Here is a 144,179-nt window from a genome sequence, read left to right as displayed (position 1 = left end):
GAGAAGCCAAACCACGTGCCCAGAGCTACTCAGTTTATGATGCCGCAGGTAGCAAAGCCCAGGGTTCCTGACTCCTAACTCAGAACTCTTGCTTCACTGTAATACTGCTCGTCTTCTTTGCAAATGGGGTATTTCTAAAGAACTCTGTTGTGCTTTGTGTCATCTTACCCTCAAATCAACACTGACTCAGGATGAGAGTGTAAACCATCAAAACTAGAAAATAAATGAGTACAATCTAGTCATTTTATTTTTTTTTTGAACTTTTAATTTTATATTGGAGTATAGCAGATTAACAATGTTGTGAGTTTCAAGTGGACAGCAAAGGGACTCAGCCATACATATATGTGTGGCCATTCTCCCCCAGACTCCTCGCCCATTCAGGCTGCCACATAACATTAAGCAGAGTTCCCTGTGCTATACAGCAGGATCTTGTTTGTTATCCATTTAAAACGTAGCAGTGCTATGACTGATTCATGTTAATGTACAGTGGAAACTAGCACAATATTGTAAAGCAATTACCTTCCAATTAAAAATAAATAAAAAGAAAAGAAATAAAAATAAATAAATTAAAAAAACAACATAGCAATGTGTATGTTTTGATCCCAAACTCCTTAATTGTCTCTTCCCCCAGGGAGATTACTCAGCATCCCTTGGCTGTGCAGATCTGGAGCCAGACCCCTGGTGTCATTCACAACTGTTTCCACTACAGACTGCCCAGGCCTCAGCCAGACAGGACTGGACCCCACAGAAAGCAGACTTGTGTCTCCAGGCACACATAGTCAACAGGAACTTCTTAAACAGATAACTCTTCTCCACTTCTTTTCCCTCCTTCCTTTAGTTTCATGTCCTTGTCTTTAATTCTAGGAAAGATAAATGATCCAGCTTGTGTGGATAGTCGTGCTAAGGAATGTAGATCCCAACCTAGGAAGAAAGAAGTAAGAGCAAATAAGAAGTAAAGCTAGGATAAGTGTGTGTTGGGGAGGAAAATTAGGCTGAATCTGAAGGGGTTATGGGGATGATATTTTTCAACTATTATTTCTTTTTCATTTTTTCCCACACTGAGTGGCATGTGGGATCTTAATTCCCAAACCAGGGATCAAACCTGTGTCCCCTGTATTGACAGCTTGATCAGAGTCTTAACCAGTGGACCACCACAGAAGTCCCCCTTTCAAATATTACTGAGATTGTGATCTAATGCTTCATTTAATTAAAGGCAGAATGTTTGAAATCAAGATTCTTTTCTTTGTAGATAGTTTGAAACTCTGAAAGATATGTGTGAATGATTTGCTCATCTGTATCACCAAGGACAGACAATTGCTAAATCATAGCACAGAAAATAAAAGAGTCAGTATTCTGCTTCCAGGTTCTAGGCTGGTACATGTCTCCATAATCCAATGTAAATGACTGTCCTTTCTTTTTCTGATATCTCCAGGGATATGATATCACATCCTCTGAAGGAGGATTACAAATATTCTCTGAAGGATTACAGGCTGAGCAAGAGCAGGAGATGGAATACTCTCATTGCCCAGGGATAGTTCATGTACCTCTTTTGGGACTGAGGTCTGAGATCAGCCTCACCCAGCCATGGATTGAAAGTGAGAGAGGTGATCCTCCAAAGGAAAATTGGGGGAAGTAGACAGCAGGGCAGGCAAAAATAGCTCTTCCCATAACAGAGACATTGATAAGTCTCTAGAGGTGATCATGTGTTAGATAGGGTTGATGGACTCTTCAGCATTTACTCCAGTGGTCCTTCCTCTGCTGCAGAGGCTGACAAACTAGAGCTGCATTTACTTCCCAGATTGTATGCAGCAAGGATTCTGGGTACAAATTAAGCCCTGACACTTAGATACATTTCTGTGAGATTTGAAAAGCGGAAGTGACGCGGAAGTCATGCCATGTTCTTGTTGCTTTGGACTGTTTGCTTCTGGCAAACAAAGCCATGAGATGCCAACATCCAGTCTCAGGTTCAAAGATGTTGAGAGGAAATTGTGGGGGCAACAATGGCAGAATTCCACGTTCCAGTGTCCAGGTTGGTTGGGGTGAGTAGCAACAGCCTTGTGGTCTCAGCTTTCTGGTACTTGGATTCTAGCTAGAAAAGTATGTCCTAAGACTCACCCTTCTAAAGGAAGACAGAGGGACTGACTCCCCCTGAGCCTATTCCATGTGCCCATCCAAGGATTTGGTTATTGCTAATTTTTGTACTGAATCCATTCTATTTAAACACTGGAGGGGACTTCCCTGGCAGTCCAGTGTTTAAGACCACTTTCCAATGCAGGGGTTGTGGGTTCAATTCCTGGTCAGGAAGCTAAGATCCCACATATCTCATAGCCAAACAAACAAAAACAAAATATAAAACAGAAGCAATATTGTAACAAATTCAATGAAAGGCTTTAAAAATGGTCTGCTTCAAACTTTGCACCCAGCACTGCAGTAAATATCGGAAATTGAATAGCAATAATGGCTTTTGAAAATGGTGCAATGCACAAATAAATGCTTTTCCTTATTAGAATAAATAAATTAGTTGCTTAAAATCGTCCACATTTATATATATATATATATATATATATATATATATATATATATATATGAAATGAAGTGAAAGTCGCTCAGTCGTTTCCAACTCTTTTCAATCCCATGGACTATATATAGTCCATGGAATTCTCCAGGCCAGAATACTGGAGTGGGTAGTCTTTCCCTTCTCCAGTGGATTTTCCCAACCCAGGGATTGAACCCAGGTCTCCTGCATTGCAGGCGGATTCTTTACCAGCTGAGCCACAAGGAAAGCCCAAGAATACTGGAGTGGGTAGCCTATCCCTTCTCCAGCAGATCTTACTGACCCAGGAATCGAACGGGGGTCTCCTGCATTACAGGTGGATTCTTTCCCAACTGAGCTATCAGGGAAGCGCTGGAAGTGATTGCGTTTGCTCACCTGATCCCTGACTGATACACCTGTGTGGCTTAAAGAAGCACCTGTATGGTTTGATTCTGATATGACCTCTTGCCTTCTTGAGAATTACTGACGTAAAATAATAATGACATGGTTCAGGATACACTAAGAGATAAAAGGAAATTACAAAATTACCAATACTGTAGTCTGATTTTCTGCTCTCCTTCCTTAATGTGCTTGAGTCTATAACCCAGATGTCTGCCTCAAGAGATTGCCTCTATTTTCAGCCTTCAAGAGTCATGCTTTCCTGATTATCCAAAAAGAATGACTCCAGCCTCTATTCCATGTCCTCTGGTGACCATCCTCAAAAAAAAACTCCTATGATTTTTCAAGGGGCTCATTAGTCTTTTGGACAACTCGCAAAATTCTATATCTTCGCTTTGTCTTCACCCTCAATTTTGTTCCTTGCTCGACCACCTCATTCCTTCATTTCTCCAAAAACACTGCTTTGCCAACCTCAAACTGTGTGCAGCAGATTTTTACTAAAGATGTGAGGCTTAGAATCACTCCACAATCTGGGTGATAGCTCCAAATTCAACATTACACATCAGTGCGTTCTCCCTTCTTAATACACTTCTTGACCCCTATGTGTTTGCCACCTCCCCCAGGGCTGCACACTAGCCTACCATGTGCCTTTGTGCGAATAAGGGGAAGATACCTGCTTTGAGAGGAGCTGATGTAAAACACGCCCCAAAAGAACATGTGGGCAACTGGAGATTTGTGCTCCATCTTAACTGGGCAATTGCTACTCCATTCCAGCCGATTGCAGCATTGCAGAAACTCCAGCCAGGGTTGCTAGGCATTATAAAAAAAAAGCCAGAAACCTAGATTTTTATTTAGAAATCCTCAACTTTATTTGTTAGGAACTAACAGGCAAATCAAGGTATTTATTAAGTACTTACTATATGGCTTTTAAACATGAATTTAAAAAATATATTTATTTTTATTTATCTATTTGGCTGAGCCGGGTCTTAGTTGCAGCAGGCAGGATTTTTAGTTGTAGCACGTGGGATCTAGTTCCCTGACCAGGGATCGAACCCGGGCCCCCTGCACTGGGAGCAGGGAACCCCAGCCACTGGACCACAAGGGAAGTCCCCCAATTACTTTATAGGTATTAATTATTTTGTCTTTATAACAGCCTATTAGGTAGTTACTATCATTATCTCCACTTTACAGATGAGGAAACTGAGATGCAGAAGTTAAGTTGCTCAAAGTCATATGGATAATAAATGGCAGAACACGATTTGGCTCTAGAGATCACCCTCTTAAACTATTATGCTTTTCTGCTATGAACTAAATCTGGCCCATGTATTGCAAGTTTTTGCTCTTTGTTTAGAGACCAGTGCTATCCTATAGTTTTCTGTGATGACGGAAACATCCTTCTCTGTGCTGACCAATAGGGTAGCCACTAGCCACGTGTATCTGTTGAGGACTTGAAACACAGCAAATGCAACTGAGGAACCGAATTTTTAACTTTATTAAATTTAAATAGCCTCTTGTGACCAGTGCCTACTGTGTTGGATGATGTGGCTCTAGACTCTTTTCTTCTCTCAAACTCTCTCTGTCTCAGTTTGTTCCATGCCTTAATTTTTTAAAATTTAATTTTACAGTCCTTAATTGTTACCATTTTATTGCTCACTTTGTTTTTTTTTTTTTTTTTCAAAACTACTTTCTCCCTTTTCTTAACCATACTCTGGTGGGGCAGGGGAAGGTGGCATTTTTTTATATTTGTAGATTCATGGGGTCCAACAAGCTATTTTCCTCTATGGAAGAATTATCGCTCAGATAGGAATCAAGCTACTCTCCTAGGGGTGGAAATGCAACAATCATGGCCTTTATTTTCTAAACAGCACTTTCCCTCTTTGATATATTGAGAAATATAGGAAAGATTGTGAAGATATACACCAAAATGTTAATGGTTATGTTTAAGTAGAAGAATATATTATCTTTCTTTCTTGGGCCTTTAAAAAACTTCTACAGTGAACTAGTAAGCCTTTTGAAATCATTTAAAAATAGCTATAAAACAATTCTCTTCAGAGTTCAGCAAAGGAAAGCCTCAGGAAGGGAGCCTCAGAGGGGCCCAGAGGGCAACTAGTCCGGGGAGGGGGAGGGGCTGCAGGCTGGAGGGAAGGGGGCGGGGGGTCAGGGAATGGAATTTAGAGTCATAATAATCAAGACGTGAGGTATGGCTTTAACCAAAATTGGCTTAAAAAAAAAACACTAAGGAGGGAGAAGAGGTGAAAGAAGAGTTAAATCCTCTTCCCACTCCAGGATTCTTGCCTGGAGAATTCCATCGACAGAGGAGCCTGGTGGGCTACAGTCCAAGGGCTCACAGAGTCTGACGAGCACACCAGAAGAAACAGGTGAAAATGGGTTACAAGGGGTTGGATCTGAGGAGCTAGACTTGGGAGGAGAGTCTGGGAGCAGAGAACTGCTGCTTCACCTTTAGGCCTTTTTCTTTTATTTGACTTTTTAGCTTTTGAGTTCTGGACATATGTTATCAAAGATAAAAATTTTAATAGAATGTTTTAAAATTCCCTTCGATGATCAGGATACAGGTGTGGCGCTACCTCGGCTCCTCTCCTCCCAGTGATGTCAAGCGGATCCCTGCTTCCTGCTCTCATCCTGGTTGGGCCACATTTTTGTTGGGCACTGTGACCAGGATGGGACACCTCGCCCAGGCAGGCTGGCTGAATGACTAAGCGGGCGGGAAAGGACTCCCCCACACATCCCTGCGGCTCTGATGGCCACATGGCAGAGGCCCTTTCCACACAAAAAAATCAAATGGTTGAGGCTCACATAGCAGCAGGACAGTCACCCTCAGGAGGACCCCTCAGGCCAGAGGACACTGCCGGAGAGTAGAGGAGGGAAGGAGCCCAGGCATGGTTTTGTTAGTTCATTACTTTGACCCTGCGTGTCCCATTGGGGCCCAGTGGTGAGCCAGCTGCAGCTGGAGGTGGGAGAGCTTCAGAGAGACAGACAGGACCTAGTGTCTTTCTGCTAAAGAACCCAGGGACCCGGACAAGTTCACAGCATCCACTTAGCCCTTCTGTCTCCCCCCAATCCTTGCCTCGACCCTGATGGAGGCAGACCACTAAAGGAAGACAGGACCAGGTGCCTGGACAAAGCTCCCCTTCTTCTTCTTCTTTTTTTTTTTGTAAAGGAAATTTGCTTTTTTAAAAATTTTTTCCCAGTGTTTTAAAATTGGATTATAATTGGTTTACAATGCTGTGTTAGTTTCTGCCGTACAACAAAGTGAATCAACTCCATGTTTACATATACTCCCTCCCTCTTGAACATCCCTCCAACTCCTTAAGAGCTCCCTTCTTGCTTCTTCACTTTCTTGCCTCTAGAAGCCTAGCCCAGGAGTCCTACTGGGAAACGCTGACTTTGTGTGTGTATGTGAAAGAGAAAATACACATATCATAAAGTTTGCCATTTTAACCATTTTTAATTATGCAGCTTGATGGCATTAGGTACATTCAGAGTGTTGTACAACTATCACACCATCCATCTTCATTGTCTCCTCCTCCAGCCCCTGACAATCATTGTTCTACTATCTGTCTCTTATGAATCTGACTACTCTAGGAGCCTCATATAAGTGGACTTATAGAATGTTTGTCCTTTTGTGACTGGCTTATTCACTTAGCATAATGTGTTCATTCATGTTGTAGCATATTGAACAATGTCTTTCCTTTTTTAAGGCTGAATAATTCCTTCATACATATATACCACATTTGGTTTATCCATTCATCTGTCGACAGACCCGTGGGTTGCTTCCATCTTTTGGCTATTATAATTAGTGCTGCTATGAACATGGGTGTGCAAATATCTATTCCAGTTTCACTTTCACTTTTCTTTGAGTATATACCCAGAAGTGGGATTGCTGGATCACATGGTAATTCTATGTTTAGTTTTTAGAGGAATTGCCATATAATTTTCCATAGCAGGTACATCATTTTACATTCCTACTAGCAATAACAAAAGGATCCCAGCTTCTCCACACCCATCCAACATGTGTTATTTCTGATTTTTCTTTTCTTTCTTTTCTTTTTTCACTAACGGCCTTTTTTTTGGCTGCGCCACGTGGCATGTGGGATCTTAGTTCCCCAACCAGGGATCATACTCACAGCTCCTGCATTGGAAGCTTAGAGTCAACCACTGGACCACCAGGGAAGTCCCATAATAGCCATTCTAATGGATGTGAGCACTGACTTTTCCCCCTCTTCTCTCCATATGTCAGAAGTTTAGTTATAATGGAAGACTATGTGTTGATTTAGACTGAGCTGTCTGGAGATGCCAAGGCTGCACTGGGAGATGCTGAGCTAGCTTGAAACTGATAGGCAGGAATAGGGGAGATGAGGTTTACCATTGCAGCCTTGTCCTGAAATAGACTTGATCAATGGTTAACGGCACTGACATCAGAACCAGAGACTAGTTTGAGTCCTCACTCTGCTTCTTCCAAGCCGTGTGACCCTGAGCAAAACATCAGTTTCTCTGAATCACAGCTTCTTTCTCTAAACAAATGCAACTCCGTGATTTGCACCTGTATTTGCAGGAAGATACATAGTTCCATAAGCAGATGTAACATGCTGGGGGTCTTCTTAGAGGAGGAGATGCTTGGATTGAGTTAGCCAAGACGAGAGTGGGATGGAAAAGATTTTCAAGCAAGGGGACAATCCCATGCAATGCCCCCAAAGTGGAAAGGAATTTGGTATGTTGAAAGGAAGAGAAGGAAGACACCCAAGATGTGGGTTTGATCCCTGGGTCAGGAAGATCCCCTGGGGAAGGAAACAGCAACCCACTCCAGTATTCTTGCCTGGGAAATCCCATGGACAGAGGAGCCTGGCAGGTTACAGTCTGTGGGGTGGCTGGGACAGAAAAAGCAAAATGGGAAGTGGCACAAAATGAGGTCAGAAAGATGACCATCACAGAGTCTCATAAACCAGTTAAGGCTTTTGGTATTTATCCCAAGAGTAATACGGAGCCATTGAAGGAGTTTTGGTGAGGGATTATGGGATTAGATTTGCTCTCCCCCAGCTGGTAATTCTATTCATCTGGAATATAGTTCCCATCCCCTCAACCCCAGAATGGTAACCAACTCCAGTATTCTTGCCTGGAGAATTCCACAGAGAGGCCTGGTGGGTTGCAATCCATCGGATCTCAAAGAGTTGGACACAACTAAAGTGACTTTTGTTTGTTTGCTATGACCAGTGCGTTCTCTTGGCAAAACTCTATTAGCCTTTGCCCTGCTTCATGATGTGATCACTCACCTAGAGCCAGACATCCTGGAATGTGAAGTCAAGTGGGCCTTAGGAGGCATCACTACGAACAAAGCTAGTGGAGCTGATGGAATTCCAGTTGAGCTATTTCAAATCCTGAAAGATGATGCTGTGAAAATGCTGCACTCAATATGCCAGCAAATTTGGAAAACTCAGCAGTGGCCACAGGACTGGAAAAGCTCAGTTTTCATTCCAATCCCAAAGAAAGGCAATGCCAAAGAATGCTCAAACTACCACACAATTGCACTCATCTCACACGCTAGTAAAGTAATGCTCAAAATTCTCCAAGCCAGGCTTCAGCAATACGTGAACCGTGAACTTCCTGATGTTCAAGCTGGTTTTAGAAAAGGCAGAGGAACCAGAGATCAAATTGCCAACATCTGCTGGATCATAGAAAAAGCAAGAGAGTTCCAGAAAAACATCTATTTCTGCGTTATTGACTATGCCAAAAGCTTTGACTGTGTGGATCACAATAAACTGTGGAAAATTCTGAAAGAGATGGGAATACCAGAGCACCTGACCTGCCTCTTGAGAAACCTATATGCAGGTCAGGAAGCAACAGTTAGAACTGGACATGGAACAACAGACTGGTTCCAAATAGGAAAAGGAGTACATTAAGGCTGTATATTGTCACCCTGCTTATTTAACTTATATGCAGAGTACATCATGAGAAACGCTGGGCTGGAAGAAGCACAAGCTGGAATCAAGATTGCCGGGAGAAATATCAATAACCTCAGATACGCAGATGACACCACCCTTATGGCAGAAAGTGAAGAGGAACTCATAAGCCTCTTGATGAAAGTGAAAGAGGAGAGTGAAAAAGTTGGCTTAAAGCTCAACATTCAGAAAACGAAGATCATGGCATCTGGGCCCATCACTTCATGGGAAATAGATGGGGAAACAGTGGAAAGTGTCAGACTTTATTTTTGGGGGCTCCAAAATCACTGCAGATGGTGACTGCAGCCATGAAATTAAAAGATGCTTACTCCTTGGAAGGAAAGTTATGACCAACCTAGATAGCATATTCAAAAGCAGAGACATTACTTTGTCAACAAAGGTCTGTCTAGTCAAGGCTATGGTTTTTCTAGTGGTCATGTATGGATGTGAGAGTTGGACTATGAAGAAAGCTGAGTGCCAAAGAATTGGGGCTTTTGAACTGTGGTGTTGGAGAAGACTCTTGAGAGTCCCTTGGACTACAAGGAAATCCAACCAGTCCATCCTAAAGGAGATCAGTCCTGGGTTTTCACTGGAAGGACTGATGTTGAAGCTGAAACTCCAATACTTTGGCCACCTCATGCAAAGAGTTGACTCATTGGAAAAGACCCTGATGCTGGGAGGGATTGGGGGCAGGAGGAAAAGGGGACGACAGAGGATGAGATGGCTGGATGGCATCACCAACTCGATGGACATGAGTTTGGGTAAACTCCGGGAGTTGATGATGGACAGGGAGGCCTGGTGTGCTGTGATTCATGGTGTCGCAAAGAGTCGGACACGACTGAGAGACTGAACTGAACTGAACCAAAGTGACTTAGAACAACAGCAGAATTCCCTTGAGGCCAGAACCAAATACTGTTTACTTGTGGATAAGTTTAGGTTTTGTTCTTTTGTTTTGTTTTTTATTATTTTACTGTTTTAGTAAAATATATAACATAAAATTTGCCATTTTAGCTATTTTTTTTGTTGTTAGTTCTACCAGTTCTTTTGCTACCAACCCATCTTCCTCTACCCTCATGCACGTGTGCTCAGCCATGTAACCCCATGGACTGCAGCCTGCCAGGCTCCTCTGTCCATGGGATTCTCCAGGCAAGAATACTGGAGTGGGTTGCCATTTCCTTCTCCCATTTTAACTATTTTTAAGTGTGCAGTTTAGTAGCTTTAGTTACATTCACAGTGTTGTGCAACCATTACCAATATATAACTCTTTTTGTCCGAGGTTGAACTTTTGCACTGGTTAATCATTTAACAACAGATTGTTGGATTGCACTGTATCATTGCAGCAGTCACTGTATGTGAGTTCCTAGAAAGTGGGCTGCGGGCCGCGAGGAGGAGTTGACCAAGTCTGAGACAGCTGAGGCCAGCCTGAGGAATGTCTCACCCAAGCCAACAGGTTTGCCAATCGGTCAGCTGTCACCAGATGGGTCATCTGGTGTGTGCTTTACTTATGAGGAAGAGTTTTTTTCTCCAAACTGGGTAGAGACCAGAGTTAACTGATGCTTGATCCCTTCCAGGGCTTCCGTGGTAGCTCAGTGGTAAAGAATTCCCCTGCCAATGCAGGAGATGTGGGTTTGATCCCTGGATCAGGAAGAACTCCTAGAGAAGGAAATGGCAATCCACTCCAGTATTCTTGCCTGGGAAATCCCATGGACAGAGTAGCCTGATGACTACAGTCCATGGGGTTGCAGAGGAGTCAACACGACTTAGCGACTAAACAACAACAGGATCTTAGGAAAACATTCTGCCCTTGTTGATCTACTAGGGAATGCCAGCGACGCAGAGAACTGATTTTGTCTATGTCTATCAACCTGGGGCAAGCAATTCTCCCAATATATACAGTAGTGCGTCCAGGACACTTGAAGCCCTAGTACAGACAAAGAACGTCTGCCTGGAGCATATATATGTTATATATATGTGGGAAATGATTTTAATGTTTTTATTTTTAAATAAATTTCATGTCTTAGGAGACAGAAAGTAACTTCTGATGCATTTTAAAGGTCAAATGGGAAGCTTTAAAGAAATCGTATTTACTTCTTTGGGGCTTACTCTCCAATTTCTAGGAATCTCTGTCCCATTCCCCAGATGAGAGTGCTATTTTCATATCAGTGTTTTTTAATAGACTCTTAAGCCAAATGGCACAGAGTCAGACTCTTCTCTGACACTTCTTAGCTATGATATCTTGGGGAAATCATGAGTCTCCATTTCCTAATCTATAAAACAAGAAGAATGACTGTATCTAACTCAGAGTTATTTAGATGCTTAATGCTTGTAAAATGCTTAGCACATACCAAGGATTCATTTAAAGCATTATTACTAGTATTAGTAGTAGTATCGATTGGAAATGTTTCAGACCTGTGACTTTTTAAAAAGTTTTTAAACTAGGTGGGACTTTCCAGGCAATCCAGTGAGTAGGACTCTGTGCTACCCCTGCTGGGGACCCAGATTTGATCCCTGGTCGGGGAACTAGGATGCCACAAGCCATTCAAACCCCCCAAAATTGTTTTAACTTAAAGTACTAGCAGTATGCTCTGCTGATTGTAAAACATTCAACTAACGAAGAAACAAATATAGGAAATCATGAATTTTCTGCTCCCCCTAGATTCTGGTAACGAGATGAGAGGTAAGCACAGATAACTTTTAGGTATATATTCCTCCTTCTGAATAGTTAAAAAAAATTCAACAATCATTTATCAAGCAGAAAGTATTTATGTACTCTGTACCACTGTTACATTTCCAACCCCACTCCTCTATAGAACTGTAGGGCATCATGACTGTGATGTTGGTAATGCTTCTTGCAGAAACTTTTCACAAGTGGCATTAGTGAGAATGAGTGGCAAAGACTGTCTCCAGACCCAAAGCTGCAAGCAGCAGCCACTCAGCCTACAAGCTTGGTCTGGGAAAGCCACCTTGACAAAGGATCTTTTATGGAGAATGTAATCTGATGAGACTTTGAGAGACTGGGGAGCCCCAGGAAAAACGGTCTTGCGTTTTTCTTCGGTTCTGCTTGATTTCAGACTTTCATGGTGATTTCATGATTCCATACTTATGTGAAAAAGGAAGACGATTGGAGACTGAAGTCTGGCTAAAGCTACTAGTCCCTTTTCTTAAAATCTATTTTTTATAGAATTTTGATTTTCAATGTTATGTTAATTTTTGCTATAAAGCAGAGTGACTCAGTTATACACACACGTATGCATTCTTTTTTAGATTCTTTTCCATTATGGTTTATCCCAGGATATTGAATATAATTCCCTGTGCTATAGCATAAGGCTGCTGGTTCTTTTTTTCTTTGGCCACACCCTGTAGCACACAGGATCCTTGTTCCCTGACCAGGGGTTGAACTTGCAACCAATGCATTGGAAGTGGAGAGAACCATTGAACTGCCAGGGAAGTCTCTTTTTTTCCTTTTCTTTTCTTTTTTAGGGAGAAGGCAATGGCACCCCACTGCGGTACTCTTGCCTGGAAAATCCCATGGATGGAGGAGCCTGGTAGGCTGCAGTCCATGGGGTCCCTAGGAGTCGGACACGACTGAGCGACTTCACTTTCACTTTCATGCATTAGAGAAGGAAATGGCAACCCACTCCATTATTCTTGCCTGGAGAACCCCAGGGACGGAGGAGCCTGATGGGCTGCCGTCTATGGGGTCGCACAGAGTCAGACACAACTGAAGCGACCTAGCAGCAGCAGCAGCAGTTCTTCATTTATCCTATTCCATTCCCTCCTTCTCTACTCATTGAGAAGGCAAAGTAGAGACAGTCTCCAGACTCTTTACACCAGTCACTTTCTCCAGGCAGCCTTCCTGTGTCCTCCACCCAGTGGGAATCATGTGGCCTCCCATCTACTTGCGTAGTATCCTCTAAACTGTATTGCGACTCCAGCCGCACTGGAGTATGATGTTGGTTTGTCTGTTTTCTTTGTGAAATCACTTTTTTTTTTTAAATAATGATTTTATTTATTTTTGGCTGTGCTGGGTCTTGGTTGCTGTGTGGGCTTTTCTCTAGTTGAGGTGAGCGGGGGCAACTCTCTAGCTGTGGTACTTGGGCTTCTTATTGCGGTGGCTTCTGTTATTGCAGAGCACCAGCTCTAGGGCACGCAGGGTTTAGTAGTTGTGGCATGTGGGCTCTGGAGTTAGAGCTCCCAGGCTCTAGAGCACAGGCTTAATAGTTGTCCCATGGCATGTGGGATCTTTCCAGATTAGGGATCGAACCTGAGTCTCTTGCATTGGCAGGTGGATTCTTTAACACTGAGCCACCAGGGAAGCCCCACATTTTCTTGAGGACAGAAAATATTCCAGTTTTCTTTTTATACATAGGTCCTAGCATATGGCACATGATATTTACTGAATGAAAATATATTGAATAGCTCATAGGAGTGGCCATTTGTTTACAAAGATGGCTGCAATAATTTTTCCCATCCCTATATGCAAGTCTCTTTGCAAAATGACTTTGCACCTCCCATCAAAGAATGGGAATTAGTCCTTTACTTCTTGAGTCTGGGCTTGATCAATAAGACATTAGCAAATATGAAGCAAGCAGAGACTTGAAAAGTGCTTGTGCAAAAGGGCTTACCCACTTTAGGCTGTGGCTATTACCCTGAGACCAAGATGTGAACAAGCCTGCCCTGGCTCGATGAAGAGGCCATAGGGAGAGAACTGAGGATGCCCAGCCAGCAGCCTGCCTACTGGCCAGCTGCCAGACATGTGAATAAGACCATCTTAGACCATTCAGTGCAGTTAAGACCCCAGATGACTACAGATAGATGAATGACTCCAGGAAAGGCCAGTAGAAGAACCAAGCACCAGATGTTCATCGTATAAGAGTCTCCTTGAAAACATCCCTGGATGAAGCATTCCAGCAACAACTACAGAATACCTCTAGCAGCTTTGAGATACACAGGAAGTAATGTAACTTAAAACAGGTTTGATGATGATAATGTTTAACAGATATATACATATGTCAAATCTTATAAATTTTCATACTTTAAATATGTGCATCTTATTTTATGTCAATTATATCTCAATAAACCTGTCAAAAATTTGATATATATTTTTGATATTTGAATATAAATATAAGCTTGGATTTTACTGACCTAGGGACAGTGGTGTGCTGGAACTGCCTCATCCAGCTTGTGAGAGCTGAAGGTTATATTTTGAGTAAGCCAGTTGTTAAATGCAAACATCATTCAAATAAATTTATATACCCTTATTATGATGTTATGAAGAAGGCAATGGCATCCCACTCCAATACTCTTGCCTGGAAAATCCTATGGATGGAGGAGCCTGGTAGACTGCAGTCCACGGGGTCGTTAAGTCGGACACGACTGAGTGACTTCACTTTCACTTTTCACTTTCATGCATTGGAGAAGGAAATGGCAACCCACTCCAGTGTTCTTGCCTGGAGGATCCCAGGGACGGGGGAGCCTGGTGGGCTGCCATCTATGGGGTCACACAGAGTCGGACACGACTGAAGTGACTTAGCAATTCAGATATTATATTATATTAAAAAACAAAAGTAAAAAATATTAAAAACTCATTTTACTACACTTTACTATTATCTATGCTTGTGAGGTTATTTACATCTATTTTAATATGCATGGTAAAAATATATAACTGTGTCCTGTTGCTCCTCTCTTCCTTTCTCCATGTCCAGTGATGTCACGTGGGAAGCTTTGAATTGGCCGTGATGCAAATATTTACATCATGGAAATTGAAAAACATTACAAATAAGGGCTTCCCCTGCCCCTCAGTTGTTAAATATTTATCAGCACTAGACTATTGAGGGGTAACCAGAGGAGAATGAAAATAGATGTATCTTTTAAATCAACAATGGAGATTTTACATATCAATATATATTGAATTTATGTATAAGTAAATAAATAATTAGAGGAAAATATGTAGCTTTGTAATAAGATAATAAATTTGGTTGCTTCAAGCCACGAAAGTTTTGGCAATTTGTTATAGCAGTAATAGGATACCAATACACAATGGAAGAAACAAAATTATTATTATTTATAGATGGTATAATCATCTATATATAAACCCAACAGAATCAACAAGTTCTCAGAGGCAAATAGAATTTAGCAATAATACCAAATAGAAGATCAGTGTACAAGACTCAATAATAATAGATGACTAGATAAACAAAATGTGGTAATACATCAATAATAATAGATGACTAGATAAACAAAATGTGGTAATACATCCAATGGAATATTAATTAGCTTTTAAAAAGGGTGAAATTCTTTTTTCTTAAATTTTATTGACCTATAGTTGATTTAGAACATTGTGTTAATTTCTGCTGTACAGTACAGGGACTCAGTTACACACACATATATTCTTTTTCATGTTCTTTCCCATTATGGTTTATCCCAGGATACTGAATAAAGTTCACACCTGTGCTGTACGGTAGGACCTTGCTGTTTATACATCCTATATGTGAGAGCTTACATCTACTCATCCCAAGCTTCCAGTCCTCTCCTCCCTCTTGGCAACCACAAGTCTGTTCTCTATGTCTGTGAGTCTGTTTCCTTGCTGCTGCTGCTGCTGCTAAGTTGCTTCAGTCATGTCCGACTCTGTGCGACCCCAGAGACGACAGCCCACCAGGCTCCCCCGTCCCTGGGATTCTCCAGGCAAGAACACTGGAGTGGGTTGCCATTTCCTTCTCCTTACAGAGTTCCTAATGACCTTGTCTCTGCCTCACTCTTAGAAATAAAGGGATAGATAAGGATCAGACATTTGGTGGAGCTCCAGTGAAATAGAGATAATTCAGAGAAGATACTTTACAAAAAACCCAACTATGATTAACATTCCCAAAGTGCTTGGAGAGATATCACATTCATGAAATAAGAACAGGACGATTTTTTAAAGGAATATTTAGCAAGTAAGAAGCATTCCTTTAAATTAAAAATATATAAACAGAATGCATTGGAAGGAAAAGCTAAAGAAATCTCCAAAAATGGAGATGGCAGGGGGTGGGGGGGTAAGGAGAGGAGAGAGAAAAAATTGCTGGTTTCAAGGGTCCAACAACTAAATAATAGAAGTTTTAGGAAATACGAGAACAGAGAATAATAATTGGGAAGAAGGTATTAAAGCATGAGGTAATTTTCAAGAATTAAAGGATGTTTTCAAACAAAAAGTGCTGACCAATTGCCCTTCATGATTATGGAGGAAGGACCCATGCTCAAGCCAATCTTCATGAAATTTCAAAACACTGAAAACAATGGAAATCTTAAGAGAAATGAGACAGGTTACACACAAAGTGTCAGGTATTGGAATGATACTAAATTTATCATTATAAATGTTGGTTGATAGAAGACAGTGGCGAAACACCTTCAAAATTCTGATGAAAAATTGATTTCCAAACTAAAAATCTAAACAAACTGTAATTCAAATGTGAAGGGATAATAAAAACATATTTGAACATGCATGATCTCCAAAAACATATCTCCCATGGAAGTAAATTTCTCAGTAAGCTCCAGGAGGATGATCTCCACCCTCACGATGATGCTGTGGGTCTGTGTAACAGGGGCTCCAACAGAGACCAAGAATGGCCTGAAAGGACATCCAGTTTTTCAGTGGATCCTTAGAATCACTAATCTATTTTGGAGCAGGAGGATGGAAAGCTTCAGAGGCAACATCGCCAAGACAGCTGTGTTTGACTAAGCCAAGAACAGTTTTAGACTCTAAACTGTTCTCTGAGAGCAGTTTTAGAGCTGCTGCAGACTTTGAGCATGTGATAAGTACGCGGAAAACCAACCAACAGAGCAAAGCAAGGTCGTTTTAATGTCAGGGAAATCAGAAAGTTGTTAAAGGACACTTCAGTGTGGCATATTACTGTATGACTCAGCTGTATTACATGGATATAACAAGTTAAGCCCTAAGTACCTATTTTTTTAAATTGTAAAACTATATTGGGAGGATGAGAAACGATGTGCTTATGTGTCTACATCTACTGTAAAATAGAGCAAAATCCTATTTCTATAGTAAGAAAGCAATAGATAGTATCTAAAATAGGAACATTTTAAAATGACAGAATAAACATCTTGTTTAGAGATATGGAGAGAAATACCAGAAGAAAAAGCTAAGAGGGTGTAAGTGGTGGCATGTGGGGACTGTGGCTTGAGATTCGAGGATAGAGCAAGGGATTGCTGAACCTTATTATAAGCCTTGTAGTTCTAATTTATTTTAAATGTATGCACTTATATTACTTGAAAAAATCAATTCTCCCCAAAGTCTATCTATAAATTAAATGCAATTCCATGCAAAATACCATCAGGATTTTTTTTTTTTTGAGAAATTGGACAAACTCACTCTTCTCAGAGTAACTAAATTTATTTTGGAAACAGAACAACAAGAGGGAACTAGTTCAATCAAGTTTTATGCTATAATATAAAGCCATAGTCATAAAGTCAGGATGGTGATGCTGCGAGATTAGATACATGAACCAGAGGAACAGAACAGAGCTCAGAAATAGACCCATAGATCTATGGGAATTTGATATCAGATGACGATGACACCACAAGTCAATATGGAAAGGACACATTATTCAGTAGATGATGTCAGAGGAACTATCTCACTATTTGGAGAAAAATAAAAATAGTAGGTGATTCCTATCACCTACTATACACTAATCTACACTCCAGAAGAATTAAATATCTATATGTGAAAGACAAGAGACCATGGGGGGAGAGAGGAAGAAAAGGAAATGAACTAGAAAAATGGGCAAATACTGTCAGTGGGTAATTCCCAGAGGGGAAATGGAGGTGACTCACAAAAGTAAGAAGTGATGCTCAAATTCACTGGTAATCAATGAAAGGCAAATTAAAGCAATGAGATATCGTTTTATATCCACCAGAGGGACAAAACGAGAGTTAGAAAATAGCAGATGATTAGGAGCATCAGAGAAATGAAAATCCTTTTGTCATGCTGGGAGTGCCAACTGGTACAGATGTTCTGAAAAGAAATCTGGCAGAACTGGGGACGTCGGGGATGCAAAAACTCAACAACCAGCATCCCAACCTGGGGGATGTGCTCCAGAGAGATTTCAGGTCCTTAAAGAACCATGTTCAAAGATGTTCACTGAAGCTATGCTGTGAAAATGAGACGCTGGGGTCATCCGTGGTGCCGTCACTCTTGGAATATTTGGGTGCGTCCTGTGCAGTGCTGTTCAGCAGGAGGATCTATGAGTGAGATGTACATGCAGCAGAGTGTGTTGAGTACCGAAACAAAGGAAACACAAAAAGATCCTTAGACCAATACAAACATGTAAATTTAAGACACATGACAGAGCAGCAGTATGTGCTTTATAAGAATATACACATATCCAAGGGCGCATTTCAAACACGTAACACTGCGTGTTTCTGTGGGAGGGGATGGAGGTTGTATGCCAAGAATAAGGGAGAGGTTAAAATGAGCAAGGGCCTTACTTACAGGACCGTGTTCGCTCTGAACTGAGGAATCTAATGAACTCAACTCAGCATGCAAGATATCCCCCAGCCCCCAACATTTTCAGCAGAAATCTCAGTGGAAAGTCTTGAGGATTTTGCAACATAATTCTAAAGCTTTACTGGAAGGCAAAATAATGAAGAAAAGAAAATTTTGAAAAAGAAGACCATCTAAGAATGACTTGGCCTCCCAGATAATAGAATGCATAAATAATGCAACAGTCACTAGAACAGTATGTTACCGGCACAGGAATAGACAGGACAATCAATAGAAAAGAAAGGGCAGAAATTGACCCAAGAACTTCGCAAAAACTACTAGATGATAAGAGTGGAATTTCAATCAGTGAGGGAAATGCTGGACTTAACAACAAATGACTAATGATTCTAGGAGGAAAGGAGAAAATATACATAGGGTTTGAATGCCATTTTTGCCACTGATTAGCTGTGTAATTGGAGAAGGCAATGGCACCCCACACCAGTACTCTTGCCTGGAAAATCCCATGGACGGAGGAGCCTGGTAGGCTGCAGACCATGGGGTCGCGAAGAGTCAGACACTACTGAGCAACTTCACTTTCACTTTTCCCTTTCATGCATTGGAGAAGGAAATGGCAACCCACTCCAGTGTTCTTGCCTGGAGAATCCCAGGGACGGGGGAGCCTGGTGGGCCGCCGTCTATGGGGTCGCACAGAGTCAGACACAACTGAAGCGACTTAGCAGCAGCAGCAGCAGCAGCAGCTGTGTAATTGTAGGCAAGATATTTAACTTCCTTAAGTCTCATTTCTCCCATATTTAAAAATGAGGTAATAAAAGTGACAACCTCATATGATTACGGGGGTTAAAAGAGATAATGGGTGTTAAAAAATAAAAACATGGTGCCTATCACACAAAACATGCCTCTTAAATATTAGCTATTATTATATCCACCCTATCCCACATGCAAAGTAATGTACAAAATGATACCATAAGCGTTCCAGGAAGAAAATAAATGAGTATTACTATAATCTTGGGGAGCAGAGGGACTCTCTAAATATGACCCTAAGGGTGGGAAACATGAAGGAAAAGATAACAGTTCTGACTCCAAAAAACACAACAAAAACTTTTTTATGCCAAATCCCACCGCCAAGTTAAAGTACAAATGGCAAACTGGGGGAAATAGTTGCAATACATATAATAGACTAATGGTTAATAGTCTTACTAATCAACAAGGGAAAAATGGGAAGAGCAACAGAAAAATACACTAAGAACATTAAAATTAAACAAGCGAAAAGAGATTACAAATACAGAAAGAGGGGGAAATGTTCAGTCTTCCTAATAAAAAAGCAAATTCAAGTGGAATCTCATTTTTCATATATATCAAATTAATAGGGTAGATTTTTATGATAATATTCACTTCTACTAACTAGAAAATGTAAGGCACTAAAGCTGATAAGCCAAAGAAGGAACACCTTATCTGAAGGGAGTAAACCCACCAGCGGGTCAGCTATTTGTGGTTTATGTGGCCAGGTTGAAAAAGATGAGCTTGACCTAACAGAGTCCTGTCTCAGGAAATAACTTAGAAGGAAATTGTTAATCCAAGACAATCAATTTAATGGAAAGGCCAGGTAGAATCAAAGATGGTGTATCATGTTTGTGGGCACGTGCAATCCAGGGTTGGGAAGAAATTAGACCAGGGGAAGACAGCTCCAAGGGAGCTAGAAGGCTGAGCAGATACACCTACAGAAGCAGATAAACCATCACAGAGGGGTTCAGAGGATCACTGGTCCCTAAATGACTGGCTCCTGCCCTTGCTCAAGGCTCCTGGCTCATTTGTGCTTTTCTCCGAGTTATTTTTTACACTAAACTTTCATCTGCTGCTGCTGCTAAGTCACTTCAGTCGTGTCCAACTCTGTGCGACCCCACAGACGGCAGCACACCAGGCTCCCCCATCCCTGGGATTCTCCAGGCAACAGCACTGGAGTGGGTTGCCATTTCCTTCTCCAATGCATGAAAGTGAAAAGTGAACTCACTCAGTCGTGTCCGACTCTTAGCAGCCCCATGGATTGCAGCCTACCAGGCTCCTCCGTCTGTTCAATATCAGACATCTTAAGAAAAACAGATCTAGGGGACTTCCCTGGTGGTCCAGTGGTTATTAAGACTTCACCTTCCAATGCAGGGGGTGCAGGTTCGATCCCTGGTCGGGGAGCTAAGATCTCACATGCCTCATGGCCCAAAAAACCAAACCATAAAAACAAAAACAATATCGTAACAAATTCAATAAAGACTTTAAAAATGGTCCACATCAAAAGAAAAAAATCTTCAAAAACAGATCTAGTAATTCCACATCTTACTCTTGACCCTCAGTATAAGATGCTAGAAGTGGATGGACTGTAACAATTTTTTTTAATGAAGATATAATCAATATATAACATTGTGTAAGTTTAAGGTGTATGACAGATTGATTTCATACATTTACATTGCAATACAATTGCCATTGTTAGCTAATACCTTTATTGTATCACATAATTATCCTTTCTTCTAGTGACTAGTGACAGGAACAGTTAAAATCTAGACTCTTAGAAAGTTTAAACTCATAGTATACTTTTGTTGTTTATATTCCCTATACTATAAGTCTCCAGGACGAATTTGTTTACTAGTTACAAGTATATACCTTTAAACAGCATCTCTCCCATTCTTCCACCTCCCAGCCTTTGGTAACTATCATTACATTCTCTGCTTTTTCGAGTTTGTTTTTTTAAGATTCCGCATATGAGGGATATCATACAGTATTTACCTTTCCCCATCTGACTTACCTCACTTGGCATAATGTCCTCAAGGTCCATTCTTATTTCACAAATGACAGGATTTCCCTTTTTCTTGTGGCTGCAAAAACAAAGTAACACATGCACACACACATATATCTTCTTTATCCACTCATTCGTTGATGGACACCCATTTCTCTATCTTGGTTATTGTGAATAACACAGCAATAAATGTGAGAGTGCAGATCTCTTTTCTATAACTTGTTTTAATTTCCTTCGGATATATACCCAAAAATGGGATATCTGGATCATACGGTGATTCTATTTTTCATTTTTTTGAAACATAACATTTTATTGAGGGTTCACAATATGTACTAAGTGCTTTGCTTATATCATTTTATTCTTCACTTCAACCTGAGATTAAAAAATTCCTATGCTTATTTTACAGATGAACATACTGAGTTATGCAACATCTACCTGCTCCCCCACGTTTCCCAGTCCCTTGCAGTTGGGTGGGACTAGAGGTGCTGGTAGAATAGAGCCTGTGCATGGTTCTCCAGCTTCCCTCTCCCCTTACGTAGTACCCAAAAGGTCAGTTCCAGATGGGGCGGTAGATTCAGCATTGGCCAGGTGCTTTGAGCAGAGTCCCTCACTTCCCCCCCGACTAACATTACATGTCAGATAAACACTAAAAATAAGAAATAAATCTTTGTCTGTTATGCTACCAAGATTTCAGTATTTGTTTTGTTTGGTTTTAATTGCAAAACGACCCGACCACTTTCACATATACAGGAGAGTCTGAGTAACTTACCTAACAGGACACAGCTGGTACATAGCAGAGTCAGGATTCACACCCAAGTCCACCTGTGTTCTTTTTTAAATGTTGTGGCAAAATATGCTAACATAGCTTCCCAGGTGATGCTGGTGGTAAAGAACCTGCCTGCCAATGCAGGAGACGTAAGCGACACGAGTTTTGGCATGTGGGCTCTGGCACACAGGCTCAATAGTTGTATCACATGGGCTTTGTTGCTCTGTGGCAAGTGGGATCCTCATGAATCAGGGATCAAACCCTCTGTCCCCTGCATTGGCAGGCAGATTCTTATTTACTGTACCACCAGAGAAATCCAGAAGCAATATTTGTTTTAATGTATAATTTTAAGTGGCATTAAGTACATGTACAATATTGTGCAACCATCCCCACTTCTCATTTCCAGAGCCTCCTTTATCATTCCTAAGAGAAACTCTGTACCCAATAAATAAGAATTCTCCATTCCTCTCTCCTTTGGCCTCTGGTGACTGTATTCCATCTCTTGTCTCTATGAATTTTCCTTTTCTAGGTGCCTCATACAAGTAGAGTCATACAATACTTGTCTTCTGCACTCTCACATTTATTGCTGCATTATTCACAATAACCAAGAGAGAGAGACAAGTGTCCATCAACGAATGAATGGATAAAGAAGACATATGTGTGTGTGTATTTTTTTTTTTTTTTTTGGCCATATGATCTTAGATCCCTGACCAGGGATCGAACCTGGGCCCCATGCAGTGGAAGCATAGAGTCAACCACTGAACTGCTACAGAAGTCCCTCTGGTATGTTTTTTTTTTTTTTTTCCATATAGCATAATGTTTTCAAGGTTCATCCACATTGTAGCATGAATCAGAATTTCATTCCTTTTTAATAGTTGAATAATATTCCATCGTTTGTATATGCCACATATTGTTTATCTATTCATCTCCTGATGGACATCTGGGTTGTTTCCACTTTTTGCCAATTGTAAATCATGTGGCTGTGTTTGTTTTAGTCCCAGATTTCATTTCTTTTGGGTATATATTTAGGAATGAAATTGCTAGATCACATGCTAACTTTGCTTTTTGAGGAACTGACAAACTGTGTTCTTTTTTTTTTTAAAGTCAGGTTCCATAAGGAATACTGCAGACAAAGTAAAATTCACTTTTGAGGTGTACAGTTCTACGAGCTGTGTCCAACACACACAGTCATGTAACTACCTCCACAATCAAGATAGAGCAACATGTTTTATCACCTCAAAAGTCCACATGTGCCCCTTTGCAGTCTACCCCAAACCCTTACCCCTAGACTATGGCAACTGATGGGCTATAGTTTTGAGTTTTTCAGACTGTCATACAAATGGAATCACTGGAGCCTGGCTTCTTTCAGTCAGCACAATTTATTCAAAATTCAGCCATCCATGTCAATGTATCAAGCATTTGCTCCTTTTTATTACTGAATAGTATTCCATCAACAGAGTATACATGCATTTATCCATTCACCAACTGGCGGACACTTGTTTTGTTTTCAGTTTTGGGCAATGATGAGTAGGCATTTGCATATAGGTCTTTGTGCAGAGCTGTGTTTTTATTTCTCCGGGTAAATACACAGGAGTGCAACTTTTGGGTTGCACGGTAAATGTATGTTTAACTACTTTAAATTCTTTATCCGTTTTTCACAGAAGCTGTACCATTTATGCATGTCTACCAGCATGCATGAGAGTTTAAGCTGTTTTGTATCTTCTGTAACATTGGGTATTGTCAACTTATTTTATTCCAGCTGTTCTAGTGGGTGTGTGGTATGGTATCTTATTATGGTTTTAATTTTCATAACCTTAATGGCTGATGATGTTGAACTTTTCCCCATATGCTTACTTACCATCTTTTCCTCTTCTGTGGTAAAGTGTCTGTTCAAATTACTTGACCATTTAAAAAATGGGTTGTTTTCATCTTATTGAGTGTGAGAGTTCTTTCTATGACCTGAATAAAATCTTTTTTTTCTAATACAAATCTTTTATCAGACGTTTTGCAAATATTTTCTTCCAGTCTGAGTCTTGCATTTTCATTTTCTTAACAGTGACTCTTTAAGAGCAGAAGTTTTCATTTTAATGAGCCTAATTTATCAATTTTTTTCTTTCATGGTTTGTCCTTGTTATCTATGAAAATTTTACCCAACTTTAAGTCACAAATGGGCTTCCCTGGTAGCTCAGCAATAAAGAATCTGCATGCCAATGCAGGAGACAAGGGTTCCATCCCTGATCTCCCTGGAGATGGAAATGGCAACCCACTCCAGTATCCTTGCTTGGGAAATCCCACAGACTATAGCCCAGAGGAGCCTGGTGGGCTACAGTCCATGGGGTCACAAAGAGTAAGACATGACTTAGCGACTGAACAATAATAACAAAGTTACAAATATTTTCTCCTCTATTTTTATTCTCGAAGGTTTATAGCTTTATATTTATGTTTGGGTCTATGATTCATTTCATTTTTTTGTAGCTCAAGGTACAGATCAAGGTTCTTCCTTCTTGCGTTGTTGCTGTTCAGTCGCTCAGTCTTTTTCGCACACTGATGTCCAGTTTTTCCAGCACCATTTGTTGAATGGTGCTGGAAATTAAGAACCACCCTATTCTTAACTGCCATATTATATTGTATATAAGAGCTCCTTTCCTCATTTGTACCAACATCTAGCAATACTTGGAGTTATACATGACATAGTTGCACTTAGTTTTAATAGTTTACAAAGTACTTTTGTTTATATAATCTCTTTGACCCACAGTCAACCCTGAAAAGTAGAAATAAAAATGTTATTACTCCTATTTTACAGATAAAGAGACTCAGAGAAGTTAAGCATTCAGCTAAGATGGCAAAGCTTTCGGTGCTATTTTCAATACATTATTGACCTTCGGTAGACACTGAGCTGCCCTTTCCAGGATCCAGGTGAGTTTCATAAATCTGCCTGGTACTCAGGAGCACAGGAAGCAGAAGTCTATACCCACTACTTCATTTTGAGCTCACTGGTCCTTGAAAAATGGAAAGACTCAGCGATTTGGTGCGGCTGAGATCCAGGAAGACTGCCATTTGGACTACCCATGAGAAGTGGTCATGTGTCTCAACCCAGCCATGTGAACTGGCCATGGTCATGCAAACTTCATTGTATGAAAATGTAATTAGAGATATTTTTTAAAGTGTATTGCTGAGCTTCAACAAGAAAAAAAAATCTGTCACTAAATAATTCAATAGCAGAGCAATAAAGTGATTTGGCTTATGTTTTCGGTCATTTCTTCTACCCACTAGCCACTCCTTTGCCCCTGGGAACCACATCCACATAGCACATCATTGGAGGGGGCCCTTAGGAGCCATTTTGCTGCCACCTGGCTCCGCCTCCTCGGCCAGGGCCATTTGTACCAGAGGGGGACAGGCCACCCTTGTTGATGGTGAGATTGTTTCTTTGGGGAATTGAGGACTGTACTGAAACAGATCATCGTTCTGTAGTTGGCTGGAATTTTAATGTGTGGACTGGGAGCTATACAGCAGCCTTATTAACCCACATGTTAAGTGGGTTGAAGGAGAAAGAAAAACAGATATGTAGAGAGAAAAGGAGTAAGGTCAGGGGAGGGGAGAGGCAGGAGCTCAAGATTGCTTTACTGTTCCTGGTTCCAGACCCTTCCAGTGACCTCGCTTCCTACCTATCTTTTGGTGCTGTGAAAGCACCCCTCTGTCCTTTAAAAATTGCCCTTTTTATCTGAAACTCAACTGGGTTTCTGTTACTTACAACCCAAGAGTCCTAACTATTACAATGGAGGTAAGTTTAATTACCAGAGTGTAGAAAGACCTGGCCATGGACTGACTTACGGGGATTTTAAAAGAGAGCTGGGGACTTCCTTGGCAGTCCAGTGGTTGCTGCTGCTACTGCTGCTAAGTCGATTCAGTCGTGTCCGACTCTATGCGACCCCATAGACGGCAGCCCACCAGGCTCCCCCGTCCCTGGGATTCTCCAGGCAAGAACGCTGGAGTGGGCTGCCATTTCCTTCTCCAATGCATGAAAGTGAAAAGTGAAAGTGAAGTCGCTCAGTCCTGTCTGACTCTTAGCGACCCCATGGACTGCAGCCCACCAGGCTCCTCCATCCATAGGATTTTCCAGGCAAGAGTACTGGAGTGGGGTGCCATTGCCTTCTTCGAGTCCAGTGGTTAGGACTCCATAATTCCAATGCAGGACTCTGGGTTCAATCCCTGGCCAGGAATATAAGATCCCTACTGCCACATAGTATGGCCAAAAAATAAAAAAAATTTTTTAAATAAAAAGAGAGCTGACTTTCTGGGCAATGGGTGCTGTAACTGGGAGACAAAAAATCTCTCCCCTTTTGTTATTTATAAAATAAATTTCATGAAAGGATTAGGCCAGCTGAGTGAACAACAGCTTGTATAAGAAGAACAAGAGAGAGAATTACCCAGCTTAAACTAGCATTTGTTTCCAACTGGGAAGGAACAGGAAGGAAGAGTGAAGGAGGAAACTGGAGTAGAAGGGAAGCCAGTAAGGAAAAGTCTGACATGGTGTGGTGCCCAGAACATCTTTACACATTCACATCACATCTGGAAACACCTCTACCTTTGGATGAAAAATGCTGGTCCACTGCCAAGTTATATTCTGTAAATTAGATCCTCTCTGTGAAATTAGCCTTTTGACACATTTTCAGCCATTTCTCTGAAGCAGCCCTTGTGAAATCTTGATTCTCTCTTCACAAGCAGAATTAAACACTGGGGCCTCGTGTTTTTTTCTTTGCCCAGAGTCTGGGTTTCTTTGCTGTGTTCCTGCTTTGGCCATTAGCTGTGCTGAACAGAATGAACGATGCACAGAGGCGGGTGGGGACAATGGGGCTGATTCATGGCTTGGGAAAACAGGGAATTGTCACAGAGCAAACACTGGCCCTCCTTTTTGCTGGGGATGTTGCAATGTGGCGCTGAAAGCATCTTGTTTGGATTCTTCCAACCAGTGGATAAGCTTCTAAATGACAGGTGCAGTGTAGGGTCCCCAGGGTCCCCAGGGGCGCTTAGAACAATCCGGAGATATGCTGGCAGAGTTTGTGTTCTTTGTAAACAAACAGAGAGAGGTTATTCGAACAGCTGTTAATTTCATTAAGATGTCTCATCTTCAGGTCCCAGAACAGGCATTTCTTTTGATGTTAGGATTATCTCTGAGTTTTATATTTGCATCCACTCTTGTTAACTTAGCTAGGATGTCAGGTGCTCAGCTTACATTTGAGTTGGTGTTTTGGCTTGGGCTTCAAAATGAATTTACCTTTAGAGCAGATTAAATTTGACCAAAATTAATCTGATTGATAATACAGCACTATATATATGTTTATCGACACCATATTGTACGTGTTGTTTGGTGGTCTTTTTTGAGCACTATAACATGAAAATATTAATTTGTCAACACATTTTAATCTATAATATCACTTCTCACGGGTGTGTTGTGTGTGACTATATCAATGAACCATCATTTCTTGTTCTTTGTTGTGGGACATTCAGGTTGTTTGCAACTTTTCATAGCTATAAACCATGCATCAGTAAAAATTATTGCAGCTAAATCTTCATACATTTCCTTATTTCCCAAGGGGAAAAATCCTGGATTTTGATTACTGGGTCAGAAGAGATGCATATATTTAATATTTTTCACTCATGCAGAGAAATTGCCCTCCAGAGTACAATTCATACTTCCTCCAGGTATGAAGTACTTTCTTTCACAAACAGGCTCTCTAGTCTAAACTTTATCTAGCTTATTTTCTTGCTTTTTTCTAGGAAAATGATCAAATAATATACACATAATGACTTTAGGGGGGATTTAATTTACCAGGTGGGTAAAAGTGCCAAGAATTATAATATGTCATTGTTGGTGAAAATATGGCTAAGTGGGTGTGCTCAGGGCTGTAAGTATTTTTGAAGAATAATTTGAGAGTATCTGTAAAAACTTTCAAATTCCATATCCTTTGGCTTAGCAATTTCAATTCCAAAAGACTATCCTTCATAAGTGAATAAAGATAGTTGCATAAAGTTATTCACTGAAGCATTTTTAATAGCAAAAAAATTTAAACAACTTAAAATTTATCAGTAAGGCATGAATTAAATTATAGTACATTTATGCTATGAAATACTGTGAAGCCATTAAAGAGAAGAAGATAAATCTCTAGCACCAACCTGGAAGTCTCTGCGCTTAGTCCCTCAGTCATGTCGGACTCTGCAACCCCATGGACTGGGGGCCTGCCAGGCTTCTCTGTCCATGGGGATTCTCCAGGCAAGAATACTGGAGTGGGCTGTGATGCCCTTCTCCAGGGGATCTTCCCGACCAGGAAGATCTTCCCGTCCACGCTATTTTGCTAACTTTAAAAAATATTTTGCAAGATAATAATATATTACCCCAATTTTATTTTTCAAAATCCAAGTATAAATCTAAGAAATATACATACAAAAAGGTTTATTGAAGGTGATTACCTCTGAGTAATAGAATTGACAGAATAATGAGAAATGTTTACTTTTAATCTGGTATGTTGTTTAAATATTTTAATGAGCATTTATTCTTCTATAAAGGGGGAAAATTAATTTGTCTCCTCTTTCTTGATTTTTATACATTTTTCTTTTTATATCTTGTTGAATTAGCTTAGAATTTTAAGAATAATTGTAACTAAGAGTAGTAACAAATGACATCCTTGTCTTGTTCTTGGCTTTAATAGTAGTATCTTAAATATTTTTCAATTAATACTGGTTGTTGTTTTCTGGACATTCTTTATGATGTCAAAGAAATACCCTACTATTCTTATTCAATTGGAGATTTTTATTGTGCTTGTTGAATTTTATTAAAAGCTTTTTTGTCACCCATCAAGATGATCATACAGTTTTTATTTTTAGTTCAATTTGTGTGATGAATTGTTTTAATATATTTTCAAATGTCAAACAAATCTAACATCCCTAGAGTAAATCATTCTTTGTCATAGCGTTATTGTTTTAATGTGCTTTCTAGATTTGATATGCTAATATTTTTATTATGGTAAAAACCATAATAAAACAAAAACATAAAACAAAAAAAGCAGAAACGTAGAAAAAAAAAAACAAAGGCTTCCCAGGTGGCTCAGTGGTAAAGAATTCAGCTGTCAACACATGAGATTCAGGAGACATGGGTTCAATCCCTGGGTCGGGAAGATCCCCTGGACGAGGAAATGGCAACCCACTCCAGTATTCTGGCCTGGAAAATCCTATGGACAGAGGAAGCTGGTGGTCTACAATCCATGTGTTCACAAAGAGTCAGACAGGACTAAGTGACTGAGGCTGTTGGTCTACAGTCCATGTGTTCACAAAGAGTCAGACAAGACTAAGTGACTAAGAACACCCATGGAAGTTCTATTTTTAATTTTTTGAGGAATCACTACAATATTTTCTATAGTGGCTGCACCATACAATCCCACCAACAGGCACAATCTCCAAGTTCCAATTTCTCCACAGCCTTGCCAACACTTATTCTTTCTTTCTTTCTTTCTTTTTTTTGATAGCAGCCATCCAAATAGCTGTGAAATGATATCTCATTGTGGTTTTGATTTGCATTTCTCTGATGATTAGTGATGTTGCCCATTTTTTTCATATGCTTCTTGGCCATTTATACATAACCTTTGGAGAAGGTCTATGCAAGTCCTTTGTCCATTATTTTTATAAAAATATGGACCATCTTCTTAAAGTTTTTAATTGAATTTATAGCATTGCTTTTGTTTTATGCTTTGTTTTTTTGGCCACAAGGCACATGGGCTCTTACCTCCCTACCCACAGATCAAACCCACACCCTTCAACCAGTGGGCAGCCAGGGGAGTCCTCCTTTGTTCAATTTTAACTCAAATAATTTGATTTTGCATTGCTGAGTTGTAGGAGTTCTTTATATATTTTAGATATTAACCCCTTTATCAAATATATGATTTGTAAATATTTCCTCCCATTTCACAGGTTAACTTTTCACTATATAATTACTATTCACTATATATATAACTATATCTCTATATAATATTGGCTATATTTTTTCAATGTTATTTCTGTCAAGCTTATTTGCTACTGTGCTTATACTAACATCATTGATATCTTTCCTTATTCTCATTTGTAATTCTTTTAATTGCAAGTCAAATTCAAACTAATTTAAGAGGAAAAATTATGGGAAGGGGCAGTGATTTACTGACTCACACTTCTAAATCTTAAAAAGGGAAGGGATGGATGTGACCTCAGTTATGACTGGACCTAGAATGTAGAGTTCATCAGGTTCTTTCTTCTCTTTATTTCTTATCTATGTCAGTTTTCCTGTGTGGGACTCATTTTCTCCTATTGGCATTTGTCATAGACAGGAGCCACAGGCAGCTCTGGCCCCAGTCAGCACAGAGAACACAAGGGTACGTTCTCCTTGTAATAAAATTCAGATAACATAGAAGCTCAGAAGTAATCAGTGTAAATTTCCTTTCCATACCAGTTGAACTGCACAAATTCAGGGAATGCCATTTCTTCATAGTTTATGTGAAAGGCTATGCACTCCCCAGAGAAAAGTGTGTATTTGTATTCCAAAGGGGTCATCCCGTTTTTGCTTGTTCAAAGAGCCATCTATAATGGATATAGTCTCTTGGGTTGTCAGACAAAGGATGGGTATGTTCACGACCCCAAGCTCAGCCAATCAAAAATCTCTTTCCCTATAATTTGAACGTTGATTTGGAAAATGAAAACACCTATTGACATGTGTTCATTCCAAAAGCGGTAACATGAGGAACCTACCCCATTGGTTGTTTCTCAACAGTTCCCTTGGGCAGCACAATTTCTGTTTTTCTGAGACCCAATTCTTAACATTTTCTTTAAGTCTCTGGGGGAACCCTGATTACTCAATAAACTCATTCTATTGTTGTTTTCTTAAATTAGCCAATCTGTTTGTGTTGTTAGCCAGCAAAGAAGCCTGACACATAAAGCTGTATATTTTGTTTTTGTTTTGCCATAAATGGGATTATACTACATATATTGTTCTGCAATTTAATTTTTTTCACTTACTTATATGTCTTGGAGATTTCTCAATGTCAATACTTCTATTGACCTACCTCATTTTTCTAGATCTCTTTCTTGGGGTATGTGTCTGTGTGTCTGTGTATGTATTTAAAAACTAGTATTACTCTACACATATGGTTTGTTATCTGCTTTTTAAATTTAAAAAACTATCCTAATCATATTTCTATGCTCATGTATGGATGTAAGTTATGAGTTTTAATGGATGACTACTATGTCATTGCCTGGATATAAATTAATCTATTTACCACTTCCTTAATGGTGGCTGGGTTGTTTATATTTTTTTTGTTATTATAAAAAAAGCAACAATGAATATCCTGGAATAGACACATAGTTGTGCATTTATCCTATTTTTCCTTTAGGATAAATGCCCAGAATTAGCCCTGCTTATTTACAGTTGTATACATTAAATTTTTTTAAATGATTAATTTTTAATATGTATATATATGCCCATGGTAAAAAGTTCAAACCAAACAAACTATTTAGAGTATTAAGGGAATTAATACTAGGAATGCAACGTTGGTTTAACGTTAAAAAAAATGTAATTCATCTTATTAGTAAAATAAAGGAGAAAATGATATGATTATCTCAATAGATGCCCCCAAAAAGCATTAACAAAATTCAAAACTATACATTAATGATTTTTAAAAACCTCAGCAAATTAGAAATGGAAGGGAGTTTTTTAATCTGATACAGAGCATCTGAACCAAACTTCAGCTGACATGGTACTTAATAGTGGACCATTTTCCCCTAATAGTGGAAACAAGCCATAATGATTAGACAGAAGAAGTAAAACTGTTATTATTTGCAGATGACATGATTGTGAGTGTTGAAAACACTATGGAATCTACCCAAAAAAAGCCCTACTAGAACTAGTAAATGAATTAGCAAGATTACTAAACACAAGATCAATACATACAAATCAATTGCATTTCTGTATACTTACAGAAGAACTGTTCTACAATTAAGCAATTGTAAAACAAAACAATATTTACAATAGCATTAAAAAACATCATATGGGGACTTCTGTGGTGGTCTAGTGGTTAAGACTGTGCTCTCAATGCAGGGGGTGTAGGTTTGATTCCTGGTCAGGGAACTAGGATCCTGAATGCAGCCTCCCAAAACAACAACAACAAAAACACAATATGGAGAAATAAATCTAATGAATCTGATGAAAGATATGTAATTTCCTCTAACTGAAAACTACTGAGAGAAGTTGAAGAAGATACAAATAAATAGAGATATACACCATTTTTTATAGGTTGGAAGACTAATATTAAGATATCAATTCTTCCAAATTTTGTATATATATTTGATGCAGTTCCAACCAAAATCTCATCAAGATTTAGTTAATTTTTAAATATTTATTTATTTACTTATTTATTTGACTGCACTAGGTGTTAGTTGTGGCATGTAAAACCTTTAGTTGGAGCATGGAGGACCTTTTTAGTTGTAGCATGTGGGACCGAATCCAGCACTGGACCACCAGGGAAGTCCCCAATTATATAATGTTCTTTAAACTGACACTTAAGGGAAGTAGCTGTGACTATAAAAGAGCAACATGGAGGGTCCTCTTATTGATGGAAATGTATCAATGTCAATATCTTAGTTGTGATATCATACTACAGTTTTGCAAGATGTTACCATTGGAGTAAGGAGTAATGGTGTAAGGGATTGCTCTGTTATTTCTTATAACTACGTGTCAATGCACAATCATCTCAAAATAAAAAGTTTAATAAAATATTTAAAAATAATGAAGGATTGTTCTGTCCAAAATGCCAAGAGTGAGAAACACTAAAGGACAGGCAGTTTAGCAACCACTGAAAGATGGTGCTTTTGTAGCACCAGGGAACTCTACTCAATACTTTGTAATGACCTATATGGGAAAAGAATCTAAGAAGGAGTGGCTATATGTATATGTATGACAGTCACTATGCTCTATAGCAGAATCTAACACAACATTGTAAATCAACTATGTGTATGTGCTCAGTTGCTTAGTCGTGTCCCACTCTTTATGACACTTGGGACTGTAGCCCACCAGGTTGCTCTGTCTGTGGGATTTTTCAGGCAAAAAAACTGGAGTGGGTTGCTAATTCCTCTTCCAGGGGATCTTCCCTACCCAGGGATCGAACCTGCATCTCTTATGTTTCCTGCACTGCAGGCAGATTCTTTACTGGCTGAGTCGTCAGGGAAATCAACCATACTCCAATAAAAATTAATTTTGGAAAGACTGTGTTTTAAAGACTGCTTAATGACATGGGAAAATGTTGATTTTTTAACCTTCAATTACAAACGATTAAGATTCAAAACTTCACTTAAACCAATTTTGTAAAAAATATGACTTACATATCTGCAAAAAAAAAATGGAAAGGTACATATGATTTTCTCACTGTGGTTATATCTGAATTGTGGGATTACTTGTGACTTTCTCTTTACATGCTTTCTGAACTTTCCATTTTCTTTTTGTTATGGCATAAGTCATAAAGAAATGAAATAAAGAAATAAACATATATCTAGTGACACAGAAAAAGGTAGACTCACAAATAAACATGTGGAGGTTTGTGGGACAAATGGACCTTCTGTTCTACATGAATTACCATCTCACCTGTGAGAGTGCTCCCGTTAACCTGTCTGCAGTCTTAGAATATGCACAGGTGTTTAAAACAATCTCCAATTCATAAGGAAGAAATTTGGAACAAAATTTTGCATACTTTTAAATATACATGTGTCAAAAGTGATTATAGAGAAAAGAATATTATCTTTATCTAAGGACTGTGCACTGTGGTCCAGGAAAAAATAGAAAGTTCTGGATATGTAGCTGCAATCTGTTCACTTTAAAGAAAGATGGAGTTAATGTACTAAATTTTTTTTGAATGAAGAAATACAGAATTCCCTGGCAGTCCAGTGGTTAAGACTCATTATTTTCCCTGCCATGGGCTGGGGGTCAGGGGTTAAATTCCCTAGTCAGGGAACTAAGATCCCACAAGCCGTGCAGCACAGCCTAAAAAAAATAAAATAAAATGAAGAATCTTGTATGAGTTCTGAATGCTGTCACAGATGCACAGTGAGATGACAGACATTTCGTCCTGTTGGTATGGTATGTCAGAGGGGGTGTCAGTTGGTGCCCCCAAACTCCTATTTCAAACAGGGAAATTCTGTTTTAGTTTACATGTATATGTGCATTCTGTACCATACTTTGTTTGAGGAAAAAAAAAAGCTTTGGAAAAAAAGAAAGTATAAAGATCATGATGTAGGGTCTGTCTTGATGTAACTTAGCATTAGTGGTTTTTCCTGGACCATCATTTAGAGACCTGGAACTCAGTTCTGCCTTTCTCTGCCCCGTCAATAGGGCAAGAAGGGACAGTAGGAAGAGCAGCTGGGAGGAGGAAAGAGGACACCATTGAAGAGAAAAAAGTTCTCTTTGGAAGATGAAGGTTATTGGTTTATGGTCTGTGCGTGCTCGTTCGCTCAGTAGTGTCAGACTCTTTGCGACCCCATAGACTGTAGCCGGCCAGGCTCCTCTGTCCATGGGAGTCTTCACACAAGAATACTGGGGTGGGTAGCCATTCCCTTCTCCAGGATATCTTCCCTACCTAGGGATCGAACGCGGTTCTGCATTGCAGGAGGATTCTTTACCATCTGAACCCCCTGGGAAGGCCCTTATAGACTTCACAAAGACAACTATAAGCATCCCATTAGCAAACTAGTGATCAAAACACTTGAAATCTTCCAGTCCAGACTTCCAGTCCATACATTTCTACCTTCTTCCCTCTTCAACCCTTCACCCTCCTCCTATCCTTCTCTCACATGCCCATACACTCCTTTTCATCTACTCTGGAAACACTTGTTTCCAGATGTTGCTTGCCTTCCACACTTATAACTCTACACCTTTGCTTAAACCACTTTTTACCCTAGGATTGTCTTTCCTTCAAACCTGTATTATCCAGTATGATAGCCATGGGCCACATGGACTACTAGGCATTTGAAATGTGGTTAGTGTGGATTGAGATATGTTGTAAGCATAAAATACACACTGGAGGGACTTCCCTGGTGGTCCAGTGGTTAAGACTCCATCTTCCAATGCAGAGCCTGTGGGTTTGATCCCTGCTTGGGGAACTATGATCCCACATGCTTCACAGGCCAAAAAAACAAAACATAAAACAGAAGCAATACTGTAATAAATTCAGTAATGACTTTAAAAATCGTCCACATCAAAAAAAAATCTTTTAAAAAATATACACTGGATATCAAAGAGTACAAAGAAAAATAGAAATTAATTTCACCTATTTAAACTTTTTAAAATGTGGCCACCACAAAATTTAAAAAATATATATATATATGGACATGTTACCTCAGCGTTTGTGAGCCCTAGTATTTTAATCAGAATTATACCAACTTCAGTGAATTTTTAGGGCAAATGTGTTTATTAGGACAGACTATTTAGTCAAATTAATTATCTGATCTATTCTCTACTTTGCAGAGTTAAACCACTTTCAATTTTTCTATTTTCACTTTTATTTTAATAAAATTATCTCCACTGGGGAAAAATTCTAGTACTTTTACAAAGGAAATTTGATTTACTTATCAGGGTTTTTCTTTCAGTCTCTTATCTTTTCCTATTACTACGAGTGTCCTTTTGTGGCCATGATTTTCACTACATGCAATTCTCTTGGGTTAAATTTCACTGTGTGCAGCTTTAGCCATCCTGGGTGTCTGCTATACTGTGCTTAGTCGCTCAGTTGTGTCTAACTCTTTGCGACCCCATGGATTGGGACTTGCCAGGCTTCTCCATCCATGGGGATTCTCCAGGCAAGAATACTGGAGTGGGTTGCCATGCCCTCCTCCAGGGAATCTTCCCAACCCAGGGACGGAACCCAGGTCTCCCGCATTGCAGGTGGATTCTTTACCGTCTGAGCCACCAGGGAAGCCCATTCTGTGTATATGTCATGCAAATTATTTCTACTAGTAATATTCATTTTAATTGGATCAAGGACCATTCATGAGAAAATAGTGGGAGATCTCAAATAATCCAGGATAGTTCTATTGTCAAAGATTGCTTGACTGCATTGCTTGACCAATTTCTCCAGAACTTTTAATTACTCCATGCCTTTGGTGAGCAAAAATCATATGGCAGCGGGACTTCACCGGTGGTCCAGTGGCTAAGACACCACGCTTCTAATTCACAGGGTCTGGGTTTGATATCTGGTCAGGGAACTAGATCCTAAAATGCCACAACTAAGAGATCCCACATGCTGGATTGAAGATCCCATGCAGCCAAATAAATAAAATAAATATTGAAAGGGAAATAAATATTAAAAAAACCAAAGGGTAGGGTCAAAGTATCCTAAGAAGAGTCTTTTTTCTTTTAAAGATACAAACTAAACTGTCTATTAGTAAAATAATGTGATAAATGAGTAAAATAATGTGGTATTTAGAATGTGCTTCAAAATATGATGGGGAAATGAGTTAGTGTATAAATGAAATAAGAACAAGATTAGCCATAGTTTATAACTGTAGAGCCTGGTGATGAGTATATGAGGGTTAATATACCATTATACCCAACTCCAGTACTTTTGCCTGGAAAATCCCATGGATGGAGGAGACTGGTAGGCTGCAGTCCATGGGGTTGTTAAGAGTTGGACACGACTGAGCGACTTCACTTTGACTTTTCACTTTCATGCATTGGAGAAGGAAATGGCAACCCACTCCAGTGCTCTTGCCTGGAGAATCCCAGGGATGGGGGAGGCTGGTGGGCTGCCGTCTATGGGGTCGCACAGAGTTGGACATGACTGAAGCGACTTAGCAACAGCAGCAGCAGCATACCATTATGTCTTTTATATATTTGAAACCTTACATATTGAAAAGGTAAGATAATATGTGAAATGGTAAGGACTTTTGAAGTCTTTAAGGTCAGAAGACATAATCAAAATGTGTTCTTTTTTAGGGTCCTTACCTTTATCAACAGCTTCTAAAATGAAATCCAAACTCCTTACTATGTTCTCAAGGCCCTGAACTATCTAATTCCTACCTGTTTCTGTGATTTTCTCTCCTGCTACTTTCTTCTCTGGGCTCTTCAGGGAATAAAACATGAAGGGTGTCAACCTAAAAAGATGCACAACATGAGAGTTGCAAGTTAAGTTTTATTTGGGGCAAAATGAGGACTGCAGCCTAGAAGACAGCACCTCAGATAGTTCTTAGGAACTGCTCCAAAGAGGTAGTGGGGGAAGGTCAATATAAAATTTTGGCAAAGGGGGAGATCAGTTCAATCAAGTGCTTACTTTACAAGAGGTCTAGTCATGAGGAGCTGATATCATCATGAAGGGAGTTAGTGCTTTTCTAGATATGAGGACCATAAAGAAAGCTGCACACCGAAGAACTAATGCTTTCGAACTGTGTTGCTGGAGAAGACTCTTTTTTTAAAATTTAAAAAAATTAAAAAAAATTTTTTAACTTTACAATATTGTATTGGTTTTGCCATATATCAATATGAATCTGCCACAGGTATACATGTGTTCCCCATCCTGAACCCTCCTCCCTCCTCCCTCCCCGAACCATCCCTCTGGGTAGTCCCAGTGCACCAGCCCCAAGCATCCAGTATCGTGCATCGAACCTGGACTGGCTACTCGTTTCATATATGATATTATACATGTTTCAATGCCATTCTCCCAAATCACCCCACCTTCTCCCTCTCCCACAGAGTCCAAAAGACGGTTCTATACATCAGTGTCTCTTTTGCTGTCTCGTATACAGGGTTATTGTTACCATCTTTCTAAATTCCATATATATGCGTTAGTATACTGTATTGGTGTTTTTCTTTCTGGCTTACTTCACTCTGTATGATAGGCTCCAGTTTCATCCACCTCATTAGAACTGATTCAAATGTATTCTTTTTAATGGCTGAGTAGTACTCCATTGTGTATATGTACCACAGCTTTCTTATCCATTTGTCTGCTGATGGACATCTAGGTTGCTTCCATGTCCTGGCTATTATCAACAGTGCTGCGATGAACATTGGGGTACACGTGTCTCTTTCAATTCTGGTTTCCTCAGTGTGTATGCCCAGCAGTGGGATTGCTGGGTCATAAGGCAGTTCTATTTCCAGTTTTTTAAGGAATCTCCACACTGTTCTCCACAGTGGCTGTTCTAGTTTGCATTCCCACCAACAGTGTAAGAGGGTTCCCTTTGGGAGAAGACTCTTGAGTCCCTTGGACAGCAAGGAGATCAAACCAGCCAATCCTAAAGGAAATTAACCCTAAATATTTCATTGCAAGGACTGATATTGAAGCTGAAGCTCCAATACTTTGGCCATCTGATACAAAGAGCCAGCTCATTGGAAAAGACCTTGATGCTGGGAAAGACTGAAGGCAGGAGAAGGGTGTGACAGAGGATGAGCTGGTTGGATGGCATCATTGACTCAGTGGACAGGAGTTTGAGCAAACTCCAGGAGATAGTGAAGGACAGGGAAGCCTGGCGTGCTGCAATCCATGGGGTCGCTAAGAATCAGACATGACTGAGCAACAATGACAGATATGAGGAAATGCAAGGATTGGGATCATGAAAGCAGTTCCTGAAAATATCTAACTTTCTAAAGACCTGTTCTACTAGCTCCCTTGGAGCACAAAGTGCCTCCCCTTCCACCCTGGAGTCCCTTCAGGGCATGTTGAAGGTCAATAGCTGTTGCAGCACAGGGTTCAATCTCTACAGAGGCAGATGGCAAATGCCCCTGGCAAGTGCCAGTTTGTAATTGACAACGGCATCACCTGGACCATTGCAGTCGAGGACTCTTTTCTCACTATCATTTCATTCTACCTGCCTGGACTTTCTTTAATTTCCCGGGACACAGCAATCATTTTCCTGTCTCAGGGTCTTTGTCTTTGTTCCTTAATCTAGAATGTTTTACCTACATAAGTTTCTCACTCATTCCTCTGAAATGCCTTCTCTTACCACCCTCACTCCTGTGATCCTTTCTATTTTTCTCCATCCCAAAGTTGTTTATTGCCTACATAGCTCTGTCATCCTTTTTTTTTTTTTAACTTTAGGGTTCACTTAAAAATTTTATTTTAATTGGAGGATAATTGCCTTATAATGTCGTATTGGTTTCTGTCATACAACATGAATCAGTCTTACATATACATATGTCCCCTCCCTCTTGAATGTCCCTCCCATCCCCCACCTCATCCTACCCCTCTAAGCTGTAAGAGATCACCAGGTTGAGTTCCCTGTGTTGTACAGCAAATTTCCCCTGGCTACCTATTTTACATGTGGCAATGTATATGTTTTAATGCTACTCTCTCAAGTCATCCCACCCTCTCCTTCCCACCGTGTCAAGTCTGTTCTCTACGTCTGCGTCTCTATTGCTGTCCTACAAATAGGTTCATCAGTACCATTTTTCTACGTATTGTCACCTTTTTCTGTCTTCTACCAGAATAGAAACTCTGTGAATTCAGGGATTCTGTTTGTTGTATCTATTGTGTATTTTCAGCATCCAGCACAGGGTCTGGTGCATAGAAGATAGTCAAATATTCGTTGCATGAATGAATAAAAATTGTAGTCATTTTTAAAAGTTTGCTTTACATCACCTCCTTCATAAAGCTCTGAGTCCTCTAGGTGAAAATTAATGTTTTACTTTACAAGGTATACAAACAAGCATAAAGGCTAAGAAAGTTTGCCTGGTCTACTGTGGTGACATCTAGATTGATGCATTTTTTGTATTATGTTAGCACTTTAACCCGAGAAGGCAATGGCACCCCACTCCAGTACTCTTGCCTGGAAAATCCCATGCATGGAGGGGCCTGGTGGGCTGCAGTCCCTGAGGTTGCTAAGAGTCGGACACGACTGAGTGACTTCACTTTGACTTTTCACTTTCATGCATTGGAGAAGGAAATGGCAACCCACTCCAGTATTCTTGCCTGGAGAATCCCAGAGATGGGGGAGCCTGGTGGGCTGCCATCTATGGGGTCGCACAGAGTCGGACACGACTGAAGCAACTTGGTAGCAGCAGCAGCAGCAGCACTTTAACAATTATTATATATGTGTGTATGTATTATATGTATACATATATGTATACATATGATTTCAGGTTATGAAGTACTGTTTCTAAATATTTCTTCCATGTCCAGGCTGTGAGTTTCACCTCCTTTAATAGTCTGTAATTTGTTTCTGTGGCCTCCCAACGTTCATGACACATGAGGGTGTCATGATGCCGAGATGAAGAATGATTGCTTTAGCTGGACTTGCCCTCACTGACATGTTCATGCTTTGGGGAAATGCAGGTACACAATTTTTTAGCCAGAATGAGTCTTGCCCAGTTGGGTCATGGTTTTCTTTCAAATGGGACACATATGCCTGTCAGACACTGATACACGTAACCTGTATGCCTGAAAGCTACCCTCTCACAAATTGCTAATTGCTTCCTATCAAGTACACACACACAACAATGTACGCTTGCCCATAAACAGAGGACAGTTTCATTCTCAACATAATGTGTTAACATTTGTGCCCATTGTAGACAGATTTTTGCTCTGGAGCTACTTTTACAAGACATTTTGTCCTCTCTCCAACAGTAATATTTTTAGAGTGCTTCTTTCAGTCCGCTTATTTGCAGAATTGTTTAAACTAACACTAATTTTACTGCAGCAACCGAAACAAATGTTTCCATTTTGAAAATGTCTGCTGGAAAAATAAAGATTTGCAATTCAAATGAATGGGGAGATTGTTAGATTGTGGTAGTAAAATGGATGTTTACACTTACTTTTTTTTCAAGAAACATTATCCAAATTATTCATTATTAAATGTTTCCTGAATGGATGTAGTAGGTTCTGTAGAAGTCCTTCTTATGAATTATGATTAATAGCATAGATGGCCTAATTCTCCATTCTCAACAGACAAGTGTTTATTAAGATGAATCTATCACTTTAGAAACTGAGAAGAAAGTGCACAGAACCAGAACACATCGCTCCATATTAAGTTAAGCACACAACAGTTTTCTTTTCAGAAAAATTATAATCCAGGGACAGTTTTTATGTGTTTCTCCCAAGAGAGTCTATTGTGTTTTGAAGGACTGCTATAGAACTAAAACCTGATCTCAATTTAATTCATAATTACATAATATACATTTTATTCTGATTACTTGAGTCTATGAGCTCAAAGTATTGGGGTTAGTGCTATCTATTTGTATTAAATCAGTGTTTATAAATGTGATTCTGATTTCTGGGCAATTTTATTGGCTTTTAGATCATTCATTTAAGAAATAAAGAACTGATATACTCAGGTGATTAAATTTTAATACTGTGATGTCAGGCAATAATATACACTTTAAAAGGTATAAGTGAACTTAAGATGGATTCTTAGAACAAGGGATGTTAATTTATTTCAACTTTATTGACTGTTATTGGATGTGGCACAGACCAAACTTTTGTGCCTCATTTTGTTGTCCTTGCCCAACCAGAGAATCCCAGAACTGTAAACCTGGAAAAGACATTCCAGAGACCATTTGATTTCCTTCCCTGCTCTCAGGAAGGGGAGAACCCAAACCTTCCAGGCAATTCATTCATATTTTTCTTGAACATCTGCAGAGTTAGAGACTTAAAACCTTCTTAAATGGAAACTTATTTTGCTACCAAGTAAAAGTAATTGTTACATGAGTTGCCTGTGACTCCCTACTAAAGCCATATCCTATACACATGCAGAATTTTCGAATTCTCACAAAAGCCTTACAATTTATGTCTATTTTACAGAGAAACGGGGCTAGAGACAGTAATTTAACCAAGGCCACACTTCCTTTATGTTGCTGATCCAGGATACACATTCAGGTTCTGTCATTAACCCAGTAATTTCTCAAAGGTAATGTATTTACCTCCAAAAGGAAAACAATAAAATCAATAAACACAAGCCTAAACCTATGTTTCAGGAAAAGAGTTTCCTTGGACAATATAAATTAGTGATGAGATGATCACACTAGGTAACTCTTAATAAAAGAATATTCCACATAGGATAATCTAGAACCTCAAATCTGGCCTCTTTTAAATCAAATGTTTGTATGGAACACATTTGACTACAAATCTCCAAGATTTCATCTGCCATCTATTTCAACCCCCCAAACAGCAAACACACACACACACACACACACACACACACACACGTGAGTGCGCGCGCTCAAGCCTTGTAGGGATAAAGTTCCAGGTCTTTCTTTGGGCATCAGTTTCGAGACTTCCAGAGTCGCAGATGTGTGTATGCCTGCGTGTGACTAAGGAAAAGAATAGCTGAATCACATCTGAAAGCGAATTTTCTCAAATTAAAAAATCTCTAACAACCAGGCACCCCAGCAGGCTTTTAACCTCAACAGCTCTTCGCCCCAGACTAACCCAATCTACTCCCCCTCCCTCTCTCTCTCCCCGGTCCGTGAGAAATAAACCCGAAGGCCGAAGGTAGAAGGGGCGACATCCTGGCCCGGGCTCCGCTTTCTGAAGCCCATCGGGGCCCGGAATCCACGGTGCCAGATGGTCCCTGCTGTTGGCCGGGGGAAACGGAGAGCTCTCAGTTCGCGAGCAAGAGCAGGGCGTGGAGGTGAAGACAGCCGGAGTTCACCAGGGGCCGCAGCAATCAGACGAGGGTCTAGGAAAAGGTTACTGAGAGCCTTTGCACAGGTTGCAGAGGCGTGCTGAGCGAAAAACGAACACCTCTCGCGCACACTTCTCCCCCACCCACCCCACCTCTCTACACCGCCGAGCCGCATCAGCCCGCCAGTCTGCTAAGCGGAAGGCAGCGCGGCTCAGGGCCGGGCCCTGGCCCGCGCATGCGCCGCAGCCCCTCCTCCGCTCCCGGGCCCCCCTCCCCTCCCTCTTCCCCGCGGGTCTGGGGCGGCGGCGGCGGCGGCGGCGGCGGCGGCGGCGGCGGCGGCGGCGCGGTGACGTCAGGGCGTTGGGGCAGCTCCTGTGACAGACGGAGCTGGAGCGGCGGGGCGGCGGCGGAGTCCAGCGGCCGAGATAGCGAGTGAGCGAGCGGACGAGCAGCGACCCCGGGGTCCAGGGAGCGAGAAGAAGAAGGAGGGGAGCGCTCGAGCGCGAGCTTAGAGCCACTGCGAGCGCCGGGCTTGGGCTCGAGCCCCGGAACGGCTGAGGAGCCCGCCCGCTCCCCTCCCCTCCCCCTCCCCGGGACCGGGCCCAGCGCGCCATCCTCCCCCTCCCTCCTCCCCTCCCTCCCTCCTTCCTCCCTTCCCTCTCCCTCTCCCCCTCCCCCGCCGGTGGATGGGAGTGAAGGACGGAAGAGGCCCTGCGGAGGCGGCGGTGCAGCGCTCCGGTAAGACGGGCGAGGGTCTGCGCCCTCCCTTATGTCTCCTCCACCGCGCTCGGGCGGCTGCGGCCCGGGCCCGGCGGCCTGACGATGTGGCTGCGCCGGTCCCCTCCCTCCCATTCTCCCCTCCCCCTGCCGCCGCCTCCTCCTCCTTCTTCTTCTCTCCTCGCTCTCAAAATGGCGGCCGCGACGGCCGTTGAGTGAGAGACACGGGAGGAGGGGGGGACAGGCCGGGTAGGGCGCTGCCCTCGCTCCCCTCCTCCCTGGCCCGGGTTCTGGGGGTGCCAGGGCCGCCGCGGCTCCACCCGCGGCCTTCCCCGGGAAGGGATCGCCTTCCTCCCTTGGTGACTTAGCAAGAAAAGTATTCTTGGGTAGGAAGGGCGTGGAGAGCAGGTCGCTCTTAGATCTTGGGGAGAGGGTTCGGCTCTCCTCTCCCTGTCCGCGGGAGAGAAGCTCCGCAGTCCCCACCCCGCCCCGCGGCTGGCGCTCAGGGACCGGGCTCAAGCCGCCTCGGCACTGTCCACCGGCCTGCAGGCGTTCCGTCCCCCACCTGTCCTTAGGATGGAGTTGACCTGAGAAGGATGGTCCAGCCTTTCCCTGGCCCCCCTGTGCGGTGGTTCAGCCCCTGCACCCACTGAGGAGGAGCGGCCTGACTCCACCGAACCATCCGCAGCATCCACCCACCAAATCCGGCAGGATTTTCTTTTCTGCCGTCGGCTCCTTCAACGGGAGCTGCCTTTTGACGTTGTAACACTGAGCTTCGAGGCCCTCAGCCATTCTCCTTCGAATCTCCCCACTCGTATAGGAAACGCAGTGCCTGCCTTAACCTCCCAGGTGAGAAAATGCCTTTGAGGTGGTGGGCAAATTTTAACAGTACGTCTCTAAACAGAAGAGTGGAGAGGAGGAGGAGGTTTTTCAGTATCTGAGACAAGAGAGGAAGGTGGCTTGGCTTTATTTGTTGTTCTGCCTTTCTTCCGTGACTTAGCAAGAAACTCCTTGGAAGGAAGACGGGAGATTTTCTTTTGGGGTTGCCTTTTGGGTCCAATCTATATCAGTCTTTTGGTTAAGAAATTGTGCTTTGGAAGCGAAGAACCAGATCTGTGGTCTCCGTTCTCAATGGGCGATGTCATGCCAAGGTCCCCCCCTCCCCCTTTCCTTAAGAGGCAATCGGGAGAGAAGAAAGATGTTACTGTTATTCCGACCTCTACTTTAACACACAATCCTTGAGATTTATAAGGTTTTAAAGGCTAAACAAAACAATTGTGCCGTTTTTGGTAATTCTATTTTTGTTGGGGGGTGGGTTGTTTTGTGTGAATTTCATTCTGAGCCTAGGGCGGAGGAGACCGTGCTTGGGCCTTTCATACCAGTAATGTCATCTCTCCCCTTTTGCCACGGTAGTATTTGCTCGAATTTTTTTTTTTTTTTAATTCCTTTTTTGCTGCAGCAGAGCTTGATTGCTGCGGGGTTCAGTCTTATAATCAGGAAAAATGTCCTGGTTGGGTAGGTCGATAGTGATATAATGTTGAATATATTAAAAGCTTTTACTTAAAGAATTCTGATTTGGGTCTAAGGCATTAGCTACCTTTTAATCTCTCGTGGGTATCTTTCAGGACACAGTTTTGCAAAATAATTGGCAGTTGCAAATTGCAGTTTTTATTAAAGCATAAGCGTGGTCTCTGTTTAGGGTGATTTATTCTTTCATGTTCTATTATAAATGATCATTGTTTGGATTGTTCACAAGGGGAGGATCTATCTCCTAAAACAAAGCTGTTATTTTTATAAATCAGAATGGAACCTAATTTTTCACAAAATATTTCTGTTTATCTTGATTTTGATGGAGCTAGCTCTTATTTCAGTGCCTCTCCCACCTCTTTTTTTAAAAAATGGGCTAATATTTGTGGATGCTGTGAACAGCCATTGAGCTGAGGAGACTGGGTGGAGTAAGAGAGCAGAAGCTGTGAAATGCTAGATTGCCCTTTCATAGCATTTTTCTCTTGCTTATGTTTTGTAAGGTTATTTGATGCTAATTGGTGCTACAACAAAGGCATTTCTCTGTAGTAAATCTTAAAATCTCATGTTTTTAGTTTCTACCTTTTTTTTGCAAGGTGAAGTAAAAAACAGTGTCCCTGCTCTAAAGCAAATACTTATTGTCTGTATATTACCGGTATATATATATACACATACATATACATATATACACACTTCTTAATGTTTTTTATTGTTTTAGTTAAGTAAATTAACAAATGCCAGAAATATTTGGCAAAAAATAGTAGAAATATTGCAAAAATCTAATGAAGACATTATAGATGTTTTCTTTAACTTTAGTTTGCATTAAAACAGTAAAATCTGTGATTTTTAAATAATGAACATCAAAGTGAGTAAGAGAGGATAAGGTAATTTGTGTTAAGTGCTCTTTATATAGACCCTTTCTCCTGTGTTGTCCTTTGGAAGAGATCTTTTAGTAAGGTACTGTCCTAAGAGAGGGTAGGTCATTATAATGTCTTGTATCAAGCATTCATGTGAATATATGTTCTCAGAAGGATGTCAAATTGATGTTGTAAATGTGGTTTTGATGGGTCTTACGACTGTTTGTCAGTGTATGATACATTTTTATATTTTTGTTATTTTTAACGTGATTAAAAAGTAGAAGGGTTCATGTGGCAAGGAATGAGGTTAGTGTTATGTGTCTAACATATCCTAACCCTTAGTGTTTGTAGCTATAAGAGTGTACTAAGAGCCAAGATTTTTCAGTGGATTACTAGTTGATTAGGAGTTTAAAATAATTTGACTTAAGTATGAGAGCTTTTACTTCCAAATGTGTATCTGGATATGTTTCTGATACATGTGGCAGAATCTTTTGCTTAATTTGGAGATCAATTTTTAAAATTCTTAATAATCCTATACTTATGAAACTTTTAATGAGATTGGGATGGATTAATTTTTTAGTAGAATTACTTGGTATCTTTTTTTCCAAATACAGTTACTCTGGTATATAAAAAATTTAGAGATGTTTCTGGAAGGGAGAAATCAGTATAATAATTTTTGGTTTTCCAGCTAGAACATCCATGTTTCATTGTTTATATATATATTTTCAGTGTAAATGTTTCTCCCTCATGCAATAAACGATACTGTATATATGACTTTATCTTACAGCTCATATTTCTAGTGTCCAAGAAAAAATAGGATCTTTTTGTTTACCTGTGATTTGTATTATTCACAATTTGTCCTCTTAATTAGTAAACCATAGAAACTATGGAAGTTATCATCATTAGGATGCAGATACCTTAAAAAACAAACCCAAAGTAAAACCTTAGGACAATCGAAATGAATTTTCCAATTCTTCCCATTGAGTTCTAAAGCAATGAGTCATGCAGTCTTCTGCCAAAGGGACTTGAGGCTCGGTTGGTTTAACCACGCCTGTCATGTCTGCTGTGGTCCTAAAAGAGATTTCTTTATTTGCCTGTAACTTTCTGTTGTGAAAATATTTCTTTATGACTGGTAATCTGTTTTCATACACTTTGGAAAGAGAGATAGTTTAAAGTAGAAATTCTTTGCCACTTTTACTGTACAACTTTTTTTTATATAACTTAAAAAGTTGCTCTATTAAAAATAAAACTATACAAAAACAAGAAACTGATGATATATGACTTCTGAAAAGAAAAAGCAAACCTGTTCTCCTAGTGCTTAGCTGTAGAGTGACTCTTAGTTGCTGAAGGCCAAATGTTTTGAGAAATGTGTATTTCATGAAGAAAGATGCTGTATTATGTAAGCCTATTACTAGGTTAGTGCTTTCTGAGTTGTTTTAGCTTCGTTGCTGGTTTGACACGGCACTTTGGCTAGTCATTTAAGTGGAACCTTAGTTTAATTTCTGCTGTGTGTATAATTTTTAATCTTGTCATGGCAGTTAAACATTTTAATTGTTATTTGTGAAATGCTTTATAGTCTTTGGATGCAGATACTATAAGGACTTGCTATTTTGATCTGTTGTTTTCTCTTTAAAAGATGGTAGCTTTTAGTTGAAACTTACCTAGTTAGATTGATCTGTGCTTTTGTCTAAGCTGGAAAACTATCCTCTGAAGGTACTGTCATCTAACATTGTGAACATTTTCCTAGAAGTTTGTAAACGTATTGAACGTTGCATTTCATTTGTTCTGTCAGGTACTTTTTGAGAAAGACTGGTATTTTTATGGATAAGAGAACTAAAATTTAGAGAATTTCTTTTCCCAAGGTCACATGTTGGGTTAGTAGCTAGAATGAGGTAAATACTGTAGTCAGTGAACTACTTGGGTATTGCCTTGCATAATCAAACATTCTTTTTTCTTTTGACAAAATGGACTCTTTTCATAACTTTTTATGTTTGCTAATTTCTTTTCTAAAATGGTGAGAACTGGTAGCATTTATTGCCTGTATCATTTAAATTGGCATTTATTCACATGATCTTATATTGCTGTTTTGCTTGTATAAGGCATTTGAATAGGAACTTCCAGAAAATGCCTAATACAGCTTTATCATAGTATATTTATAGTAATGCTGCATACATACAAGTAATATTAATAAGTTAATATTAAATCAATATTTAAGTACCTTTATTTAAGGGGTTCAGTTCAGTTCAGTCGCTCAGTCGTGTCTGACTCTTTGCAACCCCATGAATCGCAGCACATCAGGCCTCCCTGTCCATCACCAACTCCCAGAGTTCACTTCACTCAGTCTCACGTCCATCGAGTTGGTGATGCCATCCAGCCGTCTCATCCTCTGTCGTACCCTTTTCCTCCTGCCCCCAATCCCTCCCAGCATCAGAGTCTTTTCCAGTGAGTCAGCTCTTCACATGAGGTGGCCAAAGTACTGGAGTTTCAGCTTTAGCATCATTCCTTCCAAAGGACTTGTTGGAGCTCCTTGCAGTCCAAGGGACTCTCCAGGGTCTTCTCCAACACCGCAGTTCAAAGGCATCAATTCTTCGGCGCTCAGCTTTCTTCACAGTCCAACTCTCACACCCATACATGACCACTGGAAAAACCAAAACCTTGACTAGACGGACCTTTGTTCGCAAAGTAATGTGTCTGCTTTTGAATATGCTGTCTAGGTTGGTCATAACTTTCCTTCCAAGGAGTAAGCGTCTTTTAATTTCATGGCTGCAGTCACCATCTGCAGTGATTTTGGAGCCCCCAAAAATGAAGTCTGACGCTGTTTCCACAGTTTCCCCATCTATTTCCCATGAAGTGATGGGACCAGATGCCATGATCTTCGTTTTCTGAATGTTGAGCTCTAAGCCAACTTTTTCACTCTTTCACTTTCATCAAGAGGCTTTTTAGTTCCTCTAGGGGTATTAATCTCGGAGAAGGCAATGGCAACCCACTCCAGTACTCTTGCCCGGAAACTCCCATGGACGGAGGAGCTTAGGCTGCAGTCCATGGGGTCTCGAAGAGTCAGACACGACTGAGCGACTTCACTTTCACTTTTGACTTTCATGCATTGGAGAAGGAAATGGCAGCCCACTCCAGCGTTCTTGCTTGGAGAATCCCAGGGACAGAGGAACCTAGTAGGCTGCTGTCTATGGGGTCGCACAGAGTCGGACACGACTGAAGCGACTTAGCAGCAGTAGCAGCAGCAGGGGTATTAATAAGTAAATAAATACTTTTTAAGTGTGATTGAGCATGGGGTTCTGTGTAAGGAAATGTGCTATCCTGTAGTTCTTTGTAGTGGCTAACTTCCAGGGATCTCTCTGGAATTAAGGTGAATAAAGGAAAAGTGTTCATATTTCCTGTACAGAGATTTTATGTTGTCCCAGGAACAAGGTAGCACTTCTGAAATAGTTGTTTGAGGGCCACAGAACACTCACCTGTAAGAAGTGAACTTACCCAACTAGACAAATTGCATTTGCATTTCTGCTCATTGCATTTCAATTGTCTATTCCTTGAGCTCTTATGTGCTCACCAGAATTACTGACAGTTAACTGAGGCAGATAAGAATTTTCTGAGAGACTCTTTTGACAACTGAAATTAAGAATCTGGGAAATTTTTAAGGAATTTAGTTGAAAGCTTATGTTTTTAAGGATTTGCATGTTGTAGATTTAATTCACTTTTAATCTGTGACCAAGATACAAGGATATGTTTTATGATATTAGTATTTTGTGTGTGTAAGGCATCTATTTTATCTCTTCATCTTTCCTTCCATGTTTGTTTATTTTATGAAAAATATGCTGACTGCAGAAGAAAGGAAGGTGAAGATTAAGAGTCAGTTGTATTGGGAACTTCCTGATGGTCCAGTGGTTAGGCTTCTGGGCTTTCACTACTGAGGGCCTGGGTTGGGGGAAGCCCACAAGCTGTGCGTGGCCAAAGGAAAAAAAAGTTACTTATATTGATTATTATTTACTATTATTTTTGTTATTTTATTTTTAAAGGGTAAAAGCACTAGCAGAAAAAATTAGACAAAGCTGTTGACTAAAACTGAAATGAGTATTTTAGATTCTAATCCTGCTCCATCATTTTTGTCAGCTATGAAAGTGTGTTAGTCGCTTAGTCATGTCTGACTCTTTGTGACCCCCATGGACTGTAGCCTGCCAGGCTCCTCTGTTCATTGGGATTTCCCAGGCAAGAATGCTGGAGTGGGTTGCCATTCCCTTTTCCAGGGGATCTTCCTGACCCAGGGATTGAACCCAGGTCTCCTGCAGTACAGGCTTTACTGTCTGAACCACTAGGGAAGTCTCTGTGAGCCTTGAGCAATAAGCCTATTTTTTACCAGTAAGTGGATAATGTTGACAGTATCTAACTCATAGGGTGGTCGCTATTATTGGATAAAAGGCCTCTAAACCCTTTAGTAGATATTTTTTATTGTCAGAGACTTTAAGAGAATTAGCATACTGTTTACTCATAAAAGTAAGCAATAATATAGCTCGTATAGTTTTAAGTATATTTCTTAAGAATTTTCAAAATTTCTTAGTAGGCAAGAAGTGCTGTGTAAATCAATGCCAAATGGACTAATTCTGTTTTTTAATATAAAATTTTATTGCTTGCAAGCATTTTATTTAAACTGCAAAGTGTATTTATATCTTTATTTTAACAAAGCTTTTATTTGTATTTCTTTTTTTTTTTTTAAGTAATGTGCTTATTTTATTTTGGCCTGTACTGGGGCTTTGTTGGTTTAGTTGCCCTGAGGCATGGTTGGAAACAATCCCAACCAGGGATTGAACTCATGTCTCCTGCATTGGAAGGTGAATTCTTTAGCACTGGACCATCAGGGAAGTCCCTTATTTGTACTGTTAAATATTAAATAACCCCACATTTTTCCTGTTTTCTTTTTTAGAATACCTTTTTATTTTGGGATAATTTTAGATTTGTAGACAGGTTGTAAAGATAGTGCAGAGAGTCTTGTATATACCCTGCCCCTAATTTCCTCCACTGTTAACATCTTATATTTCTGTGGTACATTTGTCAGTGTTGGTATTTCCTATTAGCTAAACTCCAGACTTGATTTGAATTTCGCTGGTTTTCCTTTAATGGCCTCGTTCTGTTCTAGGTTTAATCCAGGGTACCACCTTGCAATTGGTTGTCTTGTATCCCCAGTCTCCTCTGGTCTGTGACAGTTTCTCAGTCTTCCCTTGTTTTCCATGACCTTTACAGTCTTGAGGTCCTGGTCAGGTATTCTGTAAAATGTCTCCCAAACTGGGTTTGTCTGATGCTTTTTCATGATTACAAGGGTTGTGGATTTTCAGAAAAAAATACCGCAGGGGTGAAGTGCACTTCTCATCACATCATGTCAGAGGCTGCGTGATGCCCGCGAAACATCACTGGTGATACTAACCTTCATCACTTGGTTAATGTAGTGTTTGTCAGTTGTCTTTTAAAGTTATTATTTTTCCTTTACCTTTTGGAAATGAGTCCAGTTACGTGCCCTGGTGGGGGAGTGTCAGTTTACACGTGTCATTTGGAATTCTTCAGTAAGGCAGATTTACCTCCTCTTCCCCTTTTATTAAAACAATTTACATCCATCAAGAAAATTTTGTTTAGGATTTTAAATATTAATTTAAGTAATCCTCGTTTTATTCACATATTGTTTAAAACATTTTAACAGTGGTTTGAAGAATAAAGATCAGAGAAATTCTTTGAAGAAGCTACATTTAAGTGAATTATATATCCCTGTAGAAATTATTCTGAGAGTAAAGTTCAGTGTTGGGATTTTAGAGAAGAGCTCCACATTTTGGGACTTGTTTGGAGGGAGACTGCTGTGATCTGAGAAGCAAAGCAAATAGGGCATCTTACTCATCTGTGCTGTGCTATTTGAATCCTCCTTGTTCTTCCCTTTCCCTCAGAAAACTTGTAAATACTGAAGCAGGAAACAAAATATTTTTGACTGACTGGACTCTTTAAAAACAGAACTAAGATCTGTGTCCTGAAGGAGATTTACTTTATATTAAGGAGAATTTATAATTTGAGTGCAAGATAAGTCTTGAGCATTGCAGTTATTACAGTTCTTGGCAGTTTTTTTTTAATTTATTTTTATTTTATTTTTTAAATATTTGTTTATTTGGCTATGCCAGATCCTTGTTGTGGCATGCGAACTCTTGGTTGCAGCATGTGGGATCTAGTTCCCTGACTAGGGATTGAACTCAGACCCCCTGCATTGGGAGCTCAGAATCTTAACCATTGGGCCACCAGGGAAGTCCCTAAAATTTATTTATTTATTTAAATGAATTAAAAAGTTTATTAGCCATAGAAAAAAAATCGATTCTTTAATTCTTATTAAGTTCCTTGTAAAACAATAAGCTTGCAGAAAATTTGTTCCTCATGAACAGAAAATCACTATGTTTTTGGTCCAAAATATGTTGGGATTTTTTCCTTTCTTCAGATGACAGACAGATGGATGTAGCCGAATCTATGAACGAGTGTACTTGCCCCAAATGTGCAACATAAATACAGAAGCGATGAACAGAAGACTCATAACCAATACTGGAACAGGGCCCACTTTGAGCCCTGGTGAATCCTCTGTGTTGAATCGCCACATCCCCCCAGTGCCCGCTGAGGTCGTATGGCCTGCGCTCCGTGTTCCACAGCTGGCATTCTTCCTCTGCCTGACGGTGGATCCTGCTGCCCGGGCCGCCACTGCTTTGCTGGGAGAGCACCCCTGAGGAGCCCACGTTAGTGCCACTGGGGGCCGGGCCAGGCATGTTGAAGACAGGAGGGTGGCAGGGAGCCGAAGTGAACTGCAGAGGAGCGGTAGAGCCTCGCAGCCAGAGCTAAAATTTATTTTTAATTGAAGGATAATAACAATATTGTGTTGGTTTCTGTCACACGTCAACATGGGTCAGTCATAGGTACACATATGTCCCTTCCCTCTTCTGCCTCCCTCCCACCTCCCGCCCCATCCCACTTGGCAGTTGTTTTTAAATCTTGCCCTTCCACTGTATTACTTGTACAAGGAATATCATTAGGTTTCAACTTCTAAAACCCTTATCCAATACCATTACTTATTTTTGTTTCTCTTCTAAATTTTCATCAGTTTTTCTGTCTAGCAAACATTTATTTAGATATATTCTAAGCATTGGTGATGCAAACATGATTGTCAGCACTTGCCCTCAATGATCTTAGAATTTATAAACACATATTTAACATGCAAAGGTAGAACAATAATGCTAAAATCAAAATATATACTTGGCAAGATGTTTTCAAGGAGATCTTCACAAAGATGTTGGTTAAACGTTTTTGAAGAAATCTTGTCGTGTTGTTTGGGGAATTAATTTGTACCTAGTCTCAGAAGTACCCCTTAGTTGGTGAGGAAGTTACATGTAGTTGTAGTTCAGTATGGCTGGAGTGATGGTGAGTATAGAGAACACTGCCCTGATCTGACCTCTAAAGCCGGGTGGCACGTGGACCATTTTCATTTGTAGGCTTGTCTTAGACTCACGCAATACAAATTCCATGGTTGGGGGGGCATCAGGGGGTATCTGTATTTTCAGTAAGCTTCCAAGTTGATTGTTTTTTAGAAGAACTCTTTTTGTCCTTGAGGTGGCAGAGGGTGATTTTAATTTGTCATAAGTGACATCATTAGATTTCCCTTTTAAAAAGACAGCTGTCAGCATTGTGGGAAATGCAGCTATGGAGTGGATGGAGGCAGATAGACCTGTGATAACTATTTAAGAGACAGTGAAGGTTTAAAGAATGGATTCGAGAGAGATTGAGTATGTATAAATTATTAACCGATTTGATATGGGAAGTGAGACAAACAAGGAATGAAGAAGGTGAAGAATTGAGATTTGTTTGTTTTGGTTTGCGCTGTTGAGCAAATATGGGTGTTTGGAAGCAGTGAGAAAGAGTTGAAGGAGAACCAAGGTTGGGGGAAGTTTTTTTGGTTGTTGTTGTTTGTGTATGTTTTAACAGGATAACCATTAGGTGTATTGGAGACTTGAATTCTAAAATACTTGTTTTTTTGTTTGTTTTGTTTTATATCTATCAGTATAATTAATAGTAGAATTTTTTTTATTTTTGCTTACTAACCTTATGAGGTATTAATTCATTCTTTCATTTTATAATTAATTCATTTCATTTCATAAAATTCATTCTTTCATCAGAATGTATTCAGTGCACTCTTATGAGAACTGTGCTGAGGTGCTGGAAAGTACTCCAGACGGGACAAGCAGTAGTAAAATAATAAAGGTGTCAAAGTGAGGAGAGGGAAGGCGTGCATTACAAGGTACTCAGTGTTAACTAGAGTTTGAGCAATGTGGGGCTTGATTAGAAGTAAGACTTGAAATGTGGGAAGGGACCAGATACTAATCAAAGACCTTATACACTGTTAAGCATGTGGACTTCAGGAAATAGGTGCAGCATAATGCAGTGATTAAAGGCCCTGACTTTGGAGATCAGATGCATGTGTTCAGCTCTGCTACTTACATAGCTCTGTTGCATTACACACACACATACACAGGGTATAAAAGCTCCTTATTTAAATTTTCATAGGTAGTTATGAGGAGTAAATGAACATTTCTAAAACACTTAAATCAGTGACTAGCATACAGTAAGTGGTATTTAAATAAATGTTAATTAAAAACTAGTGTGCCAATGAACAATTGTTTTTAAGTTAAGTGATATGGTCAGATTGTATTTTAAATAGATAATTCTAGGGCTGAGTATAAGATAAATGTTAATAGGTCAAGACTAGATTTAGAAAGACCTGTTGGAATTAAATTAGGCCAGTCCAAGGACTTCCCTGGTGATCCAGTGGCTAAGACTCTGCATTCCCAGTGCAGGGGGTCTGGGTTTGATCCCTGATCAGGGAACTAGATCCCACATCCCACAAGTAAGAGTTGTGCAACTATTAATCAAAGATCCTGTATGCTGCAACTAAGACCCAGTACAGCCAAACAAGCAAATATTCTAAAATAAATAAGTAAATCAGTCCAGTCCAGGTGAGAGCTGATGGTGTGAACTGTGGTGGTACTATTTAGGACAGACAGAAAAATTGAACAAACATTGAAGTGTTAAACTTGGCAGATACAGGTAATTGAATATAGAAAAAAGAAAATCAAGGCTGCCCCCCCCCCCCCATTATTCACTGAAGTACTTTGGGTCTTAGATATCCTCTATGCTAGTGATATTTGAAGCTTTGGTGTATATTATGATGCTTCCATAAAAACGAGAACTAATGACCTGGTACAGTTTTTAATTTCTCTAAAGGTATAGGCCTTTGCTGTTTTTCCCAGGAGATGGAGGGAATTTCTCTTTAAAGATCCACTACTATGTGTAAAACTCTCATTTAACCCAAGTCCAAAGAGCCAGAAAGCTTAAATAATGATTTATTATGTTGTTTTTATGTTATAACTTTATATTAAAATTTGTGATTATAAAAAGATAGCACCATAGTAATGCAGTAAAAATTTAAAGTGGCTGCTGAATGCTGAATCATTAAAGAAGTTAAAATTTGTTAATTCTATTATAGCTATAATTTTTCATTGCTTATTCATATATGGTAAATAAACTTGGATCGGTACAATATTTCATCATGTATTCATTCCTTTGATAAATTTTACTTCTCTCTTCCCTACTTTTAGATTTGTCAAATTCTAAGAATATTTTCTCATGCCATTCAGTTTTACAAAAATAGGAAAACTTGATTGAAATTAGAGTGTTCTCCAGAGTCTTAATGAAATAATTAAATGGGTAAGAAATTCAGTATCCTTCTGTAGTCTTTTAAATCTGGGTCCTGGGTTATAGTCATGAACATCACGTATGATTTGTGTCACGCTGTTTCAGGGCTCATTAAATCTCCCTACTAAAGATGGTTGAGAACGATATTTAAACCAAATCTTGAATGAGTAATTGGAGTGGACATGGGAGAAGATCATTTTAGGTAAAGGAAAGAGCAACATATACAGGTACAGAAGCATGAAAAACTATTATGTGAATGCTGGTAAGTAATTTGCAGAGGGAATTGTAGAGTACATGTGAGTATGAGACTGAAAAGGTACATATGAGCCAGATAGAATTTATAAATTCTGGGTTGTTCTGAATTCTAGGCAATTTGGAAGGCATCGTTTCAATCAAGGTGAACATTATAATCAGATGTAGAGTTAGGTAGTTTAGGTGGCAGTGAAGAATATAGATTGGAGTTGGAGGGTCTCTTAAGAGGTTTTTTCAGGAAAGAATGATTAGTGCTTGAAATAGTGACAATGAAGGTTGTTGACTGGAGAAAGGTTTAGGAGGTAGAATTGTGAATGGGGAGTGTGTAATGTGCTGCAGTGGGAAAGAAATCACGTGCCAGCGCAGGAGACGCCAGAGACGCGGGCTGGAGAAGGAAATGGCAGCCCACTTCAGTATTCTTGCCTGGAAAAGTCCATGGACAGAGGAGCCCGGCGGGCTGCAGGTCCATGGGCTTATATGACTGAGCATGTAGCAATAAAGAACTTTAAAAAAAAAAGAGAAGAGATGCGGGCTTAGTCCCTGGGTGGGGCAGGTCACCTGGAGGAGGAAATGGCAGCCCACTCTGGTTTCTTGCTCGGAGAATTCTGTGGACGGAGGAGCCTGGAGGGCTGCAGTCCATGGGGTTTAGAGTTGGACACGACTGAGCATCTGAGAACACACACAGTGTGCGATGAGGAGTGGCAGGTATCAGAAGACAGCTGAGATTTGTGGCTTGGGTGTTTGGGTGAAATTGAGAAGCTGAGTGTTGTTAGCCATCCATAGCAGAGAAAAAACGGAGGAATTATGTAAAATATTACATAAAGCGCCAGATTAATTTTCCTGAACCATAGTTCTCAAATTGCTTTCTTGCGAAAAACCCATTGCCAGCTTTTTACTGTATTTATTTAGTCAGCTTTGTATATGAAAATGCAAAGGGTAACTTGCTAAAAACGTATTTTTTTAATCCTAAATGGACACTCAGGGACTTTTCTTTTGTGTCCTAGCTCACATTTCAGCAGCTTCACTTGTTTCTTATTGCCTGCCTTGTATCTGGTGATTCAGCCTTAAGATACTTTCTTTTCCTTATGGTATTTTCACTCTTTACCACTCCACCATTCTCTTTTTCTCTGTGTATCTTCTGACATATATATCCTTCAAATCTGCACACCAGGTTCTTCTTTTCCAGGTAACCTTTTTCACCTGAAAGAAATTTTCTTTGAATTCATAATTTTAAGGTATCTACAAGTATTTTTTCTTGTTATTGTTGTGCAGTCACTAAGTTGTATCTCTTTGTGACCCCATGAACTGCAGCATGTCAGGCTTCCCTGTCCCTCACTAACTCCCACAGTTTGCTCACTCATGTCCATTGAGTCAGTGATGCTATCCAACCATCTCATCCTTTGTCACCCGCTTCTGTTTTTACCTTCAGTTTTCCCCAGCATCAGGATCTTTTCCAAAGAGTCGGCTTTTTGTATCCAATGCCAAAGTATTGAAGCTTCAGCTTCAGCATCAGTCCTTCCAATGAATATTCAAGGTTGATTTCCTTTAGGATTGACTGGTTTGATCTCGGTGTCAAAGGGACTCTCAAGAGTCTTCTCCGACATCATAGTTCGAAAGCATGAATTCTTTGACACTCAGCCTTCTTTATGGTTCAACAGCAGTACATGACTACTGGAAAAACCATAGCTTTGACTATACAGACCTTTGTTGGCAAAGTGACGTCTCTGCTTTTTAATACACTGTCTAGGTTGGTCATAGCTTTTCTTCCAAGGAGCAAGTGTCTTTTAATTTTTGGCTGCAAGTCACCGTCCACAGTGGTTTTGGAGCCCAAGAAAATAAAACTCTGTCACTGTTTCCATGTTTCCCCCATTTACCTTGAGGTGATGGGACTGGATGCCGTGATCCAAGTTTTTTGAATGCTGAGTTTTAAAGGCAACTTTTTCACTCTCCTCTTTCACTTTCACCGAGAAGCTCTTTAGTTCCTCTTCGCTTTCTGCCATTAAAGTGGTATCATCTGCATATCTGAGGTTGTTGATATTTCTCTGCAGTCGTGATTGCAGCTTGTGAGTCGTCCAGCCTGGCATCTCACATGGTGTAGTCTGTGTATGAGTTAAATAAGCAGGGTGACAATATACAGCCTTGACATACTCCTTTCCTAGTTTTGTTGCAGCTTATATAAAATTTTACCTGACATACCAAGTGAATACTTACTAAAGAGCCTAGAATAGTACCTTGCACATAGTTCTCAGTAAGTGGTGCTTGATATTTGGTGATGTGAAGATGATTAAGACAAGTTGACATAATAGCAATAGGGCTGTCTACTTTCTGCCTTCTTGTGGTGGCAAAACTGATTTGTGTTCTGTCCTTGACACTAGAAAAGCAGTATCTCTTTTTGCATTGATGATGTATGTAAGAATGTAAAAGGTACTACGCCATGTCATCTTCAAAGTGAAATGATAATTTACTCTTTGTATGTCTTCACTATTCTAGAACTCTATGGAGAGAAGCCCTTAACACTGATTAACTCCTTAAGCTTCACCACAGTTGTTTGATTTATGTGGACAAACAGGCTTAGGAATTTTGAAAATTTGCCTAAGGTCAGTTTGTAGTTGATATTTGAACCTCTACTATTTGACTTCAAAATTCTACACAGTAGGACCTCAAAAGTGTAGGATTGATTCCTTCAGGGCTTTCCTACCATTTATATATTCAGCTTGTTTTAAGAGGGCCCATCATGGGATCTAGACATCATTTCTTTTAAATTTTATTTTACATATTTACAGTTTATTTTTATATGGAATATGTCAAATATGCAGGAGAAATACCTGTGATGACATAACAAAATGTCCACATAACTACTACCTGAATTAACAGATGTTAACATTTTGCTTTAAAGTTTATTTATTTTTAAGAAATACGGCTTTATTACAGTTAGAGTTGACACCCACTTTCCAGTCCTACTCACCCTCCCTCTTTCTAATGATAAAGTTCTTCCTAAAGTTTGTATATATTCTTTTATTCTGTTTTTATACTTTTTCTATACATAAATGTATCCATGTGAAAGTGAAGTCGCTCAGTCGTGTCCGACTCTTTGCGACCCGACTTTAGCCTATCAGGCTCCTCCGTCCCTGGGATTTTCTAGGCAAGAGTGCTGGAGTGGATTGCCATTTCCTTCTCCAGGGGATCTTCTTACCTAGGAATCAAACCCGGGTCTCCCGCGTTGCAGGCAGACGCTTTACCATCTGAGCCACCAGGGAAGCCACCAAATGTATCCATAAACAATGTATAATCATCTTTAGAGTTTACATGAATGTTACACTGTATATTCTGCAACTTGTTTTTTTACCTAAAAAAAAAAAGATATATTGATATATGTAGATCTAGTTTATTGTGCTAAATAATTTCTTAATATATAATCATTTCTAGTTTGTTATACCTATAGTACAGAAATAGGCCTTTAAATTGTTTTCAGATTTTCACTGTTACATAGTGTTGCAGTGAACATGAAAAAGGTGTCTGCAGATGATAAATTTTGTTTTTGTTCCACTAAGTTTTATCTTAAGGTTGATTAAGTATTTGTTCTTTAGTAAATTTTATGCTTTGAATTGAATAAATAGAATGAATAATATTGTTGACATTGATTTTAGACCATAAATTCCTAAATTTTGTTGCATAATGGGCATAAACTTTCCATTGAAACAAGTTCCTACCACTCGTTATTGTTTATTATTGCCCTTGTACTGTTTATAGTGAAGAAATACTTTCCTATTGATGTCTTTATAAACAATGGGGGAAAGGTATAACTAGAGAACTGCAGTCGTCAAGAAAAAGTGCCTTACTCAGAGGCTGCAAATGGATAATCCAGGATTCAGATTAGAAATATGTTTTGTCTGCTCAGATTTTTGTTTTTAATTAGATTTACTTAAAAAAAAACCCAAACAAACAGTTCTACCACTGTTGCTTTATTTCTAGCTGATTCACACTTTAACCTGCCTAGTTAGTCTCTGTATTTGATTTGTAATCTATTTAAAGCAGTTTATAAAGATGAAACCACAAAATACCACAAATTAAAAATAAAGAGAAAAAAGAAACAAAGGGTAAGAATAAAACAGAAACAGAATCTAGGCCAAAAAGGTCTTATCACAGTGGTCTTCCTGCAGGCAGAGAGCACAGATTTGACTGAACTTTCTATGTGGTGGCAGGAGGAAAAAAATAACCAGTTAGGTTATTTTTCACAATGTCCTTAGGATAAAAGTGAACCAGTTAGTTCAGAAAGGTCACTAACATTTGGTACTCTCAGACTGTAATTTCTCATAGGGGTCCTCATAAAGAAGATTATGTGTAATCATCATTTCCATCATCAACATCTCTAAAGTAGATACATGTCTAGTATTTAACAGCACTCAATATGGGAATACCACGTCATATGAGAGTCAAGTCTGAATGAGTGGGTAGGTTGTTTGACCCATGGATATAGTTTCCCTCAATCCAGTTTTGATACATATTGAGATTAAGCTTCTTGGCAAGTGCGGGTGTTCCATACATCAGGTGCAAACCATTTATATGTAGGATTTAAGTAGTTTTGTGAAAACTTAGTTTTACCCAAATAAACTTTGTGGGAGTGCTTGTAGATTCCTATCTGCTACATTCCTGCTTTGTTTGAAGGTGTAAGGAGCAGCATTCTTCCATAATATCCCAAACTGGTAAAGTCATTAAGAAATAGAGTTAAAGAAAAAGGGGGGTCAGTACACAGCTCTGTTTTATACTGCTGAAAACCAATTGCTTCAGCAGACTGTTCCTATAACAGTGGACTCCTGGTAAATACAAGGAGGTGTTGTTTTTATTTATGTCAGGTAATAGATATGGCCTCAGCTTTTTAACAGTACTGTATTTTTCAATTGCTTAAAATAATTTTACACTTGGCTGTTTTTTTCATATTATAGTCAACATATTATTTTCCTTTCTTCTAAAACCTGCCTCAGAAAACTGCCAGTCATTTCCATCTTTAGCCTTTCAGTTCACAAAGCTGACTTGGTCAGTGCTTGGCTCACGTTATACTCTATCACCTCTTTCCCTGTCCCCAGTCTCCCATCTTACTCTAACTAGATTGTACATTCTCCTAGGGATGGATTGCATTTTATTCACCTTTATTTATAGTAAAACTTCATATAACAGAGTTCAGCAGAATAGTCAATGAATGATTGAAAGGCTATGTATATATATGTAGCTCACATCTTCAACTATATTGTAAGTTTCTTAAGACAGGGACTATCTAAGTCACATGCAGCTTTTCATAGATGAGACACGGGTTACATGGGACATAGATATGTTGTTTGATTTGTATGCTTGGTACCTGGTAGATCTGAATAAAAAAAAAAACTGAATAATTGACACTAAGAATATAGTTACTTCTCAGTGTTGCAGTGGAGGAGAGCATTGAATGTGGATAGTAGTACACTAGAAATCAGTTCAGTTGAGATATAATGATAGTTTTCCCGTTGGATTGTGGGCAGTTGTCTTTGGTGGTAAAGACCCTCTAAAGGGGATCCACCTTTAGGACCAAGACCATATCCTTGAGAAATCCGTCTTTAAAACCAGGAGCAAGTAGTAGACCAAGTCAAAAAGAAAAATCGCACTTTTGCATAATTCCCTTTTGACTATAAAGCTCTTTTTTCCCCCAAGTCATTGTTAACTGCTTCCATCCTAGTCCAGGCCTCTCTTACCTTCTACTTATAGCCTGCCCTTTCTCTTTTATCTCCTGTACGTTATCTCCAAAACAGTCATCATGGAACATCAATTTTAGAACATTGCTCTGTTCTTAAGAATTGCAGTGATTCCTGCATTCTTATAATTTCTTTGGGCTATCTGCATAAGTATTCACTGTAACTTGTACTTTTTTTTAAAAAAAGCAACAGAACAATATGTTTTCCGTTATTGTTTGTATGCTTAGAAGTATTAGTAAACTTTTTCCTTGAGTTTTAAGGTAATGGATTTGTGTGTGTGACTTTGGTTAAGTTTATCTAATTGTCACTTGTCCTTTGCATTTTTAAACAAAAACCAGAAGAGTAATTAATGTGCACATTAGCAGATTAAATGGTCTTTATTTTTTAAAGTTTTATTATAAAGTTGAGACAGGCCATTGATTTTCTGCAGGATTTTTAAATTGGTTTACTTTTATGACATTAGTGTTAAATCTTTTAAAAGAAAAAAATTACATCAAATCCACTTTAAGCAGCTGGATTTAAATGTATTTTATTGCCCATATTTCAGAATTTGAAAAAGAATGATGGGAATAAAGTGGTAGAGTACATCTTTTATTTCTAAGGACATGGTAAATTTTTAATCTCAGTTTTACTGTGATTCCTGTAGCAGACATAGAAATGCTTACTCTATCCCTACTGTGTGTGGATTGCCATAATATTTGGTAGAGACACAATGAGGAATATGTCAGATTTGCAGCTTTGGAGGAGTGTTGTTGAGACAACATCAAGGCAGATAATTACTGTGTGCTGTGAGAAATGTTAAATATGTGTATGTACAAAGAACTATGAAATCTCAGAGAGGAGGGAGTTACTCTGGTTAATTTTTTTTTTTGGTCAAAACTAAGTCATTCAGCTAGTTGCTGAGAGCTTTGCTAGTGGTGTTTAAATACCATTGATAAGTGTTAGATTGAATTTGTGGAATTGCCATTATCGACGGTTTTACATGGTTTAATTCTAATATGTATGGCAATTAAAAAAACATAGTTAATACCTTTTGCTAGTACTACTTGACAGTGGCTATATAATTGATATTTTATTAAAATAAAGCTTTTGAATGTTGAAGAATACTGAAGAAATGTGCTGTTTTTGGAAAACATTTTAAAGCTCACTTGGTTTCTTTTTTTAAAATCATATATGAAAGAATTTTATTGACTAAATTGCTTTGGACTTATAAGTTATTGTATAATTGCTTATAACTGTGGAAATATACTTACTTGATTTGGAAAATTTTGCTTTCAAGGCTTGACTCGGTTCAAACACTAGAGATGCAGATTCAGTTCAGTGTTTGCCCCTGAGGAGATCAGTCTGATACTAGAGACGGCATGTATATAGTTATAAAGAATGTGGGAGGCAGCCCAGGGTAAAATCAGTGATTTTTCAAATTTATCTTAACAGTGGAAACTTCTCCAAAAAAACTTGTGTGCAGAAATCCAATACGTGAACAGATTAAAAAACAGAATCCTGCCCTCTTGGCCTCCCCTCTGTCCTCATTCGTACTGTTTGAAACCTTTTGTGTGGAAGTAAAAAGCAAACTGGATTTGAATTCTGGCCCGGCCACTGTTGAACATTTTGACCTTGAATACATGCTCTAACCTTAGTGAACTTGTTTCCTCGTCTGTTAAATAAAATGTATAAGTTTTTTTTTGTTTGTTTGTTTGTTTGTTTGTTTTTTTCTGAGAGTTGTAAGAATTAAATATTTCAGGAAAAGAGCCTAGCCTATAAAGTCATTCTGCAAATGGTAGCTGTTAGGATTATATGTATATGGCACAGTGAGGTTAAAGACTAGGCAGTAGGCTGCTCCAATGAGAACAGTCTAGCCAAAGGAGTCACAGAGGTGGTGATGGGTTGCCTTTGGGGTGAATCTTAAAGGGAAATGGAAAATTGCAAGACATATGGGTGAGGGGGCAGATACCCAAAATGAAATATTTCTATAATGAAGACCTGGGCATGAGGAATGCTGCCTCTTTATACCTTTCTGGAGATAAATGGCCTCACCTGAATTCTGCCTGGCTTTTCCTTACATTCTTTGATTCACACTTAGGCAGGCTTAAGCCAGGGTGAGAGTCACTGACTTTCCTTGGTTAATTAAATTGGCTGCTTAAGTAAAGGAAAAAGTATGCTAAACCTGAATTTGTAAGCCATGTCTAGGTTATAATGTAATCCTGCATTTATAGACAAGTTCTTCCTAACTGCAATTGCATTGTGTGCTGTGCTTAGTTAATCAGTCATGTCTGACTCTTTGTGACCCCATGGACTGTAGCCCACCAGGCTCCTCTGTCCACAGGGATTCTCCAGGCAAGAATACTGAAGTGGGTTGCCATGCCCTCCTCTAGGGGATTTTCCCAACCCAGAGATAGAACCCAGGTCTCCTGCATTACAGGCAGATTCTTTACTTTCTGGCCTACCAGGGAAACCCACCAGGGAAGCAATTGCATTAGTGTATTGAAAATTAGAATCCTATGTCCTCCTTTGAGGTCTTAATGTAGATCTTTGTAAATATTTACTTCAGTAGGTAGGTGAGGGTTTTTGTTTTTGCTTGAGATTCAGATTAATAAGATTACTGCTGTGAATAAATTCAGGTGGATGTATTTGGACTTTTGAGGGAAAAAAAACTTAGAAAATTAGTTTCTAGGAAAAGCTAATAAACTCATAATTGAATACTTTTTCTGCCTCAACAGTGATTTTTCTTATTTTTATAACAGTCAAATTTTAGGTAAAACATTTCAGTGTGATAACAAATGAAAGGGTATTAAAGTAGAGGAGATATGGAAATATTTATTTTAGTGTCTTTATCTCTTCCTGTGTATGTGTGTGTGTAAAATCGTATAGCACTTACTGTGTACCATGCACTGTTCTAAGCACTTTCTTTACATATGTCAGATCATTTAATCTACCTGACAACCCTATGAAAGAGATTCTGCTGTTACTAACATTTAAAGTAGCTTGTACCAGGTAACTTCATTTGTCTAGATAAGGGCGCTTGCAAACTATGTCTGAGAAGCTGGATCCTCCCTGCAGTTTTTGGAAACAAACTTCATTTGTCTAGATAAGGGGGCTTGCAAACTATGTCTGACAAGCTGGATCCTCCCTGCAGGTTGGAAAGAAGCAGAGTAATCTTTTGTAAAAATTTGTTTTGTAAACATTTTTATACAATTCCGCTTCTAAAATAATTTCCGATTTTAATTTTATATATTAATAATTTAAGTTACATGAAGTTGAAATTTCAGTGTCTATAAAGTTTTACTGATACGGAGACACAGATATTCCACATATTATTTATTGTTGCTTTCTTGCTGCAGAAACCATAAGGTCAGCAAAACTTAAAATATTTATCAATACTGTCTATCCATTTATAATAAGTTTGCCGACCCCTGGCCTAGATACAGAGGAGAAGAGATAGGATGAGACAAAAGCAACAAAGTAATATAATTACAAAAGAATGTATGTTTATTAGAACATTCCAGGAAGACTAGGACTAGAGTTGTATAATGAAAAAGCCAGCAGTATTTTCTTCTTGAAGGATTAAAAAAAATAAATAAATCTTTAATAACAGCTTAACTATAATGAAAAATGCATAGTTACTTCAAAGAGTATTGACCCTTTTTTCCTGTTAGTATAAGATGTCTCCTCAAGATGTATCTGAAGGAGTCTGTAAATATTTGTTTGAATTTGGGTGACAGTTGTTGCAGTTACCTTTGAGACCTGAGTACCTTGGCCTCCTGATTTGATTTTCTCCCCTGGAACTCCTCTGAGTTCTGACACTGAAGATTCCTTGATTTCCCCTCCTTAATTTTGCCTTTGGCCCTTTAGGACTGGTTACAGTCTGTAATGTTGCGTATATGGTTCTCTACTGAGGATGTGCGTCAGAATCATCTGGAGAAAATTTTAAAATCTCGATGGCACCTCAGAATTGCTAGGATAAGGCCTAGCATGATTATTTTCAGGAATTTTCTCAGGTGGTTCAAATGTAGACTCATGGTAAAAATCCATAGTTAACCCCACTTCTCCTTCACCTACTTTTAGTAAATCTAATTTGAAAAAAATACAAATGTGGCATTCATTGTTTTGTGTCCCAGAGGTGTTTCTCAGCCTAAAGAGTCATTGCCTAAATTTATGTAAACTCATAGTAGAGGTCATCAGCATCAGTGTGGTGAATTCGTTTTTTATTTTGATGTCATTCAGTATAATAATAGAATGCAAGTTGAAATTTTTGTTAGAGAGCTGTAGTATAATTCAGTATTGTTTGTTTTTATGAGAGACATATTTGGCATCATAAAATCCCAGTGAACCTAGAAATAATGGATTCAGTGAAGTAGAACACAATTTAAAGGAGACTTAATCTTTTTAGGAGGAATAGTTTATATTCCGGGACTGTTTTGTCAGTGGTTCTGTCAGGCTATATGTCTGTAAAACAACCTTTTAAATAGATCTTTTCCTCATTTTCATTTAAGTATATTTTGACATTAGAGTGAATTTAAAAGGAAAAAAGTGACCTGCAATTTCTAAAAGCATATTAAAACAGCAAATAGTTGTCTTTTTTCACGTTCTGTTTCACTATTTATAGACACAAACAGTTGTATCACACAGAAAACTGCTTTGAGATAAAAAGCAGTAGGAAGGGATATACATAGAGTCAAATCTAACCGGGTCAGAATTCCACTTGGAACCCTCAGGTGTTCAAAATGGCTTCATGCTTTAAGTCAAAGAAGAGAAAGATTTTAGTCAACTAAGAAGCAATCTTTGAGCATTGGTCAACAGGTGATCACTGTAGGGACAAAGATTATATCTTGCATTTATTTGGTTGGTGTGTTGTAAGAATGAGAAGGCATCCTGATTAATGTCCATAAAGGGAAAGCCAAGAATGATGAAGTAGACAGGCCAAGAAAAACAAGGATAGGAAAGAGAAGAGCTGAAAAGTCAGCAGTAGTGAGATGGTGCTTATAAGTTGCAGTGGCAGTGGATATCAGAGACTCCCCTTGCAGTGGAGAGAGTGACAATGAAACAGAGGAGAGGAGAGTTCTCAGTTATCTGTTTTGCACCTCGGTAGCCTTTTGTTTGATGCTGAAGCTGAAGCTCCAGTACTTTGGCCACCTGATGTGAAGAGCCAGCTCATTGGAAAAGACCCTGATGCTGCGAAAGATTGAGGGCAGGAGGAGAAGGGGGCAACAGAGGATGAGATGGTTGGATGGATGGCATCATCGACTCAATGGACATAAGTTTGAGCAAATTCTGGGAGATAGTGAGACAGGAAAGCCTGGTATGCTACAGTCCATGGGGTTGCAAAGATTCAGACATGCTGAGTGACTGAACAACAAGCCTTTGTTCAGGACGTTTCTGTTGTCTGTTTTAAGTAGGATTTAGTTTTTTACATTTGATAATCCTTAAGGGCGTTGATTTACCTGGTGAGTATCCAGGGAGTAGAGTTTAAGCAGTATGAGGGGTAAAGAGTATTCATTCCAGTAGAGTTTAATGATAGGCTAAGGCTATAATGTTAATGTCTGCTATATTATTATAATAGAACTGAGGGCTTGGGGGCATATTATTAGGGTTCTCCAGCCAGACACCCAGTAGGATTTATGTATATATCGAAAAGAAAAAGTGACTACAGTCAATCTCTGGGAGAGGGAGAGAACGGAGGGAGAGAGTTTAAGGAATCGGCTTGTGTGGTTGTGAAGGTTGGCATGTCCAAAATGTAACTGGCTGGTGACCCAGGGAAGGGTTGATGTTGCAGCTCCCAAGTCCAGAGGCAGTCTGCTGTCCTTGCACATCTTTCTTTTCAGGCCTTCAACAGTCTGGATGAGGCCCAGCCACATTATGGAGGGTAATCTGCTGTACTCAGAGTCTGCTGATTTAAATGTTGATTTCCCTGGTGGTCCACTGGCTAAGGGTCTGTGCTCCCAATGCAGGGGGCCCAGGTTTGATCCTTGGTCAGGGAACTGGATCCCATAGGCTGCAGCTAGATCACATCAGATCAGATCAGTCGCTCAGTTGTGTCCGACTCTTTGTGACCCCATGAATCGCAGCACACCAGGCCTCCCTGTCCATCACCAACTCCCGGAGTTTACTCAGACTCACGTCCATCGAGTCAGTGATGCCATCCAGCCATCTCATCCTCTGTTGTCCCCTTCTCCTCTTGCCCCCAATCCCTCCCAGCATCAGAGTCTTTTCCAAAGAGTCAACTCTTCGCATGAGGTGGCCAAAGTACTGGAGTTTCAGCTTTAGCATCATTTCCTTCCAAAGAAATCCCAGGGCTGATCTCTTCAGAACGGACTGGTTGGATCTCCTTGCAGTCCAAGGGACTCTCAAGAGTCTTCTCCAACACCACAGTTCAAAAGCATCAATTCTTCGGCGCTCAGCCTTCTTCACAGTCCAACTCTCACATCCATACATTAGAGTTTTTAAAAGAGAGAGAGAAAAAAAAAGTACTATTTCTACTTTCTTCAGATTTATAATCTAAAGCAGTGGAGCATCTATTTACAACACTTGCCTTTAATACTAAGAGTTACTAGACTTGATATTGGTACGAGTAATTCTCAATGGAAAAGGTGGTATCTTAATCATTGGCCCAAAGCTAATTGAAAAAATGCAAAATATTTTGAATATAAATTTTGGATGAGTGACTTAAATCTTGCAAAATGAGATATAGTAGTCAGCTGTAACTAATAGGGAAGTGAGGAAATGGTGTAGCTATTGGAAGAATTTTACTTTTACAGAAAGTGAACTGTGCCTTCACTTAGTCCATCCCTCATTGATGACCCAACCTGGTCCTTTTTTGCTTTAGCTTTTGTTATTGCTTGCCAGCAGCAGGTCCCGGTGAATTGTGGGCTTCCAAGCTGAAGGAGAATAAGAACAGGCGGACACTAAAGCCTAGGTGTTTGATGAAGAACTTTCAGTGATCTAGTGTTTTCAAATTGTGGGGGTGGGGAAAATCTAACTTCTTCATATTAATTAATCATGCAGCACAGGATACTGCAGGGACCATTAATGTTTTAATTACTTTTGACATCTTTGTTTTATTTGAAAACAACCTCAAAACTCGAGAAGCTTATCTCTGTAAGTGGAGAAGTGAGGAAATCACAAAAATTGATGTAAGGAAATGAAGTTGCTCTTGAGGGTACTTTGTTGTCTGATGAAGTCTTACAGAATTAAACTAAATTTAAAAATTTAAATTTGACTGCAGTGTTTTTCAGAATAGGCAATGCATTAATTTCGTAGGTAAGTATACTTTTTTTTTATTTGACTGCATTGCAGTATAGCATTAATGATATAGTTTAAAACTTTTTATGTAGAATAATAGTCAAAGTCAAATATTGAGAACTTAGAGAAACCAGTAACCTCATGTTTGGTGCCATGATACCAAGCATTACTTGGTGAAGTGATGAAGAATTTGCTAGCGCACTCAATATGTCCACCACTATTTAAATGGATGAGTGATGGTCCTCCTCTTTACTTCTGTTCAGTGAGGACTGTGCAAGTCAGAACATATATGTGTATGTTCTGTTGGGTTTATTATACAGAGATCAGGATGATTTTGATGGTGCACACAATTTGGGGATGGTGAGGGGAGGAGAAGACAGAACAAGTGAAACAAAATTTTTATCCAAGGAGCCAGGACCTTGTTTGGTAGATGCAGTTTTCATTTCTCATGAAGCACATAGTTTATTGGCAAACAGGAGATTTTTGTTTAACTCTAGAAAGGTAATATGAAAAGGTACTCAGTAATCCTTGACAACAGCTTCTGCCTTTCCTCGTTGCTGTATCTGGACTGTATTATTTGTATTAGGGTTAGGAACTGTAACCTGCTGTTCAAAGAATGTAAATAATCTGCATTGTTGGGTGACAGTTTCATGAGACCAGGAACCATTGGTAATCCGTTAGTGTAAAAGTCTTAGGTGAGTTTCTTAAACTCTTCTACATCTAATATTAATAATAAGTAAACCTGACAACTAGCATTCTTTATGTCAGTACACCCCTACTGTTAACATGTAATTGCCTGTTTATGTTTTCCCTCATGTACATCCTTTATATATTCTATATTGTTTTCCCCTGTTTCATAAACTCCTAGTTAGCAAGGAACAGTGTACAAAATAGATTATTGATATTTTATAAAAGTTTTGATAAGTGTGAACCCTGTGTTATTAACACACTGAAACAAAATGAGAGGAACTTAAATTAGTAATTCACTCACTAAGATTATTTTTTAATACTCTATTTATTTCCTGTTTTCTATTTTTACTTTTCCCCTTTCTCTTTCTGTGGTGAGGTACTTACCTAAGCCATAATAAACGATGTTGTCTAGGAGAGTTGCTTTGGTGTAGCAGAAAACTGTATACTGTGTTAGAATGTAGAGTGCTTAAGAATTCTGTGTTCCAAAAAACATACTGAAGACGCCTCTGTGTCTAGTGCTCAGGCAACACAGATCTGATCTCTAAGAATGTCTGGATATTGACATGCATGCTAATGGATAAACCAAACTCTTCTTGAAATATGTTTGTGATATATACAAGTAGCTTAGAGGGGATTGTTGGAGTACTGCCAAAATATATTTCAAAAATGATAAGTCTTTTCACTCATGTTGACTTTGGAAGGATTTGTGAACCCCCTTAAAATGCATGTGTGTATTAATAATATTTTATCTTACGTGCTTTTTTGAGGGAAGAGGTCTTGCCTCTTCATCACATTGTCGGATGAATTTAGTGACTCCCCAAAAGATTTAGGACTCCTCCCCAGGTGGTATGAAAATGCTGCCTAGTTTATTTGTACTGTTGGTTATAAATATAGATTGATCATAAATTGTTGTAACGAAAACATTATTAACCTATAGTAGTAAATAACAACATATAATTAGCAAATCAAGAAGTTTCAAATTTAATCATCCTACTCTCTGACATACCACCTTTCAAGTGGTCTCCTGGAAAGTAGAAAACTCAGCTTTCTTGCTCCCTCTACTCTCTGTTTGCCTTTTCAGTTTTCACTTTCTGCACAATGGTGCTTGGGCTCTTTGATCCATTGTTTCCAATCTCCTCATTATGCATTCATCACACATACCCTGTAAACCTTCAACCCAATCCTAGATCTCTAAATGTGTGACTTTTCTGTTGCTGTAGCCAGACAACTGCCAAAGGAAAGTCACATGTTTGTAAGATTGTCACCACCAAAAGTTCATGGTCTCCAGTCTTAAAAATGTCCATCCTGTACTTCCTGTTGTGTTTTTTTTCCCTCTTTCTTCATAGCAACTATTTCAAGCCTCTGAATGCCTTCTTCCTTACTCCCCCTACCCAGCAAGTGACCTCATTTCCTATTTTCCTGAAATAAAAAGATTTCACGTCTTTCTCCTTCATAATACAGTAGAAGAGGTAAGTCATCTTTGTATCTAGATCTCTCATTCCGTTTTCTTCTTCCTCCTCCCGTTGAATATTTCTGTGTTCTGATTTTTTTTTTAAAATATGGAAAACTTCAGACCCATAAACGAAAGTAGGGGAAATTAACCATTCATGTACCCATTACCCAGCTTCAACAGTTATCAACTCAAAGCTAATGTTTTTTCATATATATCCACTTTTCCAAAAATTTTAGAAGCAAATCCCAGACATCATTCTACTGATAGAATTTCCATTGTATATTTTTAAATGACTTAAAAGTAATCACAATACTGTTGTCCCTTGAAACACTCAAAGTTATTCTTCAGTGACATTCAGTCAGTGTTCACATATCCCCAAATGTTTAATTGGTTTGTTTTACAAAAATTATTTATTTTATACTTAAAAAAAAATTTAGATCTAAGTAAGGTCAGTGTATTCCAGTGGTTATATCAATTATCTCCTTTAATCTATAGGTTTCCCTTTCCAGCTCTCTCTCTGTCTCTCTCTCAGTTTCCTTGGAATTTATTTGAAGAAACTGGGTCATTTATTTTATAGGGTTTTTCACAATATGGATTTTACTGGTTATATCCCCGTGGTGTTTTTCACATATTCTTCTGCCCTTTATGCTTCTTGGTAATTGATAGTTGGAGCCGGAGACTTGAACAGATTGAGATTTGATTTTGTGACAATACCTTATAGGTGTGTGGTGTTATTCTGTCAGGGGATACATCATGTCTGGTTGTTTCTTTGTTTGCCTTTGGTTAATTAGGTGGTGAAAATGGTGATACTAAAATTATTCATTGCTTTATTTCTCCTGTGTCTTTTTTTCCTTCCACCATTAACATTTAAGCATCTTGCTAGGTTGAGAAAAACAACAATCCATAAAAACTGCTTTTCAATATTTCCATCTGTTTCTAAGATATTTATGGTAACCATCTTTACTTCATCTTTGTGCACTCATCAGCCCATCATGGGGTCGCAAAGAGTCGGACACAACTGAGCGACTGGACTGAACTAAACTGAATGCTGAACCATGCTCTTATACCATTTTATTGAAATCATTCTCATCAGGGTTATCAGTGAACTCTATAATGAATGAAACAGACCCATTTTCATACCTTATTTTGCTTGACAGTTGGGTAACTTTGGGTACTGTTGATTGTCTCTCCTTGAAATATTCCCATATTGACTTGTGACATATTCCCTCTCCTTTTTACTTCTGTTTCTTTAATTGCTTCCTCTCAGCCTCTGTTGTAGACTCTTTAAGTATTGGTGTTGCTCTGCCTGGCTCTAGTCTAATTATACCATCTCTAAGCAAGTAACAAATCTTTTTTTCGTCCTTAGGTTGGTTCTTTTTAGAGCTGACATATCTAAAGATGGAATGAGTCACACTTTCATCCCTTCATGTATAGTTCTACTTAGTTGAGCTTGTTTCTAATCTAGAAGTTTTTTGAGTTGGCTCCTTGACTGACCTTTTACTCTCACCCTCCTAGTTCTCTTTACAGCCGCTATTCTAGTGTGGCTCTCCATCTACGGTGTATTCTAGCGTGGCTCTCCGTCTACGGTGTATTCTAGTGTGGCCCTTCGTCTACGGTGTATTCTAGTGTAGCTCTCCGTCTACGGTGCATTCTGGTGTAGCTCTCCGTCTTCATTGCTGCAAACATCTTACCTGGTTTCTTCCTTTCCTGTCTTTATGGTCCTTTTTTCACTATAAAAATGAAGGTGATTTTTCTTTAAAAAAGGGGGGGGCTCCCCATTATTCCTATGATAAATTGTAAAGACCAGAGCTTGTTTTCTGGCCTAGTCTGTCCTTATTATCTCTTCAGCTTTATGTTGAATCATCGTCATCTGCTATTTGGAAATACTTGTCACACATTTCACACAGTTTTAACTGCTTGACTGACTCTTCCAGAAGACTGTAACTTCTTCAGTGTAAAGACCAAGAAGTCTTTTCTTTTCCCTCATTAAACATGATGCCTGGTTCATTGTGTTTAGTGTATGTTGAATGGATAAATTGGTGCAGTACACTGTTATATTCAATGATTTCTTTATATCTTAGTTTTATCCTGATTAGGTCATGCTAATATTCTCTTGTAATTCTTGTACATTAATTTGCTTTTTTTGTCTAGAGGTAGTCTCTCCATAGTTAAACTGAACCTTGTAGTGTGCATAATATTGTGGAGTTTTTCATTTTTGCTGCTTCTTTTTTACTCTGATTTATATGATTAATGCTCTGTCAGTGGGTTACTATTGTCCCAATAATAGAAATCTGTAGACAGTTCACGTAGTCACCAACATAAGATAATCCTGTTGAACCTTCTTGTTAGAGTATATGAGTTCCTAGGTGGTTTGGCTTGGTGTGACAATTAAGACTTAGAAAAGTGAGGCTAAAATTTTAAGTGTTCAAACCTGTGTTGACCCATGCAGTTCAAACCAGTCTTGTTCAAGTGTCAACTATATTTCCCAATTACAGTGGAAATTCTGTCTAGCTGTTTTTTTTTCAGGATATCACATACTTTTGTTTTCATATGCTTGTTCTAATGTTTTATCATAGTAAGACTGATAGTAAATAGTTGGTGTGATACTGAGATCTTTCCATGTTTAATTTTTTTCCAGACTTACGTATTTTTAATTGAAGGAAAATTGTTTTGTCTAGCTATATTTATGCAGTGTGATAAGACAAACTGTACTTAAACTTTTACAAAATAGAGGAGATTTGAAGAATAATTCTTTAAGAAATAATTCCTGATTTTTCTTTTACCTACATTTATTCTCATTGAACCGATCATGTGTTGCAGGTACAAAGGGCTCTGAAATATTAACAAGATTATAGAATTGGGTTGTTTGAGTACAAAGAAGTATATACTCCATTCAGTTTAAATACATACTTCTTAAGCATTGAACAATGCTAAATTATTTCTTGATTAAATGTATTGGTTAAGAGGGCATTAGATTAGCTAAATAGTTTATTTACATTATAAATAATAGCAGCTGTTGTAAGATTACTAGTTGCTAACATTCAATCTTGAATTTATTTATGATTAGAACCTTTGACTTGTGGACAGTTTGTGAAATACTTACATTTGTTACTTTTTTCAGGTAATACTTTTTGTAAATTACAAAATTTGTTTTTGTCATTAAGGAAAAACTGTTTTCTTCTCTAGAAGTTATATGTTAATATTTGAAATTCAATAAAATTGAATAGTGTTGTTTTGGCTCAGGTAACTGTTAAAGATTATTTAAAATACATAAAATGACTGTTTTGGCATTGATTTTCACAGTAGGTTAAAAAACATCATCTGGTATTCATATTACCATCATAGTAAACCTCACCTTTGAAAGTGTATACCGCAAGTAATAATTTAAAAATAATTTAAATTCTAAGTGAAAGAAATAATCTTTCTCTCTCTCTCCTTAGGTGGAATGAACCTTACTTGTTGAATATCTCCTGGTTACACGTTGGATTCACTTGTGAAAGAATCATTTTCCCCTGCATGAAAGCCACTTAGTGGCTTATTTAATTATAAATCCAGGGATTGCAAAGCTTTTTGATTTTCCAGAGGAGGGACATAACCACTATATCGAATAAGCTTGATATTACAGCCAAAATGGTGCTGTCCCAGAGACAACGAGATGAACTGTAAGTTTCTCTGTTTTGTGTGTTTTTTTTTTTAATCCTCTCATAAAAGACAAAGTAGTAGATTAAAATACAGCTTTGAGAGATGTATTCTAAATTAATACTGTTATGAGAGTTCAAATATTGGTTTGGGCTATTTGGTCTGAATATTAGAACTGGGTCTTATTTTGACATAGTGTTATTTACCCTTTTGACATTATCATGTGTACTTTTGAAGCAGAAAAAACAAGTAAGTTATTTGGGATAAGTTTTATTCTAAGCTTGTCTTAACTATCTTATGTTCAATAGGAAGGTAGGTGCTTCAAAGCACTTCAAATTTTTTTTTTGTCTGGAATCCATGTATTAGAAAAATGAAATCTTTTATGTTATTGTCACTGCTAATGCCTTTCCTTTTTGTCTTACTGTGTTTTTCATCTTTTATCATCCAATGGCTATTGTATATGAACTTTATGAAGTGGCTAATACAGTTAATGCAAGAGCATTAATGAAAACAGCATGAAGTTATGTGACTGCTACTATTTTATATTGTCTTAAAGCATCCCATATTTTATAGCATTCTGTTTTTATAGATGAGGAGTATTGGGGGAACATTTTAACTTCATATTCTAGGTTTTCTTAGGATTTTCCTGTGGGTTTTAAAAAACTTCATTTGGAAATAATTTCAGATTTATAGAAAAGTTGTAGCATTAGTACAAAGAATACTTACGTTCAGTTCAATCACTCAGTTGTGTCCAGCTCTTTGCAATCCCGTGAATCGCAGCACACCAGGCCTCCCTGTCCATCACCAACTCCCGGAGTTCACTGAGACTCACGTCCATCGAGTCAGTGATGCCATCCAGCCATCTCATCCTCTGTCGTCCCCTTCTTCTCCTGCTCCCAATCCCTCCCAGCATCAGAGTCTTTTCCAATGAGTCAACTCTTCACATTAGGAGGCCCAAAGTACTGGAGTTTCAGCTTTAGCATCATTCCTTCCAAAGAACATCCAGGGCTGATCTCCTTCAGAATGGACTGGTTGGATCTCCTTGCAGTCCAAGGGACTCTCAAGAGTCTTCTCCAACACCACAGTTCAAAAGCATCAATTCTTCGGCGCTCAGCTTTCTTCACAGTCCAACTCTCACATCCATACATGACCACAGGAAAAACCATAGCCTTGACTAGACAGACCTTTGTTGGCAAAGTAATGTCTCTGCTTTTCAATATGCTATCTAGGTACTTACTATACATTTTATCCAAATTCACCTGTTATTTTTTTTTTTTACCATTTGCTCTATCATTTGCACCCTAGCCATGTGTAGTTTTTTAAAAACCATTTGAGAGTTATTTGCATGCATGAAGGACCTTTGCCCCCAGATACTTCATTGTGCAGTTCCTAAGAATAACTATATTCTTCTATAAAACAGCAACTTGAGTAAAATTTAACACTGTTACTTTTTATTTAATGTACTTCAGTTTTGTTGCTTGGGCCAATAATATCCTTTGTAGCATTTTTTCCCCCTCTCTGATATACCATGAAGTCCAGGATTGGGTTTATTTAGTTGTCATGTCTCTCTAATCTCATTTAATCTGGAACATTTCCTCAACCTTTCTTTGTCTTTTATGGCATTAATATTTTTGAGTAGTCTTTAAAATTTTTTCTTGTTGAATGAGAGATTCTTTAAATTCTGTAGTGCTTTACAGTTTTCAGATGTTTCACGCATACAATTTCATATACTTCCATGATTACCCCTTTTACCTCTCCCCACTGATGACCAACCACTGGCTTATTCTCTTTGTGAGTCTGCTTCCTTTTTTTTGTTTGTTTCATTCACTAGTTTGTTGTATTTTTTCAGATTCCACATACACGTGATATCATACAGTATTTGTCTGACTGCGTAGTGTCCTCCAAGTCTGGCCATGTTGCTGCAAATGGCAAGGTTTTCCTTTTTTGGGCTGAGTATTATTCCATTGTATATATACCACATCATCTTTACCCATTCATCTGTTGGTGGACAGGTTGCTTCCATACCTTGGCAGTTGTCAGTAATGCTACTGTGAACATTGGAGTGCATATATCTTTTTGAGGTAGTGTTTTTGGAGTGGAATTGCTGGGTCATATGATAGTTCTATTTTTAGTTTTTTGAGAAACCTCCATACTATTTTCCACATTGGCTGTACCAATTTACATTCCCGTCAACAGTGTTTGAGGGTTCCCTTTTCTCCATAACCTTGCCAGCATTTGTTATTTGTGAGTCTTTTAATTTTTTTTTTTTTTTTTTGGTTGCATCCTGTGGCATGTGGCATCTTAGTTCCCTGACTAGGGATCAACCCATGCCCCCTGTGTCAGGAGCATAGAGTCTTAACCATTGGACCAACAGGGAAGTCTTTTTTTTTTTTTTTCCAAAATAGAGTGTTTCTCATTTTATGTTTTTTTCCTCATAATTAGAGCCAGTGTATGCATTCTTGGACAGAATACTACATAAATAATATTGAATTCTTATCAGAATATCATATCTAGGCGCATCCCTCAATGACGATTTTAATTTTGACCCCTCAGTCTCAGTGCCTATTGTCTCCATTATATAGTTACTGTTATTTCCTCTTCAGCAGATAAGTGGGGAGACACTTTAAGATGATGCAGACATTCTTTTTCCTATCGATATTTCTCCCCTAGATTTGACATCCATTGATGATTCTTGCCTGAATGATTCTTTACTACAATGGTTGTAAAGTGATGATTTTCTAACACCGCTATTAGTCAGCGCTCAGCATTTTACTGTGATCAGTGCACCGTCTTTCTCTTTCTTTTATGTATGTGTCTTTTCATTATTGGTATTAATTCACGCGTTCTTAAATTTCCAGTTGTTTATCATTCATTACTGTTGTACTGTTTGGGTGCTTGAATTGTCACAGATTTCCCATAGGAAATCTTCAGTTTGCTCTTTTATGTACCCCTATCGTTTTTTGTAAGCGCTTCCTTACTTTCTAGGATAATAGGATGTCCCAAGCTTATTGTTTACTTTAACAATTTAACTCAATGATTTGTTTACCTTAACAAGGATTTGCCTTAACCCTAGAATCAGCCATTGCTCCAAGAAGCCCTGGTTCTTCTTAGTGAAAGTCGTTCAGTTGTGTCCAACTCTTTGCATCCCCATGGACTATACAGTCCATGGAATTCTGCAGGCCAGAATATTGGAGTGGGTAGCCTTTCCCTTCTCCAGGGGATCTTCCCAATCCAGGGATCGAACCCAGGTCTCCTGCATTGCAGGCGGATTCTTTACCAGCTGAGTGGTATTTGAGATCAAGATATGGGCATTAAGTGTACTCATTACTAGGGATGTCTTTGCTTCAGAGCCCTTTAAGTAGACAGAACTAGGAAATACATATATGTATTAACACATATACAGACTCCCTAGCTCATATTTGTGCTAAGGTTTCTCAGTCTTTGCACAGTTGACATTTGGGGCTGAGTAATTCTTTGCTGTGGGGGCTGTCCTGTACATGCTTGGTTATTTAGCAACATCCCTAGCTTTTGCCCACTATATGCCACAACCAAAAATATTTCCAGACATTGCTACTGTCCTCTGGGAGGACTGGAATACTTCTAAAATAGTTTCAGAATTATTATTATGTTCATACCAGTGAAAAATCTCCTGAAAAGGGTCCAGAGTTTGAATGCAGTTCTTCCCCCATCTGTTCTACTGAAGACTGAGAGTGTATACTGATACAATGAGTGTGTAAGTTACGTAGATGCATTTTGTGTTTTCTCTCCCTCTTCATGTAGTTATATCACTCATTTGAAATACAGTTGGGTACGTCTGTTCTGTTAATGGTTTTTCCAGTCTGTGTTTTACACTGCCCCTACTCCCCATCTTTATTACGTTTGCTTCCTCGTTTCTCCCTTCTTTCACAGTTAAAAGCAGTGCACTGTATGTTCTCTTTTGCATTTTACTTTTTTTCACTCAACAGTGTCTCCTGGAACTCACTCATGTCAATTCACAGAAATCCTCTTCTTTCCCCACCCCTCTGATAGCTGGATAGTACTCCACTGTTTATACACCAGTTTTTCAACCATTCTTCTGTGTTTGAACATATAAGTAGTTTCCACTATTTTGTAATTGCAAAGAATATTGTAATGAGTGACCTTGCATATGTACTTTTATCTTATAGAAGGCATATCTGGTTTTTAATCATTCTTGTTCCTCTTTTCTTTAGATAGATTTTTTTTCTTTAGGTAGAAGATTCTTTTCTTCTAAATAACTTGTGAGAGCTGACTCCAAGTCTTGTTCATCACCCTCATAATCAGGATGAATATTTAAATCATGGCCAAGAATAGAGGTTTTAATTTGTCTAAAAATCAGTTGAGAAGGGAAGAACCTAATTTCAGGTGGCTAAGTTTTTACAGATTTTGAGATAAGAATTGACTTAAAAGTGTTCATCAAGCAAAGCAGATTTGTCCCACAGATCTAAATATACATTTAGGATATGGATTTAGTGTCTTCCAGTTTTTAGGAAGGAAATAAAATGAAGGGTTTTGCTTTTTTTCCTGTTTTTGAAAATGATCTGAACACATATTTACTATGATAGCAAGAAATAAATGTTTATGTGCCTCTTACAAGTAAGATAAATTTTGGCACCTCGGTTGGCCTTTGTAACACTTTAGCATTTCTAAAGGTTGGCTAGCAGTTTAAACTATAAAATTCTTTTAGGTTTTTTTGGAATAGAAATGAAATTAATTTTTTTACAAACTTGAAACATAATTTGTGATTCAGCCTAGCAAATGTGTATTGCCTGCCTTCTGTGTTCTTACTACTCTGGGGCATATAAACATGAGTAATAACATGAAACCCTTCATGTGGATATGACAATCATCTTTTAGGTAAATCAAGGGTGGGAGAAATTAAAATGTTCCAATTTTACAGCTAGTAACAGAGGTAGTTTTCTGATTTTAAATTCACTATTCATTAAACAAAATTCCATTACCAAAAGAAATGTATGTCAAAATGTAAACCTAACCCCCCCCCCCCCACTTTCTCAGTCCCACTTTCGAGAAGTGGCCACCATTACCCCTATATAATTTTTTTTAAGATATTTTCATATGTTACAAAAATTCCATGAACATCTTTTTTCTCCTTAAGATTTATAAGATAGAATTATACTTTACAACCTGTTTTTAATATTTTTTGTCACCCTTCTTATGAGTTTGGAAATGTTTGCTATCTGTTGCTGGTTCATCTAATAGCAACTTTTGTACTTCTTATACCTCTATTTCTTTATCAAATTTTATGCATTGATTCTCCCCAATGGAAGATGAAGGGAGTCTGTTATTTTTATGTTGTCCTGGTTGATGATATTTGTACTGTTTGATCTGATGTTCACTCCCTAATTCTTTCGTGCAACAACTTTCCTATTGTATTTTTTTAACACTTATATTGAAGTATAGTTGATATATAAATAACTATACACATTTAATATGTACAATTTGATGAGTTTGGACCATTTTTATATTCTTATTTTGATTACTGTATTGTTGGGTTCAGTTCAGTTCAGTTGCTCAGTCTTGTCCAACTCTTTGCGACCCCGTGAACCGCAGTACGCCAGGCCTCCCTGTCCATCACCAACTCCCAGAGTCCACCCAAACCCATGTCCATTGAGTTGGTGATGCCATCCAGCCATCTCATCCTCTGTCGTCCCCTTCTCCTCCTGCCCTCGATCTTTCCCAGCATCAGGGTCTTTTCAGATGAGTCAGCTCTTCGCATCAGATGGCCAGAGTATTGGAGTTTCAGGTTCAACATCAGTCCTTCCAATGAACACCCAGGACTGATCTCCTTTAGGATGGACTGGTTGGATCTCCTTGCAGTCCAGGGGACTCTCAAGAGTCTCCTCCAACATCACAGTTCAAAAGCATCAATTCTTCTGTGCTCAGCTTTCTTTATAGTCCAACTCTCACATCCATACATGACCACTGAAAAAACCATAGCCTTGACTAGACAGACCTTTGTTGACAAAGTAATGTCTCTGTTTTTCAATATGCTGTCTAGGTTGGTCATAACTTTCCTTTCAAGGAGTAAAGTGTCTTTTAATTTTATGGCTGCAGTCACCATCTACAGTGATTTTGGAGCCCAGAAAAATAGTCATCCACCATTTCCACTGTTTCCCCATCTATTTGCCAAGGAGTGATGGGACCAGATGCCATGATCTTACTTTTCTGAATGTTGAGCTTTAAGCCAACTTTTTCACTCTCCTCTTTAACTTTCATCAAGAGTTGTTGGGTAGATTTTGTCATTATGTACCTTTTCAAGATGGACTTACAGATGGACCTCTGTGGGTCATTGCATGCCAGAGAATACTTTTTTTTTGCTCTCAAAATGAATAAGTAAAAAGTGAAGAATTTTTAGATTATACATTTTTCCCACTCAATTGTAAGTATTAATTTTGCCGTGTTTTAGATGGCAAAAAAAATCTCAAATTCCAAAAAAGCAGAAATCACATAGGCCTCATTTGCTGATCATAACGCTATAAAAATGCAATCTGTCCATCTGAGCATTTAAAATATATACTTCTAAATAGCTGGAATAAAGAGAGCAAAATGAACCTTGGGAAGTGAAGAAATCAATAATACGGTACTCACATCAAAAACCCCTAGGATATATAGCCCACTACAGAAAATTAGATAGTCTTTAATGAATCTTTAAAAAAAAGAGAAATGAACTTTCAAGAAAAAGAAAAATAAGCCTAAAGGAAGCAGAGAGAAGGAATTCATAAATAAACGCAGAAATTAATGAAATAGAAGATATAGCTTGGTAATTTGACAGGTAAAATTAAAAACTAGCTTTAAAAATAGACTAAAATGAAAGTGAAAAGACACAAATGAACAGTAATGAAAAAGGCAACATAAAATGAAATCAGGTGATGTTCAAAATTATGAGAATGTTCTCTTAAGTTTGAAAATCTGAATGACCTGAGTGATTCTCTAGGAAAATATATGTGATCAGATTTGTTTAGGAGAAGTTAGAAAACTTGAATAGAACCTTGACTATAGAGGAAATGGTAAAAATAGGTACAGACCAAGTTCAGGTGATTTTCAAGCCTAGACTTCCTGTCAAGTCTTTAAGGACCAGTAACTTCCCAGATTATGAAGTCTCTTCCAGAACATAGGAAAAGGTGGAAAACTTAGGAATTCATTTTAGTAGGGTGGAGTAACCCTGAAAGCAACAGCAGGCCAAGAGGAAAATAATAAAGAACAGTACATGCTAATTCTTATATGAACTCAGATATAAAGAAATATAATAACTGAAGCCGGTAGTATATGAAAAAAATTAATTATGGCCAAGTATGATTTATTGCAAGAATGTAAAGGTTTTTCAGTGTTTAGAAACCTGTTAGTATAATTACTGTATTAATAAACAAGAAAAAAATGTGGTCAGTCCAGAGAATATAAAAATTGTATTCTTAATACCCAATCCTTATTGTTAGAAATTCCTTAGAAAATAAGAAATCGAATATTTACTTAATTTGATTAAGGCTTGTTGCCAGAATACAGCAGACATTAGAAATATCAAGTGTATTTCCATTAAAGTCTAGAACAAGTTCAGAGTTCCTATGCTCCTGCTACCATTTAAATTTGTATTTGAGATTCTAGCCAGTGCAGGGAGGCAACAAAAAGTATTAGAACTATAGGAAAGGAAGGAGACCAAGTGTATTTGTAGGTGATAGCATCTGCATAGGAGATCCAACAGAGTCAACAGTAGCTTAAAAATATGATATATTTATGTGTGTCTCTACACATAAAGATGTCTGTAAGATCTCTTGATAAGTCAAATAATCTGGTTGCTAAATAAGATGGTATAATACATTTCTGTTAAATACCCCGCCACACAGCTGTGCATTTCTTTTGTGCCTGTATCTGTGTAGATGCACAGATAAAGGCCTAAAGTGTTAAGCATGGTTACTTCTGAGAAGAAGAATGAAATTGGATAAATGTAGAATGAAGATGTGTGCCAGTATTGTTTCAGTATTTTAGAAGACAAAATATATTTATTTATTGTGTAAATAAAAAGTAAAAATTTAATATGTTTTCTTTTAAACAAAATAACCATAGAAGATGATTATTCTCTGACATTATAGGTTGCAATGAAGAAGTGTTAGGTCAGCCTATTTCTTTTTGCTTTTCTGCCTAGGTACCCATAGTATCTATACACTTGTTCATGTTCCCCAAGCTAGGTTTTGTTTTGTTTTCTGTTTTTTTGGCTGTGTGGCATGAAGGATCCTAGTTCCCCTGATCATGGATTGAATTCCTATCCCCTTGCAGTGGAAGCATGGGAGTCCTAACTGCTGGACTGCTAGTGAAGTCCCTGGATGTTTTTTATGTTTTTCTCTTAGTATATTTGGTTATATTGTATTGTGTCTTTTGGATTCCTTTTATTTTTAGTTTTATGTTACCTTAGGGTTTTTTTTTTGAAAGTATAGAGTGTTCATCTATAATTTTCTGCTGCTTCCAGAGGTTATTCTTTCTCTCTTTAGCATGCTTTCCTCTAGTTTACTTGCTTTGCTACTTTTCCTCTTCTCTTAAGAAAGTTTGCATGGGTCCTATGTGGCATTTTTGAGTATAGTTCTGTTTTGTGGAAAGAGTGATGAAGCTGGAATAGCTTGAAATTGAGTGTGCTGTCTTAGTACTGTCTTAGTACACCTTTCTACCTAATTAGTATAGTCCTTTGCTCTTGGGGCATTTTACCTCTTAGTTTTCCAGGTCCTTCTTAGGTGAGCTAAATCTTCCTCAAGTCATCTCAGGCCTTTTTTGGATAATTTTTTGTTTGTCTTCGTTGGCTAATTCTGGCTGGCACATGTAAAGCTAATTCCCTTAACCCTTCTCTTAAATCCCCCTTTACCTGTACACAGTGTCACTGCCCTAAGACTCCCCCGTGATTGCTTGTCTGTTGCTCTCTCCAAAGCTCCTGAAAACCACTGATCTTTTTACTCTAGTTTTGCCATTTCTGGAAAGTTGAAATCACATGGTATGAGGCTTTTCAGAATTACTTTTTTTGGTATTTATTTTGAGGTTCCTTCCTGTCTTTTTGTTACTATATTTTTAAGCTGTGTTTTGCTTTGGAAAAGACTTCCCTTGTGGCTCAGACGGTAAAGCGTCTGCCTTCAGTGCAGGAGACCAGGGTTCAATTCCTGGGTCGGGAAGATCTCCTGGAGACGGAAATGGCAACCCACTCCAGTATTCTTGCCTGGAAAATCCCATGGACGGTGGAACCTGGTAGGCTACAGTCCGTGTGGTCCAAAGAGTTGGACATGACTGAGCGACTGAGTGACTTCACTTTCACTTTTGCTTTAGAAAACTAAACCTCTTCAGTTATTTGAGGAATTCAAGTTTTTCCTGTGCATGTATTTTAACATTGTATATATTTAGTGTCTATTAGAAAGTGACTCTGTCCTGGCCTTTAAAAAAAGAAAGTAAACATCTGTACTTTGCTACAAACTAAAATTAGATCTGTGCATAGGAGTACACTGCTGCTGCTGCTGCTGCTAAGTCCCTTCAGTCGTGTCGGACTCTGTGCGACCCCAGAGACGGCAGCCCACCAGGCTCCCCCGTCCCTGGGATTCTCCAGGCAAGAATAGTGGAGTGGGTTGCCATTTCGTTCTCCAGTGCGTGAAAAGTGAAAGTGAAATCGCTCAGTCGTGTCCGACTGGCAGCGACCCCATGGACTGCAGCCTACCAGGCTCCTCCGTCCATGGGATTTTCCAGGCAAGAGTCCTGGAGTGGGGTGCCATTGCCTTCTCCAGTACACTGCTACCTGTGTGAATTAGAATCTCTTAATACTTGGCAACAAAGGCAAAAGATATGAATTGAGTGCTGGGACTGAAATGAGACTGTAACTGTAGTTCATACCCTTTCAATTTCAAATTTTTTATGTTAAACTATATTTTCATTGACTATAAATATAAGTATATATTAGACATACATTTCTTAATATGTTGCTTTCATCTAGCTTGTTTTGAGGTTCTGCTGGCTTTATATTTCCTTGGGGTGATAGAGTATGAGCCCTTCTGAGTCTTCAAAGGAAGATTAAAGTCATTCTCAGTTTGTGTTATATTTAATCTTTTTATTCTTTGAAAGCTTTTAATTGAAATATTTAATTCAGTAGAACGCATCATATTCTGATCATTCCAAAATAACAAATAATGATGTACAGTCCATGGGGTTGCAGAGAGTCTGACACGACCTAGAGACTAAGCGCATGTACTGTAGGAGGTGCTGGTATTTTCTGTTGTTAATGTTAGACTTGTCAAAACAGTAATAGTAAATAAAGCATATTTCATTTGTGAAATTGAACCAAGATTATAAAATTGCTTAATGTTTCAAGATACACATTTCAGCATTTATTGAGTGAGATGTAGGCATCTCTAAAGGTAATAAAGATGTGGTCATCAATGTCAAAATCGTTGATTTTCTGTCGAACTCATACAGAGCCGTAGAACTTTTATTGTGTCATGACATTTTGTTTCACTGAACTATTTGATTGTATTTTAGAAGATTGTATTAAAAGAGAAGTCATACTGAAAAGAGAGGAGGACAGTGCCCCAAATACAATTAAGGAAGTTGAGAAAGTTGTATGCTGAGTGGCTCCTGTTTTTTTTGTGTGTGTGTGAAGCTGACGGTCAGCTGAAAGGTGGGATACAGTTAAATGTTGGAGAGTACAGAAAGGAGACTAGGGACAAGTGAATGATTCGTCAGGCAGCACTGGAATGACAACCATGTATTATGACTTGACCCTTACAAGTTTTTTTAGCCAGGTAATTCTAGGGATGTCTGTTGTAAATATCTGATTTTAAATGATCTTTACTTTTATGCTTTAGGGCTTATTTATGATGCTCTTTGTTTATTTAGTTGGTATCCCATCTAATCTTCCTATATGCTTCTGATAAGTAAGTCTTTTTAAAATGTCACTTAAACTGCTTTTTCTTGCCTTGCATGTCCTTCATAATGTTTCTGTCCTATCTTTCAGCCATTTCTGTCATACGTTAATCTCATTTCCAGTATTTATATCTATTATTTATGTGGATCACTTTTGGAACAATTTTAAGTAATGGTGATTATAGGTATTGTTTTCTTGTTCTTGGCATTAATGCAGATATTTCTAGTGTTTTACCATTAACAGTATTATTTATTGGTTGAAGGTTTGATGGATTTCTTTTTAAAATATTAATAAGATATCTTTTTTAATATTAATGAAGACCTTTCTGTTGTTAAAGAATGTTCTAAAATCAAGAATGTTGAAGCATTTGATCATACAGATATTGAGATCTTCATCATATTCTCATTCCCAGTTCCCCTCAGTCTACCAGGTACCTGTTCTTTTACTTAATGATGAAGATAAAAGTCCACTTACCGTGATTTACCTAAATTTTATTTTCCATTACTTCACCACTGCCAGAATTAGGTCTCATTGTAACCTCTTGCTGTGCTTTACTTGTCCCAGGACTGGTAGTAGTTGAATCCTGGCCTACCCTTTTGAAATATATTCAAGTGTGATGATGAAGGATGATTATTACAATCCTTTGTCAGGGCACAGGAGGTTGGAGAGGTATAAGACCTATGGCCAAGAACTTACCTTATCAGTACTGCCCTTTCCCCAAAGTCTCAGTGGGTGCTGGTAGCGTACTTAAGAAACCATGTTACCTACCTGTCTGAGAGTTGGCTAATGTTGTACGGCAGCAGTTTGTGGAATGACCCGCAGTAGTGTCTCTGCACTTGCAGTGAACTTTATTCACATCTTCACCAGGATTGTGTAATTCATCTTGGCGTTTGTCTCAAATGGCATTGCCTGGGTCATTGTGAGGGTTGTCTTCTGTAGCAGGGTACTGAAGACGATGATGTGCTCCTGGTGGCATGAACCTGCATGCTAGATCCTGCTGGGTCTTGTCTTCCCATTATCCTGGTGGTGTGCCCTCCTAACCCAGGGTGGTGTGCCCTCCTAACCCGGTAGGGATCCCACATTCATAGGGCCACGGCAGCCTATTAGAGCAGTGCACGTTAACCCCACTGCTTTCCTCATTCCTGAATAGGTGAGATCAGTGTGTCCTTTGTAATGGACCTGGTGAGAAGACATCTCTTTGTCAGTTTCTAACTCAACCTTGTTTTTCCTCATATAAACAATAAAGTTTGACTATTTATAGGATTCCTAGAACATTTTTATTCAGCCTTAGAGTACTGGAGTACAGAGTTTGAAGAAACACTGTTATTGTCATTTTGGTTTCAGAAGACCTGAATTTTGATTCTCAGCTTCACCATTTATTAGCCAAAAAAAAAAAAAAAAAATCAGTTAAGCTCTATGAGCCTTGGTGTCTTTACCTTTGAAAAACAACATCCACTTCGGTCCCCTGTAGTGCATGCTCTGTAATTGTGTCTGCTTCAGTTTTGTTGGTAAGAAATGCTGGGACCCTGAAGTATTCTGCTTTTATTATGGTGTTATCCAATCTTTTTAGAGTCGTTTTTGTTTAACTAGCAGTTCATAGCATTTTGATACTCTTATCTCTATAAGAAGGTGAGGTTGTATATGGGTTGGTAGTGGTGGGATGTTTTGTATGACTGATACTACTGATACTACTGCTACAAAAATTATCTTGGGGCTATAAGAATGAAGAGCATGTAGGAAGTCAACTAAAGTGCTTAAAATACAATCCTTGCATTTTTAATAAACTTAAGAATAGTTTAGAAAAACAAAATCTCATTTGCTATTGTAGCAGTTTCACGGAGAGCAGTAGACTATGTCCAGTATGGTGCTGTTCCACATGTCAGCGTAAATTCATAAAGTCCTTCATCTCAGTTTGTTCTTTTGATTTTAGCCATTTTCTGTGATTCTACACGGCTTTATTGATTTTGGTTCTACTCAGAGTGACCTGTTGCACTTCTGTGTGAATTTTTCTTTGATTCTAGTGATTCTTATTTTTCTTTATCTCTGAAAGCTTAGTAGATTTACTTAACTTGTATATGAAGTTTCTTTGAGAGATTATTATAAACTTGTGCTTTGATGCCCTCCTGTTTTCAAGGGTATGCATCTTCCATCATTAATAAAGTGATGAAGATCAACTCTTGAGTCAACAACTGAAATTAGTAGCCAACTTCAGAAGTACCCTTTAGGCTTTTGTAAGAACCAGCAGATTCTTCAGTCTTATTTATTCTTTCTTTATGTGATGGTGGTATGCCTTGCCTGCGTTAGAGGTTCCGTGTTCTCAGTATCAGTTTAGTTGGCTTAGATGTTGAGTGGCGAGGTGACAGGGGCAGCGGTGCTAGAGTTACTTGGCCATGGGAACCTGGTATTTGATGTGGAAATAGAATTGACTAGACTGTTCTGGGACGGGGTTGTAGACTTTGTACATCATCAGTATGTTGTACTTCCCCTAATGATACCATACACATTTAAACTTCAGCTTTATTTACTGTAGTTTTGTTTATATTCCCTTTTTCTTTGATAATTCAGTATTATGATATTTTGGACCACCCCCAAGAAAAAGAAGTGCAAAAAAGCAAAATGGCTGTCTGAGGAGGGCTTACAAATAGCTGTGAAAAGCAAAGGAGAAAAGGAAAGATATACCTATTTGAATGCAGAGTTCCAAAGAATAGCAAGGAAAGATAAGAACGCCTTCCTCAGTGATCAGGGCAAAGAAGTAGAGGAAAACAATGGAATGAGAAAGACTAGAGATCTCTTTAAGAAAATTAGAGATACCAAGGGAACATTTCATGCAAAGATGGGCACAATAAAGGACAGAAATGGTATGGACCTAACAGAAGCAGAAAATATTAAGAAGAGATTGCAAGAATATATAGAAGAACTGTACAAAAAAGATCTTCACGACCCAGATAATCACGATGGTGAGATCACTCAGCTATAGCCAGACATCCTGGAATGTGAAGTCAAGTGGGCTTTAGGAAGCATCACTACGAACAAAGCTAGTGGAGGTGATGGAATTCCAGTTGAGCTGTTTCAAATCCTAAAAGGTGATGCTGTGGAAGTGCTGCACTCAATATGCCAGCAAATTTGGAAAACTCAGCAGTGGCCACAGGACTGGAAAAGGTCAATTTTCATTCCTGTCCCTAAGAAAGGCAATGCCAAAGAATGCTCAAACTACCGCACAGTTGGACTCATCTCACACACTAGTAAAGTAATGCTCAAAATTTTCCAAGCCAGGCTTCAGCAATACATGAACCGTGAACTTCCAGATGTTCAAACTGGTTTTAGAAAAGGCAGAGGAACCAGAGATCAAATTGCCAACATCCTCTGGATCATCGAAAAAGCAAGAGAGTTGCAGGAAAACATCTACTTCTGCTTCATTGACTATACCAAAGCCTTTGACTGTGTCAGTCACAACAAACTGGAAAATTCTGGAAAAGATGGAAGTAACCAGACCACCTGACCTGCCTCTTGAGAAATCTGTATGCAGGTCAGGAAGCAACGGTTAGAACAGGATATTGAACAACAGACTGGTTCCAAATAGGAAAAGGAGTACCTCAAGGCTGTATATTGTCACCCTGCTTATTTAACTTATATGCAGAGCACATCATGAGAAACGCTGAGCTGGAAGAAGCACAAGCTGGAATCAAGATTGCTGGGAGGCATATCAGTAACCTCAGATGTGCAGATGTCACCAAACTTATGGCAGAAAGTGAAGAGGAACTGAAGAGCCTCTTGATGAAAGTGAAAAAGGAGAGTGAAAAAGTTGGCTTAAAGCTCAACATTCAGAAAACGAAGATCATGGCATCCGGTCCCATCACTCCATGGCAAATAGATGGGGAAACAGTGGAAACAGTGGCTGACTTTATTTTGGGGGACTCCAAAATCACTGCAGATGGTGACTGCAAGCCATGAAATTAAAAGACGCTTACTCCTTGGAAGGAAAGTTATGACCAACCTAGACAGCATATTAAAAGGCAGAGACATTACTTTGCCAACAAAGGTGCATTTAGTCAAGGCTATGGTTTTTCCAGTGGTCATGTATGGATATGAGAGTTGGACTATAAGGAAAGCTGAGCATCAAAGAATTGGTGCTTTTGAACTGTGGTGTTGGAGAAGACTCTTGAGAGTCCCTTGGACTGCAAGGAGATCCAACCAGTCCATCCTAAAGGAGATCAATCCTGAATATTCATTGGAAGGACTGATGCTGAAGCTGAAACTCCAATACTTTGGCCGCAAAGAGCTGACTCATTTGAAAAGACCATGATGCTGGGAAAGATTGAAGGCAAGAGGAGAAGGGGACAACAGAGTATGAGATGGTTGGATGGCATCACCCACTCAATGGAGATGAGTTTGTGTAAACTCTGGGAGTCTGTGATGGACAGGGAGGCCTGGTGTGCTGCAATCCATGGGGTTGTAAAGAGTCGAACACGACTGAGCGACTGAACTGAACTGCTGCTGCTGCTGCTAAGTCTTTTCAGTCGTGTCTGACTCTGTGCGACTCCATAGACAGCAGCCACCAGGCTGCCCGGTCCCTGGGATTCTCCTGAATGCCGTGTAATAGCTCTCTTTTTCTAAACTGTTAAGTGTAAATATGGTTACTATGTAACTTTGATTGGATAGAGAACACATGCCTGATATTCTCAAGTCTCACTGCTCCTCCCCAGCTCCAGTATTTTACAGTGTTCATTTTAAGCCTTACTGTAGAGTGGGATACTGAGGCTACCTTAAGTTCTGAAGCTGTACTTGCTCAAGTCAACAGGGACCTCTGAACAGCCAGATTGCTTGGACACTTTTTAAACTATGTTTTACCTCTCTCAGATCTTTGTCACTGGTAATGATTTCCATTTCTTTGAAATGTCCTTCTCCATTGGCTTGCTGACATCTCTTAATTCTTGTACTATAACAGGATTCTTCACTTTCTGATGGCTTCTGAAAAAGTTTGATATCTGTCAAGGTTCTATCATTTACTTTCTACATTCCTTTTATCTTCCCATTATATATATACCTTCTTCCAAAGTGTCTTTCACCACTTATGGTTTGAAACACTACTACCTATTTACCAGTTTTCCCAAATTCTTTCCTTACATCAAATCCATCTCTTAAGCTTCTGATCTTTATATTCAGTTACTTTCTTTATCATATATCTTTACTTAAATGTCTTATAGCCACTTCAGGTCAAAAGATTTAAAACTGAACTAATTATATTCCTGCCTCCCCCTTTTTTTGCCCGCCTCTTCTTCTCCTATTCTGTCCAAGTAAATGTTATTACCGTGTACCAAAAACTTGTGAATCAACTATTTTCTCCCATGTCCCACTTTGTGTAGGCTGGTCAGAATACCCATCATTAAAAAGTCTACAAATAACAAATGCTGGAAAGAGTGTGGAGAAATTGAACCCTCCTACACTGTTGGTGGGAATGTAAGTTGGTGCAGCCACTGTGGAAAACAGTATGGAGTTTCCCTTAACAGTAATTAAAAATAGAATTACTGTATAATCCAGCAGTCCTACTTCTGGTCATATACCTGGACAAAGCTATAATTCAAAAAGAGAGTACCCCTTTGTTCGTAGTGGCACTATTCACAAAAGTCAAAACATGGAAATATCCTGTCCATTCATCAGTAGATGAGTGAATAAAGAAGATGTGATACATATATACAATGTATTACTACTCAGTGATAAAAGAGAACAAAATAATGCCATTTGCAGAAACATGGATGCAACTAGAGATTATAATACTAAGTGAAATAAGTCAGAAAGAGAAAAACATTATATCACTTATATGTGGAATCTAAAATTATGGCACAGATGAACCTATACACAAAACAGAAGCAGACTCACAGATCAAATTTGTGGTTGCCAAGAGGGAGAAGGGGAGGCAAAGAGATGAACTGCAACTTGGAGGTTGGTAAATGTAGACTGTTTCATTTAGAATGGATATACGACAAGGTCTAGTGTATAGCACTGGGAACTGTATCCAGTCTCCTGGGATAAAACATAGTGGGAAAGAATATTTTAAAAAAGAGGTGTGTGTGTGTATGTATAACTCAGTCACTATGCCGTACAGCAGAGATTGGTACAACATTATAAATCAGCTGTATTTGAATTTTTAAAAGTTTGTGTGTTGGACTTTTTAAATTGCAGTATAGATTCACTTTAAAAGCATTTATGAAGAAATTTAGTAAATGGAAGTATATGAAAATGGAACAGCTCCAGTTAAAGGAGGGAAGTGTAGTGTCCTACCCACTTGGCCAGTTTCTTCCCCACCTGCTCAGTAAAGATTGATTGGGATTATTATCCTAAATTGCTTCACTACCCGTTTTATGACCTTGAATGTATCAGTCTCTCAATTATGTAATATAGGGGTTATACACTTTTCTACCTAATTTAACAGCGTGGTTTTAGGATCAAAAGAGGCAGTGAATGCTGTTTTTTAGATTTAAAACTTTATAAAAAGTTTTTATACAAGTTATACGTTCTCACATAGGCCTCTCTTCCAAACACCATTTCTTGGGGGGTTAGGTTTCAACATAAGAATTTGTGGGGTATACAGATAATCAGTCTGTAGCATCTTTTGACTTAAATGTAAAGATGTTTGAAAAGCTTTGACTATATGAATACTTATTGTAACATTATTTTAAATGTTGAAACACTGACAAGTTTTCAGTGTATTGAATGAAATGAACAGCTATGTGACTTGATTAAAGCATACATGGTGATGTGAATGTATAGGCAAAGAGCATGGTATGAGTGACCTGTGCTGACCTATGTTAGTATTAATCTCAAAATATTGGGATTTTTTTTTAGTAAGGAAAAGGATATAGTTTCTTCTCTTTTTAATATTCTTACCTAGAAAAGTATCATCATTTATCTCTCTTTCCTTTACCATTAAGATAATAATTGCTATAATTTGCACATGTTACGTGTACATATTGTCTGTTATATGAGCTTCAGAATTGTAAGCTGTGTGTAGTGTGTTCAGGCAAAGTTCCAGCACTCAGGCTTGACTCTGAGGAAGGAGTAGAACTGCGTAGGAACAGTGAATATTTACAAATACTACCTAAGATTTTGTAAACCCTTGACGTTTTTCCCTTTGTTGCCTGGAGAGAAGGAAATAAAGCTAAGTGATAGATAGATGTCTTTTAGCGTCTTTGTTTTCCTTACCATTTGGGATATTCTTACCAAAGGGTCATTTATTTGTTGAAGGTTAGTTTGTTTGTAATATAGGCTTTGACAGCACAGTATTTGATGAAATTATTTTGAGAGAGCCATTGCCTTCCTATTTGTATTACTTCAGAAGGCCCAAGTAGAACTGCTTGGAAATTACAAAGTAGTACTATTTACAGTTTCATGTAAAGAATTTATTTCTGAATGAATCAAATTATCCATTAATAAAACAGGCCAGAAGGTACAGGCTTGTAAGAAGCACATACAGACTCACAATAATAATACTATACTTTCTTCAATCCCACGGCCCACAAATGTGATGTTCTAACCTTGTAATTCTAAATTAATTTCTCATTGTATGATACTGTACTGTTTGTAGCTTGTGCCTTTTTTCCACCCACTCTCATGGGTTTAAAGTTGTCTCTAATATTAAAATGCTAATTATAATTTTACCAGAACAATTCTCCTTACAAAACTAAATTTAATTTGCTAGTCCTTGAGTTTCTGTAAGAATGACAAGTATTAAATAGTAAGGGAGGGCTAAGTGTAAACATGAACAAAATTGATTGTCACAAAATGATAACTAGTTATATAAGCCAGGTCTTGATCTTACAACTTGTAAACAACACATTAGAAATATAACTAAAAGTTCAAGAATAGTATTAACAATCTTACGGATATGCTATGAAGGGTTAACTATTTTAGAGGCTTTTGTGGGGTTGGTGGTTCATTTTCTTGTGAAATGCTTGTATAATTGGAAGGGTAATCCTCTTTTAAAAAAAAAAAGTGTCTTAAGGTTTATGAGATTTTTTAAAAAATACTTTCTTCAACATAGAAATGAGAATTTATTAAGAGTCATTTGAATTTGTTGTCTTTCAGAAATCGAGCTATAGCAGATTATCTTCGTTCAAATGGCTACGAAGAAGCATATTCAGTTTTTAAAAAGGAAGCTGAATTAGATATGGTATGTTTGACTTTTTACAGTTACTCATGTAGTTGATGAGTAGATTTTATTGAAGTATTAGTAGTTAGCAGTCACCTCAGTTATTTAAAATCTTGTCATTTATTATGGTTTTACTTGGCACTAAACCTGAAATTCACCCACCAACACACACCTTCTTTGTATAATCAGATCATTTTAGTAATGTTTGGGCTTAGAGATTGAATGGTGTGTATGGCTTGAGCTTTTGTATTTGAGCCCTTTTTTCTTTCTTTTTTTTTAAATCTACTTTTTTTTTTTTCTCTCTAGAATGAAGAATTAGATAAGAAATATGCTGGTCTTTTGGAAAAAAAATGGACATCTGTTATTAGATTACAAAAGAAGGTAATGAAATCTTTTTCTAAAATTTAGTTGTATTCAGAGTATTAAATATAAACTTTGAAAGTATCAACATAATAAATTTTTTTTCTGCATTAGCAGTTACGTTTAACCTTAAAAAGGTAAATAAAAATACATTTCTATGCATTATGACATATACAGACCATTGCTGATACATTGCTAACTTAGGCAAACAGGAGTACTGGCTGGATTGAATGTAACATAGCCCTGACTTCAAGGAATTGGTACGGAAGAACGCATGGAATCAATATGATGCTAGGAAAAGAGCACTAAAAGGTGCTCTTAGACATTTCATTTTCTTCTCTGAGCTTTGATCTGTTAAGTGAGGGCAATAAGTAATATTCTGGTCCTAAAATTTGTACTTTGAGTAGGCAAAGTTAGAATTAATAATGTTGTTATAACATGATTTAATCCATAAAAAGCCCTTATTAGGAAAGTGCCTGGCACATAGATGTCAGTAGTGTTAGCTTTTATTATGAATATTCTGATTAACAGGTACAATGTAAACGAAGTTGGGAAAGAATTGACTAAGGGTGGCAGAGTTGGAAGGGATCAAGATAGGTTTCCTACTCTTCCTCAACTTGTATGGAGCACCTTCCAGATTCTTCAAGTTAAGGGGTTCAGACACAATTGTATTGAGTTTTTCTCAATGTGCAGTTTTGTCACCCCACTAAGATTTTAGTGATATGTAATATAGATAATTTTCAGTTAAATCTAACATACGCTTTGTAAATTGCTAAAATTTTATTCTGCATATATGGATGCAAAATAAAGGCAGTTTTAAAAAATACCCAATACACAATTTTTATCAGAATCTATCTGTGTATAACTGCTGTGTGTTCCTTCTTAAGGTTATGGAATTAGAATCAAAGTTAAATGAAGCAAAAGAAGAATTTACGTCGGGTGGACCTCTTGGTCAGAAAAGAGACCCAAAAGAATGGATTCCCCGTCCACCAGAAAAATATGCATTGAGTGGTCATAGGAGTCCAGTCACTCGAGTCATTTTCCATCCTGTGTTCAGTGTTATGGTCTCTGCTTCAGAGGATGCTACAATTAAGGTAGTTTTTCTTTCAAAATTGAAAGATGTACAATAGGATAATTGTTAAAAGCAACTTTAATGTTAATTTGAGAAAATTGGGTGTCATCAATTTAACATTGGACAATAATAGGTCACCTAGTGCTTGGATAACTTGTCTTCTTGAAGACTGGAAGTGTAAGTATTTGCCTTATTTATAAGCAGGAGGAGAAGGGGATGACAGAGGACGAGATGGTTGGATGGCATCACCGACTCAATGGACATGCGTTTTGGTGGATTCCAGGAGTTAATGATGGACAGGGAGGCCTGGTGTGCTGTGGTTCATGGGGTCACAAAGAGTCGGACACGACTGAGCAACTGAACCGAACTGAACTGATAAGCAGAAGTGATAGATGCAAATATAGGATTATAAAACTAGTAATTCAGGGGATAATATATTATGCAAAAGAATTCAATAGAGGACTTTTTTATCACGAAAAAAGTTGTTTCTATAGTTTCCTTTGATTCAGACACGATGTAGTGACAGTTGTATAACCACATACAGAAAGATAAGTAAAACATGGTTTTAAAATTTTAAGTAGGTTTCTCTATCTAAAGATTATTTCAGATTAAGTGCTAGATTTTAACTTTGATTTGTAGAGGTATAGCTAAGAAAATGTGAGTAGATTGCCAAGATTGTTTTCATCATATAGCAACAGTCAGCATATAATGCAGGCATGACTTAAATGTATGTACTTAACCCGTTCTTCAAATTAAACAGGTTGTATGTTTTCCTTTTGTGGTTTCTTTAGTCTCTAAATGAGTGGCTTCCTTCTTCCTGTGGGCTGGTGATCGATGGGGCGTGCTGCCAAGTGATTTGAAGAGAGTCTTATATACATATTTGCATTACATGTTTCTGTAGGCTGAGATGACTACCTCTCCAATGCACTAATATGTTGCTATCTTGCAGATTATGTTGACATGTATTTAATTTATTAACTTCATGATAGTCTTGTCTACTAAAAACTGCACTCCTGTCATGAAGCATGGGGTTAAGATCGGCTTGTCAAATAGATGGAAAGCTCAGTCTTAACCTTTGATTTTGCAGCAGCGGTATAAGAACATAAACAAAACTGCTAAGGTGCCATCTATTGGGTTAACTTTAAAATATTACAAATGGAAGTTTTAGAAGCTTGATATATAACCATAGCACATATCTCAACAACTACTAAAATTCTCTCTTCCATTTAGTCTTTATTTAATGTGTACACATGGCTGTTTTGTTAATGACAAGCATTTGTATATATTTCCTTTTTTGATTAAACTTATTTTAGAAATACTTTTCTTTTTTTCTAATGAAATCATCATTTTTTGTCATTTTTAATGACAGTATTTTAATTGCATCGTTTAAATATCTGAAACTATTTCTGGTTGTCACTTAGAATTAGTTCTTAAATATTAAGAAAAGTAAACAGCAAACAAAACTGAAAAAATACCTTCAATTAGTAAAGCAGAGGATGGATTGATTTAGAGTTCAAACACGTATGATAAACAGTTAACATCTCAATAGAAATGTGATGATAGGACACGAACAGGTAATTCATAGAGGAAGGAAAAATAACCAACATTAGAGTTTTGGCCTCATTACTAATAGTAGAAAATATTAGTCACTCAGTGATGTCCAACTCTTTGCGACCTCATAGATTGTAGCCCTCCAGGCGCCTCTGTCCGTGGAATTCTCAGCAGAACCAACAATAGAGCTTTGGCCTCATTACTAAGAGTAGAAGAAATGTAAATTAAAATACATGTCAAATCTAGCAAGCTGTTTTACTTTTCATTTTTTACTTATTTTTGATTTTGTTTTATTTTGTCTGTGCTGGGTGGTCATTGCTGTGCTGGCTTTTCTTCAGTGGTGGCAGACGGGAGGTGCTCGCCAGTTGCGGGCGTGGTGCGGGCTCCTCGCTGGCGGCTCCTCTTGCTGTGGGCGCAGGCTGCAGCAGTTGCGGCCTGTGTGCTCAGTGGCCGCAGCCCCCAGGCTCGGGAGCACAGGCTAGTCGTGGCACACGGACTTAGTTGGCGCCACAGGCTGTGGCGTCTTCCTGGATCAGGGATCAAACCTGTGTCTCTTGAATTGGCAGGTGGATTCTTGACAACTGAGCCACCAGGGAGGCCCCCAATATTTTACTTTTTAAATGAGAATTCCCAGTTGTGGTAAGAATTGGATGAAGCAGGCATTGTCATTACATTTGATACAGTCTTACAGGAGAACAATTTTAGCAGAATATATGAAGGGCTAAAAAACGTAGTTTTTGACTCAAAATTCTTTTTCAACCATCACTGTCTTACCTAAGTATTGCAGAATGAGGATGGATATTTTTCAACATTCAAAGGTTTTCACTATAACGTTTTCTATAGTAATGAAAAAAATTGCCTTTTGTTTAGAAAATAATAGGAATTACTTCTAAAAGAACATTTGCTATTAAGTTTTTAATGGCATGGAAAAATTCTTATGATAAGACACAAAGGGAAAAACAGTTTAATGACGTATACACAGGCACTGTACTTTTTTAAAAAAGAGCATAGAAAAAATGGAAAAATCATGCCATTGGTAGGATAGTGGATATTTTTATTGCCTTTATATCAGTACATTATAGATTTTTTTTATCATGAGCATTTATTTTATAATCATACAAAAGGTAAATATCCAGTAGAGAAAAAATTGATTATCTTTAATTCCTGACATTTATAAACATTACATTACCATGTTTGCTTACCATTTATGAAGAGACATGGTTCTGGGTATATTTATTAATATTTTAGAGGAAGATGCTTCAGTGTTCTTTAATGAATGCAGGAAACAAAGTTAACTGAAATGGAAGTGAACTTCAAGGTCACACCTACCATCAGAATGTATTCACCTGAACTCTTGGTGTTGAAACAATTAGATATCAAAATGGGTAAAGATAATATTAAAAAAAAAAACCCTGTAGACTGATACAATAACATTCATGAACATAAATGCAAAATCCTTAACAAATTATAAGTAAATTGAATCCAGCAGTTCATAAAAGGGGTAATTAGTATGTCGTAACCAAGTTGGTTTCATCCCAAAATGCAAGATAGGTTCGATATTTAAAAATTAATTGGTGTGATATACCATATCAGTTAAAAAAGCATAATAGGTTCAGGAAAAGCATGATAAAAACTCAAGCTAGGGAGGGAGCTTCCATAGACTGATAAAAGGTAAAGGTATCTGGTAAACCCACAGTGGACAAAATATAAATACTTAATGGTGGAAAGCAGTTCTTCCCCCTTGAGTTCAGGGATCAATGACTACTTAAATCCATGTTTGTATTAGAGTGGCTAGCCAATGCAGTAGAGAAGAAATAAAAGGCGTACAGATTGGAAAGGAAGAAATATTACCTGCAAATGTTACTTGCAGATAACATGATTTTCTGTGTAGAAAATCCCAAGGATTCTTCAGAAATTTGCTAGAACTATGACTGAATTTAAACAGAATGCCAAGATATAAGGTCAATATATAAAAAGTAAGTATTTCTATAAACTAGAATAATTGAAAATTGAAATTCTAAAATGCCATGATAACATCAAAAACCCCTCCAGTATAGTTAAGAATACATTAAAGAAAAAAGAAGAGAAGGAAATGGCACCCCACTCCAGTGTTCTTGCCTGGAGAATCCCAGGGACGGGGGAGCCTGGTGGGCTGCTGTCTATGGGGTCGCACAGAGTCCGACACGACTGAAGCGACTTAGCAGTAGCAGCAAAGAAAAAAAAATACATTAACAAACTGTGAAAAAAGCTAAACATACAGTAATCACTTCAGTGTGGAAGTAGTTGAACATTTAAGTGGTAAAATTTTTATATGTTTATTTTGGGGGGCATACATAAATTTTCTATAAAAGAAATGTTTTTAGAGGATATTTTGTGTGCATTTTTTTTGCATAGTTGTATAATTTTGTGGGTTTTTTTAATCCCTTATATCTGTGTGGCAGTCTCCCTAATATTGGATGTTTAAATTGTTTCTAGATTTCAAAATGCATTTTCTAAGTTTCTTTAAATTGGTTGAAATACACCCTATCGCAGATATATTTTATTATAGTAAGAATGGAATCAGCTGTTTGATTTTAGAGCACGTATGTAATTAGTGTTAATTACAGACTTAAGACTAGCATTTGACCACCAGAATAGAAGTTCAGTGTGTTCTTGAGATGTGTTTATAATAATAATTATTCTTGATAGTTCATTATTTTTATCATCTTAGAAAAATTCTTTAAAAATGTGACTGTGGCTCAGTGCTTTTACATGAAAATGACCATATGCTTCTGTTAATCTGCTATTGAAAGACAGTTACATCTTGTGAAGTCTTTCCTTGGCTTCTTAGATGTCTGAGCTCTGCTTGTCTAGTAGAATTGGGTATTCCTTCATCATTCCCCTAATACTCTACATATAAATTCATGTCAGGCTCCTGAATTTTTTTTTCTACTTTTGGTCCTTATATTTACTTTTTAATTTGTCTGTTGCCTGCTGTCAGGCTGAGACGGGACTCTGATCTGTGGCAGTCACTAGCATGATTAGATATATGGTGGATACTTAATAAATGTGGTTTTAGAGGTTTATTTAATAATCGTTTTTCTCTATAGAGAAAAGATCAATTTATGCTTGAAGATGTGATGATTCTAAGACAGTTATCCTTTGTTACTTGCTCGGTTAGTCAGTATAGCGCCAGACTGGCCTGCCGAGTGCAAATGTGAACTGAGAAAGGAATGATGTGATGCTAACCAATTTTCTGTTCACTTGACAGGTGTGGGATTATGAGACTGGAGATTTTGAACGAACTCTTAAGGGGCATACAGACTCTGTACAGGATATTTCATTCGACCACAGTGGCAAGCTTCTGGCTTCATGTTCTGCAGATATGACCATTAAGCTATGGGATTTTCAGGGCTTTGAATGCATCAGAACCATGCATGGTAAGCGGTAGAGGATAGCATTTGATATTGGTTTCTAACATAGTATTGCAGGGGGGAGAAGGATAATGTTTTCTAACAGTGTGCAGGTTCCCTTCATTCAGTCCTTACTGTGTCAGTGGAGGAGCATATGATATAGATAATCCATGGATAGTCATGGTCATTGAGAGTTGTCTCTGTTGCGAGGTTTTAAGTATCTCTTCGTGCTTGCGTGCTCAGTCGCTTTAGTTGTATCTGAGTCTTTGCGACCCTGTGGACTGGAACCCACCAGGCTTCTCTGTCCATGGGATTCTCCAGGCAAAAATACTGGAATAGGTTGCCATTTCCTTCTCTAGGGGATCTTCCCAACCCAGAGTTTGAATCTGCGTCTCTTGTGTCTTCTGCATGGCAGGTTGGATTCTTTACCACTGAGCCACTTGGGAAGTAGCTCTTAGTGGTTATAAAATACTTATTTTCACAAATATTTTTGGATGAGAAAAACTGCTAGGGCATCTATCCGTTCTTGAGAAAAAGAGAAAATGAAGTTACTGAGGTTGTTTTTTTCTTTCTGTTTTTCATTTTTCTCATTTGGGAAACTGAAGTTAGAGAGTAGATACAGTAAAAGCTGGAACCCAGGTTCCCTTGCTCACTTTTTAATATCCCACATACAGTGTAGTCTCATTGTTATCTTCTCCTTGTCCTAGAGACTTCTTTCTGAAGCAGTTTGGCTTTCTGGAAAGAACATGGGCTTTGAAATCAGATACCTGGATTCCGAGTCCTACTTGTTTACTTACGGCATTAGGAAATTTTAACCTCTTTAACCTGTAAGGTTAATAAAACTTAAGTATTAAATTAAGAATTGAAGCCATAAGGCTTGTGAGGATAAAATGAGATTGTATGCTTGATTCATCTGGTTTAGTACCTGGTACATAGGAGGTGGTCACTAAATAAGGATTTTTGTTTTTTAAAACATGATGAAATATGGATGTTTGGATTTTATATTAACTGTGTTAATAATAAACTATTTTTAAATACATTATCCAGTGATGTTAGCACATGAGAAAGCTATGCAATTACATAGATGGTGTAATTTGAATAGTATGCCCCCCACTCCCCAATTTAAGTGCATTAGGGAAGTTTACCAGTTAAAGGAGTTTTGTTGAATCCTTTTGTAAAATCTGTATTTGTTTTGTTAGGTAGCCTGTGTCTTAATTCTCTGACTTAAAGAGTTCTTTCCAATCATTGTATATTCCTTTAAATGTTGTGATACTTAAGAGAATATTCTGGGGCTTTTTTTTTGCCATAGGATAGCTAACTAGCATTATGAGTAATTTTTTTTTTTTTTTTTTTTTTTTTTTGCTCCTGTGCACATCAACACAAAAAGCTTTCAACCACTAGTTTCTACATAGAGCCAAATGCCCGTTTTTCTTACCATTCTGTTCATCTCTGTAAATCTTATTTCTATGTTATATCTTAGAATAGCAACCATGGAAATTTTTTTTGTTGTTTTGCTTTTTAGTGCTCAAAAACATCCGGTGTATTAATATATTCAAATGCTGATGGTACCGATTACCTGTGATTTTTAACACATTATTGGCTGGGGGGTATTTGCAGAAATGAACACCGTATGGCTTTAATAGGTCTCCAGTTAATAATATGTTAAAACAGTTGTGCAGGTTGAAATGTAAATTGAGCTGGCTACTTATTTTATTGTGAATTGTTTTATTAGTTACTAATTCCTTAACAGTCCATTACGTTTTTGTGTAAATCCAAGTTTCTTATCAAATTTATATGAACTCCATTGTATTTAAAGTAGCTGTGATACTTGAAATCCCGTGATGAAATCTCATGGTAAATTAAGGTTTAATTGCTCTTGGTGATATATTGTTTAATATATTAACTGTGTTTTGTGTTTTAGGCCATGACCACAATGTTTCTTCAGTAGCCATCATGCCCAATGGAGATCATATAGTGTCTGCCTCAAGGGATAAAACTATAAAAATGTGGGAAGTGCAAACTGGGTAAGTAGATTTAGTCGAAAAGGCATCAGCTTAAAGAAATAATATTCAACAAAAAATCCAAAACTATGTTCTGACTGTTCTCGTAAATTTGGCTGTAACCCAGAATGATTACCATGACAGTTACATTTTAAAACTTAAGTTTTAATCTTTAAATGTCTACCCAAAAGGAACAGAGAAATTATGGAAGAAACTCTATATCCTTGAGAGCCATTTTCTATGTAATGGCTTATTTTCTCTGTGGTCTTCTTTTAGGTGATCTCTCTGAGTTGAATTAAAATGTAAATAACATTTGTGCAGGTATGCCCCATTAGGCTTAATTTGGTTGTGCTTAGAATTACATGACTGTTATAATAAAACCTTAACCTACTGGTTTTGTCCAGATTAGTAAAGAGCATGCCTTTTTCCCAACATGGCTAGAAATATTTTTGTTAGGTTTACTGTGTGTGCTTAGTTAAAAGATTATATTTCTCTCTATTTTTTTCCTTCTAGATTTTGATTTGGTTAGCTCTTTAATGATATTTCCATCAGCTTATTTTAACTGATGTTTGACTTTCCAGCCTGTCTCCCTCTTTTATTAACCAGGAATGTACGTGTATTCTGTTGACTTGCATATGATGCCAGTTCTCTTCGTTCCAGTGCATAGCTAGTTTTGTATTGCTTCTGGGAAGGGCCCCAGTGAGTGCCGTTCACAGTGTAAATTATTATGTATTTTTACAGCTACTGTGTGAAGACATTCACAGGACACAGAGAATGGGTACGTATGGTGCGGCCAAATCAAGACGGCACTCTGATAGCCAGCTGTTCCAATGACCAGACTGTGCGTGTGTGGGTCGTAGCAACAAAGGAATGCAAGGCTGAGCTTCGAGAACATGAGCATGTGGTAGAATGCATTTCCTGGGCTCCTGAAAGCTCATATTCTTCCATCTCTGAAGCAACAGGATCTGAGGTACTATATGATTTGTGTTATTTCATGATTTTGTGGCTGTTATTATTTGAGAACCTTAAATGACCTTCCCCGAATCTGTTTCATGCCATTAATGCGTTATAAAATCTGCATCCAGAATTCTGAGTCTTGAAATTCTTTCCAGCTTGCAGATAGATGTGTTTATATTTTTTAACCAGTGGTTATTGTTGCTGTCAGTTGACCCTTGATGTGTGCTAGGGTTAGGGTAAGTGAAGTGGTCATTTAAGTTAATCAGAAATTAATTATAATTGTCCCTGTTTTAAGAGTATAGCAATACAAAACAAAACTTATGGGAGAAGTTCAAGTTATCTTCTAGGAGAATAGATTTTCTCAGGACTTCAGTGGTGTGGTCCAGTGGTTAAAAGACGCAGCTTCCTGATCAGGGAACTGAGATCCCACATGCCATGTGGCATGGCCAAAAAATAAAAACAAGAATAGCATTTGTTTTAAATGAAGAATATTTCATATGGAGGCCTCTGATATTCTTGATCATTTGTGCTCCTCATGATTTCATTCTTTGTAATTAATACTTTTAAAATTACAGAATAATTATTTCTGTAAATATTGTTGTATGAGCCAAAATTCTTTTTTATAGCCATGTTCCTATTGTGGGGTGTTTTTTTTTTTTTTTTTTTTTTTAAATAAATGAAAACTCTCTCACCCTCACCTACCCTCACCAATTATTTTTCAAAATGAAGCTTTTTTGGTAACCTCTTCCTAGTTGGCTGGCTAGTTGCATTTTCAGGTTTGTTGTGTTTTTTTTCACTGCCACCTGGTGGTGGTTACTTACCACGTCATAGATCCATTGTGGCTGGGGTAGGAACAGTCGTATCCAACTCTGTGTGACCTTGGATGAGTAAGTCCTGGATACCTAATGTACAGCATGGTGACTGTAGTTAACAGTACCGTACTGTATACTTGGAATTTGCTGAGAGGGTACATAACACACACAAATGTGGTAATGTGAGGTGATGATTGTGTTAATTGGCTTAATTGTAGTAATCATTTGTATACATAGCTCAGAACATAAGTGGTATGCCTAAAATACATATCGTTTTTATTTGTCAAAAAATGCGTTTTTACAAAATTAGAAATACAGATCATTGTTGGGTAGTTGTCATTTAAGTCACTAACTTCTTGCCCAGGAAATTTCATTTTTATATGTTTTCTGTAGACTAAAAAAAGTGGCAAACCTGGGCCATTCTTACTGTCCGGATCCAGGGACAAGACTATCAAGATGTGGGATGTCAGTACTGGCATGTGCCTTATGACCCTGGTGAGTTTGCATAATTTCACTGCTGCTTTCGCATTTTTACTCTGCATATCTTTTAGGGTCAGATGCCTTGTGATTTCCTAGTAAATCTGAATTATTTGAAGTTCTAAAATAAAACTTCTTTATAAAGATACTTTTTGGTTAAGAGCATGGTTACAGTGATATGGAGGTTATTTCTATAGACTATTACATTATACAGTGGATCTGCAAAGCCAGTCAGTGCTAGGAGGGAGATTCTAGCCATTGTATCTCTAAAATTATGTACTATCTCCTATGAAATATGTGAAAAACAAATTTACAGACTCATTTATATTTTTTGAAACTGTGCTTTTTGATCTCATTATATTTACTTTTAATGAATCCTTTTAACTTACTATCTATTCTCATGTTCCAGTTTTATTTGGTTATTTTAAGCATTCAGAAATGAACAGTATTAGCTCTATGACTTGGAAATCTGTATTTCATTTAGGAGCCTATTTCATCTAGATTTTAGTATGAAGATATATAAATTATAAGAAGATATTATGGACTTTCTTGTTTGCCTTCAGGAGTTCTAAGGGGGGCCCATGGACATTAATCCAGTGGCAGCTTTTATAATTTGGCATGCATGTTTGTTTAGAGGTTCTTCAGGTGTTAATCATATCTTGAAGCGACTGTCTGTCTATGGGATATGGTAGACACGTATGGAAGTATCATCAGGAACTGATTGGCATTCTTAGAATGCTAGATTTCTAATAAAAAAAATAGATACGTAGTATATTTTAAAAAGAAGAAGAACTGATTTAAAAATTAAACTTTCCTCCTAGTATTCTGAGCTGAGTTCAAATATACTATCTTGCTGTTTGAAAACATGATCTACATTTAAAAATCAGAAAGCATGTGCTGTCTTCTTCTGGAACAACACAGGTCACCATTAATTTCCCTGGAGGTTTCTGCCTCCTGTTTTTCAACTGAAAGAGGATTCTTTTTTTCTGCTTTATTTTGGTGTGGCTCCAAGAAACGTGGTTTGACTTGTATTGAATCTTCTGCAACTCTAGTGATTGGTGGGTGGCTTTTAGAGATCACTGTAATATAACAAAGTGTTTTAAATAAGAGCAAAGAAGGAAAAGTAAACCAAGGCCAAAGATGTATCACCTTGGTCATCATCTTTTTTTTTTTTTAAACTGTTAGCTCTTTTGGGGGGTTCTTTTACAAAAGCAGTATAGTTTATTTACATTGTAGAAAATTTGAGAAGTAAACAGAAAAAGGAAAGAAAAAAGAAGAAAATCACCCTCAGATCACTTTACCATACCTGCTAATAACTACCAACTATATTAGAGTAGAGCTGTCCATTAGAACTGTGTGTGTTGATGTTCTGAGTCTGCACTGTCCAGCAATGGTAGCAACTAGCTGCTAACAGTTATTGAGCATTTGAAATGTGGCTAGTGAGACTGAAAAACTGAATTGTTTAATTTAATGCTAGTTTATATTTAAATAGCCATACATGGTTAATGGCTATCCTATTGGACTGGACTATTGTACACTCTTTTCTTAAATTACTATGAGGATGCATTTGGTAGTTTTTTTAAAAACGTGAACATGGTATACTATACATACTGCTTTGCAGTAGACTTTTAACTTAGAAGGTATGTGGCATTTGCTCATGTCGTTAGATATACTCAGTACATACAGTGCTTTGTTGAACATCTTGGTTAACTAATTAGTCACCTTACACATTCTTAATTATTTCTTAGGATAAATTGTAAGAAATGGAACTGCTTGCTGGACAAGGGATATAGGTAGATGAATGGATGAATAAAGATATGCAGTAAATACCTACATATCCTTCATCTAGAGTTGCCAGTTGTCAACATTTTCTTTTCTCCACATGTGTATTGTAGATTTTGCTGTATAGTTTGAAAGTTACCTGTAGACACCATGACACTTGACCCCAAATATTTTAACGTGTATTTCCTAAAGGGTATTTTATAAAACCTTAATAAAGTTGTCACACTGAAGAAATTTAATACATTATATATTTAAATTTTCTCTAGTTACCCTAGTAGTGTCCTTTATAACTATTTTAGCCACTATCCAGGAGCTAGTTAAGTATTATATGTGTTGCATTTACTGGTCATATCTTGTTAGTTTCCAGGTTCCTTTAATCTAGAAGGATTCTCTAGACTTTTTCCCCCTTTTGCCCTTTTGGCATTGACGTTTCTAGTGCATGTAGTTTCAATCCACTTTGAGTAATGCCTTAACTATTTTCATAGATGCTGTTTAAACTATTTATCCCTTTATTAAGTCGTACACCTTTTTGTTTTTAAGGTGGGTCATGATAACTGGGTACGTGGAGTTCTGTTCCATTCTGGGGGGAAGTTTATTTTGAGTTGCGCTGATGACAAGACCCTGCGTGTGTGGGATTACAAGAACAAGCGATGCATGAAGACCCTCAATGCGCATGAACACTTTGTTACCTCCTTGGGTATGTATGAGTTACGTGGTTTCTGAGCAGTTAGGTTTTGGAGTGCCAGACCTAACAGTTTAATCTGACCCTATGGATGTTTCCAGGTAAGAAACGAAGATGGGCTTTCAGGGCAGAGTAGAGAAGACAGGTTAAAAAACCTTATGGATTCCTACTGTTTGTTTGAAATTCTCCTTTCCTTAACTCTCTCCATCATCAGCCTTATAATAAAACAGTTACTTTCTCCATTGCACAACATTGGTTTTGGAAACTAGAATTATGAAGAGGATGCTTGTTGACCACTCTGATGGGTAATTTTTCTTCCCTCCTAGTTTGTAAATTTCTCAAAGGAAATGTTAACCTTTTCCCTCTGGCACGTATGTACTACCATGTACCGGGAACTCAGAGAATTGTATTTACACTTAATAAACATCCTCAATATCATCCGGACCTGAATTTAGAATTTAAGATAGTAAATATAATATATTAGAGTATTATGGATCTAATAGTGATGATGGAGCAGTAGAATAGGGGTAATGTTTAAACCTTACAGAATTGTTGGGAGGATTAAACATGAATATAAAGCATTAGTACTAAGCCTTGAGCATAGTAAGTGTTCAGTAAATGGCTACGTTGAGGCTGTCCCTGCTGTTAGAATTCAGTGTTTATTCAACCTCAGTTGGAAAGAGGATAGTGGAGGGGGGGTATTTTTTTTTTAGAGAGATTTAATATAAGATTTCATTGTTTCAGTTTCCCTTACCTAGTTGGTAAGCTTGTGATACAGCTGCTTGGGGTGGATGTGTGGCTGAATAGAGGAAAAAATGGGTATTCCTCTCATTTGAACGTGTTATTTTGTGCCTTATTAAACATTGTTTGTGGCTCAGTCTGATTTTAAAGTGAGCCTTTTCTTTTTTTTTTTTCAGATTTCCATAAGACGGCCCCATATGTGGTTACTGGCAGTGTAGATCAAACAGTAAAGGTGTGGGAGTGTCGTTGATTGAGTCTCATTTGGCCCCTCCTCCCTTTTTTCCTCTGGATGCACTCTGATGATACCATGGTTACCCCATCGAGCTCTGTTTAAATAAATATTGTCCTTTCATGTAAATTATTCTGGATGTAGATTGAGCTTATTAAATGTTACACACAAAGTATTCATGCATGGTGAATCCAAATTGTATACTGTAAATTTACATACGTTGTCTAGAAGTACCATAGGGTTTAAAAACCTGGGCTGGCATTGGTCACACCAGGCCTAAGAAGGCAGAAGTTGAATAAATTGAACTAGGGCACTAAACTGAATAGTTGACAGTGTCATTTTATGTTGGATTATTGATTCCTGTTTTTCTTTCTGCTGTCTGTTGGTGCCTGGCTTGATGGCCTCATTTGGGGGAAAGTGGTGGTTATTAGGGCTTTTTCTGAAATGTGTATCTATGTAACATCACTTAAGTGTGCTTAATAAATCTTCTTTAAGGATGTTAGATAATAAGGCTACAATTCAAAATCTTCTGAACCATCTATGTAATTAATGGGGATTACATATTGGAATTTTTGTCATGACACATTTGCCAAATCAATGGGATACATTTGTTTTGGCAGCCTATCAAGCAAAGGCTAGTGGTATCTTTATGTAAGAAAATGACTGTAAATCTGAAATAAGAAAAATCTCAGCAACTAATAACAAATCATTTATTTCATTTGGGTCTTACTGCTTTGTAAACAGGTTAAAAAAACACTGTAATACTCTAAGCTTCTCTTTTCCACACTAGACACACTTCTAGTTGTATTCTCCATACTATTAGACTGTATAGTGATGTGATTCCCAAGTAGATTTTAATCTTCCCATTGAGTGTGTCATGGTACAAATCACTATTTGTTTTTGATGTTTTTTAGGGATGTGCAATGTGCATAACATAATGACAAAGAAATTTTGAAAAGGTTATGTTTGCCCATTTTAAGGGAGTGGGAGAAATAACAGCAGTTTGTTCTTCAACATGAATCTGATATCGATTTGAACTGTGTTTTACAAGTTTATTAAAAAAGACAGGGTTTAATGGAGCGTGCATAAAAATGTACTGTGTTTTCACCTTTTGTTTATATATAAATGTTTATGAGTATATAGGCCTATCTATAAGTGGATAAGTCTGTATATGTATATATATCACACACACATACAACCTCCATGTCCTTGGGTCCTGGGTTTTTGAAGAAGTGCTAAAACATATAAATAGAATAAATCTTGCTGTGGAAATACCATGCTTTAGAACAAATCCTTTTTGATCCTAACGCTTCTGAAAACTAGGTCTGACTCTGTGGGAATTTTTCCCAGCTAAAGAAAATCACTTCCGTTATCACCCCCACCCCCAATTTGGCTGTTGAGCATTTTACACATCCCTGATATGTTGTATATTGTGATCCAAAGTTACTACAAGTAGGTTTAAGAGAATTTTTATCTGTGACTTTGGAAACAATATTCCATTGCAAATTAATAAATAATCCCACTGCTTAGCTAACCAACATTTTTTTTTTAAGAAGGTCATTTGAAAAGTTAACAGAACAATGAAATAACAAAGTTTAACAAAGAAATTTATCTTGGATTGCATTTATCCATTTGTGTAATACATGATTTTTTTATATTCTTTTTAGTATTCAGTGGAAATTTTGTTCCTGAAAAAGACAAAGGGTTAGAATTAATGTGCTGTAGATACACACACAGAGAATAGGCCATATATTTACTAGAAGCAGCTTTATGTCTAGCTTGTGTCTTTTTGTTTGTTGGCTTGTTTGTTTTTAATAATTCCTGAGAGATGTCTCTGGAAGGAAAAGTGTTTTGAAAACTAATGACTATTTTTGAGGACAAAAATGACAACTTAAGCTAATTTCTTAAATACAGTAGGATAACTTTCAGGACAATATTGCCTCACAACCCTGCTCACATTGAGAAGTCTTTTTTTTGTTTCCCCTTAGCTGTTCTGACTGGATTTTTCTACAGAAGCTATGGAAGATTATCTTTGTTCTCGTTTGCTGCTATTTCCTGTCCTACTTTAAGAAATATAAATACATAGAAATGGTGCATCTTTAACATTTGTTTGTACATGTATAAATGTCTTGTATTTTAATTCGTTTTTAGCATGTAGCAACACGAATTGTTCAAGGGTAAGCCACAACATCTAAAAATCACTCCTAGATACGAACAATAAAGGAAAAAAAAAAGGTACCGATTTAGGAGGAAACAAAGCCGCTGTCGCTGGGTTTTCTGTGCAGCCTGCAGTGACTTCCGACACACGAGGAGAAACCGTCACTGTAAACCAAGTCATCCTTGTTGGGAGAGCGCCACAGCCTGCCGCTTAGTTGAGTTAACAGACATCCTCCACTTCCGAAGCAGCGAACGTCGAATCTCAGGGATGGTCCTCAACTGGATCCAAGTGTAACGAGCCCTGTTTGAATAATGAGGGAGGGGGAGAGTGATCCATCCACAATCCGGAAGCAGATTTGCAGAGGTTTCCTGCACTGTTGTTTGACACTGCCCTGTTGATGCCCTTTCTTCCTGTTTCCTGTGTTTTCTCTGTCTGCTGTCTAACCCTGTGCCTTGCCTGGGATAAGTACAATGATGAGGTTACTGGTTTGGATTGTAAGTAGAGGAATTTATTAATTGGTTTAGAGGTTCACTGCTGCTTTGTCACTTTCTCAATCAAATTGGCCACTTATTTAAGAAATAAAAAGCTGGTAGAACTGCATCCTCCAATGATGATTGACCTTTTGTGTGTGTGAAAAACAGACATTCCAGTGCCACCCTGACATAACGTGCCCAAGACGTGCCGGCCGCACCCCTGACCGTGCGAGCCACAGAAGCTGGTTTTAGACATGGCTTGGAGAATAGTTGCTTTTTGACATGGCATCTTGCACTTTAGTAGGAGACTGAGACTGGCCTGTTTTGTCCATTGTGGTGTGACCAGTTGTGTGCCCAGAGCACTGCCGTAGAACTCACTAGTGTTAGCACGCCGTCCTGGCGGAGGGCGCTCGCTGTAGTCTCCGGAAGCTTCGGCTCTAGGTCACCAGGCCCAGTCTCCTTACTGTCAGTGCCCTGCTCTCCTGTTTGCCTCTTTCTGTTTCTATGTGAACTTCCAGATAATATCACTCGTTAAATAGTTTTTTTTTTAATTTATTTAAAGAAAAACTATTTAGAAGAATATTTCGTTTTGTTGACAGTGGTGGCTTGATAATCCTTAAGCAACTGAAAATAAAATTGTCAAAGGAAACGGCACTGAAAAAGATAGTTTATTCTCTGTCCAGCTGTATATAAGTCCAGTGTGTTAACTAATCTAGATGATGCAAAGAAGAATCACCTGGTAAGAGAAGCAACATGTACAAAATCGGTGAGAAAGGTTTCAGTTTTTTCCAGTGGGGTGGGGGGAGGGCAAGCTGGATTTACAAGTCACGACTGGACTGAACTGGCCTTTTAATCTTTCCACTCTATCATGTAAGTAGCTGCTTTCTTGTCCTGCCTATCCTTCAGGCGTCCCTAAAGCTCACTCTGAAGATGGTAGAAACAAACACACAATCTTCGAGTTTAGAAGTTGATCCTGACACTGACATGAAGGCGAACGTTGATTTCATGCGAACGAACAGTTACAGAGGTGGTGATTGGAGAAAACCGTTCCCCAGATTGTAAGAGTTAACTGAAGATATTGACACAATTAAAAAGAAAATCAGTAAAGGAATGTATATAATATTGCTCTTGTGTTTTACAGTAAGATTTGTTGCTCTCAGACTGTGTAAAACAAGATTTATTCATGTTTTCTGCATATTAAAAAATCTTATTGTACCAATTGGTAAACTATTAAATGCCTATAAAACTAGATGTGATTTTTATTTTTCCGGTGTTTTTGTGCACAGATTACAAACCTTTTAAATTGAGTCCCAATAGGAAGCAGGGTTGTGTTCAGCACCAGTCATAGGGAGGGTAAGCAGCAAGTTGCGGGCAGGGCAGCAGGCCTTGCCTTAGGACAGGCAGCGCCTTTGCTGTGTGCTTCCGTCACCGGTCGGTGGGAGGGAGCTAGGAGTACCGCTGCAGCGGCTCTCGCAGCCCCCTGGCTCGAGCAGTTTCCTGAGGCTCTGCTCTTCCTCCAGCAGCTATCTCTGATAGTGGCTACAGCTGAGGCCAGGAAGGACCTTTTAAAACCCCCTTGCAAGGATTTGGTCCTGGAGCGGCGGTCAGGGCCCCCGCGGAGAAGTGACTCGACTGCCTTTTGTCCTGCTAATGAGTGAGCCTTTTTATTCTGCCCAGTGGTCTTGGATTCTTGGAGATAGTTAAATGCTCTTTGTGACCCCGTGGACTGAAGCACACCAGGCTTCCCTGTCCTTCACCATCTCCTGGAGTTTGTTCAAACTCCTGTCCATTGAGTGGGTGATGCCATCCAACCATTTAATCCTCTGTCACCCCCTTCTGCCCTCAATCTTTCCCAGCATGAGGGTCTATTCTAATACTGTTTTAAGTTTGGTCAAAATGTACCAAGAATCCCCACCCTTTTCCCCAGATGCCCCATGGCTTTCTTTGTGCTGTCTTTTCATCCCTGTGCTACTGCCCAGCTAGCACCCATATCGTCTTTTGGGCACCTGTGAGGTCTCAGCAAAGGACAAGTTGGTGATGTACTGGCTTACAGCCCAGCTGTCATCCTGCCTGTTAGAAAAGTGGCCTCTCTACCCCCGCGCCTCCAAATGAGAGGCTGGGCCAAGAGCACCAAGAACTTTGCTTGAAGATAAGAGTTTCCTGGGTTTTGCAGCTTTTCCATTTCCTCACAGAGCTCTTTTCCCCTAGTCTGAGATTCAGATGATGAGCCTGACCACATTCCCTCAGGGTGGACTTCCAGCTTGAGTGGCACTATGCTGAAGGGCACTTAGCTGTTCAAAACCTACTGGTTTGTCACACACCAAGCTTAACAAGACTGATGGTTGTGTGTGTTCCTGATGTAGGATGAGGTCAGGAAGACTTGCTGGAGAACTGGTGCTGTATCCTGGGTGTGGCAGCTCTGTCCCTCTTAGTCTGGTGAACCTTGTCTCTCGAGTAGACGGGCAGTTCTCCACTGCTGAGGAAAGTGACTGCGCTCCTCATTCCAGTGTCACCTGGGACCTCATCAAAAATGCAAGTTCTCAGGCTCCAGCTTAGACCTACTATATCCGACACTACCCATGCTTCATCGCTTCAGTCGTGTGACTGTGACCCTCTAGACAGGTGTGGGGTGTGTGTGTGTGGTGGGGTGTGTGTGTGTGTGGTGGGGTGTGTGTGTGTGTGGTGGGGTGTGTGTGTGGCGGGGGTGTGTGTGGGGGGGTGTGTGCTCAGTTGTGTCCAACTCTTGGCAACCCCATGGACTGTATAGCCCGCCAGGCTCCTCTGTCCATGGGATTTTCCAAGCAAGAATAATGGAGTGGGCTGCCATATCCTTCTCCAGGGGATCTTCCCAATCCAGGGATTGAACGTGTGTCTCTTGCACCTCCTGCATTGGCAGGCAGATTTTTTACCACTGTGCCACCTGGGAAGCCAACGGACAGGTGAGATCCAGCAAATCTATTGTAACAAACCATCCAGATGATTCTGATTCTGATAAGTTTGAGAACCCCTGACCTAAATGGCTGAACTAAGTTTTCATTGAAGAAAACATTTAGATAAGTCACTGGTCCATGGGCCCTCCAGCTGGGGTTTGAACTCAGACCTCTTTTTCACTGACAGTTTGACACATGGGTTTGTTCCTTTGTATTTTTTTTCTTCCCATTCCCATCTCCAGTTTATTATTTCTTATGTAAACACATGGGATAGTTAACATTCAGGGGAAAAGGGCAAGGATTTTCTCTTACACCAAAGTAAAGAACTGCCTTTCCAAGATCTTTTATACATAAATCCAGTAAATGAAGGGGCTGAATGGAAACACTTCATTTTTTCCTCACCATATCAGAAACAACTAAAAGTGAATTCTTGACTGAATAAGTTCAACACTTTGCCATACATTTAAAGACTGCATTTTCCTGAAACTGTTTAGACACATCATGCAGCCACTCAGAGGAATATTTTGAGATCACTCTTACTAAAAATAAAAACCATCACTTTCTCAAAACACTTTGTCATCACCCCACTTGGTCACCAGTCCTCTGAAGTGACGATACCCAAAATTTGAATGCCTGTCAGGTGTCAACACGTCTCAACACACCCTCTTCCTCACATAGACCCCCCCTGCTGGTGGATATTAGCACATTTTTACCTACAAGAAAACAGGATGACTTAGGGTGAGGCCATACACGTGCCAAGGGTATGGAGCTAATTAGTGAACTAGGACTTGAACCCAAATGCACTAGCTCTTTGCCTTAACCGGTTCTGCTTATATTAAGCATAAGCATCTAAGTGCAAGGAGGGCCTTCTGACATCTTTCAAACAAACATTCTTTAACCTACTTTTAGTAATACAGGAAAGACCCTCATCCCACCCACCCCTGAGGCCCTCTGTCTCCATACAGCCAACTCCACTGTGGAGTGACCATTAGGAATGGGGAATGGGTAAGAACTCGCCCACGCTGGCAACACAGAAAGGCTCCTCAGTCATTCTACCCGAAAGGACTATTCTTGGGGTAATTGCGCCCTGAATGGCCTGCATCTCAGTGAGTTCTTTAATCAATGGATTTGCCTGTTTAATGCAGTTGTTTGTTTCCATTTGAGGAGGCCCCCTGGTCCTCTATAAGGTATCCTGATCATGCATGCCTTGTTTGATTGGTAGTGTTGACACTGGAAGTAGGGACCAGAAAATACTCAGGCCACATCAGGATACCTTATTCTTACCTTTAGGATATGTAGGAATTACTCAACTAAGTCTACCAGTTCTCACAATATTCATTTAAAATGAACATGATGCCACTGACGGGGGCTTAGTTTTCAAAATTTACAAACAGTTCATACAACTCAATTACATAAAAACCGAACAACCCAATCAAAACAGGGGCATAAGAACTAAACAGACATTTTCCCACATACAGATGGCCAACAAGCATATGAAAAGATACTCAACAAAGCTACTAGAAATGCAAATCAAAAAATCACACCGGTCAAAAGGCTATCATTAAAAAGATTACCAGGACTTACTGGCGGTACAATGGTTAAGAATCCACCTTGGAACACAGGATGCTGGTTCGATCCCTAGAAGAGGAACTAATAGCCCACATACCACTAAGCCACAACTAGGTCTGTGTGCCGCAATGAAAGATCCCATGTGACATAGTGAAGATCCTGTGCACTGCAACTAAGACCTGATACAGCCAAGTAAATAAAAAAATTAAAATAATAAATGTTGGAGAGGGCGTGGAGAAAAGGAAAAAAACCCATACTATTAGTGGGAATGTAAATTGGTGCAGCTAGTATGGAAAACAGCAGGGTGGTTCCTTAAAAAGGTAAAACAGTTGCCACATAATCCAGCAAATACCATGTATCTCTTTCGTGTGGAATCTAAAATACAACACAAATGAACTTATTTACAAAACAGAAACTGACTCAGACACAGAAAACAAAGGTTGCCAAAGGGAAAGGGGGGTGGGAGAGGAATAAATCAAGAGCTTGGGATCAGCAGATACAAACTACCATAAATAAAATACATAAACAACAAGGTCCTATTGGCATCTTCTCGACCCAGCAATGGAACCCAGGTATCCTGCATTGCCAGCAGATTCAGAGCCACCAGGGAAGCCCCCATTGTGTAGCACAGGGAACTATATATTTGATATCCTTAATAAACCCTAGGGGAAAAGAATTTGAAAAATAATACATAGATTTATCTATGCATAAGTCACTTTGTTGTACACCAGATAGACAACATTGTATTAATAAATCAACTACTTCAATTGAAAACAAACAGGACTTCCTGGTGATCTAGTGGTTAAGACGCCACCCGTCCTCTGTAGGAAGCACGGGTTTGATCCCTGCGGGAGTTCTTCATGTAGCCTGGTGTGGCCAAAAATAACTGAGTTTGGAGGGCAGGAATGAGTGGAGGCAGATGATAGAACTTAATAACAATTCTTTTAAAACTATTTTTTAAGTTGCAAAAGTTAACACCATGTTAAAAGAAATGCAACCAGGGAAGGAAAGGAGAGCAGAAAGTGCAAGGCCACCCTGGGGGCCACGAGGAGGCGCAGGTGGGCGTGGCTCAAACACCTTCAACCTCACCTCCATGAACGGACCTGCATGCCAGTTCTAACGCTTCCTGGATGCCACTGTTCACCCTTGTGTAACACATCGAACTCTATCAACCAATAGGAGAAAGCGTAGATTTCACATCTCTCTGTCTTTTATAAAACAGCCCCTTGTCATTCGGGTTGTCAGAAGGCACTGGCCATTGCTAATAAGCTTAAGGGATCAACCATGAAAAATGGGCTTCTCAGGTGACTGGACAACGGTAATTAAACCTGATCCCTTCTCAGCTTTTACAAGGTGATGCCCCCACGTTCACCTGCTGTGAGACATGTGACTCGTGTTCACAGGATAAAGCCTACAAGAAGGGGTGCATGTTCAGAACACAACCGGGAGACTGTAAAGGGGTGGGAAGCGGGCGGGAGGGAGCATCACTAAGCAGTGCTTAGGAGGAAATCTCATGGATGTCAGGGACGTTTCTTCTAGTTGGCTCAAGAAAACTAACAGACATCAGGACTGGAATTTTTGTTTCCATAATGTCACACACAAAGCACTCTCCAAGTATTCAAAGAGGCATTTGAGTTCCGCACGAGGCTGCGCGCCTGTCTGCTCAGAACTACGGCTGTAGACACTTCTCCCCACAACCCTTCCCTCCTCTTCACAGGTCCTGCCCCTCAAGCCCACCTAGGTGGGCTCTGCTTCCCCCAGGACATTAGATCTCAAGGGCCTACATAGGATGGCAAACTTGAGACATCCCTCTACTCCAGTCCTCTGGGGCAGGGGGGCGGGGTTTGCACCCAGTCCTCCTGACAAGCACAGGGACAAGGGCGATGCCCAGTTACGTGTGCAACAGCCTATCAGGGCCTGGGGCCTCACCTGGAAACACCCATCACCCCAGCCAGCACCACACAGAGTTCTTTAGAGGAGACAGTCTCTGTTTCCTTTCTGATGTTCATCCGTGTGCCCTTGCTATAGGTCTAGTCACCAGCAGACTGGTAAACCCCAGCTGGGCGCCTGCGGCTCTGTCCACCCCCTTCCTCCCACTTAAGTGACGTTATAAGGATAACCCTGAATTTGACCTAAAGAGCTTTCAACTCTTTTTACTAGGTACTGCTTCTGGCAACAATCCTCACCATCGAATAAGACTGTACAGAACACACAGGAGAGGCTGGGACAGCAGGTTTCAAAAACTCACTTTATTCCAATGTGAAATGAAGACGTGATGGTTTAAAAACAAGAAAAAGTTCTTGATCAGCCGTGGGGATGCCTCGCTTGCTAGCTCCCACCCACTCCCTTTGAAACAAGGTGTTCGGACAGACCATACCCATAAGCAGCTCCCCGCCAAGCCACCAGGCAGAGGCCCCAACACGGGGACAGCTCCCTCCAGTTCAGAAGGACGGCCATCTCTCCCCACCCGCCGAGAAGCAGCAGAGGCCAGCAGCAGAGGGGGAGCTGGGACCTGTGGGGGCCGCAGCCTTCTGCAGGCCCCTCCCTGCCACCCCCAGGGCTCCTCTCTGTCGAAGGTGCCAGTGTGGCCGAGGTCCAGGTAGGGAGCTAGGCTCCACCAACAAGTAATCACTCCTGTATTTGTATCTCTTCCCCCAGGATCCATGATTCAGCCCTAGTTCCCCTAGCCCCCCACCCCACCCCCCCTGTGCGTTAGGCAGCTGAGGTTCAACAAGGAGGATACATTCAGACTAGACCCCAAGGTTAGCCCCAGCTGGGGTGCAGGGAGCGGGAGGCAGCATCTCCTGCTGGGGCTGAGGGCCGACAAGCGGGGCTGGGTACCAAGGTGTATGGGGAACTGCCCCTGGCCACCCCTTTCCCCACCCCCAGCACAGCCAGGCCAGGCCCCAACCACGATCAGTAAAGCTGCTGCGGCCCTCACCCTGCCACGAAGCTAAAGTGCTCCCCAGTCCTCCAGCCCTGCTGCAGAGCTCAGGCCGCCCCCTTAATCCCAGGACACAGGAAAGTGCCACTCTTTTTGGCTTCAGACCTGGACTTTCAGCCACGTCGGACCCAGGGGCAGTGGCAGCAGAAGCAGCAGCCGTAATGTCACACATACAAATGACCTGAGAAATCCCATCCGCGCGTCACTCACTGGGGACCGGCTCGGGGCTATGTACAAGTCAGGAAGGACGGATCAGGGCACTCGCGGGCACGGACGTACTCGCACACACCTGCTCGAGGATGGGGACCCAGAGAGGCACCTGTCCCCCAGCCGGGAACTGGGGGATGCCCACACACTCCACTCGCATGTCTCCCATGAGGCCTCGGCAGCGTGTGTTCATTGAACCAGTGCAAGAACATCTCGGGCTTCAGGCAGGCCCGGGTCCCAGGAGGATGCTGGGGGTGGGGATAGGGTTGGAAACGTGGAGGAAGAGGGACTTGATTCCTCTCCTGATGTGCAGGGCGTGCCACCTTCTCCTGGAGTCTGGATCACCGGGGGCAGCTGACTGACTGTCCGTCTGTCTCCCCTTCTACCCCTGCAAGCTCGAGGAGGAAGGGTCCTTGGCAGCCGGGGGCTGGGTGGCCGCATCCTCTGAGGCCCCCATGGGCTCCGGCTCAGTGGCCATGGGCTCGTCGGCCTTATCCCTGTTCCTGCTGGCCTCCTGGAGCTGCTGCCGCCGTGCCACCTCAGCTTTCAGATTCTCCAAGTCTTTTTGGCTGAGTAGAAGGATGGGGCGGAGAGTGGGCATCAGGGTGGGCCTGGGCCCTCCGTCACCTTCCTGGCTTTGCTTCAACTTGGGACAAGATCAGGCTCTGCACTTTCTGCAGTGCAAATAAGAACTCCACATACCTGCCAGCCTCCAGTGAAGGCCTGGCTCCTATCCAGCCTTCACACCCAGCCTAAACCCTGTGCACTCTGGCCGCTCCTATCACCGATCACACCCAGAACACAGGTGCAATGTGGAGCAGGTCCGCTGTAAATGCCCTAAAGCTGACCAGACCAAACCCAGGCCCCATACAGGTGAGAGGGAGACGGGATAAGGGGCTTTCGAGGGCAGGGTTGTTGTTGCTTGTCTAAGAGCTCAGAGACCCCCAGGCCCAGCGCTAAGGCACGTCCCTCCACTGACAGAGCAGGAGCTCAGAGAAAGAATGAAGCTGCTCTTTACATGCCTGATGAGTAGCTTCAGTTGTGGCCAACTCTGCAAACCTATGGACTGTAGCCACCCAGGTTCCTCTGTCCATGGGATTCTCCAGGGAAGAATACTGGAGTGGGTTTCCATGCCCTTCTCCAGGAGATCTTCCCAACCCAGGGATTGAACCAGCATTTCTTTGAAGTCTCCTGCATTGGCAGGTGGGTTCTTTACCATTAGCTCTTTACATACTGACATGAAATGATCGCCAAGATCGATTAAACGCAGGAGAAAAGTACGTGCCTGGTTTGGTACAATTTTGTGCCTTAAGGGGGAAAAAAGATGACAGATCTGTGTTTGTGCCATAATGCAAAGTATTTCTGGAAAGAGTCACTAAGGGCTGTACTTCTCAGTCTGAGCCACCTCAATCCCGTAGTTAATAAACCAAGAAAGTAAAGGCCAACGTCCAAGTGGGGCCTCACCTGAGAGGAATGAAGAGGATGCCATTGATGACGTTCAGCTGCTCCAAGACGCTGGCCATGCTGGGGGCTGTGAACTGAGGGGAGCGGGGAGCATGAGCCGCGGAAGCCGGGGAGTGGGGGAGCCCACACGGCCCCGCTCGGAGACCCACCTTGAGGGGCGGGATGTTGGCGCTGGAGCCGTTGCGGTAGATCTCGTTCATGGTGCGCTGCAGGGCCACGGCTTGCTGGGTCAGGCACTTGAGGTACTCGGAGCTCTCCTTGGTCTTCTCGTGGTCCTCACCCAGCTGCAGGGGGCGAGCGGGGAGAGATGAGGGCCGCCCTCAGCCCCACCCTTGACCCCGCCCTGCGCCCTGCCCTGGCCCACCTGCGTCTTGTAGATGGTGTAGCCTTCCTTCTCGTGCTGCAGTGCGGAGCGGAACTCGGCTTTGCTCTCATAGACCCGGGCGACCAGGTGGTGGCTGTAGGGAGGCAGGGCGCGGGGTGGGGGGCGAGGGAGGGCTTGAACGGGCTGGTGGGCACTAATGGGGGTGTGTGCGGGGTACTCTAGATCCCACTCCGGGATCTTTCCAGGGGTAAGATGCCAAGTCCAGGACTCAAAGAAGAGATGGAAGGTGAGAGAAATTTCCTCAGGAGTCAGATGCAGGGCAGAGTGCTGGATCCCGCGCCCGCCCTCGATTCAAGTGCTTCCTGGGACCCTGTGGCCCGGGGTCTCCCTGCCCCCTGACCCAGCACAGCCTCACCTGAGGGCCACCTTGAGGGACTTGGGCCCGTGGTACTTGGTGCTGACGGCCAGCGCATTCTCCAGGAAGCGCAGCGATAGGTCATACTCCATCACTCCGTGCAGCACCAGCCCGATGTTGTTCTGGGGGCAGTCGGGAGGGCCCTGGTCAGCTCCCACTACCCTGGGATGGAGGCTAGTCCCGCTGCCCCTCCCCAGCACTCACGTCCAGCAGCGCCATCTCAGGGTGGTCCTCCCCAAACACGAGCAATGTGAGGTAGCGGGCGCGGTACAGCAGGCTCAGGGCGGTGGACAGCTGGCTACTGGCAAAGCAGTACAGCGCCAGGTGCATCTGCAGGGGCAGGGCAGGTCAGGTCGGCCCCGGCCCCGCCCCTGCGCCGGCCCCGCCCCCGGCGGCTACTCACGTATTCCTGGATGGTGTTGGGGTGTTCGATGCCCATCACTCGCTCGCTCATTAGCACGGCCTTCTGCTGGTTACTGAGGGCCTGGGAGAGGTGGGGGCTGTCATCCCCAGGTGGCACCGCCCCACACCCCGTCTGTCTGTCTGTCTCGCCCATGAGCCTCCAGGCAGCTCAGGCCTCTTCATCTCTGGCTGCAATTTCTATTTTTACTTTGCACCAAGGAGGAAAGAAGTGGTCAAAATCCAGCTGCTGTGACCAGGGAAGTCTACACCCCACCCCGAGGCTGCTTCACATTTTAAAAGACTGCCTTAGTCTATGCAAACACATGCACAAATCTAAAGTTGTACTAAAAATAAAATATTCATACTACGACAAGGAGGCATATACAGGTGAAAAAAAAAGGAGTCCTATGGCTGGAGGCAAGTGGAGCACCTGCAGTGTGCCCACACCGGGGGCAGCCTCAAACCTGGGGGCTAACAAGGCAGGTGAACACCACCAGGCCCCGGGACAGTACAGCCAACAGCACAGTCCCTGAGCAGCTTCCAGAGCGCTTACAAGGTACTGAGTGAGAACGTGCCCCTCGCTTGTCCCTGTGAAGGGAAGGAAGGCCCTGGCATCACTCCCACTGTGTCCACGGGCACCGCAGCTCTCCCCAGGACACAGCTGTTGGGGCGGGGGAGGGATGTATAGGCAGAGCAAGCACATCCCAGGGTTTCCACCTGCTCCTCCTTGGGGGGCCTGGAGGTAAGCAGTATCTCTGGGATGACAGGGCTCCAGTTCTGCCTGCCTGGACCCCCCCCATCCTGCTGGGCCAGTGGGGTGAGAACACAACCCAGGGCCCCACTGACCACCCCTCAGAAAGTGCACAAGCCCACCTCGGCGTAGTCGCCCATGATGTAGTGGAGGCGGGCAAGTAGGCGCAGGCAGGCACAGATCTCCACGTGCATGGCCCCGTACACGTTGTTAAACAGGTTCAGGGCCTCGTTGATAAGCTCACAGCCCTCCTTTAGGAAGCCTGCAGGACACCCGGGGGCAGAAGGTCAGGGCTGGCCTGGGTTTGGGCTGGAGGTCCCTCTCCACCGCCCCCACCCCCCCGCCGGCCGCACCTGGCACGCACCCTGCTGTACTTTGGCCTGCCCGCTCTGAAAGAAGTGGAAGGCGTCCGAGGCCTTGGGGTTGACGTGCTTGACCACGGGGAAGATGTTGAGCACGTCCTCCTCCGTGAAGGCGGGTTTGTGGCGGCTGTCGAAGCTGTACTCCTTCAGCAGGATCTGGGGGCCCCGCCCAACACCCACAGGGAGCCTCAGCCCAGGCTCACATGGCCAGTACCACCCCACCAGCTTCACCCGAGGCCCCGGGGACCCTGCAGGACGCTCCGAACCCGGCCCACCTGGATGCCGGTTTTCAGGGAGATCTCCCGCAGCAGCGTGATCTTCTGCAGCCCATAGGTCTCCACAGCCTGGTCCACCGTCTCACTGGGGAGGAGCGGAGGGTGGGCCCGAGCAGCCCAGCACCATCTGCCCCCCTCCACCCAAGCCCCTAGGCACGGGGGCCCCCTCTCCCACTTCCCCAAGCAAGTGGTCTCCCACAGCCACTCACGCACCACTCGAGGCTGAAGTCAAAGTAGTTCTTGGCCTCCTGGCAGATGTTCTTCCAAAGCTCCTGGGGGGTCATGACGGCCCAGGCTGTGTTATCTGCTGCCCCTGGGGGCCGGTTTCGCCTCCTCCTGTTCCTCTTCTTGGAGATGAGCTCGTCGGCGGGCAGGTGGGCCACGGGGTTGGGGTAGGAGCTCAGGAAGCAGTTCAGGAAGTGGCTGATGGCAGCCGAGAGCCCTGAGAGCTCGACCCCCTGCAAGGGAGGTGGGACCACAGTCACCACCCGGGCTCCCCCGACACCTCCCTGAGCCAGGCTGAAGGCAGCGGCAGTACCTGTAGGTACGTCTTGAAGATGTGCTTGGCAGAGCGGGTGATGAGCTCTCCGATGCCAATTTTCTGCACGGGTTCAGAGAAAAAGGGGGGTGTCTGGGTTGGGCTCCAGGCCTCCAGCCTAGCCCCCCGACCCCCCTCCGTCTCTCAGCCGCCCCGGGCACCACTCACGTAGATGTGGTCCAGCTGGTCACGGGCCGGGCTCTGCATCACCAGGTCCAGCACCGTGCCCAGGTAGCGCATGTTGATGCCACGCTGGCGCATCACCTCGGCCAGCGTAGCCCCGTCCATGGGCAGCACCGCGTGGTCTGTGAAGTCCTTAACCTGCGGGCTACAGCAGGTCAGGCACCCCCAGCCCAGGCCCTCCGCCTCCTCCTGCCCCAGGTCTTGCCAATGGGGGCTCCCGCTATTCTGGGGCCCTGAGGAAGAAAGGGACTAAGACCCCCTGCTCCCAGTCAGGAAGAGGAAAGGAAAGAAAGGGTGTGAGCAGTAAGGATGTGAGCTCTCATCCCCGGCCTTCTGCACAGCCCACCATCACCCTGGGACTGCTGGGCCCACCGGCAGGGAAACAGCAATGGAGGGCAGCAAGGCTCCCCTGTGACAGCGCAGGAAGGAGCAGAGCCACGGCTTCACCGAGACTGAGCCTTGCCTCGTGGGCCCCGGAGCAGCGGGCACGGCAGGCTCACCTCAAAGATCGGGGAACCAGCACAACACCGGAGCTCAGGGCCGCCTCGGCAGGGAGCAAGCCCTCCGTACACACACGGGGACTCCGTACAAAGCTTCTTGGGGGTGGGGGTGGGTAAAGATGCCCCCACGCCCTCTGTCTGCCATCCCCTCATACGGGGCTTTGGAGGACCATAACCCCGCTGCCAGCCCCCAAGGGAGGGCACCCAGGGCACAAGATGCCTGCCTTGGCCCCTTTGTGTCAGTGGCACTATTCCGGGAACGAGAACTGCCCCTGTCTGCCTCGCAGGTCAGGAGGCTGAGGTCACTCCTGCAAAGGCTCCACGAGTTCCCAGAGGCGAATGAGGCCCCAGAGCCTGTAATCCCCGCTGCCCCTCCTCTGTGCCACCCCCTGCCCCACCCCGCCCTCACCAAGCCAGGTATCTGGCAGGAGAGCAGGAAGGCAGCAGCATCTTTCAGCAGCTGCTTCTGGTCCCGAACCTCCTCCTGGCAGGACTCAGGGAAGCGCACTCCTGCGGGCAGGAGGGAGAGCAAGGAGGTGTGAGACGGCAGAAGAGAGGTGGGCACCAGACAGACACACAGAGAGACAGACAGCAGCACTCAGGTAGGCAAGCAGGCCCCCAGCACTGGGGCCCCCGAGGACCACTCACCCGGCGAGAAGATGTCAGGGTTGAAGCGGACGTCGAAGGCCGTGCTGCTGATGGAACCCACTGCCTTGCATGCGTTGCGGATCACCTCCCGACTCCGAGGGTCTGCTGTGAAGACAGGGCCTGTTAGGAGCTGCCCCACCTCCCTGTCGGGTTGGGTGGCAGCCCGAGCCTCCCCTGGCGGGGGCTCCCCGGCAGCCCCACCTGTCCCGTCGTCCGAGGCGATGGTCTCTGCCAGCTCCTTCACCTTGGCCAGGCCACCGGCACCGCTGCCCTCCTCCCCGCCTCCCGCCTCGGGCGCTGGCGGAGCGTCAGGCTTGGACTCCGAGGACAGGCCATCGCCATTCTCCAGTGGCGTGGGGCTCTCCACCTTGCTGGCCTTCTGCTGCATCAGCTGTAGGGCCGCCAGCTTCATGAAGAGCAGGTACCTGGGGCACAGTGGGTGGGGTGGAGCAGGGGATGGGAGAGGAGCATCTAGGAGGTCACCGGTCCGGCAGCTTCCTGCTGGCCGTGGGGGAACCTGAGCCAGGCCCCAGCTCCTGCCCTGCTGGGCTTAAGGATGTTGGGGCCGGGGACGTCCTGTCCTGTCCAGGGAGCAATGTCCATGCATGTGTACCCATGCCAGCCCAGCCATTCTACCAGGTGGTAGCAGCAAAATGGAGATCTTCCTAGACAGGAAGACAGTTGGGTGTGTATGTGGGGGTGGGGGGCTGGCTCACCATGCAGGCCAGGGCTCCTGAGAGCACCAGGGACCCTGCTGGTGTTTTGAGAGGGAGAATTATTCCTGGCACGGGACATTTGATGGGCTGACCCCTAAGCACTGACCGCCAGCAGCAGGGACCCCACCTGTATCCACCCACCCAAGGGCCATGGCACTGGGAGGTTCAAAAACGGTTAAGCAGATGTCCACATGCTTCTTGAGGACACAGCACCACTTCAGTAGAAAGCCACCGGTCTCGCTTTTTCTCATCTACATGAAGCTCTTGGGAGTCTGTCTGTGTGGGGGAGCTGGATGCCACAGTGATGGGCCCAGAGCTCATTCCTCTTCACTTCCCAAAGCCTCCCCCATCTGGGGTCAGATGCCAGCACTGCCCTCCTTGCCCGAGGCTGCAGCCGCAGGCCCGCGCCCCACCTGTGCTCCACGAAGGCGTCCACCAGCTCCTGGCGCAGACAGCACAGCTTGTGGCGGTGTGCGCGGGGGAAGCCAGCGCGGGTGCACTCCTCAGGCAGCGTCTCGCCGGGCACAGGCAGGAAGTTGAGGTCGGGAGGGAAGGTGCGCAGCAGGTCCAGGATGTAGTGGCGCCCGTCGTTGCCGATGATGCCCTTGCACTCCACGGAGGAGCAGAGCTCCACCTCCTCGTCCCGGTCGTTGAGCACCCGGTGCCTCAGGATCTTGAGGGGCCGGCTCGTGCGCTCCAGCAGCTCCAGGTACCGCGGGTGCGACACCACCGTCTTGCCGAAGTCAATGGAGCCGTAGATGACACTCTGCTCCTGGTCCCGCTCCAGGATGCCAGGGATGATGGACTGGGCCGTGACACGGTAGCCGCGGTAATCCACCACCACCGTGCCCAGCGTGTACAGCCCCTCCACGTCCACCGCATTGTACGTGCGCACGCCGTTCAGGTCGTTGGTGGGTGCCACGTAGGCCGCCACGTCCCCACCAAAGTCCTTGTAGTGGTCGCGAACGTCGAAGCCCAGGCTGAAGAAGATGTTGTTCCAGATGAACATCTGCATCTTGGTCTCCTCGCTGGGGTTGATGGCCATCACGTTGCCGTCGATGACCGCCATGGCGCCCCGCGTGGCTGCCGCAGTGAAGTCACTGTGCACCTGGGGGCCGGAGGTCAGAGGGTGAGGGAGCCGCATCGCACCTGCGGCTGGCGGAGGTGAGCAGGACAAAGGTTTCACACACTTGGAAAAGCACCAGAAACCCCAGTTCAGAAAAAATGTAACACCTATGGGCCTCCCTGGCGGCTCAGCTGGTAAAGAATCCACCTGCAATGCAGGAGACCTGGGTTCGATCCCTCGGTTGGGAAGATCCCCTGGAGAACGAAACAGCTACCCACTCCAGTATCCTGGCCTGGAGTATTTCATGGGCTGTATAGTCCATGGGGTCACAAAGAGCTGGGCATGACTGAGTGACTTTCACTTTTATCAAATACTCAGAGAGACAGCAGAACTCAGTGATTACAGGGGGGCAGGAGGACTTGGGTGGGTCTGGGATCCACCAACTATGTGCCAGGTGATCTCTGCTGGATCACCTCTCAGATCTGTCTTCATGTCTATAGATGACATATAAGTATCGACCTTCAGGGGCCTTCCCTGAAGAGTCCACGCTTCCACTGCAGGGGGCATGGGTTCCATTCCTGGTTGGAGAACTCAGATCCCATATGCCTAGCAGTGCAGCCAAAAAAACGCCATTGCCCTTTATAAGGTGTCCGGGAGATTATAAGCCTACACGGCACCTGGTCCAGCTCCTGGCAAAGTGAGCACCCAGGACATTTATATTTCTTTACCATTATCATCTCTAGTAAAATTATGGGAGATTTTAAAGCTTTTTTTCCCCCTGAAAGCACTGCTTTTTCCTCATCTCTGTCAGCAAAAGCACTGAGGACATCACAGGAGGACACGTGTGCCCAGGTCCCCATATGGCTGCGTTGGGAGGGAAATGGGCATGGGCATCACTCAGCCCATCCTGGAGGTGGCTCCCTGCCCCCAACCCCCACCCCCAGACTCTAAATCTCAGAAAGGCCAGAAAAAGGGGCTGGGGTTGTCTGCTGGGAGGCAGAAAGTGGCAGAATGGCCTGGAAGGTCCCCAAAGGCCCTTATCCACAGAAGCCCTTGTCCAGCTTCCCTCTTATCCACAGAAAACCAGTAGGGAGGTGGCTGGCGGGCCTGAGGGGCCACGGGCACCTTGAATATGGCTCTTTCTCGCAGCAGTCGCTCAGGCAGGTTCTTCCGAGGCAGCTCCCGTGTGGTCTGAAGCTCCTCATTCCAGTCCCGGGTCTACACAGAGACCAGGAGGGATAGGCCAGCTCAGCCTGAGCCCCCACCACCTGCTCGGGGCAGTCCCACCCCCCTGCCACCCTGTGCAGCCCTACAGGCACTGAGAATCCAGCCTGGGCCCCGCAGGGGAAGGGAGAGAGGAGCCAGGGATGGCCACAGGCACCTGTCCAGGAATGTGCTCCTCGTAGCCCAGCCGGGAGGTGTAGGCATCCTCCGCCCGCACGCAGTCCATGGCGTGCTCCGCCTGGGGGGCTGTCCAGCTGTACACCTGGAATGGGGTGGCGATCCTCTCGAAGGGGTGGCGCTGGACCCTGCAGCGAGCAGAGGGGAGATGGGGTGGCCCAATGAGCTCAGAGCTCTGCCCTGGGCCCGTTCTTCGAGGCCCCACTGTCTCCCCACTAAGGCTCTGTCCCTGGAGAGTCCAGCAAGGGCCCACAGCCACCTGTCCCAGGGCTGCTGCCTCGGGCGGGAGGCTCTGGGTGCTGCGTGTCCAACTTCTCAGGGCAGAAGTGCTAGATTCCAGGCCGTCCAGGTCACCCACCCTGGGAGATGAGGGGCCAACAGGCCGAGGCGCTACCTTTTCTTCTGCAGGGCGGCAAAGTTTTTTTTGAAGGTTGGGCTGATCTGGTTGAGCAGCTCCACCAGGGAATGGCTGAGGAAGCGGGGGCTGGCAGGCTTGGGGTTGAAGTGGTACGCCGTGGACCTGCAAAGAGAGGGTGATCACTGTGCCGTGTGTCCCCCAGGCGGCTGCCTGCAGGCTCCCCGCAGGCTCGCACAGGGACTCACTGGTTCAGGTAAAATCCGCGGGTGGAGGCCGTGATGCTGACTTGCCGGTCCTCAGCTGTGATCACGAACAGGTACATGAGGTCCCCGTGCATCCTGCGGTTCCCGGGCGGCGGGTTCCAGCCGCTCATGGTGAGCACCTTCAGGCACTGCAGGGGCTGTGCCAAGGGCTGATCATGAGTATGCCATGCTTCCTGGTGGGCAGTCCCCTGCCCCCGTCCCCAGAGACCAGCTCCCACCTTCCAGTCCTGGTTCTGGGGCTGCAGAGGACACAGCGGCCGCTCCCGGCTCCCAGGAAGAATATACTCGGGCGGTGTGCAGTCGATGGGGTCCATCTCCAAGCCCTTCTTCCGCTTCCCGCTGTCTGAGGGACCCGAGGCTGGTGGTCAGCACACGATGCCCCAGGGGGTCCAACGCGCTCCCCAGCTCAAGTGGCCCTGGCCTGGGTGCCTCCGGCCCCGCTTCCCTCCAGTGGGAAGGCTGAGGGAAGGCCCAGCCCCCTTCATCAGCCCCAATTCAACTTGCTCCCAGCCCCTCTGCCCAACCGCCAGCCCCAACGCCTCCCGCACCTCCCAGGTCGCCATCAGTAAAGACGCTCAGGAAGGACAAGGAGTTGCAGTCAACCCCATTGAAGGCATCGGAGGGGTCTAGGCTCTTGAGCAGGTCTCGAACGTGGCGCACGTGGATGCGGGCCTCTCGCACTGTGTACGGTTCTGTGGGGAGGGGGAGGGGCAGGACGTTACCAGGGCAACAGCCTCCCCAGTGGAGAGAGTCAGCCTGAGCACAAGCAGGGGTAGCATTGATTTTCAATTTTAGGCTTTTACTTGCAGATTCCCTTATGAACACCTAGGCTGGAAATCTACTTTCCACACACATATCTGCCTATCAGCAGGGATCCTTGTTTGCAAAGAACCTTCTGCCAAAGGGCACAAGAAGTACCTCAGGAAGTGCACACAGGCCGTGGCAGCCCACAGAAGCCCCCTAATTCTCTGTCCACGAGTGTCACAGTGGCTAGGTTGTCCCCACATGCTCAGTCCAGTTCTCCCGGGTCAGCCCTCCCCAAGGGCAGCCAGAGGATTTACAGGACTCAACCTTGCTCCCCAACTCACGTTTCAGGAAATCATAATGAGGGCTCTTCAGAGGCAGGTGGGAGGACCCGTAATTGGATAAGTCTGGGCACAGCCGAGTTACTTTTCCCCCACATTCGTTCTTTGGGTGACATGCCTGGAACCTCTGTGCCACTCTCCCCAGGTGATCCAAGTTTTCGGGATCTTTTCTTTTTTAACAAATAGACCAGCCTCATCATGCCAGAGGATTGCTTCACAAGGGGCCTGACTTTCACAAGCCATGAAACTTCAGTTTTCTTAAGAGGCTGAACTTTTATCGCTATAAAATTTGTATGGGCTGATTTCAAGCACTTGCTTGCTACTGTTTTTTTAAAATCATGACTCTGATATTTAACCCTGAAGTTGGAGGGTGTGCCAGAGAGGACCAGAGAAGCAGACCTGTGCTCCTGTCCTGTTGCCACAAGTCCAACACTGCCCCAAGCCTCTACATGCTCATCCATGACACAGACACACCAAGATGCCAGCGGGAGGGGCGGGGTGGGGAGAGTGCCACCTGGCCCCGCCTCCTCGTGTCCCGCCCCCACCTTGGGGAGCTGCTCAACTTCCAGACAAACCTTCCACCACGCGTAGCACTGAGCCCTCCTGCAGCCCCTCCACACTGCGCAGCTCTGAGAAGTGGTCCAGCATGTTGCCATCCAGGTGCAATGAGAAGCAGGTGCGGTGACAGGTGTCTTCACGGTCCATGAGCACCTGGTGGATCTCCTGAACCATCTCCTGGGGGGAGACCTGCCAAGGAGAAGGCCACCGCCACCCTGGTGAAAACATACCAGTTTCCCCAGCCCCAAACACCTGGGTCCCTAAAATCAATGCTTCAAATACCGTTTCCCCCTTTGTGGCTTGTATTTTAAAGTCCAGGCCCCGCCCATAAGTACTGTGCCCACCTGCACCTGTGTGTGTGTGTGTGCATGTGTGTGCAGGGTGTGTATACATGTGCAGGACAGAGCCTGGCCTCATAATCCACAGGCTTCAACTATTCCTGCAGACTCTGAACAGAGCAGAGGTGTAAGAACAAGGAAAAGAAAATGGCCATCTTGCCTCCTCCCTATGACTTCCCCTTTCAGGAAGGTGTGGCCTGGGGCTCAAGCCTGTGGGTCCAGAAGATGCAAGAAGCCTCATATGGTTCCCCAGTGAGTCCGTTTGCAAGACCTCTGGGGAGGCTCTGCTCTTGGAGACGACCAATACCTCTCTCCTCCCAAAGTAAAAGCGTTCGATGCTGAGTTGTGTCTGACTCTTTGCAACCCCGTGGACTGTAGCCCACCAGGCTCCTCCGTCCATGGAATTCTCCAGGCAAGAATACTGGAGTGGATAGCCATTCCCTTCTCCAGGGGATCAAACCAGGGTCTCTTGCATTGCAGGCAGACTTAACCCTGAACCACCAGGGAAACCCCTCTCTCTCAAGCAGACAGTCAAACTCCAGCCAGAGAGTTGACATACCCGACGCTGGGGAGCCTGGGACCCCAGTACTAGCCAGCCACTACTGTAACTCCTCCCTAGACAGGGCTGGCAGTCCCAGCTGGGATCTGGCCCCTAGCAATGTGGCAACAGTTTGAACCTGGACTCCCACGTCCACTACGTGAGTGACCTTGGAAGGCAGAGGACCCTGTTTCCTGCCTGCAACCCCATCCTCATCCCGCCTCACAGGCCCCGGCCCCCAGCACCCCTCCGCTATCTTACCTGGAGGGAGAAGGGCTCGATCCCAGGTGCCAGGATCTTCACTGAAAAGCCTGTGTCCTGAATGACGATGACTTCCTGTCCGGTGGTCTCCTCTCCCGGCTCGGTCTCATCAAGCCCGTTTTCCCGGGGTGGTTCAGCAGGCCCTTCTTCCTTCTTCAGGCTCTCTGGGCAGTCCCCATTCAACAGCATGACTGAAGGCAGCTCTGCAGGGGACAAGGGGGCTGAGTCAGATGGGCCTTACCGGTGAGGTCTGCCTCCAGCTAGGGTAGGCAGCACCCTACACAATGGTGTCTGCCTGTCCTCCCCAGACCTGGCCCTGTGCCAGGCCCACCATACCCCAAGCACACAACTCCTCCCGGCACCCCCACTCTGGCCACCTGCAGGCTCCTGCCTGCACCCTCCACACCCCAGGAACTTGTTTCCCATCTCTCCTCAGGACCCCCGTCTGGCATCCATGTGATTAGGCCCCCAGACAACTCTCCCAGAGTCACCAATGCAAGTGGCTCCAACAACACTCCCCACATTCGCTTCCCCCTCTTCCCTGATGGAGACTCTGGTCCCTTCCTTTCCAGCTCGACTTCTCCCGCAGTCCAGCTGTGGGTGTTCCGGGCCCCAGCCACTCCTCATTTCCATCTTACCCTTATCTGTGATTCTAAATGCCCTCCCACCTCACAGCTCATGTGACCCATCCAGGCTTCGATCCAGGTTTTCAACATGTGGCCATCCTCAAGGCCTTGCCAGACTCATCTTGTCAGAGCGGAATTTACCATCTTCCACAAACCAGCCCCTGCTCTTCAAATGCCCCTCACCACACCCCGACCTAATTGCAGGATGACTGCAGGCCATTTTCCCTATTTCAAGAATACCACTTGCTGTACACCTGAAATTAATATAACATTGCAGGGACTTCCCTGGTCGTGCAATGGATAAGAATCCGCCTGCCAATGTAGGGAACACGGGTTCGGTCCCTGGTCTGGGAAGATTCCACATGCTGCGGAACAGCTAAGCCTGTGTGCCACAACACTGAGCCTATGAGCTGCAACTACTCAAACAAACTACTGAAGTCTATGCGTCTAGAGCCTGCGCTCCGCTAACAAGAGAAGCTAACACAGTGAGCAGCCCGTGTGACACAGTGGAGAGCAACACAATGACGAGTAGCCCCTGCCCCTAAGATAACGTCTGCTACATATTACGCCAGATAAAGCCTGCGAGCAGCAATGCAGACCCAGTGCAATAAAAAAAAAATTAAAACAAAAACAAAAACACCTTGTATATGTACTAGTCCTAACTATGTGTGTATACGCACATTTACATCTTTGCCAGTAGAAAGACTAAAAGACCCAGAATTCAGTGGCTTTCCTTGAATAGGATTAAGAGTGATTTAACCTTTTCCTTATAAGTCTGTACTTTCCTTTCTGTATGACACAATTGTTTAACTAGTGTTTATTTTAGGGTATGATTTAGAAAAAAAAATGTATGAGTGTTTTTTGAGAAAACTAGGACCCTGAAACTATAGGGAGCAAATTCTCTGAGCAACTTCGTGAACTGTTCATATTTTATATTCGAAATTGACAAGTAATCTTCATTTTCATGGTATGACCATATCCTTAAGATGAATAGCTTAAATGTGATCCAAAGATAACACTTGTGCTTCCACGAATGAAATTCTGGTCACTAGAGATAATCGCTTTTTGAAATAAAGTGCTTCTTAAGTTGATGTTAAATGTGACCATAGCAAAAACATAAAATGCTTCAATTAATGGTAAACCTGCATAATTAATGGTTAATATGAGTAAATGAAAACCCAAATCAAATCAAATAAACACAGCCATTTTGCCTCTTCCAAAAACAATAAAAAGGTACCACTTAGAATGTTCTAATACTCTCCACTGTTTACAGGATCCAAACGTCTTGGGCCTAAAGTCCCTCTCAGCTCCTGCGTTCTCTCCATCAAGGTGCAGCTACTCCAGACTACTCAGGAATCTCAGAACAGGCCACACATCTTGCCTCCTACCTGTGCTTTGGTGTGCTGCCCCTTACACACCACTCCATCTGGCAGGCTCCTACTCATCCGTCAAGGCCTAGGTGAAATAAACCTCCTTGCTGGAAGCCTGACCAATGACTCCTGACAGCACTTGGGGCGGCTGCTCACACTGGCAGCTGTCTCTCTCCTTCTGTCCTGCCCACTCAGCAGAAAGGCACTGAACTAATGAATTAATGACTGTAAAAGCCTAACATCTGTGAATAGCAATGGACTCACATGTGGGGAGAGGAGGAGCAGGTGACAACACCTTCCATTTCTCCCCCAGGAACTAGGGGGAACAGAGGAGACCCCCCACCCCAACCCTGGGGCACAGAGGAGGAACTCACAGAAGCCCTCTAGCACAACAGAGGCCTGCCTGGAGGCCCGCCGGCCCTTCCCTTCTGGGTCCACCTCGCAGCCAGACTGGCCCCGTGCTTATCTGTGAGCCCCAGATAGACCAGCCCTCCAGGTCTGCTCAGGACCCCAGCGATCCCCTCTGGACTCCACCTCCTCGTCCCTACCCTGCTGTGAGGAGCGGGGACGGGGCACACCTCCACAGAGCTGTGTGGGCTCTACCCACACAGAAAAGTCCAGATAAGCCTGGCACATAAGGGCACACGGCGAGGTGGGGGGGGGGGGGGGGGCGGTGTTTGACGTGGAGAAAAGCCACTCCCTCTTACCACGTCCCCTCAACTTAGTGATAAACAGAACCACCAGGCACTCAGATACAGTCCCATCCTCCTCCCCCAAAGAACCACAAGGACCTCTCCTTTGAGTGAACCCCCAGCCCCTGGAAAGTGAGCAGCCAGACCAAAGGGAGAACCTGGCCACCTCCGTGACAATGAAGACAGAACAGGGCGGTGGGAGATGGGTGGTAGTTGGTCAGTTTTCAAAATGCAGCAGGAGACGTGATAGACTTGACGGCCTTTCCCCAACTGAGTCCTTGAGAAAGGCTGTGCTGGCTGACAAGTCTTTGGGACTAGGGGGCCCCTGCCCAGTATGGCACAGCCGCTTTGAGGTCTGAGACCCCAAAAGCGGGAAGTCAGAGACCTGGACCTAGACAGGTGTCCTGTGCTCCCTGAGTCTGGGTCGAGAGGACAGAGGAGGGCCAGGGCGGTCATAGCTCCCATTCCCCTTCCCTGGCCAGGGACCCTGCCCAAGAGGCAGGTACTATACACCAGGTTCCCCCCAGGGGGCACGCAATGCCCTACCAGATTTCAAAGGGATGTGGCTGGTTTCCAGGGGCCTCCATTCCCCTAAGGACAGCCTGCCCTGCCCTTCCTCTTTCCTCCAAAGGACCCTGAGGGTCTCCCTACTGCCGGATCAAGGCCCAGTGACCTCCCCACAAGAGGTAGCTCACTGCCCCCACAGCCCACCTGGCGTGGTCGGCCGTCGCCCCTTCCTGGGTTCTGGACTCACGGGACCTCCGTGGCAGCGAAGCCCCCCGCTCTGCGGCTCAGGCCCGGCACTGCCCATGTCCCTTGTTCTGGGCTGCGCCTCCACCTTGGCCCCCATGCAGCTGGTCGGCCCCGGGCTGGAGCTCTGGTTGGCTTCGGGTTTCAGTGGGGCCAGGCCTGCCGTGGCAGCCCTGGGAAGGGCACACTCCCCCTGCCTTGCATCCTGCTCAAGGTCGGCCAGGACGGCCGTGGGCCAGGAGGCCCTGGTGGCTTCGGGACCCCCGGTAAAGCTGCCACCAGGGCTCAGGCCCGCCTCCCCAGATCCCCCCCAAAGGGGGTCACTGCTGGTGAAGCAGTTAGTGGGGCAGGAGAACCCGGCGTCTGGGCTACCTGGGACCCTCCAGATCGAGGGCCCCGGTGACTGGCTGGTAGGGGTAGGGCCCAGCAAGGGGGTCCTCTCCTCTGCCCCAACTCCAGTGGGGGTGGGCAGGAACGCTTCCGCCAGCTGCCGGCAACAGCTGGCGCAGACCCAGGCCCAGGCCATGAGGTTGCCGCTCCCTGTCCACTGGTGGCCGCTGAGTGCCCTGCCTGCCTCCTCCTGGATCAAGTGGCCGGCGGGGGCCTCTGGCTCATGCTGCCCCCTGCAGGTGACCTGGCAGCTCTCCCCTTCCTGGGAGACACCCGTTCTGGTGGGAGGGGGGAGGGGCCCCCAGACTCCCAGAGGACAACTGCACCGGTGCCCCGGCCTCCAGCTCCACCAAGGAGCTGGCAGGCTCCGACTTCCCTTCCCAGCAGCCCCTGCGCTGCCGGGAGAAAACCAAGTCTCTCCCCTGGGGAAAACAGAGCTGGCAGCAAGAGACCCAAGGCCGTGCGGTGGTAGAGAAGGAACATGCCCAGCCTCGCCAGGGCGCCTTCCCAGGGCCTCTGACTTGTTGCCAGGGCCCAGGCAGGGCTGCTCCGGCATCCATACTAACCAGGGTGGGGGCGGGGAGTCAGGCCTCTTTGGCCCCCTTCCCTCCGCTCCAGTCCTGTCCAGACAGCCCTGAAGGGCTGGCATGCAGCAGGCCCTTGGCTCCCTGCAGCCCCCACCAAGGGCTTCTGGCTCGCACACCCTGAGTGGAAGGTACAGAGGGCCAGGCAGGGCCCCTCTGCTCCCACTACCCTCCCCAAACAAGCCCTAACCCTCTGGAGAGGAGGGCGGGGCGGGGCAGCCTGGCAATGACCCCTGAGGAGCTGCTTCCACCATCCCCATCCTGGTTACCACAGAGCCAAGACTCACTCTAGGCCCGGTTCATGGCAGGTCCCTCCATCAGCTCGACCAGCCCATCTCACTTGAGGAAACTGAGACTCCAAAATGTTAAGAGCAAGCAGGCTGCCCAAGGTTGCAGAGGCAACAGGCAGCCAAGCCAGGTCAAGAAAAGACCAGGTCTGTCAGAGGTCCAAGCCCAGGCCTGAGTGCCACCCCCTAGGCTGTAGCTCCCACTGGGTAAACAGGAACCCCTTCCTCTATCCATACCCAAGCCTCCACACCATGCCTTCTTACCCCAGGGGGAAATCCCTCAGGATCTAGGCTGTAGGGAAGGAGATGAGTGATCCTCTGCAGAAGGGGAAGGGGTTGCCCAAATAGCATGGCACACCTCCCACCCCAAGTCTTCACTGGCCAGACCAGAATGAAGAGATAAAGCACAGCCTTGCCCTGGCCTGGAAGAAAATGAATCCAATGGGCAGCAGAGAGGAGTTAGAAAAGAAATGTAAGCCATCCCAAGTGGCTCCTGTGTGCATTCTCCAGCCTGGCATGGCCTCACTCAGTAGACTGTGCCTGTGCCAGGGCCAGGCCCCGCCCCAGCCAAAACCTCTGTAGGTGAGGCTCCGGGCAGGAAGTAAGGCCTTATAAAGGATCATCCCATCCCAGGAACCTGGGGCTTCAAGAGAAAAGGGTTGGGGCAGGCAGCCTAAGGAGGGCCCCAAGGAAGTAGGCATCTGCTTGCCTCCTTCCCATCCCCACCCAGGTCAGAATCAGGTCTGCAGGGCCTGGGAAGGATCTAGTGTTCCCTGAGTTGCTCTGTTCAGGCCCACCCAAAAGAAGAGCTCTGGGGGGTACCATCCAGTAGCTCCCGTAAGCCCCCAAGCTCCTCTCCAGTCTGCCAGCCCCCTGTCCCTCCGCTCCGGGCATGGACTCCAAGCAATCCTCCCCTAGGAAGAAGGAACTCGACACACCACCATGAACTTGAAAAACCTGCCTGTTCTCTTAACCCCTAAAAGCAGCTTTATTCCTAAGAAGGCAACTGACCCTTGGTCCCCCCACCTCCCTCCACAAAAGGCCTTGATCACTTCCTCAAGGGGGCTAAGAGTCTTCCAGAGCTGGGTTCTGAGGTCAGAAACCTGGGTGAGGGTCTGTTGGGAAGAGTCTCCATAAAAGCCCCATCCTTCTTTGAATAAATTCAGGCTGGCTGAAATTCAAGTCCTGGCTCTATACAAACTTCCCAGACGGTTCGAGAGCCCATGTTCCATCTGCTAGTAGGCTTCCAGTTTCCCCTAAATGAACAGCTAGCTGGATGCACCCCTGACCCAGGTTGCGCCAAATAGAGTTCCCTCAGAGAAATTCTCCAACTCTCCTCTCTTCTGAGCCCTGAGTTCTCAGCATCCCAGCCCAGCCCACATGCCTCTCCCAGCCTCCTCTGGGACAGGCTAAGGCAGCCTTGGCAATCTGGCCAGGAGCTGGAAATCCAAATACTAAATGGCTGTGTGACCTTGGGCAAGTCGCTTCATCTCTTCAAGTCTCTCTGCTGGAGAGGAAATCAGCCTGCTCTTATCTAGCCTGCTCCACTGATTCAGACGGAGCCTCACTGGGGTGAAGCCTGGCAGGTTGGAGTCATCAGCATTTGTCACTCTGCCCAAACCTTGGCCTTCAGGCAATCAGCAAGGCTGCCACAGTACCTATGCCCCACCACCAGCAAACCTGTCTGTGGCCCGTTATAGGGCCAGAGAGCCCATCTAGCCCTGCTCTGATCCTGACTCACTGAAGCTGGAGAGGGAGAAGATGACAAGTGTCTTTTGAGGAGAGTTGTGGGAGTGGAAGGCAGGGTTAGTTCCGCACTCCCACGGCCACCCAGGACAGAGAGGAACATATCCCAGCTCTGAGGCTCTGAGAAAGATTTGGAGCAGACAGCCCAGGGGCTGGGAAGGGGCTTCCGGGCCTCAGGGCTGGAGTCAAAGATGTGATGGAAGGAACAGAGGAAGCCCGGGAGAGAGGCAGTCCCCACCCGAGAAAAACTGCAGCCACTCCCAAAGTCAATGCCACACAGTCTCCACGGGGAAGAGCTGGGAGATCAACTCCATGCTGACGACCTTTGCCTTAAAAACAGCAACTCTGGGCTGACCCACTTTTCGCAATAAGGCGGGTTAATGATCAAGTTCTGGCACAAACACTACCTCCTGCCAAGGAGTTTGGCTTTGTCCCCATACATAGGTAGACACCCCCCACTCCAAATCTGCCCAGTAGGCCAACATCTAACAGGGCGGAGATCAGGGTCTGCATAACAGGGGTTAAAGCCTTGCCTCTGGGAATGAACCACAGAAACCCCCTCTCAAAATACAAACCCTCAACTTGCGGTCTTCCCACAGACTAAGCCTGAGAAGTCCCAAGCTGAGCCGAACTCACAAGGCTGCAGCCGGGTGCACAGGGAACGCTAGGGATCCTGACGGCAAGGGGGTGCTAGACGGAGCAAGTGTCAAGTGACCCCAGTCGGGGGAGTTCCCCAAGCCCGGGCACGTAGGGGGTGGGGCCGCCGAGTCCACCGATCTGCGCAGCCGGCGCACCCCGAAACCGCGTGTGCGCGCACGTGTCCCCACGATCTGGCACGCGTGTGTTCGCCGCCGCTGCCCTTCCCGGGATCCCACGTGTGTCAAGTCCGGGCCGCAGCCGGGGGCGACAGTGAAGGTGACCTTCAGGGCGGGGGCGCCCGGTGGAGGGCTCGGCGAGATGCGACCCGGTCAGGCGCGGAGAAAAGGCAGCGGTCCCCGCGCCACCCCAAACCCACCCGCGCACTCGGCCCAGTCTAGCCTCCCGCCCGGCTGCCCCCTGGCCCCGGCCCCACTCACCCGCCGCGCCTGGCCGCCCCTTGCCACCGGCCTGCGGGCTGGGCTCCCGAGCGCTGTCCGCCGGGGCTGCTGCCGGCAACTCGTCCGTTTTGATGACCATGGCGGCGGAAGCCGGCGTCCGCCTCGGCTATCCGCGCCGCCCGCCGCGCCACTAACCCAAGTGCCCTGCGCGCCGCTGCCGCTGCGGGAAGGACGGAGTCACCGGCCCACGTGGTTACGCGCTGTAGCCTTTGACCCCACCGGCGCTTCTCTGCCCCGCCCTCGCGCCCGGCCCGGCCCACGAAGGCCCGCGAGGGACAAAATATGCCACGCCTCGTTCTCTGGGTACCAACGCGGTGACTTTCTGGAACGCCTTAAAGGGAACGCGCCCTGTCTTTGGAGAGAAATAGGCTTCGGGCTCCCTCGAGGGGCGGGGCTACGGAGAGGCGTCCTTGCGGTTCGCTGCCCGTCGGGCGGGCGCCTTGACCTTGGGTGGAGACTAGTCTAGGACTGCTAATGCATACTGTCTCCTCCCCCAATGGTTTCCTGTTGCAAGTCTGCCAAAAGATCACGCGGTCTGTAATCTAGTGGTAACCTGACCCTCAGCGACCCCTCACCGAGCCTCCCGTAGTCCCTCGAAGCGGTGGGGCTGGGGTGCCCAAGGTTTCTTTAGGAGGGCGTGGAAGGTAGCCTAGGGCATGGTGACAAGAGGCAAGGTGTTAGGTGGCTAACTGAAGTGTCAGGGCCCACGAAACTTTGTGCTGAGCCACAACAGGCTCAGGAGCCAGGACGCGCCTCCTCCCTCCACCAGACGAGTCCTCACGTCTGGGCTGGTACTTATCCCCAATTTTGAGAAGCCAGTGAGTTGAAGTTCTTCAAGTAGAGAGTGGAAGGGTCTTCCTTGCAGAGGGCCAGGAAGCCATGGGGGAAGCCCTTAAGACATATTCCAGAACTACTGGGAATTGGGAAGCTGCAGCTGCAGAGGTGGGCTGGGGCAGGCCTGCTGCTGCTGCTAAGTCGCTTCAGTCGTGTCCGACTCTGTGCGACCCCATAGACGGCAGCCCACTAGGCTCCCCCGTCCCTGGGATTCTCCAGGCAAGAACACTGGAGTGGGTTGCCATTTCCTTCTCCAATGCATGAAAGTGAAAAGTGAAAGTGAAGTCGCTCAGTCGTGTCCGACTCTTAGGGACCCCATGGACTGCAGCCTACCAGGCTCCTCTGCCCATGAGATTTTCAGGCAAGAGTACTGTAGTGGGGGCAGGCCTAGGGCCTCATAAAAATTGCAAAGGAAAGTGGACTTTGTCCTGGAGTACCGGTGATGGGAAGGGGAACCAGTGAGAGGCATTTAAGCAAGAGAAGGTTGCCGTGTGAGGAGGGATAAGGGGCACTGAGCTAGACAAGAGGGAGATGAGTTTGGACTATTACACGAGAAGGCTGGAAATAAAAGCAAGACCTGACTACAGCCCACCACATGGAAGGTACGCAGTCAGGTGGTACATGAACCTGACACAGAGTTGGATTGGTGGTCTGCATCCTGCAACCTCTGCCTTGTCTCTTCTAGAAAACTCGTGCAAGTCACTTGACTGTCACTCCTCTGAATGGCAGGAGCTTCCTCTGTCAAATAAAAACATCCATTTGTTTAGCCTCTCACCTAGTTGTTGGGAGGAGATAATGGTCATCAAAGCACTTTAGATAGTGTAAAATACTTGGTGATTCACTCTGTCTTTTAAGCGAAGCTTTCGAGAGCTCAGTGCTACCGGAAGATCAGAGATGAACCAGACCAGGGGACTTCTTGAAGTCAAGGACTGTCCTTTATTTATCTGGGTATCCCCAGCATCTCCCCAGAGCTTGCTACATAATAAGTGTTTAATCCACAGGAGTTGGTTGAATGGAGGACCTGGGTATAGGCAGAGTCAAGCCATCCTTTAGAGGCCTCCATGGGGTTTCACCTTCGACCCCATCATTATTTATAATATCTGGGCTTTCCATGCAGATATTCCTTTTATGTTTTGACCTTTGTATCCAGAGCTTCAAACTGTTTCTGTGATGCCTAGCTGAGACCCACCAGGCAGAGCACCAGCCTCTACCTCGCCCTAGCCTTACTCCTGTGTCCTCCTTATGCTCAAGGTCTGTGAATGCCTGCTGTCAGTGAGAGCGCTAATTCAGTCCAGGGGCCTAGTGACTAAGCAGTCCCAGCAGCCTGAGAACCTGCAATTTGGCTCTAATGAATCCTCTTCCAGTTTCCCTGGCAGGCTCCTGTTAACTCCCTCTCCATCCTCAAGGCTGCCTGCCTGGGTGGCACTCCCTGTCTCTGTCTTTATGGTCCCTGGGTAAAGATGCTAAGTAAATACAAAGGGAGGTTTATCAAGGTTGAAATCTAGCCTATATAATTAATCTATTTGAAGCTTCCCACCTCCCTAATTATTGTTAAAATGGATGGGCCCATTCATCTGGGCATAGCTACTTCCCCCCATCATTTTCAGAGTTCCCAAGGGGCTGGAGAGGTGAGCTGGAACCCAACCCCACCGGATTGCAGGAAGGAGTCCCCTAGATCAATGGCCTGATTCTAGGAGCCCATAAGAGAGGAAATGCTCCACTTCCCTTAACCCCAGCCTGTGCAGGCAGAGCTGCCTTGGAGGAAAGGGGTGACAGTCTCCAGATCTATGAAATGAAAGGATTGAAAAAATGATATGGGACTTATCTGGTGCTGACACTGCATGTCTCTGCTCTGCGGTGTGACTCTGGGCTCAGCCCAGCAGCCCCAGAGGAGTCTGGGAGGACCCTAAGGCCAATTCCTCTCCGCCTTCCTCTTCCTCTCTCCTTTTTCTCTACTTGAACATGGGGATCCCTGCTGCTGCTGCTGCTAAGTCACTTCAGTCATGTCCGACTCTGTGCGACCCCATAGACGGCAGCCCACCAGGCTCCCCCGTCCCTGGGATTCTCCAGGCAAGAACACTGGAGTGGGCTGCCATTTCCTTCTCCAATGCATGAAAAGTGAAAAGTGAAAATGAAGTCACTCAGTCATGTCTGACTCTTAGTGGCCCCATGGACTGCAGCCTACCAGGCTCCTCCATCCATGGGATTTTCCAGGCAAGAGTACTGGAGTGGGGTGCCATTGCTTTCTCCGGGGGATCCCTGAGTCCCGGGTAGATGTTTACACAGTGGGGAGCTGTACCTTCCCCAGCTGCTTGGGGAGATAAAAGGCCAGGGACAAACAGAGGCTTGGGCCATACTTCCTGGACTTATTCCAGGTCTGATCTTAGCTCATCCTGGGCTCAAATCTGATCCCCAGAGGCTGGAGCTAGGAACTGAGATGGGGTGGCCAGGGCTGGCTGTCTCCCTGAACAGGATATACTGGGTAGGAATCAATATGCAGGTAGGCCCTTCCACATCTGTGGGTTGGTTGAATTGGCAGGTTCAACCAACTGTGGATCAAAAATAAATAAATTCTTTGGAGGTACCACGAGGCTTGAGGGAATTCCCAGAGCAGGGACTGAACCACAGCTATGAAACAGCAAACACTAACCACTAGACCACCAGCAAAAGTCACTCATGTCGTGGTCATGGACAGTAGCCTGCCAGGTTCCTCTGTTCATGGGATTTCCCAGGCAAGATTACTGGAATGGGTAGCCATTTCCTTCTCCAGGGGATCTTCCTGACCCAGGGATCAAACCCTGGTCTCCTGTATTGCAGATTCTTCACCGTCTGAGCCACCAGGGAAATCCAGACCACCAGGGAATTCCAGAGAACTCTTCAAAATATATATATATTTAAAATATTCCAGAAACTTCCAAAAAGCATAACTTTAATTTGCTGCACTGGCAACTACTTACATAGTATTTACATTGTATTTATAACTATTTACACAACATTTACTTTGTATTTGCAATTATTTTCACAACACTTACTTTGTATCTAGAACTCTTTATGTAGCATTCACATTGTACTAGGAATTATTAGTAATCTAGAGATGATTTAAAGTATAGGGCAGGACTGAGTATTCCCAGCAGTCCAGTGGTTAGGACTCCGAGCTCTCACTGCCAGGGGCCTGAGTTGGATCCCAGTTCGGGGAACTAAGCTCCACCAAGCTGAATGGTGCTGATCTTGGTGAGGCAACAGTGAGCTGTGGTGTGAAGTGAGATCTAATTCCCTACCCAGGTATTAAATCTGGGTAGTCCAGATGAAAACCAGGAATCTTAGCCACCAGACGAGCAAGGGCTAGGAGCTAGAAGCTAATTTTCCCTGGATCCTTGCCCCCAATGAAAAACACATTTATCATGGAGGCGGAAACTGTAAATTCAGGTTTGTTATTAAAATGTATTATTTATTATTAAAAACATAGCACAAAACAATTGAAAACGTAGCACAACAACAAGTGGGAGAGCACAGGGAGAAACGGTTTGTTCAGTTGAGGTAGGAGCAAGGCAGAGATGGACAGAGGGAGAGGAAGTATGTGGGTATTCCCCCCAGTGAGGAGGAACAGCAAAGTAAAGAGGCAGTGAGGTCACATTTATAGAGATCAATTCTTCTGAGTCTGTGTCTTCCTTCAGGCCAATTATCTGGTTTCTTTTCCCACACCTGACCTACCCTGGGACCGTCCCCTGGGGTGCACATGCACCCCTCAGCCAAGTTGGGTCTTGAAGTGAAGGCTTCTAGGAGGAGCAACACTCAAGATGGCCTGGTGTTATCCCTTGACTTTTGACCCACAAGGAGCCTTTTTGCACATTTGTAGTGTCTCTCTTGTCCCCAAAGAGGAGGAAGTGGACATCCCTTAATCCTTTACTCAAATAGTGTTCGCCTTTCTTGTGTCCTTACCATGACTATTACCTTAAGGTGTTTACTAGCAACAAACACTGGCTATTTACCCTGTTTCTGTTGTTACTTCAGTTTTGGAGGACAAATAGGAGGCTGATTGTAAATGCCTTAACTGGAGCCCACCTATCTCTTGTCTCAGGGAAGGCAAACAAGAGGTTAGTTGTAAATGTCTAACCTGGAGCCCATCTATCTCCTACATCGGTGTGGCCAAGAATAAATAGATAAATCCAGCATAAGGGAAAGTGAAAAAGCAAAAGTTGCTCAGTCGTGTCTGACTCTTTGCGACCCCATGACTCTTAGTGACCCCATGACTCTTAGCCCGCCAGGCTTCTCTCCACGGGATTCTCCAGGCAAGAATACTGGCGTGAGTGGTCATTCCCTTTTCCAGGGGATCTTCCTAACCCAGGGATCAAACCTGAGTCTCCTGTATTGCAGGCAGATTCTTTATTGTCTGAGCCACCAGGGAAGCCCACAGTATAAATCCACAATGTGCAAATACTATGGCTTTTTTTTTTTTAGTCTCACCACAGGGCTTGAGGGATTAGTTTCTCAATCAGGGATCAAACCTGGGCTCCCAGCAGTGGAATTGCAGAGTGGTGGCTCAGAGGGTAAAGCCTCTGCCTACAATGTGGGAGACCTGGGTTCGATCCCTGAGTCAGGAAGATCCCCTGGAGAAGGAAATGGCAACCCACTCCAGTACTCTTGCCTGGAAAATCCCATGGACTGAGAAGCCTGGTAGGCTACAGTCCATGGGGTCGCAAAGAGTCGGACATGACTGAGTGACTTCACTTTCACTTTCAACCACTGGACTACTAGGAAATTCCTAATACTATGTCATTTTATATCAGGGACTTGAGTAACCTCAGATTTGGTATCTGCAGAGGGGGTGGTGGGGGGAGTGGGGATGGAGTCTGGGGGAGTGTCCTGGAACCAATCCCCTGTGTATGACTATATGTGACTTGGTCTGTCTCCATTCCTGACTCTTTCACTATGTGACCTTGAATAAGTTACTCACCTTTTCTCAATGCCAACTTCTGTGGTAGAAGCATCATGGGAAAAGAGGCGAAAGTCCCAGGTTTGTGAAATCAAGCTCAGGTACCATTGAGTCTGTTAAACTACTTTTCAGTCCTGATAGCTGGAAGCAGTCACTCCCCCTCACCCCCCACCCCAGAGTTCTGCAAATATTTCGTTCAGTGTACTTTATTAGTTGGGGTCCACTTGTTTCTCCCCCAGTGATTGCTCTTGGATATTGTCAGGACTTATGGGATTTGTTGTTGTTGTTTATTTGCTAAGTCACATCCAACTCTTTTGTGACTCTATGGACTGTAGCCCACCAGGCTCCTCTGTCAATGGGATTCTCCAGGCAAGAATACTGGAGTGGGTTGCCATTCCCTTCTCCACGGGATCTTCTCGACCTGGGGATCAAACCCGTGTCTCTTGCATTGGCAGGTGAATTCTTTACCACTGAGGCACCTGGGAAGCCCACTCATGGAGTTCACAAAGCACTAAAATCTAACTCAAAATGGCTTTTAAAAGTGTGCTCCGAATTTGAGGAGGCTAAGAAACAAATAACTAAATGCAGTGAGACACCAGATGGGATTCTGGAACAGAAAAAAGA

General features: G+C 42.2%; 2 protein-coding genes and 1 pseudogene across 9 annotated transcripts; 1 reads left to right on the top strand and 2 right to left on the bottom strand.

Moving 5' to 3' along the window:
• The first annotated feature begins 42,904 nt into the window (after positions 1-42,904).
• Positions 42,905-111,397, top strand: PAFAH1B1 (platelet activating factor acetylhydrolase 1b regulatory subunit 1). 4 transcript variants are annotated; one of them, XM_055576911.1, is made up of 12 exons: positions 42,905-43,275; positions 43,830-44,103; positions 74,201-74,422; positions 93,400-93,484; positions 93,770-93,844; positions 94,711-94,917; positions 99,697-99,865; positions 101,760-101,862; positions 102,580-102,808; positions 104,001-104,102; positions 106,407-106,563; positions 107,466-111,397. In XM_055576911.1, the coding sequence occupies exons 3-12, from the start codon at positions 74,391-74,393 to the stop codon at positions 107,537-107,539; spliced, it is 1,233 nt and encodes a 410-aa protein (XP_055432886.1). In that variant the 5' UTR covers positions 42,905-43,275; positions 43,830-44,103; positions 74,201-74,390; the 3' UTR covers positions 107,540-111,397. The 4 variants fall into 4 exon arrangements, with proteins under 4 accessions (XP_055432886.1, XP_055432885.1, XP_055432887.1 ...); XM_055576910.1 differs by lacking the exon at positions 43,830-44,103; XM_055576912.1 differs by lacking the exon at positions 42,905-43,275 and having other exon boundaries at positions 43,813-44,103.
• On the bottom strand, positions 51,935-52,429 carry LOC129649471 (protein transport protein Sec61 subunit beta-like; annotated as a pseudogene).
• Positions 109,841-137,996, bottom strand: CLUH (clustered mitochondria homolog). Of its 5 annotated transcripts, none has more exons than XM_055576906.1 (26): positions 133,646-134,570; positions 130,247-130,449; positions 129,127-129,298; positions 128,015-128,158; positions 127,685-127,809; positions 127,449-127,603; positions 127,240-127,365; positions 126,826-126,973; positions 126,570-126,662; positions 124,792-125,486; positions 123,864-124,087; positions 123,663-123,767; positions 123,424-123,524; positions 122,500-122,652; positions 122,332-122,394; positions 122,007-122,251; positions 121,794-121,878; positions 121,521-121,674; positions 121,279-121,418; positions 120,407-120,487; positions 120,208-120,333; positions 120,004-120,125; positions 119,628-119,721; positions 119,413-119,547; positions 119,264-119,337; positions 109,841-109,976 (listed from the first exon to the last, which is right to left on the bottom strand). In XM_055576906.1, exons 1-26 carry the CDS (start codon positions 134,208-134,210, stop codon positions 109,853-109,855), a joined length of 4,452 nt encoding a protein of 1,483 aa, XP_055432881.1. In that variant the 5' UTR covers positions 134,211-134,570; the 3' UTR covers positions 109,841-109,852. The 5 variants fall into 5 exon arrangements, with proteins under 5 accessions (XP_055432881.1, XP_055432882.1, XP_055432884.1 ...); XM_055576907.1 differs by lacking the exons at positions 109,841-109,976; positions 133,646-134,570 and adding exons at positions 116,876-118,368; positions 137,768-137,996; XM_055576909.1 differs by lacking the exons at positions 109,841-109,976; positions 133,646-134,570 and adding exons at positions 116,876-118,368; positions 137,768-137,996 and having other exon boundaries at positions 123,663-123,764.
• Between the last annotated feature and the right edge of the window lie 6,183 nt (positions 137,997-144,179).

This window comes from Bubalus kerabau, chromosome 4 (genome assembly GCF_029407905.1).
Source record: "Bubalus kerabau isolate K-KA32 ecotype Philippines breed swamp buffalo chromosome 4, PCC_UOA_SB_1v2, whole genome shotgun sequence".
NCBI classification, from domain to species: Eukaryota; Metazoa; Chordata; class Mammalia; order Artiodactyla; family Bovidae; genus Bubalus; species Bubalus kerabau.
This window is presented reverse-complemented; position numbering and strand designations above follow the sequence as displayed.

Excerpts from the sequence above, each read along its gene's own strand:
- CLUH (XM_055576904.1), bottom strand. The coding sequence starts at position 134,210 with ATGGCCTGGGCCTGGGTCTGCGCCAGCTGTTGCCGGCAGCTGGCGGAA. Across the intron at positions 120,488-121,278 it reads TCATGGGCGACTACGCCGAG|GCCCTCAGTAACCAGCAGAA; the intron begins GTGGGCTTGTGC and ends CACCTCTCCCAG. Across the intron at positions 120,126-120,207 it reads CTGAGATGGCGCTGCTGGAC|AACAACATCGGGCTGGTGCT; the intron begins GTGAGTGCTGGG and ends GACTGCCCCCAG.
- PAFAH1B1 (XM_055576910.1), top strand. The coding sequence starts at position 74,391 with ATGGTGCTGTCCCAGAGACAACGAGATGAACT. Across the intron at positions 93,845-94,710 it reads TTATTAGATTACAAAAGAAG|GTTATGGAATTAGAATCAAA; the intron begins GTAATGAAATCT and ends TTCCTTCTTAAG. Across the intron at positions 101,863-102,579 it reads ATGTGGGAAGTGCAAACTGG|CTACTGTGTGAAGACATTCA; the intron begins GTAAGTAGATTT and ends GTATTTTTACAG.